Genomic DNA, 123,827 nt, shown 5'->3' on the forward strand with positions numbered 1-123,827 from the left:
TCCTGGTCAGATCTGGATGTCGGTGTCTGAGGGACCTTCTGGCATGGCCACCCCACGGCTGACGGGGGTGGCTGCGGTGCAGCTGAAGGTGATTCGTTTCATTAATGTTCCTATTACTTTTTCATAATAAATGCACACTTAAAGCATTCAAAAGGTAGTTCACAGCATTTCATGGGACCCAGACCGAGACACATTGCTGTCTGTGGCTTTATATGCCTTGTTTGGGAGTCCAGTTCTTTTTTTCTTTTGCATTAATCTTCTTCTACTCTATGCTGTCACGGCTGTTTGGCATGGCGAGGCAAGTGAACTGAGAAGAGGACAAAACTTGACGATGAAGGAGGACGCATTCGCACAATGGGTTTAATAAGTGATGAACAGGACAGGGGAGACAGCCGGGAACAGGTGAACATGGAACATGTAACAATGACCCGACAGTGAACAGACACGAACAGGGCAGCTTTATAAGATCAGACACAGGTGAACACGATCAGGAAACATTACAGAGGACAAACGTGAAACTCTGGTCCGGATCCCGGAGTAACCCCTTCCAGACCGGATCATGACATATACATTGTTTTCATCCAACACGTCAACATTATCATCTGCTGATGATAAATGGACACATGGACTCTTTCACTGCTCTGTCCATGTCCTTCAGCCTCCGGAGACCCAAGGAAAAACGTGTTCTGATTCAGATTTTTCAAATTCAAATTCAAATTCAAATTTTATTTGTCACATACACAGTCATACACAGTATGATGTGCAGTGAAATGCTTTCTGCGACTGCTACAGACCACAGTATTGCAAATGTTGCAAGTAAACAGTGAACCAATATGCAAATATTGCAAACATAACCAAGTATTACACTTTTACGTCTTTAACATAAAATATGTGTAACTGGTAGGGTGAAGGTGTGCAAATGAGTTACAGTTTTTACAATGTTTAGAGAAAGAAGAAAGAGCCATAAAGAAAGAGCAGTAAGGACCTAAAAAGCGCAGAGTCATTTTGTGCAAAGTGATTTTGTGCAAAGTGGTTTTCTGATATGAATCGGGTGTTGGCATGGTAAGAAACAAACTGTGAAGCCTTTTTTTACATAATTTTATTTTTACATCACTGCACAACAGGATTTCGTTAGCGAAAGGTGCCTTAGTGTGAAATTCAAGAAATTATAATGAAAATTGGACACTCTTTGTGAGCATTTTTCAGCCAACAACATGCTAGATATGTAGTGTATCTCACCAAAGCACTAAATCGTCTGTAAAAAGTTTCCAAAATTGTCCATAACTTTTTAGACACAACAATAAAAAAAATACATTGATCGTATGAAACTATCTTATGCACTGATGCGCATTTCTTTGCAGGGGAAGTAAACTGGCTGATTCTTCAAAAGGTCAGTCACATTACCAATTTCGTCCATGGTGCCCATAACCTCTTAGTCCAACAGACAGCTCAGAGTCACCAATCCACCTTGTGGACACGGCTGGACACAACACGAGAAGACCATGCAAACCCCAAATATACAAGGTTCAAGCCAAGAGGCCAAGATGCTACCTGCTGTGCCACCATGTGGCTTGTTTCAGACTCACATCTGAAGAACAAGCCTTTCAGGCCATTAATTACAAAATATCATATACATGCAGAAAAATTTTAAACTACAAGATACAAAAATGTTTTCAAATATCACAAATCTACAATGACTGATCTCTTAAAATACGTTTTTTAAAGTCTAAATACAAAACATAAAACATTGTAATCATAAAAATTAATACATAATGAAATATTATGTTTTTTAAACATGGATTATATTGAAGCTGCAGACATTTAAATGGCAACTCATCACCATTTAATTTAACATTTAAAATATTATAAGATTTGTTAACACGATTCTGAAAGGGTGTAGATATAAATGAGCATGAAAACTTTGCAATACACTTTCATCTTGGAGACCTGCAGAATGAAATTGTTTCATGATTAAATGAATGAAAGAGCTGATTCATAAAAAAAAGGCAGAAATGTGAAGAACCTTCACGTAGCTCCATCAAAATGAACATGCAGAGGAACAATGAGTGAAAGTTCTCACCTGTGCTAGTCTTCCAGTTTCAGCTCCGAATACACAGCATGTGTTCCAGGTTCCTTCTGTTCTTCTGCCTTTCCTGAAGTTGAAACCAACACTTTTTATCAATTAGACTTAATAAAAAGACTTAACTTAATAAGACTATAAAAAGGAAAATGTTTCCCCTAAATACAAAATGAGGACTTTGGAGATTCTTACTTTTCTTGCTTTTAATGTTGAGCTGAACATAAGTTACGTTGTTGGATTCAGCCTCTTCTAGAGACAACAGGTCAACAAGCATTAACAGTCATCTCTATACAGTCACCAACATCATGAATTTCAGGTACAAGCCAGTTGATGGAAACCAGACTGTGGGGGGGTTATGGTGCAGTAAAAAAGATCCATGATAGTACCTGCTCTCATCACCTTCTGGCTTCTGTTCTTCTTCTGCACATCAATGCTTGAATATGTTACATCATCTGTTTCACCCTCTCCAACTAGAGAAGAAGATGTCCTCATTGTTTATTAAGTCATCTGATAAAAACACTGAAGATCTGGTCTGAAACCGTGTGCTGTGGGACAAACCTCCTTCGTTTCCTCCACTGAGGTTCTGGTCCTGCTTTGGTCCTTGATCTCCTGGCTTTTTCTGTCCTCTAGAGTGAGACAGAGGTACCTGCTTTAATACGGAGATCACATGCAACTTGACTACAGTGATCGTGAAAACACCAAGTGACTTACGAATCTACTGAATTTGACTGTGAACCTGCAAAAAGACGAGAAACAAGTCTTTGCACTACAATTTCTGACTGAACGGCAGGATTGTTAAACCCACAATATAAAGTACGCATCAGATCATCAATTTCCTGCTGGTCTCTCACCTCTGGTCTTTATAAAAATGCAGAGCAGAATCCCTAGAATAGCAAGAAAAAGTGCAGCAGCGACACTCGCCCAGATGCCTATTTGTTGGAGGTCTGAGAATCAAACAGAGAGAGAGAGAGAGAAATAAAACAAAAGATAAAATTTATATATAAGTGACCAACAGGAAAAACAAAACATCAGCACCGCTGATGGAGAACTGAGTCTAAACAGGACGTCATGTATGAAGTATGGATGTGTGATACCACTGGTTTCCTTTCCAATCAGATACCAAATAAAATTTAGATTAGTATTGATCCAATACCAATACTTTATACAAAAACGTTATACATATACTTGGAATCGGACCTCACTGGCTTTTCTCTCTTTATATTAAAGTTGTGTGTTGGTTGTTCTGCGTGTAGAACTTCAGAACATTTTCCTGTAAGAAGTGAAATAATTCTTGTTGATTGTTTCATTACTTCTTGTAGTTCCACGGTAAAACCACCAGAGTAATTTAATGCTTCTGAGAGTTTATATTGTCTCAATCTGTATCAGAATTATATTTGTAAAACTGACTCTAATTAGATTTAAATTACGGTGACTCCGCCCCTCCCCAGGTAACATGTGGGTGGTCCCTATCAGCCCCACCTTAATTTGAACCCATATGAGGAGCAGGATTTACCCTGATTTACCCACCGTCCTGTAAAAGACCAACATGGACCTCACTGGATTTTCTGTTTTTAGTGTTTAAGACTGTTTCAGTTTTATCTTTTCGATCTGAACTGGAAATACTAGCTAATTACCCTTAATTAGAAGGTTAAGGTGATAGTTCATCATTTTAGATGAGTTCATAAATGCTCTTGGTGCATGAATGTATCAAACTGAGGTTTTAGTTACAGCATGATTCTATATACAAGAGCTCCACCTTTTTATCTGTGCTTAAAAATACTCCATTAAGAACGGACGTTCCACCTTTGGATCTTATTGACTCTAAAGCATAATGACCTGGGTTATGGGGTCCATATTAAGATGGGGCTGATATGGACCACCTGTCTGGTACCTGTGTACCACCTATGTGGGCTTGTTACCTGGGAAGGGGTGGAGTCACGGTCATTTAACACAAATTAGTGTCACTTTTACAGACTTTACACTGAAAGTGTAAAATTTATCTCTGATTTGGAGTGGGCTCATATAATCTCTCTCGGCACTTTTGCTGTATATCAGTATTGGATACTTGCACAATGATATTTTTTTCAATTCTATTTCTCAGCTCAGTACCCAAGAAAAGCACCCACCCAACCCCACCCCCCTGGAAAATCTTGCGGCGCAGCATGACACTTTTTACAGTTTTTTTGACTTTCCAATCACATTAAATTTTTGTATAAAGTATATCAGTAACGAATCGGTATCGCCGATATCAACCTGAATTTTATTTGCCATCGTGTTGAAGAGGAAATCTGTGGTATGACACATTCCTACTGAGCGTAACAGTGCGCGTTTCAACAGCCATATTTCACACAGTTTACTAACTGCCAGAAGAAGACTTAGTTCCTCTGGATCGTTTTAGATGATCCTCGTAGTATAGTTACTTTCCACTGTGATCCTGTTAAACTACACATTCACTCCGAATTACCAAAATATCTTTATTTTAACATGATAATCGAATCTGAAACAATCACAAAACACAAAACCCAGTGCAGCAGAGTCACGTTGATGTGTGAGGAGCAGAACTTCTTACTGCGCGTTTACTTTCAGTTCGAGCGTACGACTGAAAGAAGAAGAGCAAAATTATCTATACCATTGTGCTAGTATCGATCCGACGCTGATACCAATTTGGTATCAATATTTTGCAGGGTTTTTAAGTCGATATGATGTAACTCAAAAAAAGTAAAGTGAAGTGATTGTCACTTGTTATACACAGCAGCGCAGCAGACACAGTGAAATGTGTCCTCTGCATTTAACCCATCATCCTTGGTGAGCAGTGGGCAGCCATGACAGGCGCCCAGGGAGCAGTGTGTGGGGACGATGCTTTGCTCAGTGGCACCTCAGTGGCACCGTGGCGGATCAGGATTCGAACCGGCAACCTTCAGATTACGGGGCTATGTCCTTAACCGCTAGGCCACCACTGCCTCAGGTGTTGGTGTGTGTCTGTTTCAGATATTTATTTTATGTCTCTAATGAACACATGACATTCACATTCATGCCATTTTATACATACATGGAAAATGCCTTTTACTTTACAAATCTGCTTTACGTCTTATATGGAATGTGTGTGAGAATATTTACCCTGGACAGAACCTGTGGAACTGGCGCTGGTAGAACTCATCTGGGGATGTACAGTCAGTGCTGGTGTAGGCAGGTCTGTGGGAATAATCATCACACACACGTTAACTCTGAATTAGAAAACTGAATATTTCATACAATATGTATTGAATTCAATATACAGAGAGTGCAGAATTATTAGGCAAATTAGTATTTTGTCCACATCATCCTCTTCATGCATGTTGTCTTACTCCAAGCTGTATAGGCTCGAAAGCCTACTACCAATTAAGAATATTAGGTGATGTGCATCTCTGTCATGAGAAGGGGTGTGGTCTAATGACATCAACACCCTATATCAGGTGTGCATAATTATTAGGCAACTTCCTTTCCTTTGGCAAAATGGGTCAAAAGAAGGACTTGACAGGCTCAGAAAAGTCAAAAATAGTGAGATATCTTGCAGAGGGATGCAGCACTCTTAAAATTGCAAAGCTTCTGAAGCGTGATCATCGAACAATCAAGCGTTTCATTCAAAATAGTCAACAGGGTCGCAAGAAGCGTGTGGAAAAACCAAGGCACAAAATAACTGCCCATGGACTGAGAAAAGTCAAGCGTGCAGCTGCCAAAATGCCACTTGCCACCAGTTTGGCCATATTTCAGAGCTGCAATATCACTGGAGTGCCCAAAAGCACAAGGTGTGCAATACTCAGAGACATGGCCAAGGTAAGAAAGGCTGAAAGACGACCACCACTGAACAAGACTCACAAGCTGAACCCTCAAGACTGGGCCAATATCTCAAGACTGATTTTTCTAAGGTTTTATGGACTGATGAAATGAGAGTGAGTCTTGATGGGCCCGTGGCTGGATTGGTAAAGGGCAGAGAGCTCCAGTCCGACTCAGACGCCAGCAAGGTGGAGGTGGAGTACTGGTTTGGGCTGGTATCATCAAAGATGAGCTTGTGGGGCCTTTTCGGGTTGAGGATGGAGTCAAGCTCAACTCCCAATCCTACTGGCAGTTTCTGGTACAGGAAGAAGTCTGCATCCTTCAAGAAAAACATGATTTTCATGCAGGACAATGCTCCATCACACGCGTCCAAGTACTCCACAGCGTGGCTGGCAAGAAAGGGTATAAAAGAAGAAAAACTAATGACATGGCCTCCTTGTTCACCTGATCTGAACCCCATTGAGAACCTGTGGTCCATCATCAAATGTGAGATTTACAAGGAGGGAAAACAGTACACCTCTCTGAACAGTGTCTGGGAGGCTGTGTTTGCTGCTGCACGCAGTGTTGATGGTGAACAGATCAAATCACTGACAGAATCCATGGATGGCAGGCTTTTGAGTGTCCTTGCAAAGAAAGGTGGCTATATTGGTCGCCGATTTGTTTTTGTTTTGTTTTTGAATGTCAGAAATGTATATTTGTGAATGTGGAGATGTTATATTGGTTTCACTGGTAAAAATAAATAATTGAAATGGGTATATATTTGTTTTTTGTAAAGTTGCCTAATAATTATGCACAGTAATAGTCACCTGCACACACAGATATCCCCCTAAAATAGCTAAAAATAAAAACAAACTAAAAACTACTTCCAAAAACATTCAGCTTTGATATTAATGAGTTTTTTTGGTTCATTGAGAACATGGTTGTTGTTCAATAATAAAATTATTCCTCAAAAATACAACTTGCCTAATAATTCTGCACTCCCTGTACAGATGAGTATTTACCCTGGTAAGAAACTGTGAAAGTGGAGCTGGTGTAGCTCATCTTGGGACGACCTGCTCTTCTTCCACTACAACCATACTGACCAGCCTCATCAGGTAGCGAGATGCTGATGGTCCTACTGGTCTTACTGGTAATACAAGTCCTGTCTCTGTACCAGAAGTACAGTTCCCAGTCTGTGTACTGAGGTGTTATATCACAACTCAGAGTGACCGTATCTCCAGAGTAGAAAGGTCTCTGTGGAGACACTAGAGTCACTGTGGGTACAGGAAGTTCTGCGGAGAAACAGGAAACTCTGATATGAGAGCAGATATAAATACATACAAACTGATGCAGTAGCAAAAACCAAGACAATATTTCAACTGAACATGGTAGGTCAGGTTATGATAAATATATTAGATAACGGGTGGAGTACCTGATCCATGGAGGTCTGGTGCGGATTTAAAGTTGAACTTTCCAGAAATAAATAAAGACTCCTATACATGGTTCTAGAAACGTTTATTACTGGTTGAAGGAGAGGTCATCCAACATCCAAACCAAACCTTCATCAGAGTGAGTTAACTGCAGATTTCATGTTAAAATATCATATTTGAGCTACTGGAGATGTTTGAGCTGCAGCCATGTTCACCTGTCTGCTCTGTACTGTATCCTATTATCCTGCCATAATGAGAACAGGACTTCTTCAGGAAAAGGAGCTTCTTCAGCTTCCCATCATAAGAAAATGAGACGCGTCACTAGACATCTGAACATGTGACGTTAATGACACTGTTAATGACCTAACAAGGTCCTATTCATGGTCCTGAACGAGGAACACATCTTTAATGAGCTGCAGAAAACCTCTCCTTTTCAGGTCCTGAACTTGACCATCCCTGCTTTAAACTGTTCATAGGATCTCCTGAGTGTCACTATGACCAACAATAAAATACATATAATTACACTTTATTAGTACAAATCAGCAATAAAATACAAACCTGACACAATCAGATGAAGTCGATCACCTTCAGTATCAATACCATATCTCTCACACCAGTAGGATCCACTGTCTGATTTTTCTACAGTAGTGATGTTATAATTATTCTCCTTAATCCAACCTGTAAGGTCCTGATCTTGATCTTTATGTTCCGGCTTCTTATAAAACTTGTACCACACTGCAGGTTGTGTCTTTGGTTCTGTGTCACATATTAAAGTGACAGAATCTCCAGGGAAGATCTGTGTTCTGCTGGGTTCTAGTCTGAGAACCGTCTTGATCTCCCCTGTAAAAACATCAGATCATCACTTCATCAGAACATGACCTACACAGGCAGCTGATACGACATGAAATATTGTTTTTATGAGCACAGACTCCCTCATAGTGAATTCTTGTGTTGAAGAAATGAATGTAGATGAAGATGAGGGACAGAAATGTAGATTTATGTAACAACATCACGGTTCTCGTGCCACCGTCGCTCTTGGAAACCGCTACGCTGAAGTAGAGGAGGCCGGGGTCAAGGAGGGTTATAAAGGCCGGCCGCCATCTTGAAAACGACGCCCGCTCATCACTCGTGGTTTATTTCCCAGTGTTGCTGCTCGCCTGTTTGCTGAACCTATTTCCGCCTGTTTCAGACCTCCTCTTCGGATTGGCCACGCCGGTACCATCGCCCGTGTTTCCTTGCATATGTCCCACGCCTGGATTCTGACCAACTCTCCTGAACGTCCCCCAAAGACTAACATGCTGGCCGAGTCATCCCCGCAGCCCACAACGTTCCTCTTCTGGCCCGTCATGATAAAGGCGTGGCATCTCTCCCCACTTTCCCTCCTCACATGCCAACGCGTCCCATCAAATGTTCCTCCCCCCGCGTCCCCAAACCTCCTCATCCACCTAAGACTTTACTTATGTCTCCAGACAGAACGAGGAACGCGTCTTTAATGATCTGCAGAAAACCTCTCCTGTACTTTTCAGGTCCTGAACTTGACCATCCCTGCTTTAAACTGTTCATAGGATCTCCTGAGTGTCACTATGACCAACAATAAAATACATATAATTACACAATATTAGTACAAAAAAGCAATAAAATACTGACCTGACACAATCACATGAAGTCGATCACTTTCAGTATCAATATCATCTCTCTTACACCAGTAGGATCCACTGTCTGATTTTTTTACAGTAGGGATGTTATAATTATTCTCCTTAATCCAAAATGTAAGGTCCTGAACTTGATCTTGATGTTCCGGCTTCTTATAAAACTTGTACCACGGTGCATGTTCACTCTTTGGTTCTGTGTCACATATTAAAGTGACAGAATCTCCAGGGAAGATCTGTGTTCTGCTGGGTTCTAGTCTGAGAACCGTCTTGATCTCCCCTGTAGAGAAATCATCAGATCATCACTTCATCAGAACATGACCTACACAGGCAGCTGATACGACATGAAATATTGTTTTTATGAGCACAGACTCCCTCATAGTGAATACTTGTGTTGAAGAAATGAATGTAGATGAAGATGAGGGACAGAAATGTAGATTTATGTAAGAACGTCAGCAGGAACATCGGAGTTTAAATCTCTCACCTTGTGAAAGTGCAGAGTGGACGACTGAAGTCAGCACTGAAACCCAGAGAAAGAGAGACTTTAATCAACCTAAAGCCATCAGTCCATAAAGCTGCTGATGTGTGAGTGTCGTGTCGAGGGACGACATCGTTCACTAATGACAGTGGGGGGAGGCGGCCTGGTGACCGTTTATAGACATGAATATTGTTCCTCCATTTCGAGGAGACACTGTGAGAAGAAGATGATGGTTATGATGATATTCCTGCACTTTTTCAAACTCTCAGATATTCGTCTCATGCAGCTAAATGATGGGAGAGAGAATCCACTTTTCTTCAGGTTCCATTTAACCTCCACAACGTGCTTCATGAAGAAACATGCTGTTAATTCTGCTGCTCATCATGTTCTTCACGTGAGATCATACGGAACAAAAGGCCATTTCATCATTTCATCTCCGTTCTTCTCCAGTCCTCTCTAATGCAGCTCGGTCTCTAGCTGCACTTGATTCTTTAATTCACTTTTTCAGTCTTCGTCGTACCTCAGTCATCATCATTTGACCAATTCTGACCTGCTGACCCTCAGTTTTAAAAATGGTGTCTCTGTAACTGTAATTAGAAACGAACACACACACACACACACACACACACACAGGCAGTACTCACACAGCAGCAGGTGTAGTATATTGAGCTCCATGCTGTCCTCTTACTGATTGAATCTTCCTCAAGAAAACGTTCAAGTGTGAGTCAGAGAAAAGAAAAGCAGGAGATGAACAGATCTGATGATGATGATGATGATCATGATGTGTTTCACTTCCCCCTTTTCAGGAAATAGCCAACAGTGTTATGAAACGGTTTGCCACCAGTCTATAAAATGTTAGTTATAGTGACTGGTGTAGTGAGGAAAAGACAATTTGATCCCCCTGGAGACACTCAGGGTTAAGTGTTTTGCTGAGGGACACAATGGTGGTAGGTGGGGTTTGAACCTGGGTCTTTGTGGTCATCTGGTTAAGCTAGTACCAGCCCACACCAAAAAACACACACAGAGGAGGATTTTGTGACTATGGAAATCAGACAAGTCTTTCCTAAACTTTGCATGAGCAAAAAAATCCACATTGTTAATCATGTAAAAAAAAAACCTCTAAATTCTAAATTAATTTTCATTTTTGTGCTAATGAACAGTAGTGTTATTCTATTATTTATTGTTGTATTTTGGAAACAACATTATGTGATTAGCATGTTTTCAATTGTATTTTAGCATAATTGTAATCTGAACCAAAATTACTGGAATGTTTCGAAACATGGTGACGTAATGGAATACAGTTTGGAACAGTTGCATGACTTCACCAGCTTTATACAGATGAAAAGTTTCATTAGCACATCATTAACAAGATCTTATTTTGAGTTTTTAATCCCTGTTGGTTAAAGGTTAACAGGACATGTTTCTTCAACATTTAAGCAAGATTTTTATTCCCACTATTTACACATAAAGAACCTGACGCAAGTTTGGTTAGCATTTCGTAATAACTTTAAATGCTTTTTATAGCCAGCTAAAGGTTTCTCAGTTCCTACTTTTTAGCATTTTTTATTTTTTAGCATTCGATGTTGCGTCATCTCTTTTATGATCTACCCACAAATGATGTTGAAGTCAGGGGACTGTGAGGAGACTTCTTATTTGAGTCTGACTTCATAATTAGAAGGAGGTCAAGTGACATACCTGATATACCCAACATCACAAAAAAATAAAATAAAACTTTATCTGTTTGCTATATTTAAACTGTTGTTAAGCAGGAGCAAGCTATATGCCTGTGTAACCCGTTGTCTCTGGACCGGTCTTTTCCAAGTACTCTGTGTCGTGATCGTATAGTAGAGGCAGGACACGGAACTTGGATGCAACTGACGCTTTACTGAAACAAACAAAACGTGGGTGGTGGGTGCAGAGCGTCTCACACCGGGCTCCCCTGAAGAAACATGAAGTGAGCTCTGTCTAACTCAATTAGAAACACTCCTCCTCCATCACTGCCGATCTCATCTGCTTGTAAATGGGCAATATCCTGTATCGTGAAAATGAATTTTGGTCCCAAACCAGATTTATTCACTTTTCCCAAACCCAGTGTGGCACAGAAAAGGTCTGAGCACGCAGCAGTGTTGTCAACTATTTCCAATGAAAAGTAGCTAAATGTCATCAGATGACGTCACGCGCTGATTTGCATAACGGTTACGTCACCACGTAGTATCTGACAAGCGTAAGCCCATCATGCCTCTACTCTCAGAGGCGCCGTGTATTATATTATGTTAAAACATTACATCCAGATTACTTTGCGTGATTATGTCATACGAAATATACAAAGTTTACAAAATAATTAATGTTTTCTCAAATTAACTGGCCATATCAGCAAAAACTTCATTTGAAATATGTCCATTTAGATTTGTATAAAAATATAGTTGACTATTTGTAAAAGTGATACAAAAACTTTTTGATTTTTAACTTTTAAATATAAGACTGATAATAAACAGTTACATTCTTTTAAACAATCGCAGCTTGTGTACTTACTCTTTTTAACTTGTGAAATCAACACATCTGTGAAAGTGTCAACAATTATAGCTCTATTGGAATCTATTGCTACCTACATTACCAATAATTATACATGTTAACAAATATCAGTAAATTAACAGTTATGAAAAACTATTCGAGCTAGCAATTAAACTTGTATGTGCGTGTTGCTAGACATCTCTCACGAAGGTGGTTCTTCTTGGCTGGTTAGCTGAACAGTGTTTCATCTGGCATTCTTTGATTTCCGTTTCGATTATTCACAGATTATCAAGTCAACCGTCTTCATCTTCACTGTCCAGCTACATTGTCACTGAGCTGGTATCAGCAGAAGAGGATGGGGCAGCTAAAACTGTATGCTGCAGTGGTGACAAACTCTTGAAGTATGTCATAGGGTAACTTACAGTACATGGCATGGAGCACATCCGCCCACCGCTCACTGCTCCTGGTAAACTCAATGTGGAGTTGAAGTTCTTCCCCTTGGTCCTATATACAGTATGAGTTACTGACGGCACTTTGGTGATCTGCAGGGGTTTTCTGACCACAATTAATGGTGGAATGCACTGCTTTGTATGCCTCTCATCGTTAATGAGAATAAGTACAGACAACAGTTTGGCCAATCTGGCCGCATGTATCTTCTCAGTAACAGCCAGAAGGGCAGTCTCAGTAGAATGACCTGTTCTGAAGCCAGACTAGTTAGGATCCAGGAGGTTGTTCTGTGACAGATACATTCTTGTGCCATTTTCTTACATAAAGAAAAATCACTCACATGTCAGCACCGTTTAAGCTCAAACCTGCACAACAAAAAAATTGCGTATTCATGTGCTTCTGATAAAGGCCTTATTTTGATGAGCTAGCATGCATTGGCATGACGCATGCCCTGAATGTAAATGCTGAGGTGGCAAAAGTGGTATGAGGATTTTTTTACTGGTTCACTGAGCTGTGAGGATGTGGATCTGGTGTCTCTCTCTTCCTGACACCAGTACTGGTCCTGGTCAGACTCAGCGGCTGCTCTGATGGTCAGTGTGTCTCCAGACTGAGACACTGGAGTCTTAGAGCTACCTTTATCTCCAACCACTAGACTCTCCAGTGAACACAGGACTCGGTGGATCTTCAGTCAGTACAGGTATAGGTAGAGCTGTAGAAATAATCACTCATACAGTGAATCAGGTTTTTCTTGATTCACAGGTTGTTGCTAAATGGACAGGGCAGGACATGCATTGCAGACTATCTCAAATGTACATTATTAAATGCTGTTATATTAAAATCAGTTCAGGACACAACGGCAATCACAACGTTGACTGGGAATTATTAAATGTAATGTCACGACTACGGACTTACGGGGGAAGGAAGCGCAGAGGTTTGACATGCTGGGAACGGGGTTTTATTAATACAAACAATAAAGAAATACAAATAAACAGCGGCGCAGTGGCCGAAAACGATTTAACTTAAATAACGAACTGAAACTAACCCGTAGGCGTGTGGCGATTGCCAGAACTCAAAACACTCATAACAAAACCAGGTCAAGTTCGTGCAGAGTCCACGAAAATGCCAGCGACCCCGAACGGGCGGAAACTTCTGGCATTTATGGGGCGTCAGGATTGGGTTCCGGTGTGGAGCCCAGCTGCAGGCAATCCTGACAGAGCCCCCCCTCCAAGGGCTACGTCCTCGGAGCCCGAACAGTACCATCAGTGGAGGCGGCGGGGCGGACGGCGGCAACCACAGGGCTCCTGCCCTGCTGTATCCTCCCCTTGGAGGACCCGGTCCCTCGGGCTGGCTCCCCGGCGTGGTCAGGCGTGGCGGGCCCCGGTCCTCGGGCTGGCTCCCCGGCGTGGTCAGGCGTGGCGGCCCCGGTCCCTCGGGCTGGCTCCCCGGCGTGGTCAGGCGTGGCGGCCCCGGTCCCTCGGGCTGGCTCCCCCGGCGTGGTCAGGCGTGGCGGCCCCGGTGTCCAGTCGGCCTGGCTCCCCGGCGTGGTCCCGCTTGGCGGCCCCGGACCCTCGGCCCTGGCTTCCCCGGCGTGGTCCCCGCTTGGCGGCCCCGGACCCTCGGCCTGGCTCCCCGGCGTGGTCCCGCGTGGCGGCCCCGGACCCTCGGCCTGGCTCCCCGGCGTGGTCCCGCTTGGCGGCCCCGGACCCTCGGCCTGGCTCCCCGGCGTGGTCCCTATTGGCGGCCCCGACCCTCGGCCTTGGCCTCCCCGGCGTGTCCCGCATGGCGGCCCCGGACCCTCGCCTGCTCCCTGCGTGGTCCCGCAATGGCGGGCCCCGGACCCTCGGCCTGGCTCCCCGGCGTGGTCCCGCATGGCGGCCCCGAGACTCCCGTACCTGCACACAATAATCAGAGCCGATCCATCTGGGTACGTGTGGGCCTGTCTCCACATGTCCCCTCTGACACGTCTTGTTTCACCCCCTGCACCGCGCAGGGAGATTGTCCAAAGCCTCCGGCGACTGTTTCCAGGCACCCCAGGCTGGTGCCTTCTGGGACTATGCAGCCCCTCTCGCTGCACGGCCCTGGTGCCAAGGGGGGGGGCATTGCCACACCATCCGGCTAGCCCCTTCTGCGTCCGTTGGGACAAGCAGGGCCCTCTTCCTGTCTGTCCCAGCTGGTCCTCATGCCTACCCGGGGGCTCTATGGCGCTCCACCCCTCTGGAGGCAGACGCAGGGCCCATGCCTGGCCCGCCCTCCTCACTGGCTACCGGAGGACCCAGCTCCATCGCTTCCCCACCTCCCCTCCCCTCAGGAGGAGTCCCCAACCCGAACTGCACCCCCCCAAAAAATTCTTTGGGGGAGCACCCCCCCCGGCTGGACTTAGGGGTACCTTGGGGCTCGTCCACCTCGCCTTGGACCGGTGCAGTCAGGTTGGGAACTCCCTCCCTGGGGTTCGGCTCTGCTGCTGGGTCACCATCTGGTGGACACAAAGAGGGGAAGTGGGGGCGACATACGGACACATATGCCACACACACACACACACACACAGACAGAGACAGACAGAAGAGAGGGTCGTCTAGTTCCCTCTCTGAGCACTCCGGGACCTCCTCAGGGGGCACAGCCAGGATCTCGGGAGGCGCGACCTTCTCGTCGCCCGCCAGTGCTTGGTCTTCTTGCCCCGGATCCTGACTGGCGCTGGATGTGGTGGAGGGGCAGAGTTCGATCCCTGGCTCAGGCCGATCAAACTCCGCCCTCAGTCTCTGCTGGAAGTCCCGAAAACTGCTGTCTGTCTCTCCCTGCTGCCAGAGGGCTGCGCTCCAGCCCCATGCTGACCCAAGCAGACACGAGAGGATGGTGGTGGTCTTATCAGTGTCTGCTGCCCCACTGAAGGGTCCCGGGACAATTGGGCTGTCCCACACGGGGCTGGGCACGTCGCTGGAGATGGTGGTAGGTGTGTGGTGTGGAGGGGGGTGGACGTCTTCTCCAGCAGGTGTGGGCGCTGGTGCTGCGCTGCCATTTCGCTGGGGAACGTCCGGGCAGAGGGAAGGCGGGTCGGCGACTGGAGCAGGAATGGAGGATTCCCTGCGAGGCAGTCCCGGCAGCGCAGTTGCTGGCTGGCGACCTCCCGTCGCCCTCTTCCACCAGCTTTCCTCACACTGCTGGGAGGGACGTGGGTTTCCACGGACCTCGTGACGATCCTGGATGGGCGCGATGGGCGGAGCCATCCCGGCACCGACTGCCCAAACGGCATCATCCTGGTCGTCGTCCGTGTCCACCTCGTACCCCCGGAAGTCACATGGGTCATCACGGACGCCGCGATGATCTCGGACGCGCACGCTGGGCGGAGCCATCCCGGCACCGACCGCCCACCGAAAATCCACGTCATCATCGCTTTCGTCATCCGTGTCCTCCCACCGGTGACTCCGAGGGTCGTCCACCCTGCGGACATCCTGGACCCATGGCGCGATAAGCTCCCATGGGCAGTACTCTGGCCATTCGGGCTGGAGGCTGCCCACCTCCTCGCTGGAGGAACGCCGCCGTTGTTGTTGCCGCTTCTCACCCCCCTGGAAGTGACGTGGGTCCCCACGGACCTTGCGACGATCGCAGACTGGCGCGATGGGCGGAGCCCAACTCTCGTCTCCCGTGCTCTCGTCGTCGTCCGTGTCGTCCCAGTCCACGGGGAGCCTGGCCAGCAGAGCGCAGAGTTCTTGGCTCGACATGGCGAAGATCGTGGGGGTCGCATCTTCTGCGCTCGCTGCCCACGTCACTTCCTCGCTGCTGCCGACGCCAACGTCCTCGCTCCGCCACTCACCCGCCGACGTTGTCGCTTCCGGGTTTCGCGGAGTTTCCCGGGGTGACGTCATCACGCGGCGCCGCGTACCACGGCTTCTCGGGGAGAAAACGCTCCACCAGAACGGGCGGCGCGTCTCTCCCCTGGCGTCCGCGTTCGCCGCGCCGGGCTGCGTCCTTCGCGGCGTTTCTTCTCCTCTGCTTTCCACCTCTGCGCTTTTGGGTGGGTCGCTGGCATTCTGTCACGACTACGGACTTACGGGGGAAGGAAGCGCAGAGGTTTGACATGCTGGGAACGGGGTTTTATTAATACAAACAATAAAGAAATACAAATAAACAGCGGCGCGGTGGCCGAAAACGATTTAACTTATATAACGAACTGAAACTAACCCGTAGGCGTGTGGCGATTGCCAGAACTCAAAACAAAACCAGGTCAAGTTCGTGCAGAGTCCACGAAAATGCCAGCGACCCCGAACGGGCGGAAACTTCTGGCATTTATGGGGCGTCAGGATTGGGTTCCGGTGTGGAGCCCAGCTGCAGGCAATCCTGACATGTAATTAGAGTAATTTAATTAATTTAATTCAGTTCATGAAAAGTTTTACTTTTGTCATGTTTAGAGTAAAGATGATGTTGTATTGAAATTACATTAATTATGATCATTATTTTAATTTTTACTGTATCTGATTATAAAACAAAAAACATGATGGATGCTTAATGATAACTGGGACAAAAACAATTTTATATCGAAATAATCTCACAAATGAGCAACTTTCAAAATTTAAACGATGTGCAGTTATAGTCAATATATCATAAAGTTTACTTGAATGAATGTGTGCTTTCCTAATATTCACTAAATGTGGATGAATGAATGAAGTCAGCACTGAAACCAAGAACAAAAATTATCAAAGGTTTCACAATTAGAATGTAATTAAACATTTAGAATAAAAGAGAACATCTCTGTCTCCTCATGGAATGTTATTGTGTTGATAGCATGAAAATTGATTGTAAATTTTTTTACATTTACTGCACAAACTGACATTCTCTCTCTCTCTCTCTCTCTCTCTCTCTCACACACACACACACACACACACACACACTCAATTAGACTAGTTGTACTTACTGAGAAGCAAGTTTTGAGTACACATTCAGAGAGCAATTCTAAATTAGTGAGAAAGAGAGAAAGCGTGAAAAAGAAGCAGAAAATGAGGAAGGAATCCTCACAACTCATGCAGTGAAGGATGCAGCTGTCACCTGGTAACATGCACATTTTTGCATTCATATGCTTGTATCAGCGATTGTTCAGGGTTTGTTATTAGACCCAGGAGATTGTGTGTGCTTGTCCATGGACCTCGCGTGAAGGTTTCACACCACACGTACTTATTTAGAACTTAGAATGCCTTCTGATAATTAGACCTTTTTGTACAGTTGATCAGATGTCTAGCTTACTAAATATTTGGTTGAGTCAGCCAATAAGAGCACTGTACATGGTAGTAGCCTAGTGGGTAACACACTCGCCTATGAACCAGAAGACCCAGGTTCAAATCCCACTTACTACCATTGTGTCCCTGAGCAAGACACTTAACCCTAAGTTGCTTTGAGGGGGGACTGTCCCTGTAACTACTGATTGTAAGTCGCTCTGGACAAGGGCGTCTCATAAATGCTGTAAATGTACATGAGATGGCAGAATGGGATAAAGACTCTCCAACTCTCTTCAAAAGAGATCATCATGCTGCCAGAATATGCCAATCCATGTGATTTCATACTGATGATTGCACAAACACCGTAACACCTTCCGGTTTCACAAGGTTGTGTCATATCCTGTGCCGACCCAGTAAAAAAAAGAGACTTGTGTAGTATGAACAGTACAGGATCTGGATTTGGGGGGTGGATCACCAAGCGAACCAAGCCACCATTTGCTCTTATTACTGCTTTGCACACTCTTGGCATTCTCTCGATGAGCTTCAAGAGGTCTTCACCTGAGATGCTTTTCCAACAGTCTTGAAGGAGTTCCCAGAGGTGTTTAGTACTTGTTGGCCCCTTTGCCTTCACTCTGTGGTCCAGCTCACCCCAAACCATCTACATTTACATTTACATTTACATTTACATTTACAGCATTTATCAGATGCCCTTATCCAGAGCGACTTACAATCAGTAGTTACAGGGACAGTCTCCCTGGAGCAATTAAGGGTTAAGTGTCTTGCTCAGGGACACAATGGTAGTAAGTGGGATTCGAACCCGGGTCTTCTGGTTCATAGGCAAGTGTGTTACCCACTAGGCTACTACCATCTCAATTGGGTTCAGGTCCAGTGACTGTAGAGGCCAGGTCTCCACTTTTTGTTAAGTACATAACTCTACATGTGTTCATTCATAGTTTTGGTCATGAAGATAAAGAAAACACATTGAATGAGAAGCTGTGTCCAAATTTTTGGCCTGTACTGTATGTGAGTGAATGCATGCAAGGATTTTGATTTGATTCCTGTTAACAGTATAAAACAAGAACATTGTACAATCAGTAGTAAAATCAACAGGGTTGAGTGTCTTGCTCAGGGTTAGTAAGTGGGGTTTGAACCCGTGACTTTGTGGTCCTCTGGTTCATAGGCGGGTGTGTTACCCACGGAGCCACTACCACTCTGGCCTCAGCAGCTGCTTGGAAGCCTTGGCCCATCAGAGATGGTGCAGATGTATTCATTAATAGAGTGTGTGTGCCGCTGTTCATTTAAACAATGCACCTCTTATCTCGTTGTCCTGACATGTGACCCCGATGCGGAGATGGGGAGGTAGGTTACAGAGAGCTGCTCATTGACACGACAGCATGGAGTTCTATCCACTGCGTCTTCTGCTTTGTAAGTGTTTCTGCCTTAACGTGTGTCTGATGCTGTTTTATTCATATATTTGAAGATTGTTCTCTGGTCACGACAACTGACCGTAATTACCGCCATGAGCATGTATTCTTTAATAATTTTTTAAAGAAAATCTATATATCAGTTGTGGTGGGAGGGCCCCCTGCCTTGCGCCTGCTGTCCTGGGACTAAGGACGAAACGGTAGGACAGTGAGTGAGTAGGTGAGATACAGAACATTCATGGAGGATGTGGTTTTGTTTCAGTGCTGACCTCACTCATCTACGCTGGACACTCAGAAGGTGATGACATGTTATTTTTACCATTTAATGTCTACTGTTACTGACAACAGAAAGATTCTGCAGATGTTAAACAGGAAAACATATATATTGAAGGTGTGAAGATATACAATTAAATATCTAAATATCTTTTATGAGAACACACACACACACACACCCTTCTGGGCTTTGCATGGTGTGTCTTCTGTGTTTGTACAGAGAGAAAAAAGGCCATTGTGACCCTGAAGCCTAAATGGACAAAGCTTTTCAAAGGGGACTCTGTCTTGCTGCGATGTGATGTGGAGGGGGAGGTGTCTTCCGACTGGGAGTACATCTGGTATAAAGACGAGGAGGAGCTCCACCCGTACAAGTCCTGGAGTGAAAATAGCGAGTACCACATCGGCCCGGCAGATGAGGCCCACAGCGGAGACTACGCCTGTGTTGGCATGAGGAAAACGGACTCCGTCTTCTCACACATGAGTGACACCATCACGTTGACTGTATCAGGTGAGCATCTAAACATCTCCACAGTATAGACACGATGGTATTAATATTGAACAAGAGCAGCATAATCATAATCTCGTCATGAATTCACTACTAAATACTAAATACATTTTTATGTGTTGCGTTATATTTTTGATCAGACAGGCCCAAGGCGGTTCTTATACGAAGACCCAACTGGGCTCAGGTCTTCGGCGGGGAGAACGTCATTTTCAGGTGTGACATTCAAGGGGAGCTCCCCTCCGACTGGAAGTACACGTGGCGCAAAGATGGACAGAAGGTGAAGTGGGAAACTGCAGGTGATGCCAACCAATACAGGCTGAGCCATGTGGATCTGGCAGACAGTGGAAAGTACACCTGTGTCGGCATGAGGAGGCATGACTATAAATTTTCTCATGCCAGCAAGTCTTTAACTCTTATGGTGGCAGGTGAGTTTAACTTTAATGCTGAGGTTCTCAAGCGTTATAGTCATCTTTTCACAATATGTGTGGCTACTAACCATATTTCCATTCAGGGAAACATAAAAAAGGTTTTACATTTACAGTATTTACCATACGCCCTTATCCAGAGCGACTTATAATCAGTAGTTACAGGGACAGTCCCCCCCTGGAGACCCTCAGGGTTAAGTGTCTTGCTCAGGGACACAATGGTAGTGAGTGGGATTTGAACCTGGGTCTCCTGGTTCATAGTCAAGTGTGTTACCCACTACCACCCTCAGGAAATATGTTTTAGCTGGTATGACCACCACAAATAACAACCAAAATTGGTTGAAGCTGTTCAAAGTTTGCCTTTTCTGATTTAGTGATGTGATTAATTAAACTCAAACAGTTCGTTTCATCGTCATATTTTTATTCTAAAATTATTGCATGTCCTTAGATAATATTCCATTTGTTTTACCTTGTTTAATTTCGCACAAGGCAAGGTGAGATCCAACTGCTACCTAATTCGCAACAATGAAATCTTGATCAATTCATTTATAGTCACATATTCATCAAAAACTGTGTTATACTTGAAGGACTAACATATGTATTTTGCCTTCAGCATCATGCCAATACTGACGATCCCTATCATGCGAATGCTTAGATGCTTTGGATTTGTCTTCACACAGATAGGCCCATGCCGGTTGTGACTTTGACCCCCACGGAGACACAGATTTTCAGTGGACAGTCCGTCTCGCTCACATGTGACATTCTGAGTGGAAAACCGCAGGACTGGAAATACAGCTGGTTCAAAAAAGGATATCTAGCCTATAATCAGGTCAGTTCTGAGCAAGAGTACAGAATCAGCCCTGCAAATGAGTCCCACAGTGGGGACTACACCTGTCGGGGAACAAGAAAAAGTGACTCCCAAAACTCAAGGACCAGTGAAGCAATCAGTCTCTCCGTGTTGGGTAAGTTTGATCATAGTTGGATTGTAATGGTTGCAATGGTTGTACAATATATTGTAGTATATGAAGTTCTGCTTGTCATTAGTTCCTGTAACATTAACATTAATTTAAAGCATTTTATGCAGAGAGACTTACTATCAGTAGTTACAGGGACAGTCCCCCTGGACCAATGTAGGGTTAAGTGTCTAGCAGGGACACGATGGTAATAAGTAGGATTTGAACCTGGGTCTTCTGGTTCATAGGCCAGTGTGTTACCCACGAGGCTACTACCACCCTCTCATACCTATCCAGGCGACTTACACCTTGTAAGTTGCTCTGGATAAGGGCGTCTGATAAATGCTGTAAACGTAAATGTACTTTTGCTTGCTTTTTCCAGCTCTACCAACTCCTGCAGTTACTGTAGCTCCGCAGAGTCCTGTGTACACTGGAGAGACAATCACTCTGAAGTGTGTGCTGGAGATCTCCAGTGGTTGGAGTTTTAAGTGGTTTAAAGGCAGCTCTCAGAATGCATTGCCTCCATCTGACCATTACAGCAGAGCTGGAGACACACTGACTATCTTAGGAGCTTCTGAATCTGACCAGGATGAATACTGGTGTCAAGGATACATATGGAACATGTCTATATCTTCCTTTATTAGTCAATCGCTCAATCTTACAATTACAAGTGAGTCCTTATCCACATTTATTCTATTAGATCACATATTATCCTTCATGTTTTCTGAAGTAATGAGCTGTTTTATTCTGCTTCTGTAATACACATGTATATATATTTATTCATAGATCTGCCCATACCTGAATTGACTGTAGATCCACAAGGTCCAGTGTTCACTGGTGAAACAGTCACTCTGAAGTGTGGGTTGGCGACCTCTGGTGGTTGGAGATATAAGTGGTATAAAGGCAGCTCACAGACCGAAGTGTCTCAGTCTGACCATTACCATAGAGCAGGAGACACGCTGACCATCAGCGGAGCAGCTGAGATTGACCAGGACCATTACTGGTGTCAGGGATCAAGAGACACCCGACCAAAATCTTCGTATGTCAGTAATTATGTTTACTTAACTGTGACAGGTAAGTGTCTTGGTTTGTTTAGCACTAGTAATTAGTAAATCCAGAGGAGTAGAGGAAATCTGATTGAACTTTTCATCACTTTCATCACTTTTTAGCAGTATATTTTAAATGAATGTCCTAGCAATACTATACATACATGCCATACATACATGAGCCCCTGTATACCAAGTGGAGGTGTATTCTAAGAGTCACGGTTCTTGAACATGGCGAGTAAAAGAGGACACAGAAGCACAATGTCCGGAGACAGGGGATTTACTACATGAAACATACAACAGGGGAAACATCACCAACAATGACCCCGCTGAGAACAAACACAAACAGGGCAGCTTTATACAGGCAGACATGGGTGAAAACATCAGGAATCATACTAAGACAGGACACAGAAACTCTGGTCTGAACCCTGGGAGCCGTAGTATCCCCTTTCTAATACTTTCTTGTTAGTGTAGCCCTAGTGAGACATGTTTAGAAAAATGTCATAAAATGTTTAATAATTTGGATCTGCATCAGATACATTTTAAGTTAATTAAGGCTCATTGATGCCTATTCAGAAAAGACAGTTTACATCAATAATGGTAATTGATTATATTGATCGCAAGCCCAATAAACATTTTATTTCTGTTTTTCTGCATAGCCCTACCCGTTGCTACTCTGACTATTGAGCCCCAGAGTCTTGTGTTCACTGGAGAGATGGTCACTCTGAAATGTGTGGTGGAGTCTTTCAGCGACTGGAGATATAAGTGGTACAAAGGCAGGTCTCACACCGAAGTGCCTCAGTCTGACCGCTACAGTAGAGCTGGAAGCACGCTGACCATAAGAGGAGCTGCTGAGTCTGACCAGGATCGTTACTGGTGTCAGGGAGAGAGAGCGACCACACCCATGTCTTCAGTAATCAGCTGTAATGAGAGTTTAGTTGTGCAAGGTGAGTCTTTGAATCCAGACTCTTTAGTGGAGTTTTGTGTAAGAAATGAAAGCGGCGTCCACTGTTTAAACCCTGACAGGATCCAAGCCAAACCCCAAGCTGTCATCAGACAGGGCAGAGCAAGTCTTTACCGGATCATCCGTGACCCTGAGCTGTGAGGCGAACCTGTCGGCCGGATGGGAGTTTTACTGGTACAGACACACTCCGAACTCTGATCCCGTGGGCCAGACTGCTGTGAACTCCTACACCATCAGTTCCATTAAAGTTTCCGATGGAGGACAGTACTGGTGCAGCGCCGGGAGAGGAAACCCAGTCTTTTACACACACTACAGCAATGCAGTCTGGGTAAAGGTCACAGGTAATGTCATCTTGCCCCTGTACGGTAAAATAAGGCTTGTGTGGTTGCTAAATGTTTCTCTTGGTTGGTCAGTTTAGAAAGGCCCAAAGCTGCTGTGACCCTTCTGTCTAACTGGACACAAATATTTAGTGGGGAGACCATCTCTCTAAGATGTGACATACGAAACATAATGAATAATAACTGGGAGTTTATCTGGTACAAGAACGGACATTTAAACAACCCCGTCAACAGAGAGAGAGAGTACAGGGTGACGTTCGTTTACGGACATCAAGGTGACGAATACACCTGCATCGGCCGGAGGAGAAGTGACTTCACCTACTCGAAGATGAGCAACGCCTATCGAGTCACAGTGTCAGGTGAGTCACTGTTGAGACGAGTGAACGTGTTCGTCACTGTGACACAGAGCACAGCACATGGTGACACAGTGAAATGTGTCCTCTGCATTCTGGGTGAGCAGTGAACAGCCATGACAGGCGCCCGGGGAGCAGTGTGTGGGGATGGTACCTTGATCAAGGGGACCTCAGTGGCACAATTCGAGATTTGAAGCCACAACCCTTTGGTTACGAGTGCACTTCTTAAATTTACTGTTTTTATTATAGTAAAAACTATTAAACTGATGTAACAGTATTATAATTACATCAATTTATAACTATAAAAAATTGTAATAGTTGCAATTCCGATAATCTTAAATGATGAAAACGTAAAAACTGGAGCCCATTTGCTCATAATACAACAAAACAATGAAATGAGAATAATCAATATAAAGATTGCCCTCCGTGGTGCACTGTACTTCCTGGCAGCTCGTTTGACCCCGTTAACTGTAAAATTGAGAGGCAGTTCTGGGATGGACGTAAAGGCGTAAACTCACAGCCCCTTTCTAGACCTCTCCCCGTTCTGACAGAACTGATTCCGGGTGACACATGGTGCATTGGTTACTGGTCTGAATGTCCAGACCAGAGAGAGGTGAAAATGGACCCATTGCAATATGCAGACCCTTAGATTTGATTGAATAAAGCTTGGATCTCAGTTTGCAGTGTGGTGTTTGCCTCTGCCCATTACACGGTACAGGTTAACATGAACAATTACTTTAATGTTCGAGCACTTACATATAGATTACTAATTCTGTCATTTGTGCTCTGCATATGTCGAATACATTGCAAAACATTGTAAATATGTGTTCTCCACTGTAGAGAGACCCCAGGCAGTTCTCAGGGTTCCCCCACATAACTGGCTGAGCGAAGGAGACTCCGCGACGCTGAGCTGCGAGGTCGAAGGCTCTGCTACGGGCTGGAGGTTCCTCTGGTACAGGGTCGATTCCACAGTTAAACACACCCTGCTGCACAGGAATGACGGCTCCTACAGTCTCAGCCCCGCTGCTATTAAACACACAGGACTGTATGTGTGCAGAGCGGAGAGGGGCGAGCCGGCCTACTACACAAAGTACAGCAGACCTCAGCCTCTCTGGATCACAGGCAAGGTTCTTGTGCACTGTGTGTATGTGGGAGAATCTGGGTTGAAGTTAAATAAAATTAAACCACTGTACACTATTGGTAACAAGTACCGGGCCTTTTTAAAAGATTAAAGATAGAATCATGTTCTTATACAAAAGGCTCATTCAATGGAGGACTGTGCCAACATATATATGAGGTTATGAAACAGTGCTCTGGGACTTTCTCCACTCAGGTTCATCTCCTGCAGCCTCAGTGGTCATCAGTCCCAACAGATCTCAGCATTTTACCTACAGCACATTTTCTCTGAGCTGTGATGTCCAGGACAACTCCAGTGGCTGGAGGCTGAGGTGGTTCACAGGCAGAGAATGGCTTGAATGTCCTTCTAGCTGGAGCTCAGAGATGGGACACACATGCACCATCAGCTACCCGTACACGTCAGACAGCGGAGTATACTGGTGTCAGTCTGACTCGAGGGCTACAAGTCTCGCAATCAATGTGACCGTTCATGGTAAGGTTAATATTAGTTGTACAGAAAACCTTACTTACTTGGTGAAAAGTCGAAATGTAAAATCCTTCATCTGTTTGGTCCACCACATGATGGCGCCACACACACAAAAAAAGCCAATACTGCAAATTCACACTGTGGTTCTTTGCATAGAACATTGGAATGATACATCTTTACTGCATTGTGTGTATATGCAGTGTATTGTATTGAACAGATGGCGATGTGATCCTGGAGAGCCCCGCCCAGCCAGTGATCGAGGGAAACCCATTGACTCTGCGCTGTATGCATCGCTCCGAGCCCACAAGCCTCAGCGCCGATTTCTATAAAGACGGACTGCGGCTCCAGACCCAGTCTACAGGGCACATGACCATCCCTGCTGTTTCGAAGATACATGAGGGCTTATATCATTGTAGAAGCCCAGACAGAGGAACTTCTCCCAAAAGCTGGGTCTCAGTCAGGCCCAGAGGTAATGAAGAAGCTTGACTTTTGCAACGCAGCATTTTTTTATCTGATATTTTCATGAAATTATTTTGATATGACATCAAAATAATTCGAAGTTAAGTCTTCAATATTTCTGTTTTCTTTTTCTCTTAGAATCAGATTCTCATATACTGCAAGCTATGGGATGGGTCATGATTGTGACTTTTATTCTTGCATTTATCCTAATTGTCCTTGTGCTGCATTACTGTAACATACTAAAAGGTAAAATCTGCAAATTACATAATTTTAATGGTTATATTCTGTATGGAATTTTGAAAGTGAACATTTTTTTTAGGGTTTTGTTTAGGGTTTGTGTTTCACTGATGTATTTTTCACTATGGTGTTACAGGCACATGCTGTGATGGAATAGCATCGTAAGTGATTCTTTGCTGTCATTCATTTACATAAATTCAAAATATAGATACAATATTCAGTCTCACTGAATTCAGATGTCATCCTCCATTAGAAATGAACAACAACACAGAAGAAATCCTTGTGTAAACCAGCGCCAGAACCAGCCTGGTGGCATAGAGTGTGTTCAGCCGCTGTATTTGGCTCAGCATAGCAGTAAGTCTTTCAATGGTTGGCTGTGCCAACAATCAGGAAATGCAGTGAAGCTACAGTAATGTTAATTCTCTCCAACAGTTTCTCCAACATCTGCTGCTGGACCCAGTGTGATTTTTGCTGACATTGAACTGAAACAGCTCGACATTAAAGGGTGCTACAAGGTGGGCAAAAAAAAAACCTTCTCCAATAATTTCTCAACTCCAGTAGCATTTATTGGCTGTCTGCAGTGAATAAAACCTTCTTCCATCATTTATAACATTATGCAGGACCATGAAAGAATTCCATGTGGGAGAGACCACCTGAATGACTGGGAGGTTTCCATACTGATATGAATGTCTGACTGACTGATGTCAAATCAACTGAATTAATAGCAAATAAAATATGATATTAATAAAGGAGAATTGTTTTAGTGTCATTAAGTGTGTTTAGGTTGCAATGAAAATAAGTGTGAGACAAGCTTATCCCATAAACTAAACGTTCAGTTTGGTGGCCATAATAATAAGACCGTTACTAAAAAGCCACTGAACCTAAGTTCAATTTTATGTAAGCACTTCCTCATTTCAGCTTCTGATGCGTGAGAATATGTAGCGTTTGCCACAATTTCAACACAAAGTCTTACCACATGAACATGGAGCTCTAGTCACCAACCAGAAATTCTTTCTAATAGATATTATTTGTCTGATAATTGTAAATGTCACATGACTTTTAATTATATGATTTCTAGAATAGTGTTAAATCCTCGTTATGTCTTCAGAAGGTTGCCGGATCAAATCCCGAAGCGCCAAGGTGCTACTGAGGTGCCACTGAGCAAAGCACCGTCCCCACACACTGCTCCCCGGGCGCCTGTCATGGCTGCCCACTGCTCTCCAAGGGTGATGGGTTAAATGCAGAGGACACTTTTTGTTGTGTGTACCATGTGCTGTGCTGCTGTGTATCACAATGACAGTCACTTCATCACTGGTCTTTGTTTGAAATCGATGTTGCCATCTGCCTTTAAAAAAACTCAATGTGCATTTATTTGCATTCAGGGTAGTAGTGGCATGTTTTCGATCTCTTGTGATCACTTTGGCGAGAGTCGTCATGTCATTCATAATAACTCACTTTCCAGAACCACATCCAGAGCCCAGGGTGGGAGATCAGTCCACTGCAGGGCATACGCATACACACACCATTCACTTAATGGTGGTCACATCCGTCTGTGTCCGCGGGTCGTTTCGTGTGTGGACGCCAAACTTGCTAGAAAGTCCCATTGTGTACACATGCCGTTCTCAACCCCTCACTTCTGCGTTATGTAAAATAATTCCCCCTTTAAGCCCGTGTTATACCGGAGACCTTCAGAGAATGTGTGTTAATCTGTGCCATACACGACTGAGTATTAACACTGGTGTGCCCAGGATTGCTTTTCTGCCTGCAAGCCAGGAATGCTCCTACACTAAGACGACAGGTTGGACTTGTGGCCAGCTGACCACTGCAATGTGCTGCTCAGTGTTCATATATCAGAACCAGCGGGGCCATTCTTTTTTTCAATGCAAAGACGTTGTGGATGACCCTTTTGAACCCTTTTTTTTGTTCATTTTTTTTCCATCCCTCAGTGTCCATCGTTTCCCTCTGCCCCTCGGGCGTGTCAACAGGCACCATTTCTCCTAGTGTAAATACATTTGGACAGTGGGTGGAGACCATCTCCAACACAAAGCAAAATTGACACTGCACAGTGTTTATTCAATCCACACTAAAGTCAGTGTTAAATGACCGTGACTCCGCCCCTTCCCAGGTAACAAGTCCATATAGTACCAGACAGGTGGTCCATATCAGCCCCATCCTAATATGAACCCCAAAACCCAATTGTGGTTCCTCTGACTCTAAAGGCATCCTCTTCCGACTCATTGTGCATTGTTCTCCTGGTCATTCTTTTTCTGGTTACAAGCCTCCTGAATAGCAATTTCTACCTCTTCATTGTGACGTCTGTCTTTCACAGACTAAAATGTAAAATGTCTCAATATATATATATATATATATATATATATATATATATATATATATATATATGTGTGTGTGTGTGTGTGTGTAATATGTGTAATTATAGTGTAGCGCCCCTAGCCCAGCCAGGGATACGCTCCCTGGGTTTCCTCTGAACCTCAGTATTTAACTAGTTAAACTATTGTTAAATTTTGGATGTGCTAAATTTCTCCCACCACTTACCAATAAGGAAAACCACTAAATACACAAATTAACGCGCCACAAGTATTCTAACACACACAAATAATTTACTAAATATATTTACATATTACATTACTGATTAGAACATGAACAATTAGGTCAAATAATATTTCACTCAACACATATATATCAACTCAAAAGTAAAAGTCCTCGAACTCTCAATAACTCAAAAAGTCAATAGTAGAAATAACCCGGGTCCCCCACACTACTCGCTGCAGGCCTGAGTCGCTGCTCGGGTGCGTGGTAGCCGAAACAGAAAATGGCTTCTTTACTCGCGTAGAGCAGTAAACCAAAAAAATACCAGGTACCTCCTTACTCCGTCATCCGCTGAACGGCATGAAGGAGCCTTCTCAGGATCGGTCCTGGTGTCCAGCAGAGCTCGCTCGGTCCTGGCCTCCGCGTTGACGACCTGACGTCCGCGTCTTCCCTTCTGTGACCCGCGTACCGCGTCGGATTCACCGCTCGGTTTCGCGATCGTAATCTGTCTATAATATCCGCTATCGTAATGGGTCACTATCCGTTTCCCACTAGCGCTATATGTTCCGGAGGGTATAAATACATGTGCTATGTATATATTATCTCGGCTCGCAGGTAACTTTACTGCCCCTCGCGTCCGTCCTCCATCCAATCCGGTCTCTCCAACCAATCACCCTACGCTCACACACAGTAGGCAGGTAGTACACACATTACCGAAAGGAAATACTTTACATATATAAAAAGTTAATTAAATGCAAATACAACAATTATTCCTCCATACAATAAATAAACACCTTATCCAGGCATTTATCAGTTCTATAAAATAAATAAAATAAACAGAATAAAATATCAGCAGGGCTACAATAGTATATGTGTAATTTAGTTCATATATATAGAATTTATTCTTGTGTTATCTGAAAATGTGAAAGAACAAATAATAATGTTTTTTGTATTTGAAGTTAAGACTGAAAATAGTATTTTTGCGACAATTTTTGGGCTTGTATTTATTCTTCTTTATACTCTGTAGCTGTCACGACTACGGACTTACGGGGGAAGGAAGCGCAGAGGTCTGACATGCTGGGAACGGGGTTTTATTAATACAAACAATAAAGAAATACAAATAAACAGCGGCGCGGTGGCCGAAAACGATTTAACTTAAATTACGAACTGAAACTAACCCGTAGGCGTGTGGCGATTGCCAGAACTCAAAACGCATGAAACAAAACTAGGTCAAGTTCGTGCAGCGAGTTCACGAAAATGCCAGCGACCCCGAACGGGCGGAAACTTCCGGCATTTATGGGGCGTCAGGATTGAGTTCCGGTGTGGAGCCCAGCTGCAGGCAATCCTGACAGAGCCCCCCCTCCAAGGGCTACGTCCTCGGAGCCCCAACAGTACCATCAGTGGAGGCGGCGGGGCGGACGGCGGCAACCACAGGGCTCCTGCCCTGCTGTATCCTCCCCTTGGAGGACCCGGTCCCTCGGGCTGGCTCCCGGCGTGGTCAGGCGTGGCGGCCCCGGTCCCTCGGGCTGGCTCCCCGGCGTGGTCAGGCGTGGCGGCCCCGGTCCCTCGGGCTGGCTCCCCGGCGTGTCAGGCGTGGCGGCCCCGGTCCCTCGGGCTGGCTCACCCGGCGTGGTCAGGCGTGGCGGCCCCGGTCCCTCGGGCTGGCTCCCCGGCGTGGTCAGGCGTGGCGGCCCCGGTGCCTCGGGCTGGCTCCCCGGCGTGGTCAGGCGTGGCGGCCCCGGACCCTCGGGCTGGCTCCCCGGCGTGGTCCCGCTTGGCGGCCCCGGACCCTCGGCCTGGCTCCCCGGCGTGGTCCCGCTTGGCGGCCCCGGACCCTCGGCCTGGCTCCCCGGCGTGGTCCCGCATGGCGGCCCCGGAACCTCGGCCTGGCTCCCCGGCGTAGTCCCGCATGGCGGCCCCGGACTCCCGTACCTGCACACAATAATCAGGGCCGATCCATCTGGGTACGTGTGGGCCCTGTCTCCACATGTCCCCTCTGACACGTCTTGTGTCACCCCCTGCACCGCGCAGGGAGATTGTCCCAGAGCCTCCGGCGACTGTTCCAGGCACCCCAGGCTGGTGCCTTCTGGGACTATGCAGCCCCTCTCGCTGCACGGCCCTGGTGCCAAGGGGGGGGCATTGCCAGACCATCCGGCTAGCCCCTTCTGCGTCCGTTGGGACAAGCAGGCCCTCTTCCTGCCTGTCCCAGCTGGGTCCTCATGCCTACCCGGGGGCTCTATGGCGCTCCACCCCTCTGGAGGCAGACGCAGGCCCATGCCTGGCCCGCCCTCCTCACTGGCTACCGGAGGACCCAGCTCCATCGCTTCCCCACCTCCCCTCCCCTCAGGAGGAGTCCCCAACCCGAACTGCACCCCCCCAAAAAATTCTTTGGGGGAGCACCCCCCCCGGCTGGACTTAGGGGTACCTTGGGGCTTGTCCACCTCGCCTTGGACCAGCACATTCGGGTCAGGAACCTCCTCCCTGGGGTTCGGCTCCGCGGCTGGGTCGCCATCTGGTGGACACAAAGAGGGGAAGTGGGGGCGACATACGGACACATATGCCACACAGACACACACAGACAGAGACAGACAGAAGAGAGGGTCGTCTGGCTCCCTCTCTGGGCTCTCCGGGACCTCCTCAGGGGGCACAGCCAGGATCTCGGGAGGAGCGACCTTCTCGTCGCCCACCAGTGCTGGGTCTTCTTGCCCCGGATCCTGACTGGCACTGGATGTGGTGGAGGGGCAGAGTTCGATCCCTGGCTCAGGCCGATCAAACTCCGCCCTCAGTCTCTGTTGGAAGTCCCGAAAACTCCTGTCTGTCTCTCCCTGCTGCCAGAGGGTTGTGCTCCAGCCCCATGCTGATCCAGTCAGACACTTGAGGATGGTAGTGATCTCATCTGTGTCTGCTGCCCCACTGAAGGGTCCCGGGACAATTGGGCTGTCCCACACGGGGCTGGGCACGTCGCTGGAGATGGTGGTAGGTGTGTGGTGTGGAGGGGGGTGGACGTCTTCTCCAGCAGGTGTGGACGCTGGTGCTGCGCTGCCATTTTGCTGGGGAACGTCCGGGCAGAGGGAATGCGGGTCGGCGACTGGAGCAGGAATGGAGGATTCCCTGCGAGGCAGTCCCGGCAGCGCAGTTGCTGGCTGGCGACCTCCCATCGCCCTCTTCCACCAGCTTTCCTCACACTGCTGGGAGGGACGTGGGTCTCCACGGACCTCGTGACGATCCTGGATGGGCGCGATGGGCGGAGCCATCCCGGCATCGACTGCCCAAACGGCGTCATCCTGGTCGTCGTCCGTGTCAACCTCGTACCCCCGGAAGTCACATGGGTCATCACGGACGCCGCGATGATCTCGGACGCGCACGCTGGGCGGAGCCATCCCGGCACCGACCGCCCACCGAAAATCCACGTCATCATCGCTTTCGTCATCCGTGTCCTCCCACCGGTGACTCCGAGGGTCGTCCACCCTGCGGACATCCTGGACCCATGGCGCGATAAGCTCCCATGGGCAGTACTCTGGCCATTCGGGCTGGAGGCTGCCCACCTCCTCGCTGGAGGAACGCCGCCGTTGTTGTTGCCGCTTCTCACCCCCCTGGAAGTGACGTGGGTCCCCACGGACCTTGCGACGATCGCAGACTGGCGCGATGGGCGGAGCCCAACTCTCGTCTCCCGTGCTCTCGTCGTCGTCCGTGTCGTCCCAGTCCACAGGGAGCCTTGCCAGCAGAGCGCAGAGTTCTTGGCTCGACATGGCGAAGATCGTGGGGGTCGCATCTTCTGCGCTCGCTGCCCACGTCACTTCCTCGCTGCTGCCGACGCCAACGTCCTCGCTCCGCCCACTCACCCGCCGACGTTGTCGCTTCCGGGTTTCGCGGAGTTTCCCGGGGGTGACGTCATCACGCGGCGCCGCGTACCACGGCTTCTCGGGGAGAAAACGCTCCACCAGAACGGGCGGCGCGTCTCTCCCCTGGCGTCCGCGTTCGCCGCGCCGGGCTGCGTCCTTCGCGGCGTTTCTTCTCCTCTGCTTTCTACCTCTGCGCTTTTGGGTGGGTCGCTGGCATTCTGTCACGGCTACGGACTTACGGGGGAAGGAAGCGCAGAGGTTTGACATGCTGGGAACGGGGTTTTATTAATACAAACAATAAAGAAATACAAATAAACAGCGGCGCGGTGGCCGAAAACGATTTAACTTAAATAACGAACTGAAACTAACCCGTAGGCGTGTGGCGATTGCCAGAACTCAAAACGCATGAAACAAAACTAGGTCAAGTTCGTGCAGCGAGTTCACGAAAATGCCAGCGACCCCGAACGGGCGGAAACTTCCGGCATTTATGGGGCGTCAGGATTGAGTTCCGGTGTGGAGCCCAGCTGCAGGCAATCCTGACAGTAGCAGACACTAGAGAGAACGTACATAAAACACGCAACCCCTCGTGAAGAGACCGTTTGTTCTTGTTCCGCATTGCAAAATTTCCAACAACTTGAACACATTTGCATGGGTTCCTTACAAGCACTTTCTAGAGAAACATCATATCAGTTGCAATAAAAGACACACCACGAAATGCAGCAAAAAGCCTTCCATCCGTGTATATCAAGTGTAACGGTCAGCTGGCAATTTTCTCAGCTCTGACGACTCCTCCGAAATGAACAATTCAGCTTTTTTGAAAAAGTGGAAGGAAATTAGTAGACGTAGAACGAGCAATGTGATTTTGGTTTGCTTTCACAGTCACTACTGACCAACATCATGGTGCAGGTGACACTGTGTTTTCTTCTGAGTGAGTATATCAGCATGTCAACATGTGTATTATCTTCTTTTTAAAGGCTTAGCTTTTCTTTAATCAATCAAGAAAAGACAAATTGAAAGTACAATCTAGACTAGGACTGACTGTCTGATACTAACTAGTGCACACACTTGTGGATTTGTGTGGAGATGTGCTCTTGGTCTGCTTGCTAAATTTCCCATGTGTATTGTTTCAGACCTCTATTTCGTTTTTGGACAATCAGGTAAGAAAGATAAATATTGTTAGCAAGATACGATTTAGTTAATATATTAATATGTAGATTAGAGTTTTGGTCTCCCCTACTTGTTGAAGCTATAATTATTTATGTACATATATGTTAGACCACAAATCAAACTACACACTTAAACTAAATTACCACCGGACCATGGGAGTTGCTACATTTAAATCACTTACTGAGTAGTATTATGCAATATTAAAGAGGAAGCAAAGGCACAAACCACACAAGAGACTAATGGTTTCCATTGGAATTTTAGGCAGACATTTAAAAATACAGTATTACATCATTGTAATGAAGAAATTATTTTGTGTCAGAGTGCAAATGTGTATTGTGCATTTGTTTGTTTATTGTGTTTATAAGTAATGTGTATTGTGCTTTTGTTTGTTTATTTGTTATATGTGTATTGTGCATTCATTTGTTTATTGTGTATATGTGTATTATGTATATGTGTGATGTGTATTGTGATTGCGTCTGTTTAGTTGTTATATGTGTATTGTGCATTCATTTGTTTATTGTGCCTATGTGTATGTGTGTAATGTGCTTTCGTTTGTTTATTATGTATATGCATATTGGGTATATGTGTGATGTGTATTGTGCTTTCGTTTGTTTATTGTGTATATATATATGATGTGCATTGCGATTTCGTTTGTCTATTGTGCATATGTGTGATGCGTATTGTGCTTGCGTTTGTTTGTTTTGTATATGTGTATTGTGCTTTGATTTGTTTATTGTGTATATGTGTATTGTATATATATGATGTGTATTGCGATTTCGTTTGTTTATTGTGCATATGTGTGATGTGTATTGTGCTTTCGTTTGTTAGTTTTGTATATGTGTATTGTGCTTTGATTTGTTTATTGTGTATATGTGTATTGTGATTTTGTTTGGTTATTGTGTATATGTGTATTGTGCTTTCGTTTGTTTATTGTGTATATGTGTGATGTGCATTGTGCTTTCTTTGTTTATTGTGTGTAGATGTATTGTGCTTTCATTTGTTTATTGTGTATATATGTAATGTGTATTGTGCTTTTGTTTGTGATGGCTTGTTCAAATGTGTTGTGCACTTTTTGTGTGTGCAGAAAGATTTATTGCTGTTCTACAGTCAGAGGTGACATGGATATTCATTGGAGACGTTGTTACTATGAGATGTTATATTGAGGGGCAACGTATTGCCGACTGGGAGTACAGCTTGTACAAAATGCCTAAAGATGGAGTTTCTGGGCATAAAGTTGGCTCGTCCAGCAATAATATTGAATTCAAAATCCCAGTAACAGATGGATCCCAGGGTGGTGCTTATTTCTGCAAAGCTTCCCGTATACATGACGGGCAGTGCTCAGAGAGAAGCGCTCCTGTCAACCTGACAGTTACAGGTTAGATTTTAATGTTCTTATTAATCACATCATTCACCACTGGACATCAATTTGCAAAGCTGTGTGCAAATGTTTCACCTTTTTGTCAAATTTATTTCCAAAGCACCTAAAATTTACATGGAGCCCCCGAGTCCTGTCTTCCCCGGAGACACTGTCACGCTTACGTGCGTTATGCCGCTCTCCCAAGGTCAGACTTATAAATGGTATAAAGATTCGTGGTCTAACCTGGTGTATGAGGGAAATGCGTTCATTCTCGCACACGTTAATGAGCATGATGCGGGTCACTACTTCTGTGATGGACTAAGAGGATACCAAAGCCCAGCAGTTTTCTTGTCAGTGGCAGGTGAGAATATACACATACAAACAACAGATATCTATGTTTATGATGAGATTAAAAATCCGATTTTTTATGGGTGTCTGAACCCATTTGATTACTACTTTGTTAACGGATGCATCTCTGGCTTAATATGGTATTTGTTCCCTTTTCACGTCCACAGCCCTCCCCACAGCTACTCTGACTGTGGTCCCACAGATCCCTGTTTTCGTTGGAGAGAAAGTCACTCTGAAGTGTGCAATAGAATCTTTCAGTGGATGGAAATATATGTGGTTCAAACACCAGGACCAAGTGTTTCAGACTGGAGACACGGTGGTCATTGAAAGAGCTTCTGAAACTGACAATGATGTGTACTGGTGTCAAGGAAAGAAGGAAAACAGACCTACAATCTCACAAACCAGTAGACAAATTACTCTATCTGTACAAGGTATTCCAACTCGAATGTAATGATATATCGGGTAGCACCCCTCAACCAAAGGCACAAACATAACATAGTCAATTCATTCAATAGACAATTCAAGAACATATCTATGTTGCTCCGCAGAACTTCCTGAATCCACAGCGACCATAGTGTCTCCACAAAGACCTTTCTACTCTGGAGATACAGTCACTCTGAGGTGTGATATAACAGGGTACGCAGACTGGAACCTGTACGAGTGGTACACAGACAAGACTTTTATTACCAGTAAGACCAGCAAGACCATCAGCATCTCTCTTCCCGACGAGGCTGGTCAGTACTGGTGTTATGGAAGGAGAGCGGGTCGTCCCGCGATGAGCTCTTCTAAATCTTCTGTTTCTGTCCAGGGTAAATTGAATTCGTTAAGTTGAAGTTGAGCTTTCTTGTCATTTCAGCTATATACGTGTTAGATGGTACATGGAACAACATGAAATGACCTGGTGCCACATGTACATGTGTGTGTGTGATGATTACTCCCACAGTCCTGGATACACCCGCAGTGACCGTGGATCCACCGAGTCCTGTGTTCTGTGGAGAGACGGTCACTCTGAAGTGTGTGTTGGGGACCTCTGGTGGCTGGAGATACACGTGGTACAAAGGCAGCACCAAGACTCCAGTGTCTCAGTCTGGAGACACGCTGACCATCAGAGCAGCTGCTGAGTCTGACCAGGGACGGTACTGGTGCCAGGGAGACACCAGATCCACATCCTCACAAATCAGCAAAGCAATTACTCTTACTGTAAAAGGTGAAATATTATAATAATATCTTATTGAACGCTTTTATTATTATTATTAAATATTATTTAAGCCTATTAATTCTTTGCTTAAACCTTTGCAGGATCTAAACCAAAACCCAAATTGTCATCAAACAAACCCGAGCAGATCTCTATGGGATCCTCCGTGAGTCTGAGCTGTGAGGTGGACCTGTCTTCTGGATGGCAGTTTTACTGGTACAGAGACTCCCAGGCCTCTGATCCTGTGGGTCGGACTGGCACGAACTCCTTCTACACCATCAGCTCCGCCCAGGTCTCTGATCTGGGACAGTACTGGTGCAGAGCTGGAAGAGGAAGCCCAGTCTATTACACAAACTACAGCAATGCAGTCTGGGTAAATACAACAGGTGAGTGTCAATGTGCGATAATTGATTTATTGTATGATAAGAACCTTTATTAAGAACACATTAATGTAATTGCAAATGTGGCGGGTTTTAATGTGAATGTCAATGAGATGCTGCTGATTTTTCAAAAATATCGTGTGTATATGTGATTTTAACGTGGTGCAGAGACTCCGCCCCTTTCTACAAATATTCTGATGCAAGAATGAAGGCACAATGCATGTCTATTTCATGACAGGGAGGCACCAGGCAGTTCTGAAAGCCCCTCCACAGATCTGGTTGACTGAAGGAGACTCGGTGACCCTGAAATGCGAGGTCAGAGGCTCCACCACAGGATGGCGGTTCCTCTGGTACAAAACTGTTCCCTACGAACGTGGGATGCTCAGTCTGAACTATGCGGGCACAGCCTACTCCGTGATGCTCCTCTCAGACAGCAGCAGAGGGGCGGGGGGGTCCTACGCTCTCAGCCCGGCTGCTGCGAGACACGCCGGGGTGTACGTGTGCAGGGGAGAGAGCGGGAGATCCGGCGAGCTGTCCGAGTTCAGCCAGGCTCAGCCCCTCTGGATCACAGGTGGGTTTCAGGCTGCACTTCTCTTCAAGGGTTTCAGACTGAACGTCCCCCTCTCTCCTTCCAGGCCTGTCCCCTCCGGCCTCACTGACCATCAGACCCAGCAGAGGTCAACACTTCACAGCTCAGTCCCTTTCGCTGGACTGTGAGGCGCAGGACAACTCGGCCGGGTGGGAGCTGAGATGGTTCTCAGGGCAGAGGAACGGGATTACTTCTATCTGTGAACTAGAAAGAGGACCTAGATGCAGAATACCGAAGCAGAATGCCCAGCCAGGCAGTGGCGTATTCTGGTGTCAGTCTGGGTCTGGAGAGACCAGCAACACTGTTAATATTACAGTACATGGTAAGTCAATAGGTCGCTGCATTGATTTCTCTGCTTCTGTGTTGTGTCCAAAATGGATCAGAATCACCCCAAAAATCCAAAAGAGACAGCAGATACAACACCAGATCTTCTCTAGAGTATCTCTAAAAGATATTGTTCGTTAAACCCAGGTTCGAACCCCACTTACTACCACTGTGTCCATGTGCAAGACAGTCTCCAGGGGGACTGTCCCCGTCACTACTGATATCTGAAGCCGTTTACTGTACCTGTCCATGTTTATGTGTGGTGCGAGAACCTGGTGCGAGAACCAGGGACCAGACAAGACTGCTCTTGCAAACCTGTAAACATCTTCCTCATAACGCCTTGCTTAGATGGGGATGTGATCCTGGACAGTCCGTCCCAACCTTTGAACGAAGGAGACCCCTTGACTCTGCGCTGCATACGCCGCATGGCAACCCCGAATCTGAGTGCAGATTTTTACAAGGATGGAACATGGCTCCAGGCGCAGCCTACTGGGCAGATTACCATCCATTCTGCCCTTAAGTCAGATGAGGGCTTCTACCACTGTAGAGACCCAGTTGGAGGAGAGTCTCCAAAGAGCTGGGTCTCGGTGAGAGGTGGGACTTCATCAGAGTTCACTTTTTTTTATGTAAGAACAATAAGAACGTTATTTGTTACAGTCCTTGGTTCATTTGTTACAGCCTCTGCCTCAGCCGGATCCCAAGGCCTGCCCGTCATGGGACTGGTTTTGGGACTTGGTGTCCCGTTTGTCCTATTTATTTTACTGGCCCTTGTGTGCCTTCTGAAATATTTGAAAGGTAAAAGTTTAAGAATTTAGTAAAAATGAAAATCTTTCTTGCTGCTCCCTTGTCTTTCATCCCAATCTTATTACATTAAATCATATTTAGGTTCTTCCTCTGGTAACCAGCAACAACAGTCTGGTGGAACATCGACAGGATATGAAACGGTACAAGGTCAGTCTAAAGCCGTGCTAAACAATAATTGAATATTAATATCATCATGAAAACATTTTTTTAATACTGTCATGCTCCTTTCTGCCTGTCTCTCGCACATCTAATTTATTAACACTATAATTTTATGATTAAAGGAACAAGAGACACGTATGAAATACTGAGACCACAAGGTAGAAGAAGCAATGGTGAGTGGATTGTACATATGAACGTAGACCAAATACGGACCATACGGAGCTCACTTGACATCCATGTGAATCCTGTGTTAATGTTTCTGAGCTTTTTGTTTGGACCCAGGTCAAAGCCGTGACCGCGAAAATGGCCGAGGTACAGTTTCATACACGACTTCATTAGAATCTAACCACGTAGAGTTTTTGGCAGAGAAGGCCTCTCTCGCTCGACGTTAAATGCTGTTTCCGTTGGTTTGCTTGTCTGTTTAGGCCCCTTTGATAATCCAGCAGTGTCGTATGTGAACACCGATGCAAGAGAAGTTCATTTACCCAGAAGAGAGGCCCCAAGAGAAAAAAAAATCATCATGTGGCGTCAAGTGATGCCATAGCTACCCTTGAAGCAATGGCAGCGTTGGGGTTTCAGAGTTCCTCTTTTTTCTGCATCAGAATGGTTTCAAAATCTTTTCAAATAAAAAAAGACATTTATAATGGTGATCCAAATGATGCATTTTTCAGCCTCTTGCCTTTTTTTAATGCTTTTTTTTTACATTACTTAATCACCTCGTAAATCTGCTTTAGCGCTCACATTAAAATGGTGTTTATATGTAAACAGCAACGTGTTTCTTAAGTTCTTCAAGCAGAACAGAGCCTCCAACACACAACACACAACAAGAGAAAAGCCGGTGAGGTCCATGTTGGTCCAATTCTTAATCATGATGGCGGGTAAATCAGGGGTGACTCTTGCTCCCCATCTGCGTTCTTGGGTTCATATTAAGATGGGGCTGATATGGACCACCTGTCTGGTACCTGTGTACCACTCATATGGGCTTGTTACCTGGGAAGGGGTGGAGTGACTGTCATTTACCACTTATTAGTGTCACTTTTACAGACTTTACACTGAAAGTGTTAAATGTACCTCTGATTTAAAGTGGGTACACTCTCTGTGCACCGTTAATTTATCTCTGGCATTTTCACAAGGTACCTAACAAGGTAAGAAGGTAGGTGGAGGGAAGGAAATGTGATGGTGGACAAACTGCAAAGACTGATGGCCCTGGGCAGGAAAAATCTCCTGTAGGTGTTCAGTGGAAAACTTCATGAAGGTGCTGTTCGGTTCCACTGTGAACTTAGTGATCAACACCGTCAATGGTGGAACGCAATGTTTTCCTGTGAGTCACTGTCTCAAAGGTCTAAGTGTCAAAGAATATAAGTGTAAAAAGAAATATTTTTAATTCAGGATAATGCAAATTCAGAATGGCCCTATAACAGCAATTAATCGAAAGACACCAAACGTCTACGGTTTAAGCTGGATTAGTTTCGCCAGGGTGTAGTCACGTGTGTTTTTGTTTCACTTAAAGGTGAAAATTGTGAACAGCCAAGAGACCCAGAGGTTGGTACACACCCACCAGGGCCTGCCCACTTCCATCCAGTTTACAGTCTTTTCCAAAATTCTACTTCCCATGTTGAAGAGTAGTCTCAGCACACTGCAATAAGCAGTATTAAACCGTACTAAACAGTAGTGTGTTAAACAGTAAAACAGTACTGTACAGTATTTAGGTTTTAGTTTAGTTTAGTATAGTTTAGTTTAGTGTGTGTATACATATATATATTTCTTTTGTTTATGATTGCACTATGTGGGGGCTCTGTGTGAAACATTATTTCAATACACGGTATACCAAGTATACTGTCGTTCTGACAATAAACCGATCTTGAATCTTGCACAATCTGAAGTAATACGTAAACAGACTCCTTATGAGCAGAAGTGGGCCTGGGGTCGTGATTTCACATCATCTAGTGCGGGAGCCCCACTCCAGCAGGACAAGTCCCAGACGAGCACAGAACACAGAACCTATGAAACTGTAAATGGGATGTTCTGCATTCACCAAGTCTCAATTCTGATTTCTTCCAAGCTAGTCCCGCCCCCTGCTCATCGCTGCTCCTCCACCCGATGCTTGTCATCATTTTTTATGGAATTTTGAAGATTTTATCTATGGTGTGTTTTTTTGTGTGTGTGTGAGAGAGAGATTGCATTTGCTTCTTCATTAGATGACAGATCAATCCAGTTCTGTATATAATATAATCAGAGAGGAAGTGCGGGAGAGCGAGAGAGAGACTGTAGAAGTGGAAACAGACAGAAACCAATGTTCTAGCGTTCTAATAGAAGAGGGGCGAACTTGTCTTTTTGCTCAAAGAAGAAGACAACATCTTCAGCCGTTGCACACTGTGAGCATATGTGCGGTATGTGTTGGATTTATACACTTTTTACACCCTCAGCTGTATACTAAAAACATGTTATTTCTGTGAAATTGTCAGTAATCAGAATTAGGATGATTGAATTCCTTTGTTTTCTGAACAAGGAGGGTTCGAGTAGTTCAGACGAACAATGATGCAGAACTGACTTGTTAAAAATAACGTTATTCAACGTTATATAAAAAGTAAAATTTGTTTCTTATGCCTCAGGTCTTTGCTGATAGTATGAAACTGAGCAGACAGAATGTTCCTCTCTATGTGAGTACAGTTGCATATTATTATTATGTTATGTATTATGTGTCTACGGTTTTATTCTGTCTCCTGCATTCTGTACGCATTTGTCTCTGTATCAGGGCCAGGCGAGGGTCTACGCTCTGCTCAGCTCAGAACTGGAAGATGAAGAGCTTTATGTGGTTCTAGAGGGTTCCGCCTTGGAGCACGTTCTGCCCATGTACCGATCCACCATGCTCTACTTCATTGCTCCTGGTGTGTATGTTACATTACATTTACAGCATTTATCAGACGCCCTTATCCAGAGCGACTTACAATCAGTAGTCACAGGGACAGTCCCCCCCTGGAGCAACTTAGGGCTAAGTGTCTTGCTCAGGGACACGATGGTAGTAAGAGGGATTTGAACCTGGGTCTTCTGGTTCATAGGCGAGAGTGTTACCCACTAGGCTACTACCACCCCATGTGCTTCACACCGTGTGGTAGAATGAATGTGAGTGTGTCTATTTTGACCAGTGATGTGCTTCAGTTGAATTTTTAATTGGCAGAAAAGTAAAAAATTAAAAAGCTATAATGGTCATTTTTTAAAACTACTCCTCTCTGAGGAACTAGTGATGTCTATTAGTAATTTTGGTATTTTTGCTGTTTTATGATGACTTTTTTTATGTAACTGTATTTTAAGATTGGTCACTAAATCCATGGCTAACCAAATTAATACAACCAAATGAACAACAAATGTAAATGTTGGATGATTGTAATACTTTGAGGACTAACATGCTGGACAATTATTGCATTATTGATAAATTATTTTTAAACAGGGCATAACCTGCTGGAGACGGTCCGTGTGAAAGCCTACACACACAAAGCGGGCAGTGTGGTGTCTTGTGTGGGCGTGGCGACTCTTGCCTACGTGCAGGACGAGGCTCAGGAGTTGGCCGAATACCTGGTCACCCGCGGCAACCAGCTGACAGCTTCCGAGCACGAGGAGCTGGTCGGTCAGTACAGGCTGACGGACAGGAGCGTCTGCGCGGAGATGGACAAGAACGTGACTCTGGCCCTGGCCAATCTGCAGCTGCCGCATGACATGTTGTCACACGGCATGCATGGTATACACACACATACACACACACACACACATAGATACTGCATACAGGACTACACACATTCGTAGAAGGTAAATGAGTGTGTTGGTTGGGATGGGAGCTCTTTGTGGGTTCTGTCTCTGGTCCGTGTCCTGCCGGTTTGTCCGGAGATGAGCGGAGATGCTGATTGGATTAGAGTCTCTGAGCACTGCTGCCTAATCCGATCAGGGGCGGCTGCTGGCCGGAGCGAATGAATCACTGTTCTACTGAGTGTGTGTCCGTCCGAGACTTTATTTGGAGTGTTTCATTGATAAAATTGTGTCTGTGTGTGTGTGTATGTGGGTGTCTAGTTATGCACTTAGTGAGGTCAAGAAAATCGGATCTTAGGGCACGGAGGTCATCTGATCTGATCTTACATGGAGGTCAAGCCTGCTTTTGTATTTGTGTGTCAGTAGAGTCTCTGCTCCACCTATCAGTGCGTTTGGGGTTCCTGAGGCTTCTGGGGTTCCTTCTGTGCCAGCCTGGGGCGCTATTGGCTGTCACTTCACCCAACGAGGAGGGGGACACGCCCATCCAGCTCGCCCAGCGGTCCAATCAGCTTCCAACTCTGAAGCTGCTCACCAGGTCTTGCCTCAGAACCTCTGCTCAATGAAAAACACACAAAAAAAATGTAACACAGCGGGCTTTTATAATTATGATTGGTTCTTTTTCCTCCTTCTTTTAGTCCCCCGAACCCTTTAGTGGCACCTCCGGCGGGACAGACTCACCTGTGGGCGGGACCGTCCTGCCTGTTCAGGTTCAGCCACACGAGCCGCACTCTGGCGCTGTCGCTGTGTGTGTCGAGGTGTGTGTCCAAGGGATTGTGCGGCGCCCGCAGGCACCGCTCTGCCGTCCTCCTTTTACGGGACTGTCTGACGGACAGCGTCTTCCTCCGCAAGGTCTCCTATTCCACCCAGCAAGCGCCTTATAAATTACACTGTAAAACAGAGCATTATACTACAATAATTTAGTACTGACAATATTGCAAAAAATAATTACAGTGCCATATATGGTTTAATAATGCAGCAGTGTAACCAGTAATAAGATGTTTTTTTTTTTTTTTTTAATTCAAATTCAATTTTTAATTGTCACATACACAGTCATTCACGGTATGATGTGCAGTGAAATGCTTTAGCGACTGCTACAGACCACAGTATTGCAGATATTATTGCACGTATAAAGTGAACCAATGAACCAATATGCAAATATTGCAAACATAACCAAATATCAAATATGTGCAGCAGGTAGGGTGAAGGTGTGAAATTGAGTGAAGTCATAGTAAAAAGTCATAGTAAAAAAAATAAAAAATTGTGCAAGAGTAAAGTGTAAAAAAAATGTAAAAAAGTGTCATTTTTCGAGCTGTATTTAAACGAGCTCAGTTTGAGCTCAGTCACGAGACCGCATGTTCGTTTTTGAATGACGGCCGTTATCCAACAACACTACACTCACAGACGACATGTCCGATACTGTCTGTCTGGGTTCTCATTCCCAGATTAATTCCCTGACACGCGATGGAGCGGCAGACGTGCCCGAGGCTTCAGACCGCAGAGGTGCGTTGTGGCTTTTTGAGTGATGTCACTTCCTGTCCGCTTGTACTGGCAGCTTGAGATGAATACCACACCGTGGTTTCACTGTTCATTTCGTTGTTCAATTAACACTGCTTCAGGATGTCAGAGTGACAGAAAGACACTGGCCGCACATGTGAGTACCCCGTGAACGCTCAGGGATGTGCAGGCGTCCACACATTCACTCGACACACCTCTTCTCACCAGGTTTTCAGGGCGGTGGAGGAAGATGATGACAGCTCTTCCTCCTCTGTGGACTCTGGTGAGTTCTAGTGTTTGTGTGTTCTAATATTACGGCTCATTTGACGTGTGTGTGTGTTGTTGTATCCAGAGAATGAGGAGGACGCAGGCAGTACTAGTGACACTTTGACAGAAGAGGACGAGCAGGTTGCCGATAATGAAATAAAAATCATTTCTATCGTGACATCACAATGATGATCATGTTGTGAATTACAGAATTGACTTGATTAACATCATTTTCCTTTTCGCTCAGTCTACCAATGTGAGTTTGAATTCGGAATCTGCCTACTTACTGAGGACCAGCCAGCAGAGCTCTCCTGACCACAGCCCTGCTCATGGTGGGTCTGTTCACATTTGCTATAATTAATGTGAGATTTGATTATGGTGCATTAAAACTGTAAAGTTTAGCATGACAGCAATCAGAAAAATACGAAAAAGTGGAACAAGAACTTGATTTGCTTAAAGAAGCAAGTTTGTGCATTCAGAAGTGAGTCTTGGATAAATTCTGTTATGTTGTTATTTCACGTCTGCAAAATCATACTATGATGCCAATGGTGCAGCTGCTGTCAGATGTGTGTGTTTGTGTGTGTGTGTGTGTGTATCTCACTACCAATAAACTTTCCAACAGATATGAGCATGCTCAGTCCTGAACTATCGCCTGGAAAACATAGGTATTCATCTGCATTTTTTTGTCATTTTTTCAGACAGTTTATGTCAGAAATCTGTCATACTTCTGCTTATTTTCAATGACAACCAATTACTGAACTGACCATCACGTTTGCCTTGATGTAGCAATTATCAGACAATCAAGGAAGATGAAATTTTCAAGGTGGAAAATAACGAAATGAATCAAAACCTTAGCAGTAAAATCGATAAAAGCAAGGTATGAAGAAAAAAATGTACATGTAAGAATGTACATAAAATATGCAGACAATGGATTTGAATGAAATGAATTCTATCCAGGACTTTGACGAGGGCACGTTGAAGACTAAACACCTTTCATTCCTCATCAGTAAGTATATATTCAAGACCTTGTTTTGAAGAGCTGAGCTACATCCTGATTAAAAGATAAATTCTCCTCCACCTTAAAGGTTTCTCCAACAAAAAATCACCAGCGATGTTCAGTAGTCCAACTCCGAATCTCACCTCCAACAGGTCTGTGTTGTTTTCTGTAAAATGTCCTGACATTGAAAGTAAACTGGGTAAACGAAATACTCTATGCTGCGTATTTGATGTCATGTTTCTGCGTTAGCTTCTCCTTGCCACTAGTGGCCGCCACTGGACCAGTGGATTGATTGATTGATTGATTGATTAATTGATTGATTGTCCCTCTTCTTAGTGTTGGTTGTATTCTGTCACTTTGTTCAGTGCCTGGTCTTGCCATCTGTGTATGAGGTGTTCATTACCTGCAATTTATCTACGTCCCAGTGTTCATTGCCCATATCGGGATTTTCTAGCATGTTGTTACTTATCAGTTATTAAAAAATACACTAAAACACACATGCACACACACTACAAAAAATAATAAGAAAAATTTCTAGTACTTAACAACTCCCTAGCATGTTCTTTTCTGACAAGTTCGGCCTTATCAGGGCTTTTAGCTTTGTAAACTCAAAATCTATAAAAACCGAACGAGAATTGCTGGTGTGCATCTACTAAGTAAAATAAAGTAAAATAAAGTATTAGCAATCAGATGTTTTGTAGTTAAATGGCCCTGGCTTATATTTTCCACCATCAGATCATTAGTTTTAGAAAATGTCCTTTGATGCAACATCATTTGTTTTCCTTAAAAGCTCATAGTTGCAGCAAAGAATGAAGTCAGTGTTGTGTTTATCTGAAAATACCTTGTCCGAAGGCGGAGGAGTAACAGTGAAGGCTGTGGTCAAGTCGTCATCAAGGGCAGCAGCTGCCTGCCAGTCAGCTCCTCTTCTATGGACTCCACCCACTTGGGAGGTCAGTTGTTACGAATGAGATTTCCTTGTTTCGCTGGTTTAGATTAAGTCAGGACTGTCCAACAGGCAATACATTTTTATCCAGGATGCTGAGCATCATCAGCATCATTTGATATAATTATTTTGGAATATAAAAGTATATAAAAGAGACCCTTTAACTCCCTCTAAAAAGGTGCAGTGGTGGAAACGGACCTGTGATCGGAAGGTCGCCGGTTCGAATCCCAAGTTGCCAAAGTGCCACCGAGCAAAGTACCGTCCCCACACACTGCTCCCCGGGTGCCTGTCATGGTTGCCCACTGCTAAATAAGGCTGGTGGTAAAATACAGAGGACACATTTCGTTGTGTCACCGTGTGCTGTGCTGCAGTGTATCACAATGACAATCACTTCACTTTAAAAATAATGATCAGTGCTGAAGAGTAATTTTCAAAGAGGGGAGGGAACGATGGAGAACAGGGTTCAGTGACACTTGTGACACTGGTTACACCTGGGAGGAGGCCTGTCCCTGCCGATGGGACCCCAGAAGGTTATACGGTGAGGAAACAATCGAGCAGAAGTGAGAATGGGGAACCAGCAAGCGCACATCCTAAGAATAGGATGTTACCAGGAGGCCCACGGCTACAGATCCTCGTATTCAGGGGAGGGCGGGGCATGTCGGGGGGTGGAGCCGGCACGGATGTGACAGTAACCAAAACTACCACTGGTGTTGTGTTTAAATTCACAGAGATTAGTGACCAAAGCAGTCAGATGAGCTACACTGCAGAGTCATGGAGTGTTTTGGTAGAGCCGGAGTTCTACAATAGCCTGGACAAGCAGAACGTGAAGAGGCAGGAGATCATTTACGGTGATTTATATTTACAGCATTTACCAGACGCCCTTATCCAGAGCAACTTACAATCAGTAGTCACAGGGACAGTCCCCCCCTGGAGACACTCAGGGTTAAGTGTCTTGCTAGGGGACACAATGGTAGTAAGTGGGATTTGAGCCTGGGTCTTCTGGTTCATAAGACAAGTAATCAGCTTTATTGCCAGGTATGTTTCCACATACAAGGAATTTATTTTAAAGACATAACTCTACAGTGCAACAAAAAGAAAGTGACAAGACACAAGCAGTTATGTACAAATATGCAAAATATACAAAAGAGTGTGCAAAATAGCCGAAACACAATATATATATAACATTGTATACAAAACAGTGTGCAAAAACACAGAAACACAATATACAATATATATATATATATATATATATATATATATATATATATATATATAAAATATATAAAAACTCAACACAAAAACTATATATATATATATATATATATATATATATATATATATATATATATATATATATATATAAACACAGAAACTATATATGTGTGTGTGTGTGTGTGTGTGTGTGTGTTTTTGTGTTGTGTTGTGTTTGTACTGTGTTGTGTTTGTACTGTATAACACATTGTATACAGTACAGGCCAAAATTTTGGACACACCTTCTCATTCAATGTATTTTCTTTATTTTCGTGATAATTTACGTTTGTAGATTCTCACTGAAGGCATCAAAACTATGAATGAACACATGTGGAGTTATGTACTTAACAAAAAAAGGTGAAATAAGTGAAAACATGTTTTATATTCTAGTTTCTTTGCTCTGATTACTGCTTTGTACACTCTTGGCATTCTCTCGATGAGCTTCAAGAGGTCGTCACCTGAAATGCTTCTCCAACAGTCTTGAAGGAGTTCCCAGAGGTGTTTAGCACTTGTTGGTCCAGCTCACCCCAAACCATCTGGATTGGGTTCAGGTCCAGTGACTGTGGAGGCCAGGTCTCCACTTTTTGTTATGTAGATAACTCCACATGTGTTCATAGTTTTGATGCCTTCAGTGAGGCATTCAGTGGTCTGTACTGTATATATATTGTATATTATAAAAAATGTTTCTGGTTTTTGGTCAGTGTTGTGTCTGTAAACGACTTCTTCTGTCTCAGAGCTGATGCAGACAGAGTTCCACCACGTCCAGACCCTCACCATCATGGACGAGGTCTTGAGGCAGGGTTTACTGGAGGAGGTGCAGCTAGAACAGGATGTGATAGTGGAGATCTTCCCTTGTGTGGACAAGCTCCTCCCTCTGCACCGTAACTTTCTCATGGCCATGGAGGTGCGGCAGCAAGATTCCACCTTCCCCAAAAGCCAGAGGAACTTCATCATTCAGCGCATTGGAGACATTCTGTTTCAGCAGGTATGTTGTGCACGCGTGTGTTCATTGAGTGTGGTTATTTCACCAAGGTTGTGGTGTCCCTCCGTTTGCAGTTCTCTGGTGCAGGCGCTTCGGAGATGACCAGTTTGTACGCTGAGTTCTGCAGCAGGCACCACATCGCTGTCGGCGTCTACAAACAGCTGCTTCAGAGCAACAGGAAGCTGCAGGCCTTCATTAGAGTAAGTCTGTGAGTAGCCATGTAACATGAATTAACCAGAAGATTACTGGAAAAAAAAAAAGAATTCTAGTTATAATAAAGTAAAATGACCTTTAGAGAAACGATGATATGAAATGAAGATATGGTATCTACCAGGGTTCCTCTCCTCCAATGATAATGCCCGACGTGAATACTGTAACCATGTCTCTTCAGCTTCAGAAGAAGAATCTGGACATGAAGAGGAGAGAGATCCCAGAGCTCCTCCTGTTGGTTACGCAGAGAATCACCAAGTACCCGGTGCTGCTGGAGAGACTCCTGCACTACACAGAGGGTGTGTCTTTTGGAACACTGTCGGGCCTGGTGTGTTTTACCCATTTTACCCATTAAGGGGGTGTCTTGCACTGTAGGAATGATGGGTCCAGCTGTATATTTACATGGGCCTTCACTTTAGTTGACAAGGTGTGGACGGTTCTTGGTTTTGCCACCACCACAGCGCAGGGGTTGCCGGTGCGAAATATGTGGTAATAAATTACTTTAAGCTGCATGTTGAGAAGGTCCAACCCAGAGGCTCAAGGTTACCTCTGCACTCAGTGTCACTGCCATTGTTTTTTACCTGTGTGTGTGTGTGTGTGTGTGTGTGTGTGTGTGTATGTGTGTGTGTGTGTGTGTGGTGGGGGGGTCAGACGGCAGTGTTGAGGCGTGCTCGGTGCGGCGGGCGCTGTCCGGCCTGCGCTCCGTGCTCGCAGGCGTCGAGAGGGGCGTGTCTGAGCGGCAGCGCGCCCAGAAGCTCGCGGAGATCCTGCACAGGCTGGACAGCAGGAGCTGCACGCGCACCAAGAGCGGGGAGACCTTCAGCAAGCAGGAGCTGCTGGACACACACCCGCCGCGCACGCTCACACACTCCGGACCACTCACCTGCCGGACCAGTTCTGGAAGGCTGAGAGGTAAGTGTGTGTGTGTGTGTGTGTGTGTGTGTGTATAGGGTGGTTGTAGCCTAGTGGGTAACACACTCGCCTATGAACCAGAAGACCCAGGTTCAAACCCCACTTACTACCATCGTGTCCCTGAGCAAGACACTTAACCCTGAGCGTCTCCAGGGGGGGACTGTCCCTGTTTGTAACTACTGATTGTAAGTAGCTCTGGATAAGGGCGTCTGATAAATGCTGTAAATGTGTGTGTGTGTGGGTGTGTGTGTTGCATTCATCTAATCAAACCAAGATATTTCATGATCATTTAATTCCAGGTTTAATGCACTTTTCCATTCTTTTTTTTTTTATGTCAGAGGTGCTTGGTGTACTCATGACCGATGTTTTGGTCTTTCTGCAAGAAAAAGAACAGAAGTTTACTTTCGCTGCACTGGTATGTAATGATGCACATGCAGAAATCTCTTGTCTGTCATAAATCGTTACCGTACTACCAACAAAGGACCGATGTCTCTCGTACCTGCGCCGTGTGAACAGGAGCAGAAGGCGTCGCTGGTGTTCCTGCAGAGGCTCATTGTGAGAGAAGTGGCCAACGAGGAGAGGGGCCTGTTCCTCATCACCGAGTCATCGGTGGGGCCAGAGATGTACGAGATTCACACAGGCACGCGAGAGGAGCGCAACACCTGGCTCACACACCTTACCAAGGCTGCCCACAGGTGCGTGCGGCCCCATCGTGCGTGTTGCGTTTTCATCTGGAACCGCGCCGCGAGCCCGTTGATCACGAGAAACTGTCGCTTTTCAGTCTCTCTGAGGAACACAAACAAGCCAAAACAGACAAAGAGCTCACTGTTCAGAAGCTACAAAATATACAGGGTAAGTATACTTATTTTTCAATTCTGAGTGCATGTGTGCATTTAACTAACACTGTGTGTGTGTGTGTGCAGAATGTCTCCTCTCTCTGGACATGCAGGTGTGCGTTGTCCTAGAGGAGAAGTTAAGGGTCTGTGCTAACTACAGTGGTCAGAGTCACACAGACCTGCTCGTCTGGCCCCACCCACAGAACACACCACAGGGCGGGTCACTGCTGATGGAGGCCCGGCGAGAAGGTAAACGCACGAAACACACCTGGAGTGTTATTCATGCAGAGCGAACTCCCTTTCTCTTCCTCCGTCTGTCTGTTAGTGGAGAAACTGGCCGTCGCTCTGATGCTGTGGTTCCACCCGTTTATTTGGCCTCCTGGTAACGACAGTAAACTGCTGACTGGCCTCGAACCGGCATCATCTCCTCAACTCAGTCATGGCCATCATCTGCTCTTTAAGGTACATCTTCCTCCATACCAACATTTATTCCATTTCAATTTGCGAAAAATGCAATACCACCTCCGACCACTTGTCGTCACTTAACACCACATTTTAGGGCACTGAGAGTCCATTTTAATTCAGTTAATTCCCCTTTGATTTTATTTCACAAAGAAAACCACATCTTTAAACCACCGGTTTAACACAGGTGATTTATTTACATCAAACCCATGTATCTGAATATTAAGTGAAATAATTAGCATTTATTTTAATGCACAAATTGTAAATATCGTGGTAAAGTGGTTGGCCTAGCAGGTAAGGAAGCGGGCCCCGTGATCGGTAGGTTGTGGCTTAAAATCATGAGCTGCCAAGGTGCCACTGAGCAAAGTACCATTCCCACACACTGCCCGCTGCCATGATGGTTAAATGCAGAGGACACATTTTGTTGTGTCACCGTCTGCTGTGCTGCAGTGTATCACAATGACAATCACTTCATATAATAAAAAATTATATTTATAAATATATATGTTTATATATAAATGTTCCTTTCATGACTGAATGATCTGCTTATTTGTAAATAGTATTGTAATGTATAAAATGTCTGAAATTAATTTTTTGAGCTCTCTAGAGGGTCACTAAAAGTCTATTGCCCTTGTAAACCTGAGCCAACTGACTTGTTTAATGACCAGAAACTTAACTTCTATAACTAAGGTAATTAAAGATTGTTTATTACACTCCCAGTCCACATTCTGGGAAACCCAACTGGTGCCCAGTTACCGTTTATAACAATAATGGCCGGTGGTTGTCACAGTGAGCAGGTCACTTCTACTGACCAGGTCTTGTTTAGGTGAACGTTCACAGCAGTGGCTACAATGGGTTCAGCATAGCCTGTAAAATAAATCTTTCAATTGTGTGTCTAATAATCTGACCGGTTCTTGTACGTACTCACACGCATTTGTGCCATTTTATGTTTCAGGGTGCTGTGCAAACTCTGACTAGACTCCTTTACAGTCTGCAGGTACGTTCAGACCTTCTGCCTGGTTCGTGAGCTGGCGTATTGCTTCATATTGTGACTTTGTGTGTATCTGTGTGTCTCCAAAGGCTACTGTAATTATCCAGGACAGCTGCTTTGAGGTTCAGGACCTCCTCCTCCAGAGAGCCACGCTTCTTCTGCCGGCCGGTTGTGGCCATGGCAAAGAAAACCAGGGCGTGGCCTGTGCACAGCGACAGAAATGCATCAGGCCTGAAGCAGGACTGCGTGCGGAAAATGTCTCTGAGGCGGAGCTGCTGCACCAAGATGACGACGGGGGACCAGACTGTTGTCCGGAGGAGATCGAGCAGAGTCTGGAGAGGCTGAGACAGGAGGAGGAAAGAGCGGAGGAGGAAGTGGAGAGGCTGAGAGAAGAGATGAGGCTTGTGGATAGAGAGAGGGAAAAGCTGAGAGAGGAGGAGATCAGGGTGCAGAGGGAGAATCTGGAGGTCCACCAGAAGATTCTACACCTTCACTCACCAGAGTAGCCGGAGAAAAAAGCAAAAGTGAAATAATATTACTGGTAGTAGCCTAGTGGGTAAGACACTCGCCTATGATCCAGAAGACCCAGGTTCAAGCCCCACCTACTACCATTGAGTGTCTCCGGGGAGGGGGTCCCTGTAACTACTGATTGTAAGTTGCTCTGGATAAGGTGCTGAAAATGTAAATGTAAGAGGCCATTTTAATTCAGAAAATGTGCAACAGCATCATGTGCATCTCAATAACATTTTTTAATGTATTTGCGTGTAATAAACCAACAAAAGTTTCAACTTTTTCTACTCGTGTCTACACTTCGCTGCTCTCTGGAGCCTTGCTGGTGCTGCTGGTGGTGCTACTGCTGCTGCTGGGGGTGGTGGCAGGATTGGGCACCTTGCTCTGCAACGCTTGTCTCTTCAACTCCCGATTCTGCATCGCCGCTTTCAGCTGCATCGTGCGCCGCTCCTCCCGCATCTTCCTGTATTCATAGCCATCGGAGAAGAACGACTTCATGCCCTCTCCGATGCCAGTCATGCGACTCTGCTGCTGCTGCTGCTGCTGCTGCTGGATGGTCTCCTGGGTCTGCATCTTCTGCACCTCCTCCTGCAGCTTCTGGATCTGCAGCCGGAGCACCTCCTCCTGATGGCTCAAGGACTTCTCCATCATCTCCTTCTGCTCCTGCAGCTTGACCTGCAGCGCCCTCTGCAGCTCACGGCATTGCTCTGCGGCCTCCTGCTCATGCTTTGCCTGAAAGTGTCATTTGTAATGGGCTTAAGATTAATGCTGTGCTTTATACTGGACATATATGGTGTGTATTAATCATATATACACAACTACATGATATAATAATTGCAAATAGTTCCACAATTTCCAATTACTGTTTATTGGACACAATTAATTGATAGTAACCTGGCTGAATATATTGAAGTGAAGTGAAGTGATTGTCATTGTGATACAGAGCAGCACAGCACACGGTGATAGAACGAAATGCGTCCTCTGTATTTAAGCATCACCCTTGGTGAGCAGTGGGCAGCCATGACCAGCACTCGGGGAGAAGTATGCGGGGACGGTCGTACCTTGGCGGATCGGGATTCGAACTGGCAACGTTCTGGTTACGGGGACGCTTCCTTAACCGCTAGGCCACCACTGCCCCCATTGATTATTTTGCCTTAAATGTATTCAGCAAGATATTTGTATTTTTTTTTAATAAACAATATATATATTTTTTATTTGGTGTCAATGTGGTGTTAATTTTCATATCACCATCATTGTGTATCTTTAATACTGTGGAGTAAAATGCAAGGTGGTCAAAATGTTATGCTATTAGATGGATTCCACCAAAACTCTGATGGTAAGTGTGTTGTATTACATGACCACGTATGAGAGTAAGAATTTTTGGAAACTTGAGGTCTGGTCAGGTTCTGCTGAAGTAAGATGCATTGCTGTACACGTGGCTCTTGCCCCATGCTGATTTACCTGTAGCTGCTGCATGGCCTCCTCATGAATCTTCCCCTGATCCTTCACCAGGCTCTCCACCACCTTTCTCATCTCAGATGTGGCCCTGTGCTCCTGCTCCATTAGTGCAGCTCTCTGCTTCTCCTCTGACACCAGCATAAAAAAACGACATCCATCAGCAACTTAATAGATTCGTGAGCCCTAAATCCAGGTATAAACTCTGGTAAACTCCATGGTAAAAAACCCTATAACCTGACCACAACATCAAAATTACACCAGGGTAGGGAGACATTCTCGGTTCTTGATTGGCTGACTGCTCACTTTGTGTCCCAGGGGCAGGATTGACTGTAACTGGACGCCAGATTCCATTGTTAAATGGAATCACTTGATGGCCTTTATTAATATATTTATAAATATTTTTCAAAATATACTTGCACTCTTCAGTAAGATACTGATATCATTCACCAAAATTGGTCCAGAAATGGAAGCGCGAAATTCTTTTACAATAATAAGAAAATCACGACTCTGGGGATGAAGTAAAGTAAAATTTGTGTTTAATGTATAATGTGTTTAATTAAACATAAAAAAGTAAGGTCTTCAGTGTCTCACAGTCTTCCCAGTTATGCTGGAAGTGACTCAAAACCGCAAACCAGACGTGCGTTGTTCCACCAGTCACTCCCAGAACCTGGGTTCTGTGCAGAAAGTCACTTAATAGCCTCGTTTAATGGCTTTTTTCATTGTCTTATATTGGAGGAAGTTGGAGAAGATTTCACTTCCGGTCTGTAAAGCAGGCACGATGAAGTCCTTGAAACTGAATGCAGAATTCTCCTCCTTCTTCTTCTTCAGCTCATCTATCTCCTGGCGCATAAAGAGAGCCTTCTCCTCGAAGCCTTTATTAATCAATTCCTTCTGCTCATTCAGCTTGCTCTCCAGGGCCAACTGCATCTCCTTCTCTCGCTTCTTGCTCTCCTCCGCCATCTTCTCCTCCATCTGCTTCAGCCTTTCTTTCTGGGATTGTTGTGCTGCCTCCAGGGTCTTCTCCATTTCCTGGCACTTCTCTGCTTCAGCTTTCATGTTTTGCTCCATCAGGACAGCCTTCTCACGTTCCTCTGTGTTCAGCCACGGCCGGAGCAGGTGAGAGGAGAGGCAAAAAGACAGGAGTAAGAAAGACGTATTAAAAAAAAAAAAAACTCTCTTCAAAAGAGCATTTAGAAGCAGTGATGTAAACACAGCTGGGGTGTGGTCCAGTATTCCAGTCTGCTGGAATGTGAGGTTGGTTTTCATGAATACTGACGTTCTTCCTGTAGTCCTCAGTCGTTTTGACATGTACGTGGGGGTAGATGCGGGCGGTATATATATAAAATACATCTTGGCTTGTTCTCTGTACAACGTGGAAACGAGTATAAATCGTAAACGCTACTTTGCTTTCGATGTTCGCTTCACTGCTCTGTCGAAGCAGAAAGTGCCGCTCCTCTTTTTTTACTGTGTTTTGAGGTTCGCTTCATGAATGCCTAGCTGCATCTCTCTCTCTCAAAAAAAACCCTTCTAGACTATTAATAAATTACAGAAATGACGGCTCTGCATTGCATGCTTACCGTGAACTTTCTTCTCGGATTCACTCAGCTTCTTATCGGCCTGCAGGATGGAGTTGCCCTCAGCACACTTCTCATTCAAAAACTCCTCCAACATCTCCTCGGCCTGTAATGGGCACAACATTTTTCAGGTATATCATGACACCTGTCTTGATACCTTGACATGTCTGTAACGTGTACAGCATTTACCAGACATCCTTATCCAGAGCGACTTACAATCAGTAGTTACAGGGACAGTCCCCCCCTTGAAAAAACTCAGGGTTAACCGTCTTGCTCAGGGACACAATGGTAGTAAGTGCAGTTTGAACCAGGGTATTCTGGTACAGTGTGGCGAGTGTGTTACCCACTAGGCTACTACCACCCGATAAATGTCCTGTACCTCACTTTTTTCTTTGGAATCATCCGCCAGGTATGTGTGCTTTCTATGGCTGCGTTCAAAGTCGAAATTTATGGAAACAGGGCATTGAAGCGAGCTCTCGAACAAACCAGGGTTGTGGTTATGAGCTGTTTGTAGCATTCCTCATCTTATCGTGAGGAAAAGCGCGGACCTTCGAAAGCGAAGTACGTGTCATCTCCTTAACAACAATGTTAGAATTTTTACACCTGCAATACATTCTAATATACTTCATACATCGCCCAGCCACAACTCATTTATGTTTTACATTTAATGCTTATCCAGAGCGACTTCTGGTTCACCAGGACCCCAACTATGAATACAATCTTTTTATTCACTATCTCCAGCTTCAGACAGGAATTTAGATGTACGTACTCTGACCCCCTTGTTGCTGGCGCTGCGATATTGGGCCACAGCTCTGTCGCGGTCAGCGCGGTAGACCTCATAGCCCCCTGGTGTGGCGTAAATTCCGTCCTGGTGCTTTTTGACCACCTCTGCGTAAAGCTCGGAGAGAAGCTTCCGGCACGTTTTTTCTGACGCGTCTTCGTTCTGCTGCAGCAGCTCAACATATTCTTTATCAACGGCGTCCTGAAAACAGAGGGGACAGAAAAGACGCGGATGGAATGAGGAATTCATTTTTTTGCATTAGTCTGCATTCACATGTATCACATGTGACGATCACTTCACTTTTACCACTATATTTCATATTGTGCCGCATTCATTTGATTGACACTCAGTATGTGTCACAGACGCCGTCCATGATTAGGGCCGTGTTAAAAGGAAAGAGATGGCAGCAGAACGACGCTGCTGCATTAATGTGGACCTTGACTTACCCCGAGTTTGCCTTCGTTTGACCGGTTAAACTGAGGTATAAGGTATTTGGCATGGTGTAGTAGGTGGTGGCTGTTCAGTTCTTATTAGATCTGGCAACACTGGGACTTGAACATGAACTGTCAGATTTCAGCATTCTCATAGCCTGAGCTGACACTCGTGCAATATTATTGTGGCTAAGTGATGTTCTTCAACTGTAGGGCCTGTCAAAGCCCATTGAGACATACTGTATGTGATTTTGGGCTATATAAGAAATAAATGTTGGTGTTGTTGTTCTTCGGTCAGGGCGGGCGATTCTACACTCACCGACAGCAACTTCAGGTACGTCCCATCTTTGTCGTTGAAGGAGCGATTCATGAACGCCTGTATGGCCATAGTGTTGACTTGCTGGTGCCGACTGGTGATGGCCTTCAGCTCGGCGGGGAAGCTGCTCTGGACTTGCTCCATGCCTTTCATGTAGGCGTCCAGCCCTTCCTGCACGGCGGCCTGGTTTTCGATCTGCGCCATGGCGACCACTGCGTTCTCGAGACATGGCACACGTCCGCTTGCAATTGTGCTGACATAGGTCTGGACCAGATGGCTGAGCACTGACAGATGAGAAGAGATGAGGATGCACAAACACACAAACTTTTTTACTTTTTACTCGTTTTACTCTTGCACAATTTTACTTTTTCCTATGACTTCACTCATTTGCACACCTTCACCCTACCCGTTACACATATTTTTTTTATGTGAAAGACATAAAAGTTTAATATTTGGTTATATTTGCAATATTTGCATATTGGTTCATTGTATACTTGCAATATTTGCAATACTGTGATCTATAGCAGTCACTAAAGCATTTCAATACATATCATATCATGTATGACTGTGTATGTGACAAATGGAATTTGAGGATGAAGATGAGGGAAGGACAGTTTCCTGCCGATAATTGAAGAAATCTAGACTATAGCACACTCACATGTTCCAGTCAGTTCGTGTCCCCCCTTCGCCGTCTTCACTCTGCTCTCTTTGAAGACGTACTGCATGAAGCGGTTGGTGACATCCAGGAATTCCGGGGAGAGTTCGTCCTGGCTCATGCTCTCCAGGCGCGTCATGTTTTCAGGAGCAGTGGGGAAGGGGAAAGTGAAACACTTCCGAGTGGGAAAGTAGTTCCGGATGCATTGCCTCGGGAGGTTGTAGGACACCATAGCCTTGCTCATTCCTGATCAAAGGCAATAGACATTTACATTTAGAGCATCTATCAGACCAGAGCGACTTACAATCAGTAATTCCCCCCTGGAGAGGTTTAAGTGTCTCAGGATTAAGTGTCTTGCTTAGGGACACAATGGTCGTAAGTGGTATTTGAACCTGGGTCTTCTGGTTCATAGGCGAGTGTCTCACCCACTAGGCTAGTACCACCCCTACAGTTTCCAATAGAGGTGTGAACCTTCACTGGTCTGACAATCTGATTCGATTACGGTTATTAAATAGTTGATTATTCATGCATCACGATGCATCCCATCAATTTTTATCCATCACTTCACATTATGTTTGAAAGTTGACAGCGAGATGAGATGAGAGTTAAGGTCTCATTCCAGGCATTTTTCTGACGTCCATGGTGTGCCCACTTCAGATAAACGCGGCATAAAACATTTTTCTTATTCTGCCAAAATCCTGGTGAACGTTAAACAACGTCAAGGAAACGCCAGCGAAACGGCAATCGAACGCAGCTACACAGCGAAAACGAGGCCGTGCAGAAGAGGCCAAACTGCTACCCGGAGTTGCGTTGTACTCTGCAGATCACAACAGGTGTTGTATCATTTCATCCTACTTATCGAAATGTCCTACCAAAGGCAACTGTGCATGCTGCCATCGCACAGTTTTCAAAGTTTAGTTGATAGCAACATTATTATAAAAACAAGCTGAACATCGCATTTGTACAGCGAGCAGGAACAGTCGGTAGGAAATTCTGACATGGTAGGACAATTTGACAGAACACAACTTTTTAACTGGGATTTTTATAGCGCTGCCACAAAATCACCAAGCTGTAATCGATTATGTTCACTGCATAATCGTCCAGGTCTGCATTGTGATGCATCAATTATGAGATTAATTTCAACAGCCCTAATCACCAATGTGTCACGACAGGCTGATTAGCCACGTCCACCCCACACTTACTCTCACCTTTTTTCAGTTGCAGTGCAAAGTCCAGGTACTCGTCCTCCGAAACATCCTTCCCATCGAGTTTCCTCTCCAGCGTGAAGTCACGCACGGCCCAAATGAACTTGGGGAAGAACTGCACAAACTGTGCATCTTCCTCTTCATCCTCATCCTCCATTGCTGAAGCAGAGGTGGACTTCACCTTGATCTGCTCCGTCAGCTCGCTGACATAGCTAGCGTTCGGCTAAGGACACTTGATGCTGCATGTCATGTTTTCATGTCTCATTTAGGGCACCATTTCCAAACTGGATCTAAGCACAGCACTACATGCCAAGGTCAATGCATTCTAACACAATAAATAGATAAATAGATAAGAAAGAATCACAATCTTCAATGATGTTCGCACATTTGACCGATTGACATATGGAGAGGAGGGGGTTAAATGGGGAAATTTTGTGTACAAGGGCTTTCAGTCAACTGGCTCCTCCCATTTTAAACCTTTTTTATAAACATCATGAAAGATCAGAAATAATTGCTAATAAAAAGTAGAGTTAGTATCAGATAACCGGCAAGCACTTCTTTCTTATTTCATCTATGTATGTAAATACATCACAGCATATACATTACATTTGATACATTAATGTAATGTAATATATCACAGTAACTACATAATATTTGATACATTATTGTAATCTATTACATTACAGTAAATACAAATAAATTTGATATATTCATGTAATGTAATACATTACAGTAAATACATAACATTTGATATGTTAATGTAATGCATTACATTAAAGTAAATACAAATACATTTGATACATTCATGTAATGTAATGTAATGTAATTACACTAGCAAAGAAGCCCCAACCTTATCAAGAAGTAATGTGCTTAGCACCGGTTTGAACGGCCAAACCTTCTTTGGAAAACATTAAAACGTTGGAAGGCATGTCCTTGCCAGACCAGAAGGAAAAGGACTGAAGCCGTAGTAAATTTGAAATTCTACTCTTTTTGTTTTTCAGTTAAATTCTAATATATATATACCACCCTACTACCTGGATAAGGGCGTCTGATAAATGCTGTAAATGTAATATATACATTTACAGCATTTATCAGACGCCCTTATCCAGTGCCTCCTGGAGCAACTTAGGGTGGTAGTAGCCTAGTGGCTAACACACTCGCCTATGAACCAGAAAACCGTGGTTCGAATCCCACTTACTACCATTGTGTCCCTGAGCAAGACACTTAACCCTAAGTTGCTCCAGGGAGACTGTCCCTGTAACTACTGATTGTAATTCGCTCTGGATAAGGGCGTCTGATAAATGCTGTAAATGTAAATGTAAGGGTTAAGTGTCCTGCTCAGGGACACGATGGTAGTAAGTGGGATTTGAACCCGGGTCTTCTGGTTCGTAGGCGAGTGTGTTACCCACTAGGCTACTACCTACCATATTTTGAAAACTACACGTACATCTTCTGTTTATCGTGTTTGTGGACGTTGGTTGTCTCATTACAAAAGGATACTGGAGCTTCTCCAGGGCCTGGTTGTCAATGGTCCCGCGACTGTTGTAGACCAGCGTGCTGCTCAGCAGGATCGCCAGGCTGAAGATCCAGGCGTCGTTCTTCGAGTCGCCCTGCACCAAATCCGCCAGGTCAGCACGGGAGCCTCTCTTTAGATTTGTTTACGGAGAAGGAGCGTGACGCCAGTGTCCTTACCTTGTCCACGTCCCCCAGCCCCTCGGTGTCCAGCAGCACCAGGGCGTGTCCGCTTTTCTGTGGGTGGGGCACGCACCACATCCAGATGCCTTTGGTCTTTGACTCTATCGTGCTGCCCAGGGCAAAACCTTCACAGACGATAAAAGGATTTTAGAACATTATTGCAGCAGTACGGTCTTGTAATCGCTCTATACTGTCTGTGTCGCCACCTGATGGTCTCCCCGCCAGCCGGTTCATGAGGTAGGACTTCCCCGTGCGGTAGAGTCCCACCACGGCCACGACCACCACCGGCTCCCTGATCGTCCTGAGGACCCTCAGGGCATCCTCTCGGGCGCTCAGCTTCCCGTCGACGTTCTCCACCAGGCACAGGGGGGCGGGCATGGGCCTGGGCATGGCGGCTGGTGAAATGGAGTAAAGGTCCCCTGAGGGGCGCGCCCGGGGGTCAGATCAGGGTTCGTGCGGATAAAGTGGCGGATGCTTGTAACATCCACACTGATTGGCAAAGAAAAACGTGAGTTCTGATTTCCCAACAGGTCACACTCTGCACCTATTTCCCCGTGTGACGTCACTGTGGTGCTCGTCTGGGAGCGTGTTTGATTTATTATTGTTATTTTTATCATTATTACAATCAGAAAACTTTATTAATGCCGAAAGAAAAAGACACACGGCAAGTGAACAGAGAGACAGACGCACATTTATTATGAGCGTGAATAAAAATCTGAAAATAAGTAGTAATGTAATGAGAGTAAAACGTCGATAAGCGAGTAGTTTATTTGCGTATTATTAACGCGACATGCAGCACTGAAGGTGAAGGAGAAGACAGACCTCACCTGCGAAGCCGCTCGGCGCTCTGCGTCCGTCCCGACGATCCCGTCCCGTCTTAATGTCGCGCCGCGGCGACAGTGGAAGCGCGCGAGTCTCGGCGCCCCGCCCATTTCTCGGAAACGCACCCGTTTCCCGGCAACGGGGCCGAGGTGGCGCTGTTCTCTGCCCATGTCCGTCCATTAAAGTTAAAGCTACAGTTCCATTTACAGTTAAAGTCCAGAGCGACTTACAACGTGCTTCCATGTTACCATAAATGAAGAGATCAATTCTGGTTCATTAGGACCCCCAACTATGAATACAACCTTTTTATTCACTCGGTTGTAGTTTCTATACAGAAGTCAGACAAGAAGAAGGTTACAAGTTCATCTAAATATTCTCTAAAGAGGAAGGTGTTGAGCTGCCGTGTGAAGGTGCTCAGTGACTGAGCTGGAAGTTCATTCCACCACCGAGGGGCCAAGACGGAGAAGAGTCTAAATGAGCGTCTTCCTCGTACCTTCAGAGATGGAGGGACCAGGCGAGGTGGAGGGAACGTAGCAGAGGGGCGGTGTGGGAGAACTTGGGAAGGTTGAAGATGAATACAGACACCCGTGGAGTGGGTTCGTCTGAGACAGGCATTTGCCCGCCTAATAAATGTCACAGGGCCTACGGGCTGCCACTTACAGTCAGTAGCGACAGGGACAGTCCCCCTGGACACACTCAGTGTCTTGCTCGGGGACACAATAGCAGTAAGTGGGGTTTGAACCTGGGTCTCCTGGTTCATAGGTGACAGGCCCGAAAAGAACTAGTTTTTACCAAAAAGGACCTGGCCGTCAAAGAGAGACAAGGACCAAGGGACTGTTGTATTTTTCATTGAAATGGGATGAGTAATTTATTAAGGAATATGACAAACCCCCCAGACAAAGATTTCAGACATCATATTTTGCCATTGCAGCAAACTTTGAATCATTTACACAGCGATAGTGAAAGTGAAGGTGTCCTAAAAGTATTATAATGCTGTTTGCTGTTAGATGTTTAACTAATACGGTCTTTACTGAGAAGAAACTGGATGTTTCTGACCTCGGCAAATCAGAAGGTCTCTCTACTGATTATAATCATTTAGATAAATAATATGGATGCGAATTGGAGATAATAAACAGATGAATCCAAGTGAACTTTGAACTGGTTCCAGAGGCTTTAGACACGAAACTCCTGATAAGAACCCAGAGACGAAAGGCAAAGAAAAACCAAAGGCGGGGGAATTTCCGGAGGGAGTCTCTCACACGTCCTCCATGTGCACATTTCATGTGAAGGGTGTACCAGGGTGTAGAAAAACATTTTAAACAATACACTACACTAAATAATGCACATGAGGTTATGTAAAAAACTACAAATCATGACAGCATTTCACACTCTTGTCTTCTCTATTTCTGCTGAACACTTTTATTATCATTCCCTCATGTTAATGAGCAGCTCATGGCAGTAGTGAACAAAGCAGCCGAGAAGGTAAAAAGCGGGACTCATCAAATAGTAAATATGTTTCTTGCATTGGATTCTTCCAAATTGCTCCATTTTAGTCTCCATAGCCGCCACAGAGTGGGGGCGTCCACACTTTTGACTGGTAGTGATCTTGTTTCCAAATGATCATTGTAATTCTAATGGATTTATGTGGATTTGAATTTGCTTTACTGTACTCGGCAGACGCTTTTATCCAAAGCGACTTAAAAGAGGGAGACACCAGCAATTCTCATTCGGTTTCTATAGATTTTGAGTTACAAAACTAATTTGTCAAGAATAGAATATGCTTGGGAATTGTTAAACATTATTATTATTATCATTTGAATTTTGTGCAGTGTGTGAATTAGTGTCGAATGGAGAATAAGTTACTTGGGTAGTTATCATCCAACGCAAAAACCTATTGCTCTAAGCTACGTTTAGCGCAAGAAGAAGATTAGTTCTCAGTTAGTTATTATAGTAAACCTCCTTTTCACGTCGTGCGCTTTGGAGAAAGTAGGTAGTTTTACGACGGACCCTTACACAGTGCTCCCTTCCTCTTTATTAAAATCCTCATCTGTTCCAGGAAAGCGCAATGTGGAGGATCAGCGGGACCCTCTGCTTCGTGGGTTTATGACTGGTTCGCTGGGTGTAAAAGAGGACCCCGTTGTGGGGTTGTCCTGCAGAGCGTCGGGATTTCCCGAAGTTGCGCGGTCACGTGACCCGCGTGTACTTTCCGCCGGTCACCGGCATTTATAGCGGATTCCTGAAGACGCCGGAGAGCTCGGCGCGGTGGAGATGGTAGGTGGGACTCCGCTCCGACTTTATCAGGGCACCCGTCTCGCGTTCTGGGTACAGTGGGACATCTGGGTAAAGCGGGACATCTGGGTACAGCGCAATTTCTGGGTACGTGCAACATCTGGGTACAGCGGGACATCTGGGTACAGCGGGACATCTGGGTACAGCGCAATTTCTGGGTACGTGCAACATCTGGGTACAGCGGGACATCTGGGTACAGCGGGACATCTGGGTACAGCGCAATTTCTGGGTACGTGCAACATCTGGGTACAGCGGGACATCTGGGTACAGCAGGACATCTGGGTACGTGCAACATCTGGCCAGATGAAGATGCTTCCTGGGTCTGTTATGTTTCCCTGTGATCAAAGGAGGTTGGTGGGTTGGAAATGTTGGAGACCCTGGTGAGATGAAATGTGGCCACTTCTTCCTTTAGAAAATGAAACAGTTAATTTGAAGACAAAAGAGTCTATTTAATATTATGTGAAATACGTTCTTTTTTTTTAATAACCCTTAAAATAACAGCTGTGTTGTTAATTTACAGATTTGGGAAATTATCCTGGATATTTAATTAAACTCTATAGGCAAAAATCATTTAACTTTATTTTACATGGTTATAAACCTAAGTCGCTGTGAAGTTATTTTCTGTAAAATTATGATCATTTTGTGTTGGAAAAGCAGAAAACGGATGCGTCCGCTCAGATTACTAAACCTTTCATTAAAAAGGTTTATTTGTCACAGTGGTTATGTGAAAGTGACAAGTGAAAGTGTAGTGGCTGTCATTGTGAAACACAGCACACGGTGACACGATGAAGATGTTGACCAAGACTCACGGCCCAAATTGTCCACGACAGGAGCAGAGAGTATCCATGGAGAAGCCGGTGTGTCTGATCGACACCGAGCGCAGCGGCCGCATGTTCGTCACGAAGGAGGCCCTGGAGATCCTGGAGATGATCGGCGAGCCCGTGGTGGTCGTGGCCGTGGTGGGGCTCTACCGCACGGGGAAATCGTACCTCATGAACCGACTGGCATCCAGGCAAAATGGTGAAACCGATTGTTGTCACGACAGAATTTTGAATGCGAAATTGTTTACGTTCTAGCACAGAAGCAGATATGGATCTCGGGTATTAATAAGAGCAAAAAAAAAATGCCCACAGGTTTTGCCCTGGGCAGCACCATAGAGTCTGAGACGAAAGGCATCTGGATGTGGTGCGTGCCCCACCCAACCAAACCAGGACACACTCTGGTGCTGCTGGACACCGAGGGACTGGGGGACGTGGAGAAGGTGACACGAAAAAAGAACAATATATACGAAGGAGGCTAGAAGCTGTACAATTTTATTAACGCGCTACTCTGGCCACTGTCCTCACACGAAACACTCGCGTCCTTCCAGGGGGACGAGAAACACGACACCTGGATCTTCTGCCTAGCTGTTCTCCTCAGCAGCACCCTGGTCTACAACAGCATGGGCACCATCGACAACAACGCCCTGGAGAAGCTCCAGTATCCTTCAGCACACGATCAGATGTGCTATTGGACAGAAGATACGATAAAAGTTCAACGTAGCCTAGCTGGTAACACACTCGTCTATGTACCAGGAGACCCAGGTTCAAACCCCACTTACTACCATTATGTCCCTGAGCAGGACACTTATCCCTGAGTGTCTCCGGGGGGGGGGACTGTCCCTGTAACTAACGACTGTAAGTCGCTCTGGATAAGGACGTCTGGTAAATACCGTAAATGTAAATGTTTTAACAATTTATTCCGCTTCATTTATGAGTTTGTGTTAGAACCACCGTTGATGCTGCTGTGCTGAAACGATAAAAAGGGAATTTCGTACCGTGAAAATGATAACGCAAGGCTCTGTGTCCAGGTTTAAATGGAATTATGTGATCATTTATAAGTCTGACCCAGTGGTTGACAGTATTATTCATTTCTTGTTACTGTAACTGCCCCTAGTGGCCGTTTTCCTGAATTGCACCTCCTGTAGTTACGTGACGGAACTGACCGAACACATCAAGGTGAAGTCGGAACCCGGCGACGACGACCAGGCCTCCAAGTTCATGAGCGTCTTCCCAACGTTCGTGTGGACGGTGAGAGACTTCACGCTGCAGCTGGTACGGAAAGGTCAGCCCATCTCTTCAGACGAGTACCTAGACCACGCCCTGGAGCTCAAACCTGGTAAACGTTACAAAATTCCGTTATTGTCGCATAATTCCCCCGCAAAAATGTGACGAAAACGCTTTTTTCTGCAGGATCATCGCCTAAAACCGAGAAGTTCAACATGCCGCGCCGCTGCCTGCGGGACTACTTCGCCGTGCGGAAGTGCTTCGTGTTTGAGCGTCCGGCGAGCGGAGAGAAGCTGGCGCAAATGGAGCAGCTGACCGACTCCGACCTGGAGCCCAAATTCGTGCGGCAGGCGACGGAGTTCTGCAGCTACGTCCTCGGTCACACGCAGGCCAAGGCCATGGATGGAGGCATGCAGCTGACCGGCAGGAGTGAGTAGTGGAGTGAGCAGTCACCCACGTCCCGCCTCTCCTCACCTCTGTCCACCGGCTCCCGGTAGCTGCTCGCATCCACTTTAAATCCTTGATGGTGCCTACAGGGCTGTAAATGGAAGTTCTCCCTCTTACACCAACACACTACTAGCCAGATACACTCCTGCACGCCCTCTCAGATCTGCACATGGGGTCTCCGATCCCAATCGACTCTGTTCTCCTTCGTTGTCCCTGGCTGGTGGGACAACTTGCCCGGCTCCATTCGACTAGCCGAGACCACCACCACCTTTAAGAAACAGCTGAAAACCCACTTTGTTCAAAAAGTATTTCAGACGACAATACGCACACACACGCACGCAAAAAAAATCGTCTCACACTTAACAAGTTGGGCCTTATCAGGGCTCTTAGTTTTGTAACTCAAAATCTATAGAAACCGAATGAGAATTGCTGGTGTAAAGTAAAGTAAAGTAAAGTAAAGTGACTCCATTTTAAAATCCTCTGGGACTAACGGCTATAATTCACGATCAGCTGTTGCTGCTTGAAGGAGAAGAACGGTGTAAAATGTCTCGTGTCTTTCCTGCTCACCAGTGTTAGGCAGCCTGGCGGAGACGTACGTGGAGGCCATCCGCAGCGGACAGGTCCCCTGTCTGGACAGCGCCGTGGAGTCTCTGGCCATGATCCAGAACGCCCGCGCCGTCACCGACGCTGTGGAGTTCTACATCGAGGAGATGATGAGTCACGTCCAGCTCCCTACGGACACTCGGGACGTCCTGTCCGGGATCCACGCCATGGTTGAGAAGGACGCGCTGGCCGTGTTCTTGAAGGCCGCGTTCAACGACAGGAACCAGACTCACCAGACGGACCTCATGGTGTGTGTCAAAGTGTCAAAGGGAAGGGATTGTCATTGTGATACACAGCAGCACAGCACACGGTGCACACGGTGAAATGTGTCCTCTGTATTTAACCATCACCCTTGGTGATCAGTGGGCACCATGACAGGCGCCCAGGGAGCAGGATTTGAACCGGCAACCTTCTGATTTCCTGGTTTCCTTAACCGCTAGGCCACCCCCGCCCTAATTAGGCCACCTGTTGTGTTGGATGACCCTTAACCCACAGTGATTATTATATAATATGGGCTGAACCACAACCATAAAAAGCATCTTCTGAATGAATGAAACATCTGTGAGGACCATGTTTTATGAAGATCTAATATATCTAATTTCGACACCTCTGTCTTTCTCTTTCACCCCGTAGCATAAACTGTACGCTGAGTACGAGCAGATATGCAAGCAGAACGAGGAAACGTCCCGGCAGGTCAGCCTGGACACCATCTCCCGGGTGTTTGGTCCCGTGGAGCAGGCTGTGAAGGCTGGGTCGTACACACGCCGCGGGGGCTACAACGCCTTCCAGGCGGCCCTGCAGAGCGCCACTCAGCAGTACAAGAACAGCAGGGGCTGCGGGGTCATGGTGAGCATCTCTCCCTGGGGGGGGGGGGGCACGTTTATCTCTGTTCAAACAGTAGCCGGGTCCAACCGTCTCGCAAAGCTGTATTTGGTTGGACATTGGCAGCCTGGATCGCTGATAGGAGGACAATGCAAATGATAAAGGTTGGCTTTGTTCGCTTCTTGCAGAGCGAGAAGGTGCTGAGCGATTACCTGACAGAGAAAGAAACTGTTGGAAAGAACATTCTGGGCGCTGACCAGTCACTTACTAGGGCTGAACACGACAGGGCAGGTAAAGACATTTCAGAAATGAAGACATGTCAGTTGGGGTCAGTTGAGACGAGATCAATTTTTCCCCAAGTGCATGAATTAGTTGGATGAATGCTAAATAAACGTGGCGAAGCAGCTCTGATGTCACGTCTGGGCCGTTTTTCTCCACGCAGTGGAGCAAATGAGGGCTCAGGCTGCGGAACAGCAGAAGAGATACGTGGAGGACCAGAACCGCTACCAGCGGACGCAGATGGAAGAGCAACAGAGGTCCTATGAGGAGAACCAGAGGCAGCTGATGCAGAAGATGGAGCAGGAGCGCGTGAGAGCCCAGCAGGACAGCGAGCGAGTTCTGAATTCCAGACTCAGGGTAAGATCTCACCACCACACTGCAGGCTAAAGCTCCAAGTAAACGTCTTAGCGCCAGTGAGATGTTAACAAGTTAGCGTTGATGTGGTTTAACTTTTATGAAAGAGACGTGATTGTCATTGTGAAACACTGAACCACAGCACACGGTGTCACGGTGAAATGTGTCCTCCCCGGGCGCCTGACATGGCTGTCCACTGCTCACAGAGGGTGATGGTTAAATACAGAGGACACATTTTGTTGTGTCACCGTTTGCTGTGCTGCAGTGTTTCACAATGACAGTCATTTCATTTTCACTTAAACCGCTAGGCCGCCACTGCCCAATTTATGCGGTTGAACATCGTGAACTTCAAATCCTTCATCTGTCTGCAGGAACAGAAGGACATGATGGAGCAGGGGTTCCAGCAGAGGGCTCATGACATGCAGAGACAGATCGACTCGCTGAGCTGCCGCCTCAGCCAGAGCAGATCCTCCGGCCCCACATGCTGTGTCATGTGAAATAGAAAACCACAGCCAACCTTGTTTGAGTTCTTCTTATGACTCTTTCCTTTATTTACGATTGAGATGTTGTTTTGCACCTCAATACGTTCTTAAGCACATTGTAGGAATGTCCATGTTATGTTCAAATGTGTAATTCATGTTGTGAATTACAAACATTACCAATAAAAATAATGTTACGCAAAGTTCTCAGAGTATGTCCGTAAAGAGTGAATTTAATTTTCAACAAAAAATGGGAATTTCTATAAATGTGAAGTTTGGCATGGTGATCTGGAATGATGACAAGACAGGGGTTAAATACGTGATGGACAGGACCCGGGAGACAGCCCATAACAGTGAACAAGGACCTGACAGTGAACAGACACAAACTGGGCAGCTTTATACGGTCAGACACAGGTGAACATGATCGGGAAACACAGGACAACATGAAACTACGGTCTGGATCCCCGGCCCGGAGTAACTCCTTCCGGACCGGATCATGACAGAAGGGAGTTTTTGATTGCTGCCTCACACTGGAATCATCTGCTATTGAGCACTGAAAATATGAATTTAAAATATCGTAATTGGAATGTTATCAGGTGGTGAGACACTCGCCTATGAGCCAGAAGACCACAAAGTCCCAAGTTCGAACCCCACTTACTACCTTTGCGTCCCTGAGCAGGACACTTAACCTTGCGTCTGTCCCTGTAACTACTGATTATAAGTAGTTTTTGGGCATCTGATAAATGCCGCAATGTAAATATGATGGTCTACTAGGTTGCTGCTTGACATTATCATCTTCGGTGTCCAGATCAAACATCTCTGATGAATGTAATCTGCCTGATCTTGACAGGCTGATTAAATCAGCTTCTAGAAAATACGTGGACGACACTGATGTGGCCAAAGCAGAAAGCAAACTGATTTCAGATCTCTGAGCAAGATACATTTGGCTGGTTCATTCTGAAAGTGGAAATGAAAGCACACGGCCGCTGTTTCCCAGAAACGAGCTCTTGATGTGAAGCGTGACCCTGAGTGCAGACGTGCAGGGGTCGTGTGAGGGTTGCGGCCAACGTGGTTGCACACTGAAGGCGGAGATGAAACCAGACGGTTGCACTGATTAGAGAAGAAATAAAATAGTCCAAATTCACACTAGTATTTCAAACTATGTCAGTGGCATTTTTATTATTCTTTATTTTCTATTCAAATTTGGAAGTTCAGAGGCACGGTAGTCGTCTATTGGCGTGTTTTAAGAAACAGTTGAAAACTCACTTGTTTAAAGAGTATTTCAAACGAGTCTAACACACAGACACACACACACATATACACACTCACAAAACAAAAAAAAATAGTTCAGCACTTAACAATTCCCTGCATGTTCTATTCTTGACAAGTTAGGCCTTATCAGGACTCAGTTTCAGTTTTTTAACTCACAATCTATAGAAACGGAATGAAGATTGCTGGTGTCGTCCTCTTGTAAGTCGCTCTGGATAAGTGTGCATAATATTAGAATGTCTAGACTGTCAGGCAGATTAACGGCTGGACAAAGCGGACTATAGTTTCAGACCAAGTGCAGTAAAACACATCCGCACAATGCCTGGCTCTAGTTTTGTTGGAAAGTCACGTGTCTTCTGGGAAAAAGGCCCAACTTTGTACCAGAGTGCTGGCTCATTCTGAAAGTGGAAATGAAAGCACACGGCCGCTGTTTCCCAGAAACGAGCTCTTGATGTGAAGCAGACTGCAGGGGTCGTGTAAGGGTTGCAGCCAACATGGTTATACAACGGTGAAAACTGAAGGAAAAAAAAACTCAGAAATACAAATAAAATCACATTTACTTGAATAAAACAAAAAGGAAGTGAAGGTATGTTTTTTTTTGTTGTTGTTGTTATTGTTCCAATGAATATGAAATCACATTTTAAGTGGTCAAGATTTTTTTTTCCATTTAAAGGTTTAGTGCCATTTAGAAACGTCTCACGTCCGATGGGCAGGAACGTTGTTCTTGTTCTTGTTTTTGCTGCAAAGCAGGAAACTGCTGTTTATGAATTCAACCTAGAGAGGAACTTCATCAGATCCAGTGGAATGTGGCCTTTCTTGACCCGCCTGAAAAGCTTTGGGGATCATTTGACATTTACAGCATTTATCAGACGTCCTTATCCAGAGTGACTTACAATCAGTAGTTACAAAAAAAACAAAACTCATAAGTACAAATAATATTAAATTCACTTGAATAAAAAAATGAATTGAATGTATTTATTTATTTTTTTTGCTCTGGCAAAAAATATTGTTCCAATGAATATTAAATCCCATTTTAAGTGGTCAAGCAATTTTGAGTTTAAAGGTTTAGTGCCATTTAGAAACGTCTCACGTCCGATGGGCAGGAACGTTGTTCTTGTTCTTGTTTTTGCTGCAAAGCAGGAAACGGCTGTTTATGAATTCAACCTAGAGAGGAACTTCATCAGATCCAGTGGAATGTGGCCAAATTCCCACTCCTATTTCAAACTCGGTGTTTATTATTATTATTATTGTTGTTATTATTATTATTATTATTTCAAATCTGAGTAGAACCTTTTGAACGGTGGTGCGCCTATTGCTGTGACATCTGAAGTGTTCTAGATGTGCCCTCGCCGGGTCACGTGTCTTCTGAGAAAAACCGCTTTCACTTTCGCCGCCTGCGTATTTGTAGCTCCGCCCCCGCCACGCCCCCCTCGCCAGAAATCCCGGTCGGTGCCGCGATGAGGGTCCAGCTCGGTTCACTTGTGTTGGAAACGACGAGCGGACTGGACGTGGAGACTGCGTGACGTATAGAAAAGACATCTAGAAGACATCTTGCGTCGCGGACAGCAGCAGCCATGGACGCTCCGGTGTGCCTGATCGAGTCTGACAGCAGCGACCGCATGTGTGTCCGGAGGGAGGCCGTGGAGATCCTGGACAGCATCACGCAGCCCGTGGTGGTCGTGGCCGTGGTGGGACTCTACCGCACCGGGAAGTCCTACCTGATGAACCGACTGGCGGGGAAGCAAACTGGTGGGTCTTTCACTCGAGAACAGCATTAGATCTTTGCTCCTGGAGCATTACCCTCTAACATAAAATCAGAAGTTTTTTGTCATTGTATGTGTACAAAAATACAGTAAAGTATACAATATACGTTATACGTAGTAACATTACAATTATTCTTTCATTTAAAATGAATGGAAATAATTTTAATGAGTATTGCCCAGCCAACATGTTCATGTGGGGCCATATGGGTTGTGTGTGGGCTTGTGGGGTCTGCCCAACTGATTCTTATCTTACTTCTGATTGAAGTTTGCCCATTTCCCTTTCTTGTCCCGCCCCTCACCTCAGAGGAGCTCTACATGAGCTGTACCCTTAATTTAACTTGACCAATGCTGCTGTTTCTGCGTCAAAACCCATTGGTCACTGTCAACGTAATGTCCTCCACGTGACCTATGATTCGTAAATTCAGAACTGGAATCGTAAATGCTTATACAGTAAAACGTAATTGTAATATTTCAACTGTAAAGAAGTAAGTACATTTTTTATTTCCCAAACAAAAATCGCACTCGTGAAAAGGCCCAAGCACACGTTCGTGAATATGAATATGGATTTACGTTTCATAAAATTACAATGTACGTACGATTACTTATGACACAAATGTTGCTCCATAAAGTAGTGTCAGATCTCCACCCACCTAAACGAATACAGTAAGATCCATAATTACTCCACATTTTCATCTTTTTTGGGTTGTCCACCATTACAGGTTTTGCACTTGGCAGCACCATCGAGTCAAAGACCAAGGGCATCTGGATGTGGTGCGTGCCCCACCCAACCAAACCAGGACACACTCTGGTGCTGCTGGACACTGAGGGCCTGGGCGATGTGGACAAGGTCAGTGCAGTGGAGTTAAACTCCAGACTCCAGTCTTTCAGAGCACGGTGGACCCTGCCGTAAATGTGTGGATTTCAGGCTTCATCTACACCAGCACTGTTATCAGTAGACTAACGTTGCACAATAAGATACAACGAAGGTCTGAACTGATCAGTTCCTGCTGCAGACACACTGTCTTCTCATCAAGGCTTCCATCAGAAGCACAGCATTTTGAAAAGGAATTTACTTATGTAAAAATATTTCCTCCAAAACATGATCTCCTACACGCAAAAGTCTACAGATGGGAGAACAAGATTGTAATTCGGATTGATTTAAAAATATATATACTGTAGTATGCTAGAATAAACCAGTCCGGTACAAATTTAAAAGTTAAAAAAGTTAAGTGATTTTCACTTGTGATACACAGCAGCACAGCACATGGTGCACACAGTGAAATAAGTCCTCTGCATTTAACCCATCACCCTTGGTGTGCAGTGGGCAGCCATGACAGGCGCTCGGGGAGCAGTTTTTGGGGACGGGGCTTCACTCAGTGGCACCTCAGTGGCGCCTTGGCGGATCAGGATTTGAACCAGCAACCTTCTGATTATGGGGCCACTTCCTTAACTGCTAGGTCACCACTGCCGGCATAGTTTTAAGCAACTACGATATTCAGTCAACTACATTTTGAATATCCACATTTTTTTTTGCCAATAAATGTGTTCCAGGGGGACGAGAAACACGACACCTGGATCTTCTGCTTAGCTGTTCTCCTCAGCAGCACCCTGGTCTACAACAGCATGGGCACCATTGACAACAACGCCCTGGAGAAGCTCCAGTATCCTTCAGCACAAGTGAACGCACATCCTACTCAAGAAAAAAAGAAGAAAGAGATGAAGGAAATCTGAGTGTCTGAGGTGAACAGAACATGTCTGGAAAGACCACTGGCTCTTCCTTCTACGTGGCACTTTGTCCTTCAAAGCTTTAATGCATTTCGTTTATTTCATTATTTTATGTGCTTGAGTCTATTTTCATTATGAAATTATACTGTTTATTTCTTTCTTTCATGTTAAATAACGCCACTGTTATAATACCAACACTTTTCTGTCCATTTCTGATTAGCATTTACCTGTAAGTTCAGCTTTTTTCGTGTAGCGTTGGTGTGCGCTGCTGCCATTTTACATGTTTAGAGATGGAATGGTTGATCAAAACGGGTCTGAAACTAGGTGCAGATCGGTAGGTGTTTGTCATGATTGTTCTCCTGAGCGGCGCCCTCTACAGCTACGTCACAGAACTGACCGAGCACATCAAAGTGAAGTCGGGCTCTGGAGACGACGACGACGATGACGAGTCCATGGAGTTCATGCGCATCTTCCCAACTTTCGTGTGGACGGTGAGAGACTTCACACTCCTGCTGGAACTAGATGGTAGACCCATCACTTCAGACCAGTACCTAGACCACGCCCTGCAGCTCAAGAAAGGTAAAATGGTCACAAACGTCTAGAATGAATGTCTTGAGTCAGGAAAACATCCTGAAAGCAAAGCCAGACTCTTAGATGGATTCTAGTAGAGTAATGGCTTCTTTGTACAGGATCATCTCCTAAAATCGAGAAGTACAACCTGCCGCGCCGCTGCCTGCGACATTACTTTGCCGTGCGGAAGTGCTTCGTGTTTGAGCGTCCAGCGAGTGGACAGAACATGCGGCAAATGGAGCAGCTGAGCGACTCGGACCTGGAGCCCAACTTTACGGCGCAGGCACAGGCGTTCTGCAGTTACATCTTCGATCACGCCAAGGCCAAAACCATGAAAGGAGGCCTACAGCTGACCGGCCGGAGTGAGTGACAAGACACATCATACGCTCACACGACTGTCTATTTCTGCTCCAACAAAGTGAAGAAGAAAGTGAAGTGATTGTCACTTGTGATACACAGCAGCACAGCACACGGTGCACACAGTGAAATTTGTCCTCTGCATTTAACCCATCACCCTGACTGAGCAGTGGGCAGCTATGACAGGTGCCCGGGGAGCAGTGTGTGGGGACGGTGCTTTGCTCAGTGGCACCTCGGCGGATTGGGATTCGAACCGGCAACCTTCTGATTACGGGGCCACTTTCTTAACCGCTAGGCCACCACTGCTCCAGATGGTTTGGACCAAAAATTCAGACAATTTGTCTGCAATGGCAATAAGGTCAAACGCTGAGTCCTGCATTCACGCGGTGGCTGATATTCCATGATTGCAGTGGGTCGTTTTCGAGGTTGAGGGAGGTGTCAGTGACCTTGAGGTGTTGCATCAAATTCTCCATCAAGTGTCTTTGGGATTCTGGTCATTTTTCCATCATTTACTATTTTTCTCTTCATATCAGTGTTAGGCTGCCTGGCAGAAACGTACGTGGAGGCGATCCGCAGTGGACAGGTCCCCTGTCTGGACAACGCTGTTGAGTCTCTGGCCCAGATTCAAAATGCCCGCGCCGTCCACGATGCTCTAACGTTCTACGTTGGCGAGATGACCCGTCAGGTCAAACTTCCCACAGCGACGCAGGACGTTCTGTCCGAGATCCACGCCATCGCTGAGAAGCAGGCAGTCGCCATGTTCATGAGAGCCTCCTTCCACGACCAGAACCAGAAACACCAGACCGAGCTCATGGTACCACCAGCCAACCAAATAAAGTGTAATAGTTCACTTCCTGTTTCTGCTTCACTGGACGATGCATCCCCACCTCCCCCCTTTCTCCTCGCAGGGGACCTTGTACAGAGAGTATGAGAAGTTGTGCAGGCAGAACGAGGACACGTCTCGGAAGGTGAGCCGGGAAACCATCTCCCGGGTGTTTGGTGCTCTGGAGCAGGCTGTGAAAGGCGGGACATTCACGCGTCCTGGAGGCTACAACGACTACCGCACGGCCGTGGAGAAAGCGACTGGAGAGTACAGATCAGACAAAGGCTGTGGACTCATGGTGAGCAACGTCTAAAACACTCAAAAAGCCATTTAAACCAGTTTTTCACAAAAGACAAAGCACTGGGGCCATAAAATTCATGTAAAATTGTGATGACACTGCATATAATAGTTTTACTTGTTTGATATGTATATATGTTTATGTATTTAATTTATACAAACATGAACATTTTGATCTTCAATCTGAGTGAAAAAAACGTGAAAAAGACGCGTGCATCTCCAGAGCCGTGGGTTGTTGTCCCCTGGTCTAGAACGTTATCTTCATTTCATCCACTGGGCTTTAAAGATCTAAAGGGACAAATGTGAAATATGACGAGTACACAATACAATGAACCACGAAGGGGCATGTACTTATTAGGGGTGGTGGGGCCGTGGTGGCCTAGCGGTTAAGGAATCAGATGGTTGCCGGTTTGAATCCCCACCCGCCAAGGTGCCACTGAGGTGTCCCCACACACTGCTCCCCGGGTGCCTGTCACTCGCCACTGCTCTCTAAGGGGGATGGTTAAATACAGAGGACACATTTCGTTGTGCCACCGTTTGTTGTGCTGCAGTGTTTGGGTGCTAGTAGCCTAGTGGGGTAACACACTCGCCTATGAAGCAGAAGACCCAGGTTCAGAAGACCCACTAAACAGAATATTCACAAATGCATGAATCATATCACCATGGACTGATCCAGATGTTTTATTCCACCGCATGTCTCAGAGTGAGGAGGTGTTGAGAGAGTACCTGAGTGAGAAGGAAGCAGTTGCAAAGAACCTCCTGGCCGCTGACAAGTCGCTCACTAAGGCCGAGCAGATGATGGCAGGTAAAGAGAATTTCACCACATCGAGTCAACATGGGTGCTACTTAATAGATACCCAAGAACCTACAGGGGGTTCCATATCTGGGCCAGAGAGTTGTGGACTCTAGTTTTAGAGTGAGGCTGATGAGAGGAAAGTTCTGCACCAAATGACATTGTTTAGGTGCATAAATTACAAAGTGTTCTTTCCATCTTCAGAAGAGCGTATGAGGACTGAGGCTCTGGAACAGCAGCAGAGAGCTCTGGAGGAGCAGAACCACATTCAGCAGAAGCAGATCGAAGACCAGAAGCGAACCCATGATGAGAACGTGAAGCAGATCATGGAGAAGATGGAGCAGGAACGTGTTAGAGCCCAGGAGGAGAACGAAAAAGTTCTGAACGCCAAACTCAAGGTATGAAGTGTTTGTCAGACCTGCTCTTAAGGTCAGTTTCCCATTCATAATTCAAATAAAACCTCAATGAAGTTCTCCACTTAGCCCTGGACCTGAAGCGGAAACTGATCTTGATTAAACATTTAATCCATTTATTATTCGTACAAGAAGCACTAAGCTGAGTATTAAAGACTTAATGGTGTTGCTGTAGGAACAGCAGGACTTGCTGCAGCAGGGATTTCAGAAGAAGTCTCAGGACATGCAAGACGAGATTAACAAACTGAAGAATGATCAGAAGCAGATGGAAGCGTCTCGGCCGTCCATCTTCAGCAGCATCCTGGACACAGTGGGGACTGCTGCCACTGTTTTTTTACCTGGATGGGGGAAACTGGCTGGAATTGGTGCCAGTGCGTTGTCAAGGATGGTCTAAATGTGACTGGGAAGCCTGCATTTCATACTGAGTTTTTTAATATCTCAGTTTATAAATCAGATATGAAGAAAATGTTTGGAATTTTGTGGAATTCTGAATAAATGTATAAATAACTATCTCATACATGAATAAATTTGGCTTTACAGCCAAACTGAGCTGCAATTTGTGTTTTTTGATGGGTTGGAGAAGAGTCCATTGTGCATGGAGTTATTAACATCACATGTTCAGGTGTCCGGTGACGTGTTTCATTTTCTTATGATGGGCAGCTGAAGAAGCTCCATTTCTTGAAGATGACAGTCCTGTTCTTTAAGGCAGGAGTTTTTATGGTCGTATCCAGAAAGGGGGGATAATAGGATGCTGTCATGCTGGTTTGACATGGCGAGTCAGTAGATCTGGAATGATGGATGGACTTGGCGAGGAAGAAGAACGCATGTCATGTTTTTCATCAATTCTTCATCATTTTCTCCCACCCAACTGTTCTCCAATCAGTAGTCCCAGGGTGGTAGGAGCCTAGTGGGTAACACACTCGCCTATGAACCAGAAGACCCAGGTTCAAACCCCACTTACTACATTTACATTTAAGGCATTTGGCAGACGCCCTAATCCAGACCGACTTACAATGTGCTTTCAAGTTACCATTGATGAAGAGATCAATTCTGGTTCACTAGGACCACCAACTATGAATACATAGTTACTTACTACCATCGTGTCCCTGAGCAATACACTTACAGGGGACTGTCCCTGTAACTACTGATTGTAATTTGCTCTGGATAAGGGCGTGTGATAAATGCTGCAAATGTAAATGTAAATGAAAATCTAATTAATGCCGCGTTTGCATATTGTGGAAGTGACATCATCTGTGCGACCTGTTATGAGATGCAGGAATCAGAAGCCACGAAATTCTAAACTAGAAGAAATTATTCTTGTTTTTGTCCACAAAAAATAAGAGACATTTTAGTCTAGTTTTTATCCTGTAAACCTTATTCGTCAACAATATTACATGATACATTACATTTATCGTATCATCAGAAGCATTTACTCGTCTTGTTTTCATCAAATCAGAAAGGTTTGTTGATGAAGATATTCTGTCATTGTTATGTCCACCCTGCTTTGCCCCCTACAACATGCTCCCTCTACTCTAGGGTCAGTATCTTTCAGTATTAGGGTCAGTGTCTGTGTCTGTGTGTCATGTCGTTTGTAGCTGCAAGCACCCTGGTAAACCCAATCCTGTCCACAGAGTAAAGTGGAGTTTGGTGTTCCACAAGGGTCAGTCTTAGGTCCATTGCTATTTTCCTTATATATGTTACCTTTAGGTCACGTCATTTGCAAACATGGTATTAACTTTCACTGCTATGCTGATGACACACTGATGTATTTATCAGCAATGCCAGATGAGATGCAGCAGAGCAGAATAGTGAATTGTCTGAAGGACATTTGAAGGTGAGCAGTGGATGCTCACCAACTTTCTTCTGTTAAACCCTAATAAGACAGAAGCTCTTGTTCATGCAATCGGACCACTGTAGCACCAATATACCACTATTACCACATATTTCAGTACCAGTCATACGATGCCACGTCTGCCGCTGCTTCTGTTTGTTTCCTCTCCGAGACACTGAACCAAGTGCACAGACTACTGGCAGACTCCAGTTGAAGAGACCACCAGATCAATGTTAGTCCCTGGCAATGAACTGCTGATGAGACGACTCAGCATGAAACATACCAGAGGGTCACCACAGCCACCACCAACGTAACAGCTAAAGCTTCAGGGATCTTCAAATGGACCAGTAGCATCATAATGGACACGTAATGTACACCATGACAATGGACTAAAACCTACTCTGCACTGTCCAGTACCTCCAAACATTGACGGATGCTTTATACTACACTTTGGAAGGGCCTGTCAAGGGCCCATTGAGACATACTGTATGTGATTATGGGCTAAATAAGAAATAAATGTTGCTGTTTTTGTCTCTCGCACTTCCGGGTGGTGGTTATCGCCTCACCGTCCCTCCACAGGTCCCCTCGGCGCGGCTAGGGATCGGCAGTGGTGTAAAATGCGTCTCCTCTGCTAACCGCACGACCTGGAGTCTGGAGAGCTGATCTTCGACACGTTGACCCCGAGTGTCCTTCTCCCCGTACTGGCTTGTGTTATGCGTGACAGTGTGTTTGTGTATTATCGCACAGGATCGTGATATAGTCACATGGACTCTTCAGAGCTGGCAGGCCCAGAGTCGCTGAGGTGGACCTGTGGAGGGCGGTGCCTGCTGACTTTATTTTACTCCGGGACAGAGAAGGGCCCCTCCCTGTTTTCAGCGCGAGGCATGTTGGTTCTTTTTTCCCTTCAGTATTTTGTGTGTTCCAATAAACTGTCCTTTGTGACAGTGATAAATTTAATTGACGAAAACACCATAACAGAAGAAAGATTTTATGGCTTTAATTAATTGTAATGTTACGTTCTCCTCATGTCTAGGGGTGGAAAAGAGTAGGGATGGGCTGTAGTAATGACTAACAAGATGACAACGGGTGAAGTTGAAGTTAAGGCTAGCACCTTAGCACAAATAACAAGCTAACACATAGCACAAGCAATAACACACAAGCTAAAGTCTAAGGCAGGAGAAAACATTTATTTCTTATATAGCCCAAAATCACATACAGTATGTCTCAATGACACCCCCACACTTGACCCTTCTGCACACAAGGAAAAACTCCACACAAAAAAACTCTAGGAGAGAGAAAAAAAGGTCGGAAGAAACGTTGGGAAGGAGTGATACAGAGAGGGACCCCCTTCCAGGGTAGAGTGAGCCTGCAAATGGTGTCAGTGCAGGGTTGGATATGATATAATGATAAGTCCTACGGTTGTAGGGTTGGAGAAGTCCAGGATGTATTCAGTGTCATGGTCTAGATTACGTGTCCATAATCTTCTCTATCTTCTCTTGTGAGCGGGTCAGAAAGCAGGAGGGCACCTTCTCCTAAGCTGCGCTGCGCTGCGCTGCTCTGCTCTGCTCTGCTCTGCTCTGCGCTGCTCTGCCTGTTCACAAAACACCCTCCCTCGTCCTTCAGGTGTCTGCAGCCTTTAACTCCACAGAGCTCCCCTCATTAGCCAATGTGGATCCAGCGGTGATTGGTGCAGTTAGGCACAGCTGAGCTCCACCAAGCCGGCAGTGTGGTAGACGAGAGGAAGAAAAAAGGGAAAAAGATGAGAGAAACACAACATACTGTAGCATGACGATTCATGTTTACAATACAATAAACATAAAACAAATACGTCAGAGGACGTAACAGTAATTTAAACCTAAATTGCAATTATGGATATTTTGTGCTTGTACATTTGCTGTTTACCTTCATTTCTGGCAGAGCACCTTTTCCTGGAAATGCTTCAGGTAGAGGAAACACGCATCTTGCCCAGCATTCCGAACACCAACAAGGTGCCACGCTTGGCACTTTCACTTTCAGAGAAGTACAAAGATCTGCACCCATCTCTCAGCTTGCCAAAAAGACCACGAGACACCCCTCTGCTCATCCGGTAAGAAACTATTGCTACAGTACAATATTTATTTTGTTACAGTAGTCTTTAAGGGGGAATTCTGATCTCAGAATTAATATGTAGTCATTAAAATCCATTCATGATAGAAAATAAAAAAAAAAAATACACACACACACACACACACATATTCATGTATCCACTCTGTACATGTAATCATACATAAACCCATTGTACGTGTGTAGATAAATACATATACCTATTTAAGTTTACATATACATATATATTTTCCAATACATCCATATTTTGTGTTTCTAGATTGTATAGTGTATATTTTATACTTTATTGTTGTATTGTTTTTTATTCTGTTCTATTGTTTTTTTTTATTTTATTTTCGCTTTCTGCCGTGACAATGCAAATTTCCCACTTGAGTGACGAATAAAAGTTTATCTTATCTTATCTTATCTTACATGGACGAGATTTTTCAAAAAAGAAAGACTCAGCATTGTCATTTTCTCTATGGACAATAGAGCCCTCCACAGCTAGTGAAGCTATAAGAACACAAGCTGAGCGGATATTTTTATCAGCTGACTCTCTCATGGTTTTGAATGAAAATGGATATTTTGAATTGATGTATAGTCCTGAAGAGATTCGCACACCAATACAAAAATTGAGATATTTGATGTCCCCTGTAGACCCTTTTGGGGTCTACAGTTTCAACTCTCTATCGGTTAAACTAAGTTGATGTGTGATTGCTGCTGCAGATTTAAAAGCGTTTTTAAAACACATCAGTTATCCATTTTTTTCTTGTCTTATGATAAAACGCTTTACTCAGTACTTGTTTAATAATTCACACTTTTGCATGAAAAAAAAACGTATGCCATTGAAATGCAAAATTGTCCTTAATATTCATGATGCTGCTGAGTGGATGTGAACCTCGGACTATTTTAGCAAAAGTTGAACAAAGTGCTGATGTGACAAATGAGTAGAAAATCCGGAAACCACCCTGGCTTCACCGCTGATCAACGGAACCTATAGTCTACTTTCCTGTGTTTTGAACTTTATGCTTCTCTCTTGAATCACCATTTCCGTTCCATACTGTTCCATACTGTTCTGTGCTGTCTTCACACTTGTTATTCACACTTGTTATCATTAATATGATTATTTCTCTTAAAGCGGCCACTCCTCAGGTGACACCAGGACCTAAATCAACATTTGTTCTTCAAGGTTCCAAAAACGAGGCCGCGTTGAGAATGCAATGACATTTTTCTGTCGCGAGCGGGTTGACTGCTTTCACTTACAGGATGCGTAGTCTGCAGAATCGGTAAAGATAAGATAACTGAGACTTATATATTTATACACTTGGGACATTCGTGTTGATTTCAAGAATCGGTTTACTTTTGATATATTTCCACATTGTTTCGACCACCTCATAATCAGCTTGCACACTAAACTGCACATGATTTATGAAGACTGTTGCTTTTTGTGTTCTTCGCATATCCGCGTATAATTTACTCAGTGTTGGGGGAAGCTGACAGTGGGATCATCCGACCATGGGATCATCCCTGACTGGTGAGTGGAAATAAAACCTGCCTTCACAATGACATCATCCCAGCATGAACATATTCTGTCATTTTCCATAATAATGACAGTATCAGTTTACACTAAAATGAAATTTCAAAGAAAGACATGCTCGGGCCCAGTGAATATCCCACTTCATTCACCATGTCCTCTAAAAGTGACCAGTCATCTCCAGGACACCGTCCAGTTCACTGGAGAAGAGGTGATCCTCACATGTGAAGTGAGTGTGGGAGGTGCAGCCTCAGCACGGTGGTACCACGGCGACAAAGAGCTGAAGAACAGTGACAAGGTCAGCATGATCCAGAAAGGGAAAGTGTTCGAGCTGAGAGTCTCCAATGTCCAAGAGTGCCATGGAGGCTACTACAGGATTAAGGTCAAACACAGCAGCAAAGTGTTGGAGAGCGCAGCGAAGGTCACTGTACAAGGTGATGGAGACCTCACACCTGGTATAAGAGCTATTCACTGTGTGACAAGAAGCTACTAACACAACATTTCATTTATTGAACAGAAAAGCTTGCGGTGACCAGGCCCTGCATGGACGTAAACGTTTATGGAGGACAAGAGGTGATTCTAACATGCGAGGTGAACAGAAAGGACGTCACAGCAAAATGGACGAAGGGCGATCAGCTGCTGTCTGAAGGCCGAGGTTTTGTCACGGAACAGCGAGGGAGACGTTTTACTCTGAAAATTAGAAATGCTCAGAAGTTGGATAACGGCGTGTACACCTGCCTGGTGACGTCGGGCCATGAAGAGGTCCGGTGCTCCGCTGAGGTCAGAGTACAAGGTAATGATTACAGGCTTCTGATAACGGGCCCGCTAGGCCACCTCCGCCCCAGACATATCATAAACATACGGTTTTCACGGTTCATGGTACGTTTATTCCTAGAGCATCATATACTTCTAATAACCACTGTGTGGGCACGGTGCCTTGATCGACCGTGATTAACATTAGTACATAATTAACACTGGTTACAACCTGAGGCTGTGCTCACACGCACGTGGTGGAGGCGTTGAAGAAGGCGTGTCCAAATTCTCAGATTACGTTGTCCGCGTGTCCGTTTGCGCCCTGTTTTCTGTACCATCACGTATCTGGAGTTTACCAAACTTTTTTTTTTGTCTGCAGAGTTTGAGAAAGAATGGAGGAACATAAAGTTTGAGTAAGTTCACAAACCGTCAAGCAACAGATGTACTAAATATGGTGGCAATTTCGAGCAACCATAACCCTCTTTTTTATATATCCACGTGAAAATGAATATTTATTCATATTAAGGTCACCTGGAAACTCTATATGAATCTAATGTGGGGCAGTAGTGGCCACACACTGCTTCTGTTTCACAATGGCAATCACTTCACTTTCACTTTTTCACTTAATTGTTTCCTCATAGCGATCAAACCAGAAGAAAATTTCAGTCTGAACTCTGTCGGCTCAAACCAAATGTTGATTCACTCCGGATTCTTCTGTATGGACCTGCTGGATCAGGGAAGTCCAGCTTCATCAACTCCATTAACAACATCTTCACGGGGCGACCAACAACTGTGGCCTTGGCTGACGCAGTAGGTGCTGGTACGAGTTTCACTAAAAGGGTGAGAACATCATCTTGATCACTCTGTATTCATAATGGCTTAATCCAGATCAGGGTCGCCATCTCAGGACATGGGACACTGGGCGTGGACTCACCTTTGGACAATTTAGAGTCCTCAATTCACCTGGAGTCCACACATTCATCTATACCACCACATTCCATGGTAGTGGGGGCCTAGCGGTTAAGGAAGCTGCTCCTTAATCAGAAGGTTGCCAGTTCGAATCCTGATCTGCCGAGGTGCCACTGAGCAAAGCACCGTCCCCACACACTGCTCCCCGGGCGCCTGTCATGGCGGCCCACTGCTCACTCAGGGTGATGGGTTAAATGCAGAGGACACATTTCACTGTGTGCTGTGCTGCTGTGTATCACAATAACTTCACTTTCACATACAGACAATATAGTTTTATATTGTAATTACAACGTAACAAAGTTTAGGCATATGTATCGTATGAACAGGAAGCAGTTTCCACTTTTTAAATTATTAATCAAACATGCATCACATAAAACTCGCCCACTATGTCAGCATATGCTTAACATCTACAATTAAAACGTTTGCAAAATGCAAAATGTATTTAATTATCCAATAAGCTAAAATGGTTTTGTTTTATTGTGCACGAATACTGATGAACTTACTAGGCACTCAGCAAATTTTTATATAATTTCATGTTTTACTGCATGTTTCTATATCATTAGTAAATGTTAAAAAAATTTTAATAAAACAAAATACACTTTGTAAGATTGTATTTGTTGTATATCTAAATTGTATTTTTTTTCCAGTTCAAAACACACCGGATTCAGATCAGCGAGAAGCCAGAATATTTGTCCGTTGTCTTCAACGATGTCATGGGTCTGGAAGACGACTTGCCTGAAAGTCAGGGGCATAGAGGGGTGCATCCAGAAGACATTGTTAATATTTTACACGGTCGCGTCCAGGAAAATTACGAGGTAGGATCTACACGCATCGCATGGGACATGGCAGAGCGTTTATATGAGGGCTGGATAGATCAGAGTGACTGTGATTGAACTCGGATTGTGGTGGTTAGTAGCCTAGTGGGTAACACACTCTCCAATGAACCATAAACCCCACTTACTACCATCGTGTCCCTGAGCAAGACACTTAACCCTGAGTGTCTCCGGGGGGGGGACTGTCCCTGTAACTACTGATTGTAAGTCGCTGTGGATAAGGACGTCTGATAAATGCTGTAAATGTGAATGGATTAGTGGTCACATGTCAACCCTCTGCAGCGTTAATTTACCTCGTGTGACAGTAAACCAGATGATGGACCAGGCACTTGTTTTCTTCTCCAGTTTCAACCGTCAGTGCCATTACAACGAGAAGCTTTCAACAGAGATCCAAAGCCGGGTGACAAAGTTCACTGTCTGGTGTGTGTGTTGCCGGCGGATAGGATCTCTCTCATGACTGATAATGTCTTCAGAAAAATGAGAAGAATCCGAGAAAAAGCCAGTGACATGGGTGAGGCTCATTACAAACGTTCTTCTGTCTTGGAGCTCGCAGGCTGACATATTTAAAGCGATGTGTTTAAGTACTTACTTGCTGAATACTGTACATTCAAGTGCCTGTCAAATCTGTCTGTGCTGCAGGTATTCCTCAGGCGGTCATGATGACAACGGTGGACCAAGCATGTCCAGTAGTAAAATCAGATCTGGGAAAGATCTACTGCAGCATGAAGATCAAAGAGAAAGTGAGCGAGAGTCTTTTCACAGAGGTCCATTTTAAAAAAATATATATATAAATTAGACAGTAAAATAAGACAGAGTGTAATGTTTGTCACCTGTACCCAGATGCAGGACTGCAGTAATAAACTGGGAGTCACAATGAACTACATCTTCCCCGTGAAGAACTACCACGAGGAAAAGGATCTTGTTCTGGAGATGGACGTCCTCATCCTGGATGCTTTATTACAGCTTGTTCGGTTTGCTGATGACTATATGCGTAATAAGCAGGTTACTTAAAGTCTGATGAGGTTTTCAGAACAACCCTACCGCTGTGCTGAATTATGTGCCTTCATTTTTCCCCGTTGCTAAATGTGTTGTACAATGCTTCAGAAGCCATAGGTTCACGTTTGATGCTTCTCCCTTAATAGAGAAGGTCTCCAAGCTCCATGTCCGGCACTCTAGGCTCTTCTTCTCCTGCTTAATGAGCAGTCCAACAATCCAACAATTTTAAAAATATCGAGATTTTGTACCCTTAGATCGCGGTAATAAAAACGTTTAAATGTTTCAATCTGAGCTGAAGCTTGACGACGTTGGGTGGGGTTTCTGCTGAGAGAAAGATATCTCTCGTATGGGTTTTCCTTGAAGATGTACAGACGACCTATTGATCTGTTTTTGATCCTGTAAATGTGTAATGGATGCTCATACATGCTTTGCTGCAGATTGCAACGTAGAGCCTCTTTCGACTAACAGAGTGAGATTTTGCATTGATGTAATTTTATAGCACCGCAGTAGTATAGTCCATACCAACAAGGGGACCAGAGTGTTTTTTCCCATTTTAAAGGTATAAATAAGTGACTCCGGTGGCTGAAAATGTTAGTGATGGAATAGGAGGAACAGCAATCAGTTCGTTCATGAATTAAAACTTAATTCATTATTATAAAAACCTTTTTATTTTATTGCATCTGAAATTAGTTGCACTAATTAAAGAAGCAATAAAACTGGCCAACTCCACACTAGTCGAACATCCAGTGCATCGGCAGATGTGGGTTCGACCGTCCTCAGAAATGATTACAGGTTTCATTGTAATCACAGCTCTCAGACCCACATCAGGACCACCTACCATATGATGGCGTTTGACTGGGCCGCTCCTGGTTGCCTCATCAGGGACACATCTGGGCCCCGGCAAAGACATTTGTCAGCTGTAAGTGACCAGACTGGGGTACAATCTGGCACTAACATGAACCTGATGAGGCGTCATTCAGTTTAAAACTCCATAAGTCCCATATCTTCAACCAAGTTCCCTGCCATAAAATAACAGTTATCGTTTCTTCAACTGCAAACTGTGAAGATGGGACTATGACACCAACATATTATTGTACTTTGCTTCCATCTACAGGAAGTTTGAATGCAATTTCTTAATCAAAACAGAAAAGTCTATAGGCAAAACTAAACCACCTCCTGATATGGATCCAGTGTAAAGCGGACCGGCTTCATCTTTGACTCTTGCTGTTCGTGTGACGGTGAAAATAACAGCGTTCTGCCCTAATATTATGACAAAACTATTTGAATGTGAATTGTGTAAATTTGAATCATCAAAACTGAAATTGAAATTATTTTACTTGAATATTAGAGCTAATTGTTGTGTTTGCTATTTTCGAATAACAACGCGGACTCTCGACACGCCGTCTGCTTCTTTTCTCTTTTATTTCCGTATACCCAGAATCCCTTACAGCAACACCCACAACCTGGAACACACAAAACGCACACTGCCCATGTGCATATGTAACACTAATATTATGACAAAACTATTTGAATGTGAATTGTGTAAATTTGAATTATTAAAATTGAATTTGAAATTATTTTACTTGAATATTAGAGCTAATATTATGACAAAACTATTTGAATGTGAATTGTGTAAATCTGAATGATCAAAATTCAATTCTCTAAATTCAATTTTCTAAATTCAATTTTCTAAATTCAGTTTTCTAAAATTCAAACCCAGAAATTCAGATCGTACAGAAAGTAGGTCAGAGGTCATCCACAGGGAGGCGTAGAAGCATTTTGGGCAATTACAGAGCTGCTCAGGAGGTGACCATTCTTCTGCGTGATCATGAATCGCCCAGAGTTTAGTGTTTTTTAAGCATTTATGGTTTATATTTATATATTGTGTTAGCGTTCCCAGCATGTGAAACATTATCTGAGCGGTCTCTGGTGTTTGTATATTTGATAAAAGGGATTAGCATACCACCGTGTCTATATAGAACGCGAACACGCCGCAACAACTTTAATGACAAAGCGGCCGTTGTAAAGAGCTTAGAAATAGAACAGGGAATCCGTTCGCTGTTGGGAATTTCGCCTTCAGTGTAGACATTATCCCTGATTTTAATCATCAGGTTCTACTGTCTTCTGTCGTGGCGCGTGTTAATACAATAACTCCGTTAGAGCTTCATTTATTTCCTTGATTGGAATCCACATCAGATCCAACTTGGATATAAGGTCACTCGATGATGATGGTAAGCTGTGTTTTGAGTTGAAGACTTTAACATTGTGAATAATCATTTAGATATATGTGTAGCTTGCAGGCACGATTAAAGTAGCTATATCGTTCATTTTCGCTTATATCATACAAATAAAACAAATATATAAATGTTATTAGTAGAGATGCACCGATCGAGCCAAGGAATTGGCCAATATTCCTCATGATCGGACTATATTATTTAGGTGAACAACATTTTAGACGTTTCCAGAATATCAACACTACTGCAACGAGGCAAGTGACTGTCTTTATGAACGGGTAACTTATTTAATGATTCAGTAACCAATTCAATTTATGTCCTACTAACGATATTGTTTTTAGATACACGTCATTAGTTTGTAGCTATATATAAAAATAAATATAAAAAAATATATATTTTGCTTAAACTGTTTTTACAGGACAGCGAAGTTGTCAGATCAGCCAGGCACTTGTTGTCTTTGCTGGTCCCAGTCACGATAATGGCAGGTTTTTTGTGTATTTTTATTTATTATTGTGGAAAGGATAGATAGTAAGGAGTGGGTACAGTGCCAAACATTTGAAAGCAGCAACCCAGGGTTTCAAAGGAGTTCTTTACGTAACTCCACTCATTCTTTGCATATGTATAATTTTAAAACCACATTAAAAAACGAATAAATGCTTGAAACAACATGAAAGAAAATAATTTACATTATATTGTTTTTATATTGTTCCCTCTAGGAAACTTGCCCCATTTGTCAAAAGAAAATGCCTTTTGATGTGATAGAGATTCATGCAAGTTTTTGCACAGGTGACAGGTAAGGAAAATCGCACAACATATTTTCAGTAAATCTTATTACATTTTTTTATCGTTGTTTTTTGTACTTTCTTTGTGCTGTTAAGATTGCCACAGGTCTTCTTCACTTCTTCACTATACAATTGTGAATATTGTGTTTTATGTTCAAATTATGAATGTTCAATTCATTTAGAACTCTTGAAGTTATCTATCCAAAAAGGAATTTTGTTCCGTTTGTATATTGCAGTGTAAGCATGCAACCTCTGGAGTTTAATGTGTCTATGGAAGAACCATCCACATCTGGAGTTTCTGTGTCTGTGACACATACCGGTGATCATTTAAATGCAGATGATGCATTTTTTTTTGGAACTGATAAGCATAATACATTTCTGAGATGTAAAACTGAAATAGAATACACAATTAGCTTCAGCTGAACTGTTAACATGTTGCTTCTTTTTTTTTTTTTTTTTTTTTTCTTTGCAGATTGGAAAACTGAACCAGATAAAAAATAAAGCAGCATCCTTATACACAAAGGAAATAATTCTCCAACATGAGATGAGAAAGCCCCTCTTGATGACCATGGATTTGAGGATGGACAAGGAAGATCAAGACAGAGAACTTGCTGTAAATTGCGGTTATATTCAGGAGTTATGTGAAATCTAATACAGACACCATGTCTACAAATGAAGTTACAGTCCCACAGTTTGTCCTGCATTGTTTGGACTTGTTGTTCAATAATTTTGATGCAGTTCATCTATGCACACGTTCATGTAGTATTGCAGTTTTATTTTTGAGACTTTGGAAACTTCCATGCAATAATGTTACAGTTTTTCTATCAAATAAATTTAAATTCAGTTCCAGAACTCCATGTGTCTACTCAATGTGTCATTACTCAAGTGACTGGCAAAACTGCACTGCAGCCATGTAAATGTCTATCCCATGGGATTGTGATGGTCATCTTGGATCCACTGTGTCCTTTAGTGCTGCAAGCTGCTCTGCTATAAGTGGACATTCCACAATAGGAACATTAACACCAACACTTTCACCAGGAGGCAATCAATGAACAGCAATGTTCAGTTCCTGTGTAAACAAAGAACAACATGTTTCTGTATAAATCGTGTATAATCTCAGCTGTAATAGTTCCAAATACTAAGTGTTTAAACACCAGTTAAGGAACATTTAATTTTCACAACCCCTGTTATAATGTAAACATGGCTTTAAATTAGCATTAACAAAATACCTCTTCATCTTGGGGATCATCAACTGGATAATGAATTTGACCCAATTCCCAGAGCTGGTTTGGAGACATGTTGTGTTCTGTTCTCGAAGGGTGATTATCCCAACCATCTCGGAAAGTGCTCAGATCATCTTGTATCCGTGGTAGAAATGTGTAGTGGCAACAGAAGAGATGTGTTTGGTCTGCAGTATGAAGGTAGCTGGCTTCCTCAAGATAGTGTAGTACATCATAGTAGACGCTGGTCACTGCAGTCCACACATCTCTCCAAAGTCGCTCTATTCTACAACATAAGGCATTACGAGAAAAGTCCTAAGCAATCGGTTCGTTCAAACAAGCATTTGGAGAATAAAGCACAAGGTGACATGTCCTCTACATAATACTTTCTTTGTGCTGTTTGCTTAGATTTCATTTACAAATGTTTTTGTAAGTTACTAATTATAACCATTTAATTGTACAGAAAGAGAGCAAATAATTATCAAAGAACATTATCATTGAGTTCAACCACTCTCAAAAACTCCTATTATAATCACTGAAGTGGTTTACACTGTGCAATTTACTGTGCACTTGCACTGTATGCACACATCTGTCATTTGTTGTTTATGATGAGACAACTCGCTAGAGAGCAGCGAGCATGCAACAGCAAAAGTTTCAGTCATGACTCATCTAAATGCCTGATTGATCATTGCATTCATAAAAAAAGAATTGTGTGTGATTGTTTATAATGTGTAACACTGTAAAACGCGTCTGTTGCGCAGCACCAGCCAGTGAAGGCAGATTAAAATCTATAGGTCTATACCTACATTTACATTTACATTTACAGCATTTATCAGACGCCCTTATCCAGAGCGACTTACAATCAGTAGTTACAGGGACAGTCCCCCCCCTGGAGCAACTTAGGGTTAAGTGTCTTGCTCAGGGACACAATGGCAGTAAGTGGGATTCGAACCTGGGTCTTCTGGTTCATAGGCGAGTGTGTTACCCACTAGGCTACTACCACCCTGACAGAACAAATAGACTCAGGGACAGTTTTTTCCCCAAAGCTGTTTCCATACTGAAAACTGTCATATTTGTATAATATTGCATTTATATTATACCCTTGTGCTATCTATACTACCTCTACCATACTGTATGCTGCTCGCCACTTTGGACCAAAGTATGTTTAATCTGGTTTATTTGTCTGTATGTGTACTGTAGTTATAGTTTTTAGTACATCACTTATACATTGCGCTCATTGTACTGTGTATAATGGCAATAAAGGCTTTCTATTCTTTCTATTCTATTCTATTCTGTTTTAGTTAATCCGTACCTGGAGTTATTACGTTTACACCTTGTCTAGACAGGACACGAGCGGTGTGACGCGTCATGACAGAAGACAGTAGAACCTGATGATTAAAATCAGGGATAATGTCTACACTGAAGGCGAAATTCCCAACAGCAAACGGATTCCCTGTTCTATTTCTAAGCTCTTTACAACGGCCGCTTTGTCATTAAAGTTGTTGCGGCGTGTTCGCGTTCTATATAGACACGGTGGTATGCTAATCCCTTTTATCAAATATACAAACACCAGAGACCGCTCAGATAATGTTTCACATGCTGGGAACGCTATCACAATATATAAATATAAACCATAAATGCTTAAAAATCACTAAACTCTGGGCGATTCATGATCACGCAGAAGAATGGTCACCTCCTGAGCAGCTCTGTAATTGGCCAAAATGCTTCTACGCCTCCCTGTGGATGACCTCTGACCTACTTTCTGTACGATCTGAATTTCTGGGTTTGAATTTTAGAAAACTGAATTTAGAAAATTGAATTTAGAAAATTGAATTTTAGAAAATTGAATTTAGAGAATTGAATTTTGATCATTCAGATTTACACAATTCACATTCAAATAGTTTTGTCATAATATTAGCTCTAATATTCAAGTAAAATAATTTCAAATTCAATTTTAATAATTCAAATTTACACAATTCACATTCAAATATTAGCTCCATATGTTCAGGAATGTCTGGACAACTCAGCTCCTCTTATATTCTATTAGCTAACGTGATATTTTATTGTAATGTTTAATAAGTTATTTTAAACTGAATCAGTTCAGTAAATCGAGTGGCACATCACAGTTCTTGCATACATTTATACACTATGCGTAGCCACATTTGGATGGCGCAAGCAAAGATACCAGACATTTGCACCACATAAGGCTGTAAAAACAAAGAATCAATGCATAACATTTATTAAGTAAAACTTTATTTTATCATCTAATTTGTTGCGAAATTTTGTGTTCGATAAATAATGTTACTCAGGCTACAGACCAGAGCATCTGTCTTCCCACCCCCATCTCATAGGACAGACACAGCTTCTACATATCAGCTCAGGGTAACAGTTTAACGAGAGAATCTCAGTGTAAATATGTAGTTTGTATAGAAGAAGCACGACTTGGCTGATCTTCACTTTTATTCACTCTGAAATGCGTCTTTAGTTTTTATCTGGTGTCTTTCAGCATTGATATACATGTCTCAAATAGCATTGATATACATGTCTCAAACCTCCAGGCACCCTGATTGTTGCTTTTGGTGAATACGTGGTTCCACAGGGAACCGTAGAGTGGTAGCAGCGTAGGGAATCAGAAGACCCAGTTAGTACAGAAGACCCCACTTAGTACCGTTGTGTCCTTCAGCAAGACACCTAACTCTGAGGCTCTCCACCGATTGTAAGTCGGGATCTGGTAAACGCCGTAAATTTACTTTGTCCCAGGTTCCCAGGATGGATCCCAGTCTGTCTCTGTCGTCCACTGAGACCAGGACTGTGGTCCAGAACAACACACACATTCCACTGAAGATGTTATCAGTTGTTCTTACACGACTGGAACACGATAAAACTCTGGAACCAACAGGAAGTGACGAGAAGAACATCTCCATCTCTTCTGGTGAGTGAACTAAAATCAGCAACATGATGTGGTGTGGGTCTGTCATTAATAAGTAGTCCCCTTAGAATATTATTGAGTCATTTTAAGAGCATTAACACATTGCAAAGCAATAATTTAATAGCATGATACTCCAAGTACACTTCCATATAGCGTTCAACGTTTTTTTCTTAAAATATTTTACTATTGGCAAAACTTAAATGCATACTCAAATTCAGTATACTAAAAGCAGCACAATAGTTTTTGAATATCTTTTGTAATAGTATTACACGGCAGATTTCCGGCTTCCCGACAAGGCTGTGACCAAAATGATGAAATAAGACCCAGATTCTCGAATCAGAGGATCTGACGTGGAGGTAGTCGAAGACTACCGGTACCTGGGGGTACACATTGACTGCAAACTGGTCCAAAAACACCAATGCGGTCTTCAAGAAAAAGCAGAGTTGGCTTTTCCTACTGAGGAGGCTCACGTCTTTCAATGTCAGCAGGAAAATGCTGACCATGTTCTATCACTCTGTGGTAGAGAGTGCTGTGCTCTTTGCAGCTGTATGCTGGGGCAGTGGGGTGAAGACAGCTGATGCAAACAGGCTGAACACGCTGATTAAAAGGGCTGGTTCTGTCCTGGGTGTCAGACTGGAGACCCTGACGGAGGTTTATGAGAGGAGAATGCTGAAAAAGCTGCTCGGTATGATGGACAATCCCTCTCACCCCATGCATGCCTCCATAATGGCCCATCGGAGCACAAGAAGCAAAAGACTCATAGCCGCTAAACGCAGAATCGGCCGCCACAGGAAATCCTTCCTACCTGGAGCTATCAGATTGTATAACTCGTTTCTCCTTTTCTCCTTCTCCTTGAGCATGTTGTTGACAAAAGAATTTCCCTCAGGATAAATAAAGTTCTTCTTATCTTATGAGGCATAATATCATTATCAAAATTGTACATTTGTTCTCCATCTTTTCGGTCCCACAAGCACACAAAGTACAGCTGTAATACCTATATATATATATAGGTGTGTGTGTGTGTGTGTATGTATATATATATATATATATATATATATTGCACATTTAATCCAATAATGCAACATATTGGGGCCATTTAAAGTACGCTTAAATAGTTATAGTAAAATACCCTTTAACTGTTTTTCTAAGGTGTGTTCATACCCTTGTGTAGCAGTAGTTTGGTGAACTGGGCAGCGTAATGAGCGTTTACTTTATTTGACCCGTGTACAGACAGCCATTCCGAATTACCAGATTTTCAAACGCAATGTTACTGTTTTAATGTGAACAATAAATTATTCTTGAACATATTTTAATTTTGAACTGAAAACACATTTTCGACCATTTTTTCTTTACAAAGCAAAAAGACTAATCCAGCGACGTTGAATAAAAAATTTGTTGTCCTTTTAATATGCATAACACACACAAATACAGGCCTTTAGAAGAAAATAATAAATAACCACACAAAGCAACATTCAGGTCTGTTTAACTGGAATTAACTGAATTGTTCAGGCCTTTTTGTTAACATGACAAAAAAAAATGTCTGTTGATGGGTTACCAGCACAAGACAGATGAAACCACCTGTCACATTCATTCCAGGCAATCTGGTTTGTCGTCGTCTTCCTCCGCTTGTCCGGGTTGTGGGGGCAGCATCCCAAGGGAATGCTAGGGAATCCCAGACAGCCCTCTCCCCAGCCACCTCCACCAGATCCTCCAGCAGACTGGAGATATAATTTCTCCAGCGTGTCCTGGGTCGACCCGGGGGCCTCCTGCCGGCCGGACATGCCCGAAACACCTCCCCAGGGAGGCGTCCAGGAGGCATCCTGACCAGATGCCCGAACCATCTCCACTCGCTCCTCTCGATGTGGAGGGGCAGCGGCCCCTCCCGAATGTCCAAGCTCCTCACCCTATCTCTAAGGCTGCGCCCGGCCACCCTACGAAAGAATTTCGGCCGATTGTATTCGCAATCTTGTTCTTTTGGTCATTACCCAAAGCTCATGACCATAGGTGAGGATTGGGATGTAGATCGAGAGCCTTGCTTTCTGGCTCAGCTTCCTCTTCATGACAGATTGGTTCAGCTTCCGCATCACTGCAGACGCTGCCCCAATCCGCCTGTCGATCTCCTGTTGCCAACAAGACCGAGAGATACTTAGACTCCACATTGCACAGGACACTTCATGTTCCTCCTGTGGGTGATAGGTCCACAGTTGGATGAGCCCATGTATCCGGTTCGAGCTGGGACCAGCCAGGCCCCATGGACGAAAGCCTGGCCACCAGGCGCACGCTCACGGGGCCCAACCCCAGTTCTGGCTCCAGGGTGGGACCCCAATAACCCTCCGGGCTGGGTACTTGGACTCTTTGTTGTTCCAACTTGAGGCAGGACCTCTCTTCCGACCTGGAGTTGGCAAGCCACCCTTTTCCGGTCGAGAACCATGGTCTCAGATTTGGAAGTGCTGATCCTGATCCCAGCCGCTTCACCCCTGGGTAGGGAACCTACCCATCAAGAGCTGTAGGTCAGAGCATGATGAAACTAGGAGGACCACATCATCCACAAAAACAGAGACAAGTTTCTCCTGCCACCAGAAATTCTATTCCATATAGGTTATGAACAGAACCCTTGCAGAGTCCAACCCTCACTGGGAACAAGTCCGACTTACTGCCGGCTATTCGGACCAAGTTCACGCTCCTCTGGTACAGGGACAACCCCATACTCCTGGAGCGCCCCCATAGGGTGCCACTGGGGACACAGTCATAAGACTTCTCCAAATCCACAAAACACATGTGGATTGGTTGGGCAAACTCCCATGCTCCCTCCATCACCCCAGCAAGGGTAAAGTGCTGGCGCAGCGGTTAAGGAAGCGGCTCCATAATCAGACAATTCGAATTTCGATCCACCAAGGTGCCACTGAGCAAAACACCGTCCCCACACACTGCTCCCTGGGCGCCTGTCATGGCTGCCTACTGCTCACATGGTTAAATGCAGAGACAAATTTCACTGGGTGCACCATGTTTTTTTCAACCCAAATGCTGGGTTGAGGCTGCTGTTGGGTTGATTTAACCCAATTTGGGTTGAAAATCGGTCTCGATCTGTGCTTAATATCTTGCTAACCAACACTTGCTATGCTAACAATGCTTAATATCTTTCTAACTAACACTTGCTATGCTAACAATGCTTAATATCTTGCTAACTAACACTTGCTATGCTAACAATGCTTAATATCTTGCTAACTAACACTTGCTATGCTAACAATGCTTAATATCTTGCTAACTAACACTTGCTATGCTAACAATGCTTAATATCTTGCTAACCAACACTTGCTATGCTAACAATGCTTAATATCTTGCGACTGCATTGGAGCCACCAATTTGTGTGTACTCACTCACACGGAGATCGGTAAGCTTTATTTTGCATATACAGTGTGAAAGGGGGTTTTGGGGTTTAATGTTGTATTTTAGAAGTATACCTTTCTGTCTACATTTGTCTGTTTCTTTCAAGTTTGGACTTTTTTTTAAAGGAGTTTTGCTTGCTGCAACGAGAACCATTTTGTGGATGAACAAGGTGAGTTGTTTTCTCTATTCAAATTAGAAACTGCTGGAACATTTGTAGTTTGAAACATGCATTTAATTATGAGGTCATCTTAAGGGAACAGTGAGCATTTGATACTTGCAGCATTGTGTTTTTAGAGTAGCTCTCTACTTCTCTACATACAGTTTTGAAGAATTCAAATTATTTCAATGTAGGTTTGAAAAAGTAAACACCCACTTTCAACATATGACAGTTTTTTTTTGCACTACTAGTTTTGTTTAAAGCCACTTTAATATGCTTTGGAAATGCAAGTACTATCTGCGAGAAGAGCACAGTTTTTTAAACATTACAGGCTAAAACATGAACTTATGCAAGAAGGAACTAAGCCCTTTCCTTGCTTGCATCAGGAATCATGTTTGTTCTTAGACGAGAGGAGGTTGTAAAGGATGAGCCTGACATCAGCCAGATGATCCAATGCTGGCCAGTGCTTTTCACTGAAAACCAGGTTTGTGGATGTGTCCTTTAATGTATTTTTTTTCTTATTTGTTTTACATACATGATGTTCAGAGAGGTTTATTTGTGTTATAAATATCTCTGCCTGAATATCAAAACTGAGCATATTTAATATTTTTCAGGTTTACCTGGAATTTAACAGGATTGTTGGTAGAAATTTTAAAGAAGAGTTCTTTGGTGTTCTTGATGGGTTGTGTCCAATTTTGATGGAAATTTCAAGAGGAAGACAGGTCGGATAGAAAAGCAATTAGCTGACCTGCTACAACACAACGGTGGGTTGATATTTCTCTTTTCTTCTCATAATGGTATTGATGGTTAGTTCAATACATAAACTGTTCTCTTGTGGTATTTCCCTATATAGACAAATAAACTGATATAAGATTTATTTCCTTTGTTCTACATTCAAGTGTGTTTTATACCACTTTGCAGAGCACAGAGCCAACAGCCATTAGATGCCTTGTCCTGAGAGGACTTCCAATAATTCTTGGAGATGATGCATCTATGTTCTTCAAGAGCAGTTCAGTGAGTAAACCCTTTCTCAATTTGTACCATTCAAATATCAAATTGTGTAATATACCACCTACTGTCACAACATGAAAGACGCCTATATATAAACACACAAAATAGCTTGTTTACAGTGCCTAAAATAAAATCACATTGAATTGCAAAATCTATAATATTAGATAATTCTATACAGTTGATTGTAGACAAATTGCTGTTAACCTGAATATTCTCTTTTTGTCTTGTTTCTTGCACTATGTAGAGTCTATGGAGACTCCATGGACATCCCAGTGGGAATCCTCTATTATGAGGACAACAGTTCAGCAAGCCCAGCATTACCATAACTCAACCCCTCAAGACTGGGCATCAACCGAGAGGGCAACCTGGCAAGGGAAGCACTCACCAACCTACCTCAAGCAATGTGCCTCTTGTTTGGCTTAACCTACGCACTTCACCTGCAGCACCCAAAGTGCTTGAAAACACGTTTACCTTCATTCAGCAGGCAATGTGAAATTAAGGTAGAAGTTCAGAAGCTGAAGAATGAGCTAGCAGGGTAAGACACAAGTATGCTTATAGCACAGCTCTTCATGCCTGATTGTTGTACAATTACTTTGCAGTGATTAGAGCAAATAGGCTTGCAGTTGTTCATTTTGTATCTGATTCTTCTTGTGCTTGATGTCTAGTATTGTATTATTATTTTTTTTACAGAGGGCACATTTTAGGAAAGTTGCAAGTTTATTTTGACCAAATCTGATCCTTACTGCATAGATGTTCTTAATGCCTGCTTTGTTGTGTGTTTCTTACAGATGACTCTTATATCTTAGTTTATGCATGATAAGAAAACTTTTTTTCATTACATTTACATGTCAAACTGTGTTGTTCTAAAGTTAATTTGGCTTCAATCTGATTCATTGTTACTGACTTTATTCCAGAAACACTGTGACTACAGTTTGATACATTTTCATAAAAATTGTCTTAATGTTAAGGTGGAGATGGAAAAAAAAGTCTTAAATTCATGTTTTGTCATGAATAAAATTCCATTATTGAAATATGTATTGCTGTATAATTGTTTTTCTTTTAGTAATTTTAATCACAAGTTTCTATATTAAATTTCTGACCCATTTTGGGTTCCATTCAACTCAGCAGCATAGTCATTTTTAACTAATAGTTGGGTTAAAAATCACAACCGAGCATGCTGGGTTAAACGTGTAACCCAACTTGTTGGGTCAAAATAACCCAGTGTTGGGTTGGTCCCTTTTTGACCCAGCGCTGGGTTACCAAAAAACCCCAAATTGGGTTGTTTTTAACCCAGCAGTTTTTAGAGTGTAGGGGGATCACACTCCTCAGCCTCCCTGGCCTCCCTGGAAAGGTCTACTCCAAGGTACTGGAGAGGAGGGTCCGGTCGACTGAGTTGAATATCCCAGGTGCGTTTAACTTTGAAATTTCAACTTATTAACAAATGTAATAAAATAAACGCTTAAAAAACTTTCAAATCACATGAGCCAACATTTTTTATTGACAACAGAACATAAGGTCTCTCCCCTTACGTAGAGATAGGGTCAAAGTGTAGTGAGTGTGAGCGGTGGAGTCCATCGAGATGTATTGTGTTTCATTTTGGGCTACATATTAAGAAATTTTTTTTTTTGGTCCTTTTCCATGGCCACTCCAAACTCCTCCCACATCTTCGCTTTTGTTCTGGCAAAACATTTACATTACAGCATTTATCAGACGCCCTTATCCAGAGTGACTCACAATCAGTAGTTACAGGGACAGTTCCCCCCTGGAGACACTCAGGATTAAGTGTATTGCTCAGGGACTCAATGTTAGTAAGTGGGATTTGAACCTGGGTCTTCTGGTTCATAGACAAGGGTCTTACCCACTAGGCTACTACCACTAGGCTACCTACCAACTACCGTTGCTACAGTCTTTATAGACTTCGGTTTTGGTCCCGGTTATGTTCTGGACACCAGAAATCGAGGAATGAATCAACAAATGATGCTGCAGAGTCTCTGCACTTTACAACAGTGGTTCTGGTAGTTGTGGTGCATATGGTGGTAGGTTCTCCAGAACCTGGGAAGGCCACGGCCGTTGCACACATTTGCTGTAGAATGGTGGTTCTGGTTGTTGTGGGGGGTACGGTGGCATGTTTTACAGAGCCTGGAACATCCATTGCTGTTGAAAAAATTCTCTGTAGAACAGCGGTTCTGGATGATGTGGTGTGTTCGATGGCATGGTCTCCAGAACCTGGGAAGGCCACTGCTCTGGTGTCTCAGTGCTGTAGAATGGCAGTTCTGGTTGTTGTTGAGGGTACGGTGGGATCTTCACCACAATGTGGGAAGGTCCTTGCTGCTGGTACTGTTGTGGTGTCTTTGCGCTGCAGAATGGCGGTTCTGGTTGCTGTGGCGGGGAAGGTGACATGTTCTCCAGAACCTGAGAAGGCCACTGCTGCTGGTTCTGCTGCTTCCTGTCCTTGGAGTGATCCCTCTCATGAACTTTCAGGGTGGATATGTGCAAAGAAGACTTTCCACCTTCATGCCAGTCATACAGCCTCTGACCAGAATGCTTTCTCTCATGGAGTTGAAGAGTGGATGTTTCTCCAGTGTGGGTTTTCAGGTGGTTCTTCAGATATTTTCTTTGTGAGAACTTTCTATCACAAAATTCACACTCAAAAGGTTTGTCACCAGTGTGCACTAACTGGTGTCTTCTAAGATTGGGCTTTTGAGAAAAACACTTCCCACATTTGGTACATCTATACGGCTTCTCCCCAGTGTGGGTTCTCGTGTGGATGTTAAGGGTGCTACGTTGAATGAACGTTTTACCGCACTCGCTGCAATGGTGTCCACCGGTCAAGGTAACCTTCTTCTGTGGTCGAACAGCCTTCACTGGCCTGGTTCCCGTGTCTGAATGAAGCTGGGCCAATCCCTGGCCTGACGTTCTTGGATGCATTTCAGTGTTTTTAGTATATGCCAACAATCTTTATTAAGAAGATTTTTTTTCTTATATAGATATAAGGCGTATTTCAGAAACTTCTTTATGTGACATTTAAGAACATGTCATCTCACCAGGTCCTGCTGTCTGATAGTAGTATTTAATAATTTTATAATACTTTGGAGTATGTTTCTTTATTCTTCTTTATCGGACATCCATTTACTTTACAATGAAAGTGAAGTGATTGTCATTGTGAAACACTGCAGCACAGCACACGGTGACACAACGAAATGTTGTTACGTCCTGGTCTAGGTCATGAACGTGAAAAATTTGAAAGAGGGAAGGAAACGGCACAAACTCTTTAGTGAGGTAATTTTTAATAAATCGAAACAGTACAAATTAAGGTTTGATTCAAGGCTACAGTCAGGCCAGGAAAAAGCACCGGGTAGACTAATGGGAACAGGGCATCTTTCTGGTGTATTTCCTTCCCCATTCTCCCTAAGCGACGGAGCTGGGTCTTCTGGTAGCCGGTACGGAGGGCGGGCCAGGCATGGGCCTGCATCCGCAGCCAGAGGTGTGGAGCGCCATAGAGCCCCCGGGTAGGCATGAGGACCCAGCTGGGATAGGCAGGAAGAGGGCATGCTCGTCTCAACGGACGCAGAAGGGTCTAGCCGGATGGTCTGGCAATGCCCCTACCTTGGCACCAGGGACGTGCAGTGAAAGGGGCTGCATGGTCCCAGAAGTGACGAGAACGATCGCCGGAGGTTCCAAAACCTACAAAATAAGTTATATAAATGATAGACAGGCAAGCCAGTGGCTAACATATATTAATGTAGAACATTTTAAGACTTTATTAAACACCAGATAAAGATGATGTTTTTCGAAGAATGCTTTGTCTGTCTGTCTACTCTGAAGGCTCAGGTCTGCTGGTCCATGAGAGGGATGACTTTGCTCTGCAGAATTGTGCAATACTTGTGTCTGTACATGTTCATGTTTAAATCAATTTGAGTCTCCAGTAGGACTCGGAAAAGTTCTCCACCTTGGTGTTCGAGATGAGGAGCAACACTTTCCTGTAAAGAGCAGCTTGTAATGCACGTTGGGTCGTCACACTTGGCTGCAAATTTGTTCGAGCGCATGTATCCCAGGTGCGTTTAACCTTTAAATTTCAACTTTAAATTTAAAATAAACACTTTAATACATCTAATAAATGTAATGGTTGTTGTGGTGGGGATGGTGGGCTGTTCACCACAGTGTCAGAAGGTCCCTGCTGGTGGTGCTGCTGTGGTGTCTCTGTGCTGTAGAATGGTGCTTCTGGTTGTTGTGGGGGGGAAGGTGGCATGTTCTCCAGAGCCTGCTACGACCATTGCTGTTGTACAAATTCGCTGTAGAACAGCGCTCCTGGTTTTTGTGGTGGTGACGGTGGGTTCTTCTGCTTTCTCTCCTTGGAGTGATCCCTCTCATGAACTTTCAGGGTGGATATGTACGAAGAAGACTTTCCACCTTTATGCCGGTCGTACAGCCTCTGAAGAGTGGATTTGTCTCCAGTGTGGGTTTTCAGGTGGTTCTTCAGATTTTTTTTTTGTGAGAACTTTCTATCACAAAATTCACACTCAAAAGGTTAGTCACCAGTGTGCACTAACTGGTGTGTTCTAAGCTTGGGCTTTTGAGAAAAACACTTGCCACATTTGGTACATCTATACGGCTTCTCCCCAGTGTGGGTTCTCGTGTGGATGGTAAGGGTGCTACGTTGAATGAATGTGTCACCGCACTGGCTGCAATGGTGTCCCCCGGTCCAGGTTTGTGTGTCTGAGTGACACTGGGCCAATCCCTGGCTTGACCTTCCTGATTGCATTTCAGTGTTTTTAGTACATGCAAACATTCTTTATGAAGAATATGTTTTAATTTTTTTTTCTTATATAAATAAGGTGTATTTAAGAAACTTCTTTATGTGACATTTAAGAACATGTCATCTCTGCCGTCCCCTGGTCCTTGTATATTACTTTGGAGTGTGTTTCTTTATTCTTCTTTATCGGACGTCCCTTTACTTTACGATGAAAGTGAAGTGATTGTCATTGTGAAACACAGCAGCACAGCAGACAGTGACACGATGAAATGTGTCTTCTTCATTTAACCATCACCCTGAGAAAGCAGTGGGCACCATGACAGGCGCCCGGGGAGCAGTGTGTGGGGACAGTGCTTCGCTCAGTGGCACCTCGGTCGATCGCTATTCGTACAGGCAACCTTCTGATTACGGGGCTACGTCCTTAACCACCACAGCCCCCAAAAAAGTGCAAGAGTACCACACAGAGACTCAATATATCAGCACGCTGAATGAATGTGTCACCACACTGGCTGCAATGGTGTCCCCCGGTCCAGGTTTGTGTGTCTGAGTGACACTGGGCCAATTCCTGGCTTGACCTTCCTGATTGCATTTCAGTGTTTTTAGTACATGCAAACATTCTTTATGAAGAATATGTTTTACGAACCACAGCCCCCAAAAAAGTGCAAGAGTACCACACAGAGACTCAATATATCAGCACGCTCTCAACGGAGCAGCTGTAGAAGACAGACCAAATAGGTGTGAGAGGAGAAGTTTACTGCAAGATCAAGATGGAACGACCCTCGTTAAACAGGAGGAGGAGGACTTAGACATAATCTGTCACCCGCTTACAATGCAGTTGTTTCGACTGTACCCAGGCGGTCTCACAGTCGTTCACACTCTGGCTGAAAGTTGAGTCGTAAAAAGTGGCCAACCTGGTGGACGTGTGAATTGGGCCTCAGACACAACCTATCAATCAGGCCCAATTAACACGTCCACCAGGTTGGCCACTTTTTACGACTCAACTTTCAGCCAGAGTGTGAACGACTGTGAGACCGCCTGGGTACAGTCGAAACAACTGCATTGTAAGCGGGTGACAGATTATGTCTAAGTCCTCCTCCTCCTGTTTAACGAGGGTCGTTCCATCTTGATCCACCAGTTTGGCCACATTGAACGACCCGCTTAACAGGGGCAGGAGGAGCTGCCAGGGCGGGAATCTGTCCCTCTCAAACTTGCAGTAGAAGGTGTTAAGTTCTTCTGCCAGGTCTTTGTTTGCTGGTACAGGGGGTGGGGGTCTTCTGTAGCTGGTGAACTCTCTCAGGACTCTACAGACTTACAGGGTCGTTCAAGGTGGGATTGACGTGAAACCAACCTGGAGGATAAACTTGTGGGCACAAGCCAGCTTCCCTCAGATTGACAAAATTCTGTGGATGCGGGATGAAACATGAAAGAAGGAAAGTGCAGTTTCCACGACTCAACTTTCAGACAAATTCACCTGGATGACTGAGATTCTTCACAGACATTAACATACATGAAAGCCAGAGAGAAGGACAACCTACAGGTGACCACCAGTTACCACCTTCAGGATTCCACAGGGTTTGTAAACCTGCTTCTCCGACCATGGAAGGGTGAAACGTTGTCAAGGATCCATAACCAGTCCAGTTGCCACTGAAATTACCCTTTTTCCTGGTAACCATGAGCTGGACGACTGAGAACCTTCACAGATACGGCCAAATGCCTGTTGCGAATTGCTGAGTCTTCCACTAGAGGGCAGCGGCGGGCCGCTGAGTATATTTCAGTCAGGCAGTGAGTAGGACTCAAAAAGGGGTCCTTAGGAGCTCGCGGCTCGCCGTTTTCTCCCGTGCAGCGCGGACATAAAACCAGATATGAGCACATGAGCAATGTGAGTTACTGCTCGTGTATATTCATTCATGATAATAACGCCGGATGATCATTGTTACCGAAATTTATATGAATGTTAGATCCAGAGTTCATGTTAATCAGTTTCATGCTAACGCTAGCCGGTTTTTATATATACATATACATACCAACAGAATTTTATATATATATATATATATATATATATATATATACATATATAAAATTCTGTTGGTATGTTCTGAAGGAATATTACTATTTTAAAGGAATAACAATGTTGTCATTGTCGTCCTCAAGTTGAAAGCTATACTGATCGTTTATTCTCTTCTTCTTGTTCTATATCAGATATTAATCACGTGTAAACTTTTCTTCCTGCTGTACTCTGCAGTAAGGAACTTCATCGGTGTTCCTTGCTCCCGTGTCCCTGGGGGACTCACAGCCTTCAGCGTCGCTCCTTCGGGCAGATCTCTTCACCTGCAGCGAGCGGAACACCGTAGCAGCACCGTACAGGACACCAGGACACTTCCCCGCCCGTAAGGTTATCGGGTAACCACGCCACCTCCGCTGGCTACAAACACACAGTGAACGTGTCCAGACCGCCGGCATCATTTACATTTACAGCATTTATCAGACGGCCTTATCCAGAGTGACGTACAATCAGTAGTTAGTAGTAGTTCGAACCTGGGTCTTCTGGTTCAGAGGCGAGCATGTTACCCACTAGGCTACTACCACCCCGCATCAGCACCGGTTCAAGCATCTGCAGGGTCTTCGCCGCACATGGCTCGTTGTTGCTTCACAAGAATAAGATAAGATCAACTTTTATTAGTCCCACAAGTGGGAAATTGCATTTGTTACGGCAGAAAGTTGATAGAAGCAGAAGAAATAGCAGCAAAAAAAAAAAATAGATGTATATATCTTCAAATGTACAATTGAGATTTACACATGTGCAATGGGTAAAATGGGTACACCAGTACAATAATTACCGTGATGTATTTACTCTCCTTCCCACATCGTGGGTGCAGTAGCCTGCCACTGAAGGGTGGGAAGGTTTCCTGCATGGGGTGGGAGATGTTGTCCAACAGGGATGACAACTTAGCCACCATTCTCCTGTCACTCACCACCTCCACTGGGTCCAGAGGGCATCCAGAGCTGGCCTTCCGGATCAGCCTGTTCAGTCTCTTTCTGTCCCCAGCGGAGATGCTGCTGCCCCAGCAGACCACACCGTAAAAGATGGCTGATGCCACTACGGAGTCATAAAATAATAGATGGTTTTGAACGTCCCCTTAATTTATATAGGCCTCCTTGTCCCACCTCTCTCCTCCTACCTCTTGAAAATTTTTAAGCATTTTTTAAGATTTTACAATTTACAATTTTTATACTACCATATTTCCTTAAAAACTCCCCTACCTCATACTTATGTAAAGGTTTTTTGTTTCTCAGCTTTCTCTCAAAATTGGGGTACCAGCGATGTAAGTTTTCTCATAATCAGCAAGAAATTGTTCCGTTTCCAATACAATGACTGAGGAATATACGTGTTTAATAGTTTAATAATGATAATATAGATAATAATAATGTAGATGGATAGAGGTTGAGGGCAAGATGGCAACGTCAATGTTGTCTTCAGTTGACACATCCGAAATTAACCGAAAATCCAATCTAGACTGTCTGCAACCAGATTTATTACTCCAAGTAAACTGTATTTCCAAGAACAGTTTGGTGAAGAACGATGCCCTTTCCAGCATGATTGAGGATTGTGCCATAAGGTCAAAGTGAGAACTAAGTGTCTCAGGCAACAACAAAAAAAAGCAATGAAAATATGGATTCTTCGCATAAACCTGATGTAATTGTCAATAAAATAATTAGAAAATTATAAAGTGCCTGTAAATATACTTCAACTCCCCACAAAAACTGACAAAATGATCAAAAAACACTGAACCAGTTAACTTTGAAAACCAGTATTTGTGTCGTTCTCAAAGCTTTTAGCCATTATTGCATTATTGCAGTTGGTGAATAAGTGAAACGTCTCCCACTTTGTCCCAGGTTCCCAGGATGGATCCCAGTCTGTCTCTGTCGTCCACTGAGACCAGGACTGTGGTCCAGAACAACACACACGTTCCACTGAAGATTTTATCAGTTGTTCTTACACGACTGAACCACGATATAACTCTGGAACCTACTGGAACTGATGAGAAGAACGTCTCCATCTCTTCTGGTGAGTGAAGTAAAATTAGCATCATGTCCTCCAAAATAGCGATTAAATTATTCTTTTGTCAATTTAAGAGCATTACTATATCACACAGATAATTTAATAGCAAAGTAGTACAAGTACAATCAAATTGCATTTTTTTAAATTAAAATATTTATAAACTAATTGCAAAACATGTAACATTAATTATTATATCTTTGCTCAGTGGAATACCCAAAGTTTTTGCATTAAACAAACATGAAGTTTGTTCCGTATTTTTATACTTTAAACAGTTTCCATCTTTCAGCCAGTTTAAAGGGTTTATTTTGCTGAATAAAGTATTAATTTCAGAAACGTGCTTCAGGTGTATCTGTATTAATGTGTTTTTATGGTTTTAATTATTTTTACGTTTTACTACAGATGGAACCAAAGAAGTCAAGAGAAGAACGAGGAACACAACTGCAGAGACGTTCCAATGCAAACAAGAGTCTAGCAAGAGTTTTATTCAAGTAGAAAAACTTCAGTCGCACCAGAAGATTCATACTATGGAGAAGCCCTACCAGCGTGTGGAGTGTGGTGGGAGTTTTTCGCAAGGATTGTTCTTTAGCAGACACCAGAGGATCCATGTTGGAGAGAAGCCCTACTCCTGTACAGAGTGTGGGAAGAGTTTTTCGCAACAATCACACCTTAAAGAACACCAGATGATACATACCGGTGAAAAGCCCTACCAGTGTGTAGAGTGTGGGAAGAGTTTTTCAAATACATCAAAGCTTAAAAGACACCAGATGATACATGCTGGAGAGAAGCCCTACCAGTGTGTAGAATGTGGAAAGAGTTTTTCACGAGGATCAGACCTTAAAGTCCACCAGATGATACATACTGGTGAAAAGCCCTACCAGTGTGTAGAGTGTGGGAAGAGCTTTTTAAAAATAGATAAGCTTAAAAGACACCAGATGATACATACTGGAGAAAAGCCGTACCTGTGTGTAGAGTGTGGGAAGAGTTTTTCACGAGGATCACACCTTAAAGAACATCAGAGCATACATACTGGAGAGAGACCTTACTATTGTGCAGAGTGTGGGATGAGTTTTTCACAAGCATCAGCCTTTAAAAGACACCAGAGGAGTCATACTGGAGAGAGACCTTACTATTGTGCAGAGTGTGGGAAGAGTTTTTCTCATGCATCAACCCTTAAAGGACACCAGAGGATACATACTGGAGAGAAGCCCTACCAGTGTGTAGAGTGTGGGAAGAGTTTTTCACATGCATCAGACCTTAAAGAACACCAGAGGATACATACTGGAGAGAAGCCCTACAAGTGTGCAGAGTGTGGGAAGAGTTTTTCACAAGCATCAACCCTTAAAGGACACCAGAGCACACATACTGGAGAGAAGCCCTATCAGTGTGTAGACTGTGGGAAGAGTTTTTCACGACCATCAACCCTTAAAGAACACCAGAATACACATACTGGAGTGAAGCCCTATCAGTGTGTAGAGTGTGGGAAGAGTTTTTCACAAAGATCAGACCTTAAAGTCCACCAGATGATGCATACTGGTGAAAAGCCCTACCAGTGTGTAGAGTGTGGGAAGAGTTTTTTACAAGCATCGACCTTTAAGGTCCACCAGATGATACATACTGGTGAAAAGCCCTACCATTGTGTAGTGTGTGGAAAGAGTTTTTTACGAGGATCACATCTTAAAATCCACAAGATGATACATACTGGAGAGAAGCCATACCAGTGTGTAGAGTGTGGGAAGGGTTTTTTACGACCTTCAACCTTTAAAGAACACCAGAGTACACATACTGGAGAGAAGCCTTAACAGTGTACAGAGTGTGGGAAGATTTGTCTACATACACAAAAATGTGCCCAGTTTTGCATTATTGGGGATGGGAGTATCTTGTATGGCCACCAGATTCCTCTCACAGTTCAACATGTCCATCACATAGAGTTGATCAGGCTGTTAACCAACATTCTGCAGGCCACAATCATCTTGTCTTCAATAGCTGTGTGAAGTTGATGAATATGAGCAGGAACTGGAACGCTCAATGGTTGACGTGTTTGGTGTGTTAGGATTAGGATGTGGAGTATGTACCTTATCTTGACAACTTACACACACATCCTATCCACAAGGGGGCACCAGCTTTCTTCCAGGTTTGCAGGTCTGCAAGTTATATTTATTCATGATTGTAATGGCTGTAGTGATGGTGAGAAAAAGCCTCACGAGGCATTGAATCACTTTGGACAATTAGTTTGAGAAAGGGTTCATTTCTCGAAGCTTCATGTGCACACAACACCACCTACTGGCCAGTTGTATAGTTACAAAAACGGTATCATCAAATAATGGCAATACTAAAAATGATCACATTTATAATAAAATACTGTTTGTGTGTACTCTGTCTGATATTTTTCATAATATGGCAGTATCATGTAATATGGCAAGACGTGTATGTTTATGTAGCTTGGACAATGTTGTACAGAACAGGGGAGATGTTATTCTTATTTATTCAGAAATAACTTTTTCACAATAACAGTTTTTTGGTTTTAAGTTTTTTTTTGACACAATATCTCTGGCTTTTGAAGACATAGAAGATTCCGGTGAGACGCTAGAGCTAGATCATACAAATTGGGGTACAGTAATTTTGGCCTCTCCTTGTGCTTCAGAGGTCCAGCCTGCTAATATTTGGCTCTGAAAGAGAGCTCCATACCTCCAAGGTGGCATCTTCTGTTACATTCTGAGCCTTCCGTGCCTCCATGACGCTTCCTTCTAATAGATGGCGCAGTTTGCCAACTAAAAGGAAACCACATGTAATTAAGTATACTCATAGGAGTATTTGACCTAAAAATGTAATGTAATAAGGTACCTCCAGTGACCTCATGTGAGGTCTCTTTGTTTTGACTGTACAATGGTCACACACTCGGAAGTCGGTTGCTTTATTGCTTCAGTACACTGCAAAAACGATTAAGACAAATCTAAGAAATTAACTCTTAAGTTTAAGGTGGAAATGACTTAATACTAGTGAAATTATCTGTCCATGCAGCAAGATAATTTTACTTGATAAGAAATCTTAAAATAAGAGTTGTTTAGTCTAGAAATAAGAATGCTCTGATAAGTGTTTAAAGGATTGGAATAAGCTGAAAATGCTAGTTTTTAGATCAAATTACTTGAGATCAGACTTACTAGCACAGTAATAAGTGATATATACTAAATATTAGCAAATGATTCTTAATTCTATACGGTTAAAATAATTCCCAAATCATTATTTAGGACTTAATTCTAGTGAAATATATTTATGCTGTTACTTGAAACAAGTCAGTTCATTTAAAAATAAGTATGTTAATCCATATTTAAGATAATACTACTCATTAATATTAGACCATATTTCTTAAAACTAGAAAACCACATTAAATCACAACCAGGACTTCAAGTAAAATTTTCCATTATTTATTGATTGAACAACTTTTGAGAGAGAGAGGGACAGAGAGAGATTTTACTGTTGAACCAATGAAGACAAATATTTTTACATGAAATGCCACAAATCCTTAGTAGAGGACAAAGAAGAACTTGTTCTAGCTTTCAAAAGTCAGGTACAGGTGTATGGCAACAAATGACTGACAGAGAGAGGTAGAGAGGTAGAGAGAGGCCGTTTCTCCAAGTAAAGAGATGGATCCTCCTTTGGCTACAAATAAATGACAAGGACATACAGTTGAATGTGGATTATAAGCGTTTCAAGAAAACATCTTCACAGCCTATTTATCTGCACATTTATTCTACACAGCAAAATGGTTTTACACAGGATAATGGAAGATTGTAAGCACAAAAACTTCAAATGGCAATTCATTTTGCAATTGCCAATTCAATATTCAGAGCATGTAATTGAAATTACATTTTGCAACTGGTAATTCAATGTGCAAAGTGCTGATGCAATCCTTAATTCATTTCAAAACATTTTGAATAATAAATAGACTAACAATTCACTGAATTGCATTTCGTATATGGGTTTTGTGCCTCTTTATTCAAATTCAAATGGCCATGCATTTTGCAATTGGCAATTCAATGAGCATAGTGCTGATGCAATCCTTAAATCATTTCAAAGGAAGTGATGTCGATGAATATCTGGTAATTGTTATTCTATTTATTATACAACATATTTTGAAATGATTTAAGGATTGCATCAGCACTATGCTCATTGAATTGCCAATTGCAAAATGCATGGCCATTTGAATTTTTGTGCTTATAATCTTCCATACAGAATAAACGTCAAAAGGTTTTACAGAGGATGCCCTTCCTGACATAAGGATGTCAATGCAAAAACACCTCACAGTGGCTGCATTGATATTTCCAACAAAACTCCCACCTGAATAATATGGAGCAGTGCTTCACTGGCATTCCCAAGTCGTTTTGGTGGTGCAGATGGCGAGGGGAGAAGTGTTGGGAGTGCTGTCATAAGGGCAATGGTGAAATCCACTTAAGGAAAAGAAAAAACAATCAAAAACAATTTAGACACACTTAAACAGTACTATTTTCCAACACTATTCCTGGAGGACAACTTCTCTGCAGATGTTTCAGGTCTTTATATTCTAATACACGCGTTTAATCTACTTACGATAAATGCACATAGTTCAAATGCGCACATCATGATTACCTAGATTCCATTTGTATTAAATGAGGCTTTACCACCTTTATCAATATTAATATGTAGTAAAACATCAATGGAAGCTAATAAACCATGCAGTCCAGCAGTCCTCCAGGAGAAAAGACAGATTACAACAGATTTGATATGTAGAACAGCAACTTACCTCCCTTTAAGATTTGAGGGAAAAGGGGGTTTCACAGCCTTCTTCCAGACTCCATAGAATTGCACCTTGGCACAGAAGTCTTCCCATCTTCTTTTCGTGTCCTCTATGTATTTGCTGTTACCACCACCCAGGATGCGACGTAGCTCATCCAAAGCCTAAGACAAAATTGTGCTTACCATTACTGCAGCAGTGTGCAGGCTTGACACCACAGACTCAACACACAGGAATTCCAGTTAGCTGCCTAATACAACACAGATAACACACAAGAGTTCCAGGTAACTGGAAGTTAAATGACTTACATTTTGAGTGTCTTTGAAGCAAGGTCCAAAATTTGAGCAACATCACTTTGGTTGGGTTTTGGGTTGGGTCTGTTGTACATTTTGCTGAGTGTTTTGTAGTGCCGGGCCTGCATCTTCAGACTGTCCTGGTTTGCTAAGATAGATACAACAAGTCCTTTTAAATACTTTTGCACCTGCAGCATAGAAAAGGAAATAAAATGAATAATTGGAAAATGCCATGTATGAAGGACACTCAACGGTTTGGGAATCAACCCTGTGAACAAAGGGTTGCTGGTTTGATTCCTCTAGAGGAATAAGCAGAATCCTTTAAGGGTAAATGCATCTTTTAATTGTGTGACCCTGGAATGATGGGTAAGGACATTAGGACATTAAGTAAGGACATTAGGAAAACTGACAGCAAAACATTCAGAGAATCACAAGTTCAATATCCCTTGCAATACACTTATTCGTATAGGGTGCATACGAATAAAGGCTATGTAGGACTATGGCACAACAACTTAATTTTACCACTTTTAGCATATACCTGGACTAAGGTTGTCACCGCTGAGGTCATCGTTACTTGGAAAAATTACACGTGAAGCAGATGAAGAACTAGTATCACCAACTGTCTCATCTTCTGTGCTTGTCTCAAATAGCTTGTCCTCGTTGTGGCATGGGGCCCTGCCTCTTCCTTGGGGACTTAATATTTTGGACTCGTTTGTAAATTTTGGAGTATATGGTCTGCTGTGATAACAAAATAATAACAGAATGATAAGTTTTTTTTTGCTCCCCATCACACATATGTTTTAGGCTTTAAAGGACAAAAATGCTTACATATGGCAGATCTCCAGCATCCGGTAACATTGGATAATAGTCAACAATATTCTGTGACATTGCTCTCAGTTCATGTTTGGAGGGGAATGTCACTACTTTTCCCAGGGGACTAGCACGCAGGATTGCAACCATGCTGGTGACCGTATTTCTTATAAGTCTGCAACTTAGCTCTTTCGACATCTTGCACTCATATTCCTTCCCATTGCGGAGCAATGCAAAATACTGGCTGCGAACCATGTCTAACTCCGAATCTGCGTACAACACATACTCTGGCTGGTCTGGCAGTTTCACTGTTTTGGCAGTGGTTTCATGTATGGGAGTGGAGGTTTGAGGCTGGCATGGTGGTACAGCACTTGCTGAAGGTATAATCCCATTTCCACTACAGCTGTTGGTGTCATGGTCTGCAGCATTTTCAAACTATTGAAATTGTGGGGACAATTAAAAAAATAATATATATATATATATATTTAAATAATTCATTATATATATATTAAAAACAAGGAACACGTTCAATGACAATCCCCTAAGCTATTTTGGCTATATTTAGCTATATTTACCTGTGGACTGATGACATCCCACAGTTTCTTCCGCCTGAGAAAATTTTCAGGGCCAGGAAATAGATCCTTCAGGTCAAGTCATTGAATTTAAATGTCCAAATTTAATATAGTACCTAATAAAATATGACAGATCCATTTGATATAGTACTACTAATAATAAAGTTGAAAGACGGTATCACTGAACCTTAAACTACATATTTGCTGATATATATTTGATAAATATTAACAACTTTGCTACATAAGCCTTAAACCACCTGTATAGTGCAGTGCGCACAATTTAGAAGCAGTTTAATTTTAAAGGACCATATTAGGACTTGAATTACCATTAGTGAAGTTTTAAATTGTTTTATTTCGGCAGAGCGATTTACGAAATACTGACTGCATTGTAATTGTGAAGCGCCGGTCTCGGCTTTACGAGGACGCATTCCAAAAAAGCATACTACACAGGAGCGGCCCCGATGCGACGCTTCACGGCTCTTTGGTGCTTCAAATTAAAGCCCTGCATTGGGAGCGGAATCCCGTGGGACCCAACGCAAATCTCGCGGGATTGGGCGGGATTTAGGTTGCCGTGGGCGGGATCAACAGAGACAGCAGGCGGGAACGGACGGGATAAAAATAGACAGCGGGTCCCAAAATTGTTAGCAGGATGGAGGATGTAGCTGAAGTTGTCAATAAAATTAAGAATGGAGAATATAAAACAAAACTAAAGATTGGGAAATCGGAGATGTGGAAAAAGTTTAAAATTGTAACAGACAAAGAAGGTAAAGAGCTGGACTTTGCGTGTTGTTTTAAAGTTAGCTAGGAAGCTAGCATGTCTTTATAGGAACGAATGGAAAACGAAAACCTGGGACATAACTAAACAAACTTATTTTGCATGGTCTTAAAAATTGATTATGAAAGAATGATGCTCGATACCTACCTTTAACTTGTCTCCGTTCTGATTTCTTCAAAACACTCCTCAGGTTGACCAAGCGAAAAGGCTCCGATTTAGAGAACTGACTTCGTCTTGCGATTAAGGATAATATAAATTTAAAATACATATGTTGTTACAGAAATGCGAGAATGAATATAAAACGTCGGCTCAACATTTTAAATGTAAAATGGCGATGTTAAATAAAAAAGGTTTTATATAATTAACCCTCCCCATTGCATTTTTTGAACGTCCCATCCCTACTTTGCCTCTGATTGGTTAAATTTGGGCGGGAGTGCCTCTTATTGGCTTGGCTTACATTTAACCAATCAGAGGCATAGAATCAGGCGGGATACTTTAGTGGGAAGTCTATGATTTTCTCAGATGTGAGTGGTACATTACCTGTGTTTGGATTGATGAAGGATATCTTTGCAATTGATGAGCTTATTGATTACACATCTTACTTTCCTGTTAGTTTTAAAGAAAGTTTTTTTGTGCCAATGAAATATAATGTTAATGATATTTTTGCACATAGACATGGACCTGGGGGTACAAATGTGTCATGAGTTGCGCTTTATACAGTATATTGTAAAATGTTTTGTAAGAGGCAGTTGTTATGTTAGCCACACTTGGTTTTTTACAGTGACTGCCCTAAAATGGAAAGCTATACTTGTGCAGCTTTGAAAGAAACAAAGGCTTCTTTAATTTGTCTTTGAAAAATTGTGTAATAAAATTGTGCTGTAAGCATCACTATACATTTGTAGTTGTGTCTTTCACCAACTAAATTGTACCATATGCGCCAAAGCCACCACAATTGTCTCTCACTTACAGGCTATAAGCATTCTCTGTTTAACCAGTCTTTGAAGTCCCATGACAGCAAAATTCATAAAAAATGTGACAAAAAGATGACCTGGTAACTGATTGTGTGATATTTTTTTATGATGTACTTAAAGAATGTGTAACTAAAGTTTTAAGAAGCTAGAGTCCTATATGTGAAAAACTGATTTGTTTTTTTAAATATGTGCCATTTGTGTGATTCTTAATCCAAGCAATTAAACTTGAGTTTGTGTCACAGAATCTTAAAACAAGTTTTTAACTTGTGTGAAAGATAATTGTATCTAATTTAGCTTGTTTTACCAGTAAATTATTCAGTTTTAAGATTTTCTGACTAACTATGGCAATAAAGACATGTTCATTCTTAATTTAAGAATATGCAATGAATTCCAAGATACTAAACTAGAAGATAACACTAAAAAGAAGATCATTAATCTCATATTTCTAGATCTAAGATTTTAAATCTTGGCGAGCAAAGAACAATTTGCAGTGTAGGTGTTGTTTGGCTGAAAAATCCTATTTAAACCGGGTGTCCCAGAGTGTAGCAAGGGACTGCAAAGTGTACAGCTTCTCTTGGAGTTGCCTGATGACATGTCTCCTATTTTTGATGCAACTGCAAGTGCCGGTGAAAGTGTTACTTTCACCATTTTAATGAGGGGGACAACTTTGGAGGCTGACGGACCCACAAAAAATGGCATGTTACAGCCAGGTTGGAATCCCTGTTGATGGATGTCCACATGTAAGAAGTAAGGCTAATAGCAGCCACCTTTTCCACTTAAGCCTTAGCCTTCTCCTTAGCTGACTCATACTTGGCCTCCAACATGGCCTTCAGAGCCTAAAGTTGTGAGCTGTACAATAAATTTCTCATTTGTTTAATGTCATGCTCCCATACATACCTGCCGTGTAGGAAGAACAGAATTGGGATCCAGCTTGGACACGTGGTGGATGCATTGATATGGTTAGGCTTGAGGCAGATGAGTAGGGGTTTGGTCTGAAACAGTACCTGACCCGAGCCCAACAAGCTGCCGTCCATTCCCATAACTGCGCGTGGTGGATCACACCGGGGTGCCAGATCGATGTCAATCAGATTCATGGCCACCCCGGAGTCCACCAGCGTTCGCCCCTGGTGTTGGATGGACATGGGTTTCTTCCAGCAGACTTTGATGAGAAGCAAGCAGCTGGTGGCAGAGCAGGGGAAGGATTTTTGTCCTCACCAGGGGGCTCCAAACCTTGGGCGAGTTGTGGTCTGGGTCAGCGGTCAGTTGGCGCTGAAGCGGTTCTGTCCACCACAATGATAACACAACCCCTGCTGCTCTCGTCGACTTCACTCCGGGTTAGTGAGCGAGAGTCGGGCTTGGCCCATCTGCATGGGTTCATCGGTTACAAGGGGGCGCTGATGACATTCTTGGCTGCGCTCAGTGAGACGTCTGTCTATGGACGTGGCCAACGCTATTATACTATCCAACGTGTTGCCCCAATCACGGTTCACCATCTTGTCTTCAACCGCCTCCCGGAAGCCTTGGTAGAACGTGGCGGGGAGGGCTGGAGGTGGGCTGCTTGAAGGTGGAGAAGAAGAAGACGGCATTGTGTGATGAAGCTTCTGCAACTGCTGGGATCACCGTTGTAAAGCGGGGTGGGGCAAGGCCCGCGAGGGTGGAAATGCGTAGAGGCAGAGTGGGAGCCGAAGGACAGGGACAGCTGGGCTGATACTGCAGCAAGTGGACTTGTGCAGACAGGTCAGCGAGAGCGGAGCCATGACAGGCACCCGGGGGGCAGTGTGTGGGCACAGTGCTTTGCTCAGTGGCACCTCAGTGGCACCTCGGCCTTAACTGCTAGGCCACCAGAACAGGTCAAAAACAACAAGCATATTATTTAATTAAGATGGTTATACATGAAAACCCCAACAGCCTGACCTCCCTGCCCTGCAGAAAAACGGGTGCACGGTCATTTCTGCACCCATTTCCTGAATTTGAAGTCCTGTCAGTGCAGAGCCACACTGCAGTAGAGGAAATACAGCTGTGACAGAGAATAAAACATCAGGACATCCGAGCTCGTCTGGAATTATGTTATGGGGGCAGGACTTCAGGTGATTGTAATCGTGAAACACCGCAGCACAGCACACGGTGTTGGTATGTGTTGGTATACTGATGTGGGTGTGTGCTCTGTTGTTCATGTGACGGAGAAAACAGCTGCAGGGTGGAAGATGACGGCGTTCTGCCCACATTCCCCAGTCAGGCTGGTATCTAATGAAGGTCTGAACAATTCAGCTCCTCTAATAATCTATTATCTAACTTCATATTTTACTGTAATGTTTAATAGCTTGTTTTAATACAGATGAAACTGATGAAGCGAGGTTGCCCTGGAGCATGGAGGGCTGGAGGAAACGAAAATGAATCACTTCAGGAAAATCGAGTTGCATGTCACTGCTCTCCAGGACAGGAAACGGGGTTCTACTTCCTGTTCCGTGGCGTTTTCCTGCAGGGTCCTGCGTGGGGTCGTTTCTACGCGGATCACGGACAATTCCGAAGAACCGAATCAGAGCCGAACTAACCGCGAACCGGATCGCCGTCCACTGAGCCGAGTCCTGGTGAAAGTGAACAGCCCGCCGCGACCGCGTCTCCCGCTTCTCTTCACGCTGCTCTTCCTGGTGTTTAAAGCCCTTTCAGATACTTCCTGCTCCCCGCTGGGACTTTTACTGGGGTGACCGGGCGACATCGAGGTGATTAAAACACTCGTTTTTATTCGCGCTACGTCGTGTCGCTTCGGGCTCAATTTCTATGATTTTAATCGGGCTCCAACGCGATAAATGAGCGGCCAGCAAACACGAACGTCCGGTTTACTTGCTGCGTTTTTCTGAACGATTTTAACGCGCTTTTCTTCACCAGACGCCGCTTTATTAAATAACAATTCAGAATGGTTTCTGCTGCCTTTGACTTTTAGTGTCTATATTTGTTGAGCCTTTTCGAACTCTGACCCACAATCGTATTTAAATCGTATGAAAAGTCGGAGTAAATTACGTCCAACTTCCAACCACCCTAATTGTTGCTGTTGGTGAATAAGTGAAACGTCTCCCACTTTGTCCCAGGTTCCCAGGATGGATCCCAGTCTGTCTCTGTCGTCCACTGAGACCAGGACTGTGGTCCAGAACAACACACACGTTCCACTGAAGATGTTATCAGTTGTTCTTACACGACTGGACCACGGTAAAACTCTGGAACCAACTGGAAGTGACGAGAAGAACATCTCCATCTCTTCTGGTGAGTGAAGTAAAATCAGCATCATGAACATGGGTGGTAGTAGCTTAGTGGATAACACACTCGCCTATGAACCAGAAGACCCAGGTTCAAACCCCACTTACTACCATTGTGTCCCTCAGCAGGACAACTAACCCTGAGTGTCTCCAGGTGGGACTGTCCCTGTAAATGCTGTAAATGTAAATGATATGGTATTTCACTAGTGTGTCCCGGTCACCCTAGCTACCATTTTTGGGTGTTATTTTAACCCAAAAATAATCACATCTTATTATGAATAATTATATTTTCTCTTTAACATTGAATTGTATATTCATGCAAATTATTAATTTCATATAGAAGTGAAGTGCTAAATGAATGCTGTAAATGTAAATTGAAAGTGAAGTGATTGTCATTGAGATACACAGCACACGGGGGCACAACAAAATGTGTCCTCTGTATTTAACCATCACCCTTGGTGAGCAGTGGGCACCATGACAGGCGCCCGGTGAGCAGTGTGTGGGGACCTGCAACCTTCTGATTACGGGGCCACTTCCTTAACCGCTAGGCCACCACTGCCCCAAAATAATTGAAATAAATAAAATGAATACAATATCATAAATAAGTAGTTGTGACATGTTGTAATAAAGACATAATTAGTTACTTTTAGTCTATATGGTTAATGCTTGATTTGTGAATTATATTTTAATGGGTTTATTTCAACTACAGATGGAAGTAAAATCATCAGAAGACACAAAAACACATCTGAAGACATGTTTCAATTCAAGAGCTTTAGACAAGTAGAAACCCTTCAGTCACATCAGACGCTACGTGGGAAGAGATTCTCACAAACATCACACCTTAAAGTCCACCAGAGGACACATACTGGAGAGAAGTCCTACCAGTGTCTAGAGTGTGGGACTAGTTTTTCACGATCATCTACCCTTAACAGACACCGCATGATCCATACCGGAGAGAAGCCCTACCAGTGTAGACACTGTGGGAAGAGTTTTTCACGACCATCACACCTTCAACTCCACCAGAGAACACATACTGGAGAGAAGGCCTACCAGTGTGTAGAGTGTGGGAAGAGTTTTACATATGCAACAACCTTTAAAGAACACCAGAAGATACATACTGGAGATAAGCCGTACCAGTGTGTAGAGTGTGGGAAGAGATTTTCACGAGCATCATCCCTTAAAGTCCACCAGAGGACACATACTGGAGAGAAGCCCTACCAGTGTGTAGAGTGTGGGAGGAGGTTTTCAGAAGCATCATCTCTTAAAATACACCAGAAGATACATACTGGAGAGAAGCCCTACCAGTGTGTAGAGTGTGGGAAGAGTTTTACACATGCAGCAACCTTCAAAAAACACCAGAGGACACATACTGGAGAGAAGCCCTACCAGTGTGTTGAGTGTGGGAAGAGTTTTTCACATGCAGAATCCCTTAAAGTCCACCAGAGGATACATACTGGAGAGAAGCCCTACCAGTGTGTAGAGTGTGGGAAGAGTTTTTCACGAGCATCAAACCTTAAAGTCCACCAGAGGACACATACTGGAGAGAAGCCCTACCAGTGTGTAGAGTGTGGGAGGAGGTTTTCAGAAGCATCATCTCTTAAAATACACCAGAAGATACATACTGGAGAGAAGCCCTACCAGTGTGTAGAGTGTGGGAAGAGTTTTTCACATTCATCACGCCTTCAAGTCCACCAGAGGACACATAATGGAGAGAAGTCCTACCAGTGTGGACACTGTTGGAAGAGATTTTCACATGCATCAAACCTTCAGTCCCACCAGAGGACACATACTGGCGAGAAGCCCTACCAGTGTGTAGAGTGTGGGAAGAGATTTACACATGCATCAAACCTTCAGTCCCACCAGAGGATACATACTGGAGAGAAGCCCTACCAGTGTGTAGAGTGTGGGAAGAATTTTTCACAAGCATCAAACCTTAAAGTCCACCAGAGGACACATACTCTGAATCCAGGATCATCACCAGGTGGCAAAAAGGTCTACAAATAGCCTGAATTTCCAAGAGGGGACAGTCATGTGGTGGACTGGTGACCACTGCATTTTGGTATCAGGGGCAGGACGATCTGTTTGATCTGTGGAGAACGATGTTCAGTATAAAGATCTCCTTTCTCCATCAGAGGGAATGTGAGAGAAAACTCCATTCCTATTTGTTTCTTTCTGTAACATTGGGTTTTTTTTCATACGATATATCCATATATACAGTAACTGCAATAGTAATCTACCTCTCAGTTGTAGTGCATTCAGTTCAAAACTCACAGTAAATTATGTGGTTATTTAATCATTATAAATAAAAAAAGAGTAAATACCAAAAGAGTATGCAGGATCAAAGCTGGTCTATTTAACCCAGTCAGTACATGCAGCTAGTAGAACAAAAATACATTTTCTTTTAGTTATATAGATCTCTTCTTATAGCCCTGCGATATGAAGCACTGATAAGACACAAACTACAGATCCCATAATGCAGTGCTTCGGTTGCTTTGCTGAACACAATCTTTACACCGCAGCTCAATCAGCTACATCTGAATCTGTATAGTTTTCACATTGATGACAAATGGGTTGTGAAGCAGCTTGAACGCAGTGCGAAGTCGGTGCGTAGTGCGCTCAGTTTGTCAGCAAAGTGCACACTGCATTATGAGATTGTGTTCAGCGAGGCAACTGAAGCGTGTTGGGTGAAAACCGTGCAGCGCCAGAGCAAGAAGTAGACAGGAGAACCATGTGCCATTCTTTGCTCAGCTGAGGAGAAAGGGGTCCACCGAAGTGCTGACCGATTTCTGCCTAAGCCAAGCTTGCAGTCTTTATTTATACACAGAGTTGTGAACATGTGAGTCACGGAAAAAACATAGGAATGCAGGCAGAACAGAAATAAAACAACTCCATATATGGTTGGAGACTAAAGGGAGACTAAAGACTAAAGTAACACCTTCTAAAGAGAAGAGTCAAATTCTTCTAACATTTCCCTCCTGTTGTAACCTCGTTACATATATACAAAATATACAAAAATTGCACATTTGAGTACATAAACAGTTAGCATCAGAGAATTACCACCTGTCATCAGTTTCAGTAACCTCTTCATAAATGTTAAGTATCAATGTGCAAGTGTCATGTCCAGTTAAACATTGTCTTCATTATCAGATTAATTGTCCAATAAAGTTTGCATCTGGGTTATCAATAATTGTTCTTCCAACGGACTGACAGCTTGGTTAATTAATCGAACAATCAACGCCCTGATACATGGAATACAGCAACATCCACACAATTTCAAAATGGATGTAAACACCATGAGGGATAGGAGTGTTGTCGCTACCAAATTTTTATATCGTCCAAACACACTCATCCACGAGTCCCACATGGACGTATCAACTCCACAGAGTGTTCTTTCATTTTGTTATTTAATGATCGTAGGCCATCGAGCAGTTTCCAGTAGGTACCGTTTCATTCATTAAATCTATGACACACCCGGACTCCACTGGTGCTGGGACGATCTGTAATATTGGTCTTGGTCCCAAACAGACCACGCAGTCAGTTCTCAGAGCCTGTCCTGCTTGCTCGCCCAGAAACCCCTGTTGACACCAAGAACCAATCATCTGTTGTTGGTTTTCCGGTTATTATTTTAACGGTTTTTGCTTGCCGATCCACCGGACTAGGGATCAGCCACTGGGCTTGGGCTCCACTGTCACCAGGTGCCAAGGTTAAGGTAGTCTGGTTTCTGGTCTTACACATGGCTATTGGCCAACAAGGGTCTGCCCCTTTTGCCCAAGCACATATCAGTATTATTGTACAATTTTGACCCCAAGTAGGCTTAAGGGACACTTTGGTAGTGTTCATGCGAAAATTGACTAAAGTATCAGTGACAGAAAAATTGTAGATCACAGCCCACGCTCCGTCAGTGTCCCAACCATAGGAATCAGGTTTGTCTGTGAACGACCTGTCAGTTCCTGTGATTGTCCGTGACCAAGAATCGCCCCCACTGTTATAGGTGCGAGCTTCTAAGTACCAGGTGTATCCATTCCAGTTGGTTGATGCTCCGGGCCACATTCCCCGATTCTCGACCAAGGAACTCCTTGGGATCACCAGGAGTGTGTCCACTGTTCCGTTGTAACAGAAACAGAGTACCTTTCCTCCAACCTTGTCTCTTGGGCTGAAGTACAAACTCTGATCGTCTGCTGATCTTCCATTACAGGGGTCTCTGGCGTGGGGATTGTATCGAACTGCCAGAGCCCCATCCGTTTCTTGCTGAGCTTGAGCTAGGAAGAGAGCGAGAAAACACCACCACACCACACTTGCCATTCCCATGAGACTCTACCGTATACCCTATAGCTGGGAGCGGGGATCTGTCGATTTCTTCTGCAGCCAACGCTTTTGATACCGGCTGACTTCCACCCCTACTCAGGCACCGGGAGCTCTACGGGCTTGCAGTGACTGATGTGGATCCAGGTGGCTCTTTCCGCTATCTTCACAGCAGTTGGCGTGGTCAGCAGGATCTGGTATGGTCCGTCCCAGCGTGGTTGATCCCACGCCTTCCTCTGTATCACCTTCACCAGCACCCAATCTCCTGGCTTCAACCTGTGCGGAGGAACTACAGAATCTGGCAGATTATTGCTCTCTTGAACTTCCTTATTTTGTAGTGTCCTGGACATCCAATGTAATAAGGTGTGCTCATGTTCACTGCGCTTGAGCACATCATTAAAATTAGGCAGGAAAAATGCTCGGTGGTGCACTATCTCGAAAGGTGTTAATCCTTCCGTGGTTTTTGTAATTCTCATCCAAAATTTCACTAAACTTATACAATCTTCTATGGGTAAGTTAGTATTCGTTCGTGTTTTTCGTAGTCATTCCTTAATAGTTCCATTAGTTCTTTGCACTAAACCGGTACTTTGTGGATGGTATGCGCAATGTGTTTTTAATTCGAATCCTAACACTTGACTGCATAACTGTATTATTTTGTTTACAAAATGTGATCCATTATCTGATCTAATTAGCTTAGGTATGCCATATGTAGGGATGTAATGTTGTAATAAACATTTGGCAAATCATTTCTTTTACATGGGTATATTTCTGGTCATTTGGAAAATAAATCAATAATTACTAAAGCGCATTTAGCTCTGCTCGTTGTTGGAATATCGATAAAATCCATGTGTATTGTATGAAATGGGTGTGGGGCTTTTGGAAAGCTTCCTCGTGGTTGTCTATATGCGCCTTGTGCATTGTGCTTCTTACATATCATGCAACTTTGTACAAAAGGTTTTGCTGAAGTTTCGAAATTTGTAGTGTAATAGTGTTTGTGTATTAATGTAACCATCCCTCCTGTTGAGACATGGGTATTCCCATGGCTCACTAAGGCTGCTGTTTTGTGCAATGATTTAGGTAGGATGGGTTTGTCATTCATGTAATATATATTATCAATTTGTGTAGCTCCTTTTTTTTTTTTTTTTTTTTTTTAACCGATTGTTGTATTTCTTTGTGCGGTGCAGCTAGTTGATTCGTTTTGAGAATATCTGTGTCTATGGAGTGGTGTGTGGGTGCAATTTCAGTATCGCATTGTAGAATGCCTGTCAACGCAGCTGCTTTAGCTGCCTTGTCAGCAAAAGTTATTTCCTGTTGTGATGTCAGATGTATCTGTTAGATTCGTTACAGCTTTTGTTTCCCATTGTATTTGTATTTTACAACTATGTGGAGTACCTTGCGTTGGTGTTGTGCGGGATTTGTAATAGTGTGTTACAGGGTGGTAGTAGCCTAGTGGGTAACACACTCGCCTATGAACCAGAAGACCCGGGTTCGAATCCCACTTACTACCATTGTGTCCCTGAGCAAGACACTTAACCCTAAATTGCTCCAGGGGGGGACTGTCCCTGTAACTACTGATTGTAAGTCGCTCTGGATAAGGGCGTCTGATAAATGCTGTAAATGTAATGTAAATGTGTTTCTCGAATGAGACGTGTGAGGATGTGAGTAACTCCTGTACTAACCTAATGAGCCGTGCTTGTGCCATGAACGGTAGATGTGTTTGTAGCAAAATGTACGGGATGTCATGTGATGT

At 43.9% G+C, this 123,827-nt stretch overlaps 8 protein-coding genes and 3 long non-coding RNA genes across 20 annotated transcripts; 9 read left to right on the forward strand and 2 right to left on the reverse strand.

Moving 5' to 3' along the window:
* Positions 1-1,082: 1,082 nt before the first annotated feature.
* LOC114793626 (low affinity immunoglobulin gamma Fc region receptor II-like) lies at positions 1,083-10,352 on the reverse strand. Its single transcript, XM_028985673.1, has 13 exons — positions 10,074-10,352; positions 9,436-9,471; positions 8,950-9,231; positions 7,861-8,142; positions 6,895-7,164; positions 5,198-5,272; positions 2,932-3,024; positions 2,792-2,816; positions 2,639-2,706; positions 2,467-2,550; positions 2,273-2,329; positions 2,081-2,153; positions 1,083-1,947 (listed from the first exon to the last, which is right to left on the reverse strand). Exons 1-12 carry the CDS (start codon positions 10,102-10,104, stop codon positions 2,086-2,088), a joined length of 1,371 nt encoding a protein of 456 aa, XP_028841506.1. The 5' UTR covers positions 10,105-10,352; the 3' UTR covers positions 1,083-1,947; positions 2,081-2,085.
* An 8,434-nt stretch (positions 10,353-18,786) lies between these two features.
* Positions 18,787-39,449, forward strand: LOC114788145 (basement membrane-specific heparan sulfate proteoglycan core protein-like). The gene is made up of 34 exons (XM_028976435.1): positions 18,787-19,016; positions 19,278-19,313; positions 19,509-19,796; positions 19,934-20,218; positions 20,899-21,180; positions 21,554-21,841; positions 21,958-22,245; positions 22,877-23,164; positions 23,244-23,522; positions 23,600-23,878; positions 24,713-24,994; positions 25,206-25,481; positions 25,693-25,944; positions 26,073-26,180; positions 26,308-26,332; positions 26,425-26,525; positions 26,604-26,686; positions 26,792-26,839; positions 33,440-33,488; positions 33,691-33,717; positions 34,812-35,102; positions 35,206-35,445; positions 35,600-35,863; positions 35,981-36,241; positions 36,376-36,639; positions 36,732-37,013; positions 37,246-37,578; positions 37,643-37,918; positions 38,269-38,514; positions 38,599-38,715; positions 38,806-38,871; positions 39,006-39,056; positions 39,166-39,195; positions 39,309-39,449. The coding sequence occupies exons 1-34, from the start codon at positions 18,986-18,988 to the stop codon at positions 39,425-39,427; spliced, it is 6,435 nt and encodes a 2,144-aa protein (XP_028832268.1). The 5' UTR covers positions 18,787-18,985; the 3' UTR covers positions 39,428-39,449.
* Positions 39,450-41,208: 1,759 nt separating this feature from the next.
* On the forward strand, positions 41,209-41,749 carry LOC114794220 (uncharacterized). The gene is made up of 3 exons (XR_003750322.1): positions 41,209-41,273; positions 41,496-41,543; positions 41,639-41,749. It is a non-coding gene; the product is annotated as an uncharacterized LOC114794220 (long non-coding RNA).
* Positions 41,750-45,066: 3,317 nt separating this feature from the next.
* Positions 45,067-45,453, forward strand: LOC114794234 (uncharacterized). Its single transcript, XR_003750325.1, has 3 exons — positions 45,067-45,110; positions 45,232-45,322; positions 45,403-45,453. It is a non-coding gene; the product is annotated as an uncharacterized LOC114794234 (long non-coding RNA).
* Positions 45,454-45,556: 103 nt separating this feature from the next.
* On the forward strand, positions 45,557-52,657 carry LOC114788206 (rho guanine nucleotide exchange factor 28). Its single transcript, XM_028976566.1, has 14 exons — positions 45,557-45,594; positions 46,295-46,392; positions 47,114-47,233; positions 48,371-48,621; positions 48,693-48,818; positions 49,010-49,127; positions 49,480-49,740; positions 50,079-50,155; positions 50,257-50,435; positions 50,522-50,592; positions 50,664-50,825; positions 50,902-51,038; positions 51,994-52,035; positions 52,119-52,657. Exons 1-14 carry the CDS (start codon positions 45,557-45,559, stop codon positions 52,533-52,535), a joined length of 2,097 nt encoding a protein of 698 aa, XP_028832399.1. The 3' UTR covers positions 52,536-52,657.
* A 17-nt stretch (positions 52,658-52,674) lies between these two features.
* On the reverse strand, positions 52,675-61,597 carry LOC114793397 (guanylate-binding protein 1-like). Of its 3 annotated transcripts, none has more exons than XM_028985135.1 (11): positions 61,477-61,560; positions 60,861-61,073; positions 60,652-60,779; positions 60,460-60,569; positions 58,963-59,171; positions 57,758-58,000; positions 57,103-57,383; positions 56,341-56,553; positions 55,575-55,677; positions 54,001-54,125; positions 52,675-53,271 (listed from the first exon to the last, which is right to left on the reverse strand). In XM_028985135.1, the coding sequence occupies exons 2-11, from the start codon at positions 61,042-61,044 to the stop codon at positions 52,834-52,836; spliced, it is 2,034 nt and encodes a 677-aa protein (XP_028840968.1). In that variant the 5' UTR covers positions 61,045-61,073; positions 61,477-61,560; the 3' UTR covers positions 52,675-52,833. The 3 variants fall into 3 exon arrangements, with proteins under 3 accessions (XP_028840968.1, XP_028840959.1, XP_028840976.1); XM_028985126.1 differs by having other exon boundaries at positions 52,677-53,271; positions 61,482-61,597; XM_028985143.1 differs by lacking the exons at positions 52,675-53,271; positions 54,001-54,125 and adding an exon at positions 54,512-55,088 and having other exon boundaries at positions 61,482-61,597.
* Positions 61,598-63,524: 1,927 nt separating this feature from the next.
* On the forward strand, positions 63,525-68,986 carry LOC114793468 (guanylate-binding protein 1-like). The gene is made up of 11 exons (XM_028985256.1): positions 63,525-63,747; positions 64,596-64,785; positions 64,899-65,026; positions 65,135-65,244; positions 65,732-65,922; positions 65,997-66,239; positions 66,828-67,108; positions 67,494-67,706; positions 67,871-67,973; positions 68,125-68,318; positions 68,687-68,986. The coding sequence occupies exons 1-11, from the start codon at positions 63,745-63,747 to the stop codon at positions 68,810-68,812; spliced, it is 1,782 nt and encodes a 593-aa protein (XP_028841089.1). The 5' UTR covers positions 63,525-63,744; the 3' UTR covers positions 68,813-68,986.
* Positions 68,987-71,503: 2,517 nt separating this feature from the next.
* Positions 71,504-77,353, forward strand: LOC114793433 (guanylate-binding protein 1-like). The gene is made up of 10 exons (XM_028985189.1): positions 71,504-71,812; positions 72,546-72,673; positions 73,378-73,487; positions 73,931-74,130; positions 74,241-74,483; positions 75,012-75,292; positions 75,387-75,599; positions 76,301-76,403; positions 76,596-76,789; positions 76,980-77,353. Exons 1-10 carry the CDS (start codon positions 71,638-71,640, stop codon positions 77,196-77,198), a joined length of 1,866 nt encoding a protein of 621 aa, XP_028841022.1. The 5' UTR covers positions 71,504-71,637; the 3' UTR covers positions 77,199-77,353.
* Positions 77,354-80,656: 3,303 nt separating this feature from the next.
* On the forward strand, positions 80,657-86,088 carry LOC114793595 (interferon-induced protein 44-like). 2 transcript variants are annotated; one of them, XM_028985584.1, is made up of 10 exons: positions 80,657-80,721; positions 82,199-82,251; positions 82,419-82,685; positions 82,769-83,044; positions 83,384-83,417; positions 83,646-83,844; positions 84,621-84,788; positions 85,152-85,317; positions 85,446-85,546; positions 85,647-86,088. In XM_028985584.1, the coding sequence occupies exons 2-10, from the start codon at positions 82,233-82,235 to the stop codon at positions 85,815-85,817; spliced, it is 1,401 nt and encodes a 466-aa protein (XP_028841417.1). In that variant the 5' UTR covers positions 80,657-80,721; positions 82,199-82,232; the 3' UTR covers positions 85,818-86,088. The 2 variants fall into 2 exon arrangements, with proteins under 2 accessions (XP_028841417.1, XP_028841428.1); XM_028985595.1 differs by lacking the exons at positions 80,657-80,721; positions 82,199-82,251 and having other exon boundaries at positions 82,550-82,685; positions 82,774-83,044.
* Positions 86,089-87,593: 1,505 nt separating this feature from the next.
* LOC114794189 (uncharacterized) lies at positions 87,594-89,667 on the forward strand. Of its 2 annotated transcripts, none has more exons than XR_003750315.1 (4): positions 87,594-88,033; positions 88,753-88,829; positions 89,055-89,137; positions 89,291-89,667. It is a non-coding gene; the product is annotated as an uncharacterized LOC114794189 (long non-coding RNA). The 2 variants fall into 2 exon arrangements; XR_003750316.1 differs by lacking the exon at positions 87,594-88,033 and adding an exon at positions 88,620-88,630.
* A 3,199-nt stretch (positions 89,668-92,866) lies between these two features.
* Positions 92,867-121,337, forward strand: LOC114793502 (zinc finger protein OZF-like). Of its 6 annotated transcripts, none has more exons than XM_028985354.1 (4): positions 104,062-104,154; positions 104,518-104,662; positions 106,170-106,341; positions 118,485-121,337. In XM_028985354.1, exons 3-4 carry the CDS (start codon positions 106,179-106,181, stop codon positions 119,777-119,779), a joined length of 1,458 nt encoding a protein of 485 aa, XP_028841187.1. In that variant the 5' UTR covers positions 104,062-104,154; positions 104,518-104,662; positions 106,170-106,178; the 3' UTR covers positions 119,780-121,337. The 6 variants fall into 6 exon arrangements, with proteins under 6 accessions (XP_028841207.1, XP_028841187.1, XP_028841168.1 ...); XM_028985335.1 differs by lacking the exon at positions 118,485-121,337 and adding an exon at positions 106,735-108,706; XM_028985327.1 differs by lacking the exons at positions 104,062-104,154; positions 104,518-104,662; positions 106,170-106,341 and adding exons at positions 116,648-116,777; positions 116,860-117,112; positions 117,611-117,782.
* Positions 121,338-123,827: the final 2,490 nt, after the last annotated feature.

Source organism: Denticeps clupeoides, chromosome 1 (genome assembly GCF_900700375.1).
Source record: "Denticeps clupeoides chromosome 1, fDenClu1.1, whole genome shotgun sequence".
NCBI classification, from domain to species: Eukaryota; Metazoa; Chordata; class Actinopteri; order Clupeiformes; family Denticipitidae; genus Denticeps; species Denticeps clupeoides.

Coding starts and splice junctions, on each gene's coding strand:
- LOC114793626 (XM_028985673.1), bottom strand. CDS start 10,104: ATGGAGCTCAATATACTACACCTGCTGCTGT. Junction 9,232..9,435: donor CCACTCTGCACTTTCACAAG/GTGAGAGATTTA, acceptor ATTTCTCTACAG/GGGAGATCAAGACGGTTCTC. Junction 2,551..2,638: donor CAGTGGAGGAAACGAAGGAG/GTTTGTCCCACA, acceptor CTTCTTCTCTAG/TTGGAGAGGGTGAAACAGAT.
- LOC114788145 (XM_028976435.1), top strand. CDS start 18,986: ATGGAGTTCTATCCACTGCGTCTTCTGCTTT. Junction 35,103..35,205: donor TGTCAACCTGACAGTTACAG/GTTAGATTTTAA, acceptor TTATTTCCAAAG/CACCTAAAATTTACATGGAG. Junction 39,196..39,308: donor TGACCGCGAAAATGGCCGAG/GTACAGTTTCAT, acceptor TTGTCTGTTTAG/GCCCCTTTGATAATCCAGCA.
- LOC114788206 (XM_028976566.1), top strand. CDS start 45,557: ATGTTCAGTAGTCCAACTCCGAATCTCACCTCCAACAG. Junction 46,393..47,113: donor GGACTCCACCCACTTGGGAG/GTCAGTTGTTAC, acceptor TTAAATTCACAG/AGATTAGTGACCAAAGCAGT. Junction 50,826..50,901: donor GATGGAGGCCCGGCGAGAAG/GTAAACGCACGA, acceptor TCTGTCTGTTAG/TGGAGAAACTGGCCGTCGCT.
- LOC114793397 (XM_028985135.1), bottom strand. CDS start 61,044: ATGCCCAGGCCCATGCCCGCCCCCCTGTGCCTGGTGGAGAACGTCGAC. Junction 58,001..58,962: donor TGCACTGCAACTGAAAAAAG/GTGAGAGTAAGT, acceptor GCCTTTGATCAG/GAATGAGCAAGGCTATGGTG. Junction 53,272..54,000: donor AGGCCATGCAGCAGCTACAG/GTAAATCAGCAT, acceptor TGACACTTTCAG/GCAAAGCATGAGCAGGAGGC.
- LOC114793468 (XM_028985256.1), top strand. Junction 65,027..65,134: donor GACTGGGGGACGTGGAGAAG/GTGACACGAAAA, acceptor GCGTCCTTCCAG/GGGGACGAGAAACACGACAC. Junction 66,240..66,827: donor CATGCAGCTGACCGGCAGGA/GTGAGTAGTGGA, acceptor CCTGCTCACCAG/TGTTAGGCAGCCTGGCGGAG.
- LOC114793433 (XM_028985189.1), top strand. CDS start 71,638: ATGGACGCTCCGGTGTGCCTGATCGAGTCTGACAGCAGCGACCGCATG. Junction 72,674..73,377: donor GCCTGGGCGATGTGGACAAG/GTCAGTGCAGTG, acceptor AATGTGTTCCAG/GGGGACGAGAAACACGACAC. Junction 73,488..73,930: donor AACGCCCTGGAGAAGCTCCA/GTATCCTTCAGC, acceptor CGCCCTCTACAG/CTACGTCACAGAACTGACCG.
- LOC114793595 (XM_028985584.1), top strand. Junction 83,045..83,383: donor CGCTGAGGTCAGAGTACAAG/GTAATGATTACA, acceptor TTTTGTCTGCAG/AGTTTGAGAAAGAATGGAGG. Junction 85,318..85,445: donor AGAAAAAGCCAGTGACATGG/GTGAGGCTCATT, acceptor TCTGTGCTGCAG/GTATTCCTCAGGCGGTCATG.
- LOC114793502 (XM_028985327.1), top strand. CDS start 116,915: ATGAATCACTTCAGGAAAATCGAGTTGCATGTCACTGCTCTCCAGGAC. Junction 117,113..117,610: donor GTCCACTGAGCCGAGTCCTG/GTGAAAGTGAAC, acceptor ACTTTGTCCCAG/GTTCCCAGGATGGATCCCAG. Junction 117,783..118,484: donor GAACATCTCCATCTCTTCTG/GTGAGTGAAGTA, acceptor TTTCAACTACAG/ATGGAAGTAAAATCATCAGA.